At 40.5% G+C, this 130,936-nt stretch overlaps 2 protein-coding genes across 9 annotated transcripts; both read right to left on the bottom strand.

The window, feature by feature from the left end:
- Window positions 1-35,238: 35,238 nt before the first annotated feature.
- LOC103564392 (cytochrome P450 3A12-like) lies at window positions 35,239-69,766 on the bottom strand. The gene is made up of 13 exons (XM_008540104.2): window positions 69,432-69,766; window positions 65,702-65,795; window positions 63,746-63,798; window positions 62,788-62,887; window positions 57,504-57,617; window positions 57,154-57,242; window positions 55,647-55,795; window positions 52,416-52,543; window positions 51,263-51,329; window positions 47,951-48,111; window positions 45,272-45,498; window positions 38,238-38,400; window positions 35,239-35,790 (listed from the first exon to the last, which is right to left on the bottom strand). Exons 1-13 carry the CDS (start codon window positions 69,500-69,502, stop codon window positions 35,695-35,697), a joined length of 1,512 nt encoding a protein of 503 aa, XP_008538326.1. The 5' UTR covers window positions 69,503-69,766; the 3' UTR covers window positions 35,239-35,694.
- Window positions 69,767-97,652: 27,886 nt separating this feature from the next.
- On the bottom strand, window positions 97,653-130,564 carry LOC103542550 (cytochrome P450 3A12-like). Of its 8 annotated transcripts, XM_070567603.1 has the most exons (14): window positions 130,438-130,564; window positions 129,940-130,268; window positions 125,752-125,845; window positions 123,595-123,647; window positions 122,906-123,005; window positions 117,505-117,618; window positions 117,153-117,241; window positions 115,672-115,820; window positions 112,252-112,379; window positions 111,101-111,167; window positions 107,529-107,689; window positions 106,692-106,918; window positions 100,365-100,527; window positions 97,653-98,207 (listed from the first exon to the last, which is right to left on the bottom strand). In XM_070567603.1, exons 2-14 carry the CDS (start codon window positions 130,230-130,232, stop codon window positions 98,112-98,114), a joined length of 1,734 nt encoding a protein of 577 aa, XP_070423704.1. In that variant the 5' UTR covers window positions 130,233-130,268; window positions 130,438-130,564; the 3' UTR covers window positions 97,653-98,111. The 8 variants fall into 8 exon arrangements, with proteins under 8 accessions (XP_070423704.1, XP_070423708.1, XP_070423709.1 ...); XM_070567607.1 differs by lacking the exons at window positions 129,940-130,268; window positions 130,438-130,564 and adding an exon at window positions 127,165-127,354; XM_070567608.1 differs by lacking the exons at window positions 129,940-130,268; window positions 130,438-130,564 and adding an exon at window positions 127,086-127,350.
- Window positions 130,565-130,936: the final 372 nt, after the last annotated feature.

Below are 130,936 nucleotides of genomic sequence, written 5' to 3'. Positions count from 1 at the left end.
ATCATAAATGGATGCAATATCTTCTCAAATGCTTTCTCTGCATGTATTGAGATGATCATCTGACTTTTATTCTCCATTTTGTTAATGTGGTGTATCACCTTGATAGATTTGCAGATGTTGAACCACCCCTGCATCATCTGGAATGAAAGCCACTTGATCATGATGTATGATCTTTTTAATGTATTGTTGTATTTGATTTGCTAGTATTTTGTTGACGATTTTTGCATCAATGTTCATCAGTGATATTGGCCTATAATTTTCTTTTTTTGTGTTGTCCTTGTGTGGTTTTGGTATCAGGATAATGTTAGTTTCGTAGAATGAGTTAGAAAGCCTCTCCTCCTCTTCACTTTTTTGGAAGAGTTTGAGAAGGATAGGTATTAAATCTTCTTTGAATGTTTGGTAGAATTCACCAGGGAGGCCATCTGGTCCTGGACTTTTATTTTTTGGGAGGTTTTAGATTGCTATTTCTATCTCCTTACTGGTGATTTGTCTGTTCAAATTCTCTACCTCTTGGTCCAGTTTTGGAAGGTTGTATGTTTCTAAGAATTTATCCATTTCTTCTGGATTATCCAATTTGTTGGCATATGGCTTTTTGTAGTATTCTCTTATTATCATTTGTATTTCTGAGATTTCTGTTGTAATTTCTCCTCTTTCATTTCTGATTTTACTTATTTGAGACTTCTCTCTTTTTTTCTTGGTGAGTCTGGCTAAGGGTTTGTCAATTTCGTTTATCTTTTCAAAGAACCAGCTCTTGGTTTCATTAATTTTTTCTTTTGTATTTTTTAGTCTATTTCATTGATTTGTGCTCTGATTTTTATTATTTCCTTCCTTCTGCTGATTTGGGGCTTTGTTTGTTCTTCTTTTTCCAGTACCTTTAGATGCACTGTTAGATTGTTTATTTGGGATTTTTCTTCTTTCTTGAGGTAGGCCTGAATTGCTATAAACTTCCCTCTTAGAACTGCTTTTGCTGTATCCTACAGATTTTGGCATGTCGTATCTTCATTTTCATTTGTCTCCAGGAATTTTTTGATTTCTCCTTTGATTTCTTCATTGACTCAATCGTTATTTGGTAGCATTTTTTTTATCTCCATATTTTTGTGGCTTTTCTTATTTTCTTACCTAGTTCATTTCTAGTTTCATATCTTTGTGGTCATAAAAGATGCATGGTATTATTTCTATCCTCTTAAATTTACTGAGAATTGTTTTGTAGCCTAATATGTGATCAATGCTGGAGAATGTTCCATGTGCATTTGAAAAGAATGCATATTCTGTGGTTTTTGGATGAAATGTTCTATATATATCTACTAAGTCCATCTGGTCAATTGTGTCCTTTAAGGCCAGTGTTTCCTTATTGATCTTCTGTTTGGATGACCTACCCACTGGTGTAAGTGGAGTGTTAAAATCCCCTACTATTATTGTGCTACTGTCTATTTCTCCTTTTATTTCTGTTAATAATTGCTTTATATATTTAGGTTCTTCTATTTTGGGTACACAGATATTTACAAGTGTTATATCTTCCTGTTGAATTGTTCCCTTTGTCATTAAGTAGTGCCCTTCTTTGTCTCCTGTTAAAGTTTTTGTTTTAAGCTCTATTTTGTCTGATATAAGTATTGCTACCCCTGCTTTCTTTTCTTTGTCATTTGCATGGAATACCTTTTTCCATCCTTTCACTTTGAGTTTGTGAGTGTCTTTAGGTCTGAAGTATGTCCCTTGTATGCAGCCTATATATGGCTCTTGTTTGTTTATCCAATTGGTCACCCTATGCCTTTCACTTGGAGCATTTAGTCCACTGACATTTAAAGTAGCTACTGATAAATATGTATTTATTGTCATTTTGTTACTTTTTTCCTGAGTGTTTTAGTAGTTCTTCTCTGTTCCTTTATTTTTCTCTTGCTCTTTTCCCTTGTGGTTTGATGGCTTTCTTTAGTTATATGTTTGATTTCTTTCATCTTACTTATTTTCTTACTTCTTAGAGGTTTCTGATTTGTGACTACCATGAGGATCTTACATAATATTCTATGTGTATAGCAGTCTATATTGAGTTGATAAACTCTTTAACTTGACCACTTTCTAAAAGCTCTACTTTTTCACTCCCCTCCTCCCACATTTTATGTTTTTGAAATCATATCTAATCTCTTGTTTTGTGTGTGTCTATCCATTACCCTCATCACTGAAATACATAATTTTATACTTTTGTCTTTTAAAATTCCTATTATCCTCACAGGTGGTTGATCTGCTACCTTTACTATATTTTTCCCTTTACCAGGGACTTATTGCCTGGTTTTTCAGGGGGTTGGGAGTTGATAATTTTTATCCCTATTTGTAGTCATTGTTTTTCCACTTAAATAAGTCCCTTTAGCATTTCTTGTAGAACTTGTTCTTTGGTGATAAACTCCTTTAATTTTTGCTTATCTGAGAAGCTCTTTATCTCTCCTTCCATTCTGAAAGACAACCTTGACGGATAGAGTATTCTTGGTGGTAGGTTTGTTCCTTTTAGCACTTTAAATATGTCATATCATTCTCTTCTTGTTTGTAGGGTTTTGGCTGAGAAGTCTGCTGACAGCCTTATGGGCTTTCCTTTGTATGTCACTTATTGCCTTTCTCTTGCCACTTTTAGGATTCTCTCTTTATCTTTCATTTTGGACATTTTAATTGTAATGTGTCTTGGTATGGGTCTCTTTGGGCTTCACTTTGTTGGAGCTCTCTGTGCTTCCTGTACTTGGATGTCTGTTTCCTTCTTTAGGTTAGGGTTTTTTCAGCTATTATATCTTCAAATAGATTTTCTGCCCCTTTGTCTCTCTCTTCTCCTTCTGGGACACCTATACTATGAATGTTAGTATGCTTGATATTGTCCCAGAATTCTCTTAGACTGTTCTTATTCTGTCTAATTCTTTTTTCCTTTGTCTTTCAGCTTGAGTGATTTCCTCTAGTCTTTTGTCTAGCTCGCTGATCCTGTCTTGTGTATCATCTACTCTACTACTGAGTCCTTCTAGTGAATTTTTCATTTCCAGTATTGTATTCTTCACTTCTGATTGGTTCTTTTTTATATTTTCCAGTTCTTTGTTGATGAGCTCAGTGTGTTCATCCAGTCTTCTCCCTATATCTGTGAGCATCCTTATGAGTTTTTGTTTGAACTCTTTGTCAGGTAGGTTCTTTATTTCTGCTTCATTTAGTCCTTTTTGTGTGATTTTATCCTGTTCTCTTGTTTGTAATATATTCCTTTGTCTCCTCATTATGTCTCTTTGTGCTTATATCTGTGTGTTAGGTGAGTTGGCTATGTCTTCTGATCTTGGAGAAGTGGTCTTATGTAAGAGATGCCTTTTGAGGCCCAGCAGTGTGCTTCCCTCTTGTCACCAGTCCAAATGATCCAGGAATTATCCCTTTGTGGGCTACTTGTGTCCTGCTATGGCACGGTTGCCCTTAATGCCAGTACCCGGGGGTCTAATCTTTCCCTTCCTGGCCAGCTGTTTGTAAATGTGCTTTGAGGAGCTTCAGCACCATTGGCTACAAGGCCTAACAGCACACTCCTGTTGCAGTTTTCCTCTTAATTGGGTAGGTACCCAGTGTAACTGGTTGCTGGGTTCAGGAGATTAGAGTTCCTGTAGGCCTTAGGCCTACAAGGCTGTTTTCGGTTCTCTTAAGAGTGCAGCTGAGTGGGGCTGGCCCTAGGCATGGGGGCACTCAGTTGTTTCAGGCTATGGAAGGTGGGGTTGATCCTTTTTATGGCTATTTGTGAAGCACAGATCTCCTGCAACTGGTAAGCCTCACACCCCCTCCACAGGAACACACACACTTTCAACACAGTCCTGGTCTGTGCACACTTCACAACCCCCTGGAGTGTACCCTGATGCCCCACTGCAGAGGCCCCACCTCTCCACCAATGCCCCCCACAGTTCACCTGGTCCTCACACAGGTCCTGCCCCACAGAGGTGCACACACTTGCCTGCCTGTAGAGGATCAAGGCACCCAGTCAATGCAGGCTGACAAGTAGCCTGAGGGCTTGCTGTTGGGTGAGGCTGGTCCCTAGGGCAGTCTTCCTGCCCCAGCTCAACTAGATTAAATCTGCAGTCTAGTTGGTGTGGCAGACCCCTGGGCTAACAGGCAAGGGGAAGAACTTCAATGGTATCTGCCTGTCTGTGTCAGCACGCCTGGACTAGGTGACAACAATCACCACCACCAATGTCTCAGTCTCCTGAGATGTCTCTCCTCTCACTGAGATGCCCCAGAGCCTACCAGCTTGGTCTCTTTTCACCAAAGGGTTCTCAGCCTTCTTTCTGGTGATTTTAGGTTGCTGAGATGGGTAAGTTTGTGAGTGGGCCCTTTAAGACCAAGTCTTTTCAGTTTTCATCTGATAGCTTTTCTGGGGGTATTCCCCACTGTAGTTCATAGCCAGCAAAGCCAGTTAGTAAGACCCTTGTCTCAGTTGTGCTGAGTCTGAAGGATGCTTATAGCACTATCGGGCCCCAACTCAGAACCTCAATTCTCCAGGGAGCACTGCATACCTTAGAGTGGTTCCAACCTGGCTGGCTGAGAAACTCCACTGCTCCTGACAGTGGCTTTTTCTCTCTCCAGAAGGAATTTCTGCCTCTTCTGCCTTAGTCAATTCTGTCTCTTATTGTGGGGCTTCTTTTTATCCAATTTTCAGTTTTCTATCAAGGGAAGTTTTTCCAAAAATAGTTGTAACCTATTGTGTTCATGGGACAAGATGAGTTCAGAGTCTGCCTATGCCACCATCTTGATGAGATCTATTGAGGATTTTCTAAACCCCTCCTTCCTCTTCCTTTGTTCTCCTTCCTGACACTTAGAGGCCTCCTGGGCCCCCAGGCCAGTCAGGAACAAAGTGTACCGAGGAAAAATGGAGAGCAAAGTTTACATAAGATGGACCTGGGAGAAGAAAACCATTCATTTAGGCCCTGAGTTATAAATTCTAGAGTGGTCTCTCAACTGGGACAGCAGAGAAAGAAGCACACCACACATCACACACACAAACACTTACACACACTTATACATACACACTTTTTACCTCACAAAGGGCATGATCTGCTCACTGTGAGACAAAAGCCAATTGTCAAGAGGCAAGATGGTGACAGAGAAAGGGCACATTATTACAGCTTGCTAGCAGGAATGAAGATGGTCAATTAATGTCCAAAAGAGCCGTCTTAAGGAGGGCACAGAATCTTGAAGCAATTATATAGGCCAGTGGGTTATAAGGGAGGATGTTAGGAATGTTGACCCTCTGGTGTTACAGACTGGGAGTTCCCACACCAGATCTTTAAGTTTTCATTGAAGGCAGATACCAGCATAAACTCTCTGTTTGGGGGTCATCACATTCCTAAGGAACTCAAAAGAATGAAGTTACCATCTTATCGCAACTGGGAGGTATATGCACTAGCAGGGGTCATAAAATCTACAGAACAGGTGGATCTCCTGGGGGGTGAAAATCCAGCTGGGTTGGCTAGTCAGAGGTCATTCAAAGTTACAAAATGGTCTCTTTTCTGCAATATGGCTTCTTTTATGTCAGCCTTGTTTTGAGCTGGTTTCACACACAGAGCAAGACCTAACCTCAGCCAGTGAGAACTAATATATATTGTTCTGAGTATTTGGCCTGAATGAACTGATTTAATCTACCCAACAATCCTATGAGATAGGTATTATTGTGATCCCTACTTTAAAGATGAGGAAACTGAGACACAGAAAGGTTAAGTGACCATTTAAGGTCTCTTCACTAATTCCTAGCAGACTGGGACTCAAATTTTGATCTTCTATCTTTGGAGCCGCAGGTCTTAATTTTAACCAGGCTCAGCCTTGCCCAAAGCCACACAGAACTAGTGGGAGGACAAGCACTGGAGCCCAGGCCTTCTGAGGGAGTAGTGACCAGTGCTCTCCCCCAATACAGAGACAAGGTGAGGTGCCCTAGAAAGCTCCTCGATGAGGGCTAGAATATGGTGGAGGGATGTCCCTTCTGACTCATACACTATGTTGCACCATGCAGAAAGCCCCCCTACTCTGAAATAGAAGCACTTCTGTAGACGTTACAGCAAGGAGAAGAGGCGAAGGACTTCCTCATGGTTTCTCACTTTCTACTCCATCCCAGAGTGTTTACTTCCCAATAAACTAACCACGAACATTTCTACAGTAATATAGAATTCTTAAAGTTCTTTCATGTCTCTCTTATTGATCCTCACAAAAACTCTGTGAAATAAGCAGAGTGGGCGTTATTTTAATTCCCATTTTTCAGATGTGGAAACAGAAGATCAGGGTGGGAAAAAGTCTTGCCCAAACAATTAAATCATGAATCCAGGGCATGGAGTAGATCTTGTGTTTCCAAATCGTGCCATGTTTGCTTGGACTCCAGGGGGCCTCCTGAAATAACTTGAGAGGTTGCTACAGCATCACATGGGATACATATTTCCTTCCACATTTCCCAGCACACTTCCACTGTAGTTGCAAAAATGCTACAGAGATGGTTGTAACCACAAAAATGGCATGCACATCTTTCTACCCATTACTAAATTATGTATTTCCCTAGCTTGAGTTGAGGGCAAATGGAGAGTGTTGCAAATAGTTCGGACATGTTGCAATCAGAATTGTTTGTGTCTCCAGGAAGCATTTAGTACAAAGTGATGAAATCAATGACTGAAAGAGGAATCAGAGAATGGAAGGAAATTTTCAGAAGACTACATGGAAGGCAATTAATGAAACAAAAAATGTAAGATGAAGAAAAAGAAGAGTGTCACAGGGCATGTTCAAAAGAGGGGCAAAACCTTAGAGGTCTATCCTAATTCTTTCAATAAACTCCTAATGTATTTGATCTTACCCTTAGCTGGCCTCATCCAGAGAATCTCCTACTCAGTCACTAGACAAACAGAACCTGGTAAACATGGACCTTTTAACATTATTCCAAGGCTCAAATCCCTCCAGTATTCCTATCATCCCCAGGATAAAATCCAAATACCTCAGGGTAGAAATACTGGATCCTTGTTCATTGGGCCATGGCTGCCTTCCTCTGTCTTTTCTGGTCCACTTACTCCTGTGTACATGATGTTTTAAGCAAATGGTATGATTTGTCACTCCCCAGTATCCCCAAATGAGACATGTTTGTGTCTCCCTGTGCCTGCACAGGTTGTTCTGCCTGGAAAGGGCCCAATTCATTTTCCATCTGATGAATTCCTAGGCATCCTCCAGGAGCCAGCCAGAGCATCATTTCCACTGCCTTAGAAGGTAGGTCATGGGAAACACCCCACTTCTGCACACCCACAGTTCCCATGGAGAAATATATAGTGACTCTCAGCCCAGGATGCTCATTACAAAATCTTCCTACAAGGAAAATATCACATCCAGAGTGTTTTACACTAAGCTTCAAGGAACAAATAGGTCTTATCCTGGTTTCCCAAGAAAGGAGAGGGTATTACACAGGGGAATAACTACTAGGAGGCAGAGACCATTGATGACCATGTTAGAGGCTGTAACCACAAAGGGAAAGTCAAGAGACTATGAAGTGTCACAAAAAATCAATGCAGAGAACTGAAAAAGAGCACATCTTGCCCAGCTCATTCTATGAGGGTAGATCAACTTGATTCAAATCAGATAAAAACAAGACAAGAAAAGAAAATTGCACATGCCATCCCTGATCATCTCTGGGGGTTGTGCGTATGTGTGTGTGTGCGCACGCGCGTTGGGGGTGTTCATTTCCTTGAAGTTAACTAATTCACCCAAAAAAATAAATAAATGAATGGAAAATGGGAGATAAAAATAAGAGAACTAGAGAATCACTCAAGGAGTTCCATCATATGACCAATAGGGGTTTCAGAAAGCAGAATAGAAAAAATGAAAGAAATAATTCAAGGAAATTTCTAAAAGATGAAAGTCAATGTACTGTGTTGTCCAACAGAGTAGCCCCCAGACACAGGTGGCTAGTGAAATTTAAATATAAATTCATTAATATTACATAATGCAATTCATTGGTCACACCAGCCACAATTCAAATACTCAATAGCCTCATGCAGTGAAGGCCATCATATTGGACAACACAGATACTGAGAATTTGCCTCATCAAAGAAAGGTTGATTGGACATCTCTGGACTATAATAATGGATAAAAGCAGGGCCACCAAAGCACATGGTCGTGGAATTTCAGAACACCAAGAACAAAACAAAGATCCCCAAAACTTCCAGAAAGGGTAAGGGAGCAAGAAACAGGTCATATACAAAAACTCAGAAATCAATAGGGGATTAAACTTCTCAACAGCAATACTAGAAGCAAGACTCTGAGCCTTAAAATACAGAGGGAAAATTCTAGCCCACCCAGAATTCTGTGCCCAAACTATCAACCAAGTATGAGGGTAGAACAGAGAATTATTCACACGGGGAAGTTCTTTAAAAAAAATTATTCCTCTCTATCGTTCCTCAGAAAGCTACAAGAAGATGCTCTCTACTAAAGCGAGGGAGAATACCAAGAAAGCGACAGGATCCAGGAACAGGCAATTCAGGGCAGCAGAGAAGCAAGGGGAATATCCAGGACAACAGCACTGCAGAAGCCACCAGAGCAAGCAGCCTGGACTAAAGCAAGAAGAGAGCATTAAGAGGGTTTTAAGGTGCAGCGAGCAGAGTTATGTTTTTGGTGTAAAACGGATGATGGGACATGGAAAACTCTTCAAATCACAAACATGAATTATTGATTCCAAGGAAAATGGAAGTTGTCAAGAGCAAAAATGGAAGCAGAGAAGTGTGTGTGTCCCAACTGTGAATAAGTACCTAAGTCATATTGATGCAAGCACCAAATAGGAATCCAATGCCTATCCCTGTTTTGGGAAGATACAAAGTGGGTGTGAGGCAAAGAGGATATCATAAACCTAAACTTTCCTCTTCCAGAGCAATCAAGAAATAGCATAAGCACGTCATTTACTGACATGGCAATAATCGCCAGAATAAACTATTAAGCAGATTGAAGGCGGATTTTGGAGGGAAAAATCAGACTGCGAATCAGGTGGGGCCATGCATCCCTGTTTTGTTATAAACTTTATAGGACTGTGTGATGTTATAAAGTTCGTATATCTATAAATTTCATTTTTTTAATAAAATTTTGGAAGCCTCTGATCAGGTGTCAGCCCCTCCCAACCTCCTTTGGAGACAAGTGCTCCATCTCTATACTCCAAAGGTACCAAAGCTGACCTCCCACCATATTGAATCAGTGTGTTCATGGGTCTGACTTTTCCCAACTAAACTGGGAGCATCTCGCGTCTGACCCAGAGGCAGTCAGGAAAGGTCTGTGTGTCTAAACAGAAGCCTGCATAAGAACCTTCCTCCTGAGCTCCCAAGGGTGATTAAAGTTCAGATGAACCACCTGATACCATACGTTGGAAATTCCCCAGGTACCATAAAGATGAGTGGTGCCAATGGGAGTCCACATGTTGTTTCCAATATAGGTTTCACTAACAGCCATGAGCTGTTTTCACTGAAGTTCTACTATGTGCCCAGCACCATGTTCCAAACGGTGTTAACTATCTAGTACTTCCTGCCTGTCCAGCAGGATCCAAGCACATGCCAGAGGCACAGAGCATCCCCAGTCCCTAAAGCAAGGAAGTTCTCAGCATGGAAACTGTCTGCATGGATATGTGGGGGCACCAAAATATCTATTCCACACCAAGCATAACTGAGTGCTACTTTTCCTTCCCCTTTCTCCTTTTTTCCTGTAGCATATATCCACAAAGTTCTCAGGAGAATGAAATAGAGAATGGGTTGAAAATCTTGATAGAAGTAAAGTTGGGTTTCTCTTTCCACCAACAAGCACTATGCCTGGCAAGAGAGCTCAGGAAGACTTGTTTATCCAAATGGATGACAGTGAGAGTTTTTCTATGTTCAGCCTTCCCTCCTGGCATTCCTACTGCAGATGCTGCACTCACCTCTTGTTTCAGAGCCTTGTACAAGCCACTCTCAAGGGCCTTCACCTCTCTCCATGGAGTCCAACACACACCTGGAAGGCAAAGTCCCTCCATGGAGACAACACACAGAATTCCTGAGTTTGAACAGAGGACATAACTAGAGGGATGAATGATGGAGTTGGAAAGAACAGGGAAGCAGCATGAGTGAGCAATCCAGGATCAGACCAAGTGTCCAGTCTAACCTTCTGGATCAGCTCTTTTCAAGCAGAAGCCATCTCTGCAGGTGGAAAACAGATGTCAGAAGACAATGCCAAGTACACAAGCCCAGATCTCACATTGGCTTCACCCAGAACAGTTTTGTAAATTGAGGCTAAGTACTCCTTCAAAGAATGTGATCAAGGGGAACAGAGGGTCTCTGAGTCAAAAGTGACCTATAGAAGGGTGCACTGGAGAAGGCAGGGAGAGGAAAGAGGGAAACAGCCAGATCAGACCAGACATGAGACTATGAGGAAATGAAGGGACGATTGTAACAGTCTTTTGGGGAGGATGTAATCACCGGAGTCCAGGCCCCGGGGTCCCACTCCAATCTATCATTCACTCAGTTAACCATTTCCAAGACCCTTCCACTCTCAACTCCCCTTCTATCACATAAGGAGGTTAGACTCCATGTTCTCAGTGCCAAGGTACTATGAGTCCATGAGCCAAGTTCAAAACTTTAAAGATTGCAGAGAGAGACAGGATAAGGCGGCGGTGATGGCTGAGATCAGTAGGCAGATGGAATATGTTGCAACTCAAATAAAGTCACCAGTGATGACACATATCTGATGTTTTCCTACAGCACTGCCTCGCTGGCACAATCCTTGTTGAATATTAAACAGTGGCCTCAACTTGGCACATGAACCTTAGGAAGTTCAGTTATTATCAGACTAGCTCAGACAGGTTGAGAATATGAATTCAGCTTACCCCAGGAACACACTGTTGTAAGACAACTCTAGTGCCTGCCACTATATGTCAAGATTTCTTTGACAGTTTCAATTCTCACAGAATGTATCCACTGAAGAAGAACCGAAAAGGCAGATATCTGCATGCTCAGAAATTATGAACACCAAAGAAATGGCCACATGGGAGTTGTTTTAAATATAATAGGTTCATACACATTAAATTATAAGGAGAATTTCATCAATAAAACCTAATGTTGGGGAAGTCACTTAAGCAGTGACAGAAGCCAGAACTTTTCAAATACCTCTCAGAAACGAGGCAGGGACTCTGTAACACTCCCTTAGTACTCTGGTGAGCTGGTAGAATGGATTTTCCTTTTTTTCTACACGGTAACTCAAAACCATACAAAAATGGACAAATATAAAAACCTGTGTTATAGTAATTTCAGTTTGAAATTCCACGTTTTATTCTATTATAGGACTTAAAGGACAAGGGCATAAAAATAACTATAAATTTATATTAGTAGTTATGTTATTAATGTACACCACATATATTAGTATATATATTAAACACACTATATAAAGATGTAATTTATGACATCAATAACATAAAGTGGGGTGTGTGGAGCTATAAGAGTATAGATTTTTCATGTGATTGAAGTTAGTTTAAAATAGATTGTTATAATTTTAGGATGTTTTGTGTAACCCCCTTGGTAACCACAAAGAAATCTCTATAGAATACACAAAATAGGAAGTGAACAGGGAATCAAAACATGTCACTACAAAACATCCACCAAACTCAAAGGATGACAGTAAGGGAGGAACTGAGGGGCAAAACAGCTCTAAGACAAACAGAAGACAAATATCAAAGTGGTAATAGTAAGTCCTTCCCTCAGTAATAACTTTACATAGAAATATAAATGGATCAAACCACCCAATCAAAAGACATAGAATATGAGATCAAGTAAAACAAATAGAATCCAATTATGTTATGTTTACAAGAGATTTGCTTTAGATCTAATGGCATGAACAGGCTGAAAGTGAAAGTATGGAAAAAGATACTCCATGCAAATGAAAACCAAAAAGGAGTAGTGGTGGCTATGTTAATATCAGACAAATTAGACTTTAATTCACTCCCCACTCTCTCTACCCTAGACAGACCCTCATCACCTCTGATCTAGACAGTAACCACAACCTCCTGGCTGATCTCCTTTTAGAGGGCCACCTGTGCACATCTAATCAGGGTGTCCCTTAATTTGACCCCTCCCAGTCAGGCACTGCATGTGCATTGTCCAGTGAGAGGTGACCATCCCAACTAAGTTGTGTGTGCTCCTCCACACCTCATAATGCACTAGATGGTCCTTGCATACCCTGTGCTACTTCACACCTCCACGTCTTTTCTCACGCTGCTCTTTCTGCCTTATTTTCCCCTGAATGCCCCCCCCCAACTTTAAGATGCCTCTCAGAAACTTACACATGATGGATTGAGCATATGCATGAACGTGTGAAGCCCCCTGAAGTCCCAGTAAAAATGCACTAAAGGGCTTTCTTAAAAGACAAAAATCCACGAGGAAAAAGACAACCAAAGAGAAGACAATAGCCATCAAACATTTGAGCCTAACGAGTAGATGTAGCCAAGAGTCATCACAAGCTCTTCATGCCAGACACCTTTCTAAGCTCTCTCCTTAGTCCTCACAATAACCATATGCAGTAATTACTCTTATTATCACCCTCTTTTCACAGGCACAGAGGTTAAGTCACTTGGGCAATGTCACACAGCCACAGAGCCAGGACATCAACCCAGGTGGTGTGGCCCCAGAGTCTATGCCTGTGACCACTGTATGTCTGCCATGAAAGGGCACTCACTTGGCAGAGCAGAGAAGGCTGAAGCTGAAATCTACAGCATTGAGGAGACCAGAATCAAGCAGAACCAGGTGTCTAAAGCCCAGAAAGACTCAGGAGCTGAATGCAGCAGGGACCTCTGAAATTGGAACGTGTAAGTGAGGATAAAAACAGAACACTGTTTAAAATCTGTAGAACAGAGTTAGACTTCCATATTCCCTCCTGTACTAGGTTAAATAGTGTTCCACCCAAAACTCATGTCTACCAGCAACCTCATGGTGTGGCCATATTTGGAAACAGGGTCTTAAAAGATGTAATTTGTTAAGCAAAGATGAGGTCATACTGGAGTGTATGAGCCCTAATTTAATGACTAGTGTCCTTATAAGAAGAGACACAGAGAACCAAAGAGGAAAGGCAGCTGTGTGAAGATGCAGGCAGAGAATGAAGTGACATTTCCACAAGCCAACGATTTCTGGTAACCCCCAGAAGCTTGAAAGAGGCAAGGAGTACATTATTCCTCAGAGCCTTCAGTAGGAATCCACACTCTGACACCTTGATCTCAAACTTCTGGCCGCCAGAACAGTGAGAGAATAAATTTCTGTTTTTTAAGAGACCAAATTTGTGGTACTTTGCTATGGCCATGTCTTCTACCCTTCAGAAGACTAAAGGAAAATTCTCCACACATGTTGAACTGGAAAGACTCTGGACTTGGGGACCCTTGGCAGAGAGGAGGATAGTACATTGAACTGAAAGCAGGAGGAACCATGAGATTTCCATCACCCTCTGCCACCTGGCCATCCAGCCAGACATCCACCTCCTGGGAAGAAAGCCAGAGAATTCCTCCTTGGGAAGATGCACAGCCCAAAGGATCTACAGATACAGATATTTAGGGGGTCTCCAGCCAGATGGCCATACACTAAGCCCTCTATTGATAAATCCCACACACTCTCAAGTAAAAGAAGACAGGCAAGGACAAGGAACACTTAAAGGAAAGACCAAAAAATAAATAAATAAAACAGAGAAAGGAGCTCCAAGGAACAGAAGCAATGTGGGAGGAGGAAGGAGCTTGAAAACAGTCACAGCAGCCTGAGAGCAGTGCTCATATGAAACAAGATCAGAGAGCAAATAGGAACACTTGCCAATAAAAAAATACAACAAAAGATACAAGACTCTGTAGAAAGGAAGGAAGGTGAAGTTAAGTAATTCACTCCAAAATAAAAATAAGTAGATGAAAAATGGGAGAGAAAAATAAGAAAACTAGAGAATCATTCCAGGTGTTTCATCATCTGACCAATAGGTCAGATCTGTATTAGGGCTCATACACTCCAGTATGACCTCATCTTTGCTCAACAAATTACATCTTTTAAGACCCTGTTTCCAAATATGGCCACACCATGAGGTTGCTGGTAGACATGAGTTTTGGGTGGAACACTATTTAACCTAGTACAGGAGGGAATATGGAAGTCTAACTCTGTTCTACAGATTTCAGAACAGATAAAAGAAAAAAAAATTAAAGAAATAATTCAAGAAAATTTCCCAGAACTGAAAGCTGATATTATGCATTGTCCAATACAGTAGCCCCTAGACATGTGTGGCAAGTTAAATTTAAGTACAAATTTATTAAAATCAGGTAAAATAAATCCAATTTCTCACTCACTAACCAACCACATCAAGTGCTCAATAGCCTCATGCAGTGGAGGACACCATACTGGACAACATAGAACATTTTCATCATGGAAGAAATGTTGATTGCACAACTCTGGTCTAGAATAATGGATGAAAGGAGATCCACCAAGGCATATGATCATGGATTTTCAGAACAGCTGGGACAAAAAGAAGATCCTGAAAGCTTCCAGAAAGGGGTGGAGGGCAATAAATCGGAAGAGTATCAAACTTCTCATCAGGAATACTAGAGGAATGACTCTGTGTCTTCAAATTCAAAGAAAAAAATCTAGCTCATGTAGATTCTTTTCCCAACCATCAACCAAGCATGGGGCTAGAGCAGAGAATTTTTCAGAGAGGCATGTTCTCAAAAAACAACAAATTTATTCATTGCATCATTCCTCTGATAGCTACAAAAAAGATGCTTCCTACAAAAAACAAGGGAGACAATCAAGAAAATAAAAGTCGCAGGATCCAGGAACAGACAATTCAGCACAGCAGAAGCAAGAGGAATGCCCAGGACAACAGCCCTGCAGAAGCCTCCACAGCATACGTCCTGGACTAAAGCAAGGAGAAAACCTTAGGAGGACTTGAACTTGCAGAGACCAGAGTTATACTTCTGGTGGAAAAATGGATGATAGGTAATAGAAAATTCATCAAATTTACAACAAAGAATTCTTGATTCCAAGGAAAAAGGAACAGTTGTCAAGAACAGAAATGAAAACATGGAAGTGTGTGTGGCTTAATTGTAAATAATAAATACTCAAGTCATATTGATGTAGACACTGATTTAAAATCAAATTATTTTCCCTATTTTGGGGAGTCAGGAAGTGGATGTGAGACAAGGAGGACATCAGAAAACTAAACTCTCATCTTCCAGATTAATCAAGAAACAGGAGTATAAGTATGTTATTTAATGATACAGCATTAACACCAGAAGAAAATTCTAAACGCTTTTAAAATGAATTCTGGAAGGAAAAAAAATGGAGTGGGGATCAGGTAGCACAAGGTCCCACTAGTTTTGCCATAAACCTTGTAAGAACTTCGACATTATGATGCATATGCATCTATAAATTTGATTTTTAAAAATAAATTATTGAAAGTCTCAGATCAGATGTGACATCAGCATCATGCTGGAGTTGGTTATTCCCTTTGTCTCTCCACTCTAAGTTACAACCAGTTGGACATTCATTGAACAAAAAATGACTCCAAACACAGCACAAGAGAATGCATAAGAGATCCATGCATCTATATATCTGAAGGTAGATGGACTGAACCTCTGGGAATCAGTGGAACTAGGAGAACACCCCCCTCCCCCTCCAAGCAGAGGTGATCCATAACAGATCCAAAGTGTGTTCCTGCAAACAAAGGCTGCAGGAGCATACACAGCATTCATGGCTTAGCCCCTACCGACCCTCGAGTGCATCCAGCAAGTGATGCACACACGGATTCGGGGCACAGAGTGGAGCTGGTGACCCAACCCCCTCCCACTCCCCTGAAAGTGGCCTGGTCTTTCCCACAATGGGGACAGAATACAAAACATATATATTCCCACAAGGGGTGGGGAGCCCTGACTACAGTTATCAAAACACAAAGTCTTGTGCCAGCAACCAGAGGCTTCACAAGTGAGGAGCAATAACAATCACTCCTTGCTTAACCGCTGACACTCCCAGCAATAGCAAGTGGACCCTGCAACCTGAGACTTCAGGAACCACAGCAGAACTGGTGACAAAGTGCCCAGTGGCAGCACCTCTGACTCTTAACATCAGTACGAATGCTTTGTACAAGCCCCTGGGTCCCTGCAGGCTCCTGGCAAAGATAACAACACCATTGAACACTGAACCGCTTGTAGAGATCCATCTAGCAACCCCAGGCTACCCAGAAGCAGCAATAACAAGTTGTGTATAGGGAAGCAGCATCTGAGCCTCTGGAGAACTTGTGGAGAGCCAGTGGGGGAACACAAGACCCAGACAATCTCAAAAGCAGCAAAAGTGCTCACAGACTGGGGATCATGATGGTAAAAACTGAGGCTGCAATGACATAGTAAGCAACAAGGCACCAGCAACCTAAGGGGAACAAGCAGCAGAAAGAGGGCACTGACAAAGCCTCTAGAAGAGGCAATGAAAGGTGAAAACTGCAGATTCTCAAACACAACCAAAAGCTTCTCAGGACCAAAGCAACCAAAGCCTTATGCAAGTAAGAAATGTGGTTACTGCCACAAATGCACCAGCAGAGGAACATCTCATCAAGTGTCGTGAAGAACTACAGTAGCATGACACAACAGAAAGAAAATTACAACTCTCCAGAAACCAATATTGAAGTCACAGAAGATTACAATCTAATTGACAGAGAATTCAAATTAGCTGTCATGAGGAAACTCAACGAGTTACAAGAAAACTCAGAAAGGCAGTTTAATGAGCTCAGGAATAAAATTAATGAAGAGAAGGGGTACTTCACCAAAGAGATTGAAACTCTAAAAATACACAAAAAGAAATTCTGCAGATGAAGAACACAGCTAATGAGAAGAAAAATAAAGTAGAAAGAATTAAAAATAGAGTAGATCATATGAAAGAGAGGATTAGTGCGCTGGAATATGAAAATCTAGAAATTATTGACATGGAAGAGGAGAGAGAACAAAGATTTTCTTTAAAATGAAGAAATTCTATGAGAAATACATGACTCAATTAGGAGAAGGTACATAAGGATAATATATATCCCAGAAGGAGAAGAAAGGGAGAAAAAGCAAAGAACTTATTCAGAGAACTAATAGCTGAGAACTTCCCAAACCTGGGAAGGAACCAGATATAAAAGTACAAGAAGCTAAAAGAACTCCTAAATATCTCAGTGCAAAAAGACCTTCTCCAAGGCATATATTAAAACTGTCAAAAGTCAATGACAAAGAAAGAATATTAAGGTCAGTTAGAGAGAAGAAAATGACTTACAAAGGAACTCCATCAGGCTTTCAGCAGATTTCTCAGTAGAAATTCTACAGGCTAGGAAAAAGTGCAATGATATGTTCAACTTATTGAGGGGAAAAAACTATTAGCCAAGAATACTCTATCCAGAAAAGTTACCCTCCAGATATAAAGAAGAAATAAAAGCTTTCCCAGACAAACAAAACCTGAAGGAGTCCGTAGCCACCAGACCTGCCTTACCAGAAATGTTTAAAGGAGCCCTCCTACCTGAAACAAAAAGACAAAGGTTTAAAAAGCTATGAGTAAGGTGATAAATAATTAGAATTATCTATTTAGAAATAAATATATAAATAGAATTATTCAGACAGAATTAGAAAATTGCAACTTGATATCAGAATAAGTTAGTAAACACTTAATTAAAACATAAAGGCTAAAGGGAAAGAAAGTGTCAAAAATAACTATAACCACTTCGATTTGATCACAAACTCACAACACAAAAAAAAGAATAATTGTTAAAAATTTTCAATACTATGTTGAAAGTAAGAGTGACAAGAGTGGTCATCCTTGTCTTGTTCCCGTCTTCAGAGGAATAGCTTTCAGTTTTTCACAGTTGTTGCTGTGGGTTTGTCATGCATGGCTTTTACTATGTTTAGGTACTTTCCTCCTATATCCATTTTATTGAGAGTTTTTATCATAAATGGATGCTGGATCTTGTCAAATGCTTTCTCTGCATCTATTGAGATGATCATGTGATTTTTATTCTTCATTTTGTTAATGTGGTGCATTGATTGATTTGTGGATGTAGAACCATCCCTGCATCCCTGGCATAAAACTCACTTGACTATGGTGTATGACACTTTTAATGTATTGTAGTAGTCATTTTGTTAATATTTTTTTTGAGGATTTTTGCATCTTTGTTCATCAGCAATTTTGGCCTGTAATTTTCCTTTTTTGTGTTGTCCTTGTCTGGTTTGGGTATCAGCGTAATGTTGGCATCATAAAATTAGTTAGGATGCATCCTGTCGTCTTCAATTTTTTGGAAGAGTTTGAGAGGATGTGTTAAACGTTCTTTGAATGTTTGGTAGAATTCAATAGAAAAGTCATCTGCTCCTGGACTTTTGTTTCCTGGGAGGTTTTTGATTACTCTTTCAATCTCTTCGCTGGTGATAGATATATTTAGATTCTCTAATGCTTCTTGATTCAGTTTTGGGAGATTGTATAATTCTAACAATTTATCAATTTTTTATAGGTTATCCAATTTGTTAGCATACAGCTTTTCCTAGTATTCTCTTATAATCCTTTGTTTTTCTGGGGTAGCCATTGTAATTCCTCCTCTTTCAGTTTTGATTTAATTCATTTGAGTCTTTTCTCATTTTTTCTCACTGAGTCTAGCTAAGGGTTTATCAATTTCTTTCTTCTTTTTGAAGGACCAGCTCTTCACTACATTGATTTTTTTCTATTGGTTTTTTAGTCTCTGTTTCCTTTATTTCTGCTCTGATTTTTATTATTTCCTTCCTTCTACTTATTTGGGGCTTTGTTTGCTCTTATTTTTCTAGTTCTTTTATGTATAGCTTTAGATTGTTTGAGATTTTTCTTGTTTTCTCAGGTAAGCCTGTATTGCTACAAACCTCCTTCTTTGTACTGGTTTTGAAGCACCCCATAAGTTTTTGGATGTTGTGTTTTCATTTTCATTTGTCTCCAGGTATTTTTTTATTTCTCCTTTGGTTTCTTCATGGATCCAATAGTTGTTCTGTAGCATGCTATTTAGTCTCCACATATTTGTGACTTTTCTAGGTTTCTTCTTATAGTTGATTTCTAGTTTCATAGCATTGTGGTCAGAAAAGATGCCTGATATGATTTCAATCTTCTTGAATTTATTGGGACTAGTTTTATCAATGTATAATCTATCTTTGAGCATGTCCCATGTGCACCTGAGAAGAATGATATTCTGTTGCTTTAGGATGGAATGTTGTCTCTATATATATTAAGTAATTCTGGTTTAATGTTTCATTAAAACCACAGTTTCCATGTTGACTTTCTGTTTGGATGGACTATCCAGTGATGCAATTAGGGTATTAACATCCCCTACTATTATTGTGTTGCTGTCAGTTTCCTACTGTAAGTCTGTTAACACTTGATTTATATACTCTGAATAGCCAAAGGAATCCTGAGAAAGAAAGAACAAAGATGGAGGTATCACACTCCCTGATTTCAAAATAAACTACAAAACTATAGTAATCAAAACAGCATGATACTGGCACAAAAACAGACAGAAAGCTCAGTGGAACAGAATCAAGAGCTCAGAAATAAACCCACATATCTATGGACAGCTAATTTTCAACAAGGGAGCCAAGAACAAACAGTGGAGAAAAGAAAGTCTCCTCAATAAACGGTGCTGGGAAAACTGAAGACTCACTTGCAAAAGAAGAACTGTAGACCATTATGTTATACCATACACAAAAATTAACTCAAAACTGATCAAAAACTTGAATGAAAGACTTGAAACCATAAAAGTCCTAGAAGAAATCACGGCAATATGGTGTTTGACATCAGTCTTAGCAGTATCTTTTTGAATACCATGTGTTCTCAGGCAATGGAAACAAAAGAAAAAATAAACAAATGGGACTACATCAAACTCAAAATCTTCTGCACATCAAAGGAAACCATCAACAAAATGAAAAGACAACACGCCAACTGGGAGAAAATATTTGCAAATCATATATCCAACAAGAGATTAATTTCCAAACTATATAAAGAAATCATGCAACTCAACACAAAAAGATGAACAACCTGATCACAAAATGGCAGAAGATATGAACAGACATTTTTTGAAAGACTATATACAGATGACCAACAGGCACATGAAATGATGTTGAATGTCACTAATTATTAGGGAAATGCCAATCAAAACTGCAATGAGACATCAACTCACACCCATCAGGGAGGTTATTATTAAAGACAAGAAATAACAAGTGTTGGAGAGGTTGTGGAGAAAATGGAACCCTCATACACTTCTGGTGAGAGTGCAAACTGGGAAGCCACTATGGAAAGCAGTACGTAGATTTCTCAAAAAGTTAAAAATAGAAATACCGTATGACCCAGCTATTCCACTTCTGAGTGTTTATCCAAAGAACATGAAAATAGTAATTTAAAAAAGACATATGAGGGGCTGGCCCCATGGCTGAGTGGTTAAGTTTGTGCGCTCTGCTGCAGGAGGCCCAGTATTTCGTTGGTTCGAATCCTGGGCATGGACATGGCACTGCTCATCAAACCACGCTGAGGCGGCATCCCACATGCCACAACCAGAAGGACCCACAACGAAGAATATACAACTATGCACTGGAGGGCTTTGGGGAGAAAAAGGAAAAAAATAAAATCTAAAAAAATATATATATAAAATAAAATAAAAAAGACATATGAACCACTATGTTCATCACTGCATTATTCACAATAACCAAGACTTGGTAACAACCCAAGTGCCCATCAAAGGATGAATAGATAAAGAAGATGTGGTACAGGGGCCGGTCCCATTGCTGAGTGGTTACAGTTCCATGTGCTCCACTTCGACATCCCAGGTTCATGGGTTCAGAACCTGGGAGTGCACTACTCCACTCTTCAGCCATGCTGTGGAGACATCACACATAAAAATATAGGAACATTTTCCACAGACGTTAGCTCAAGGCGAATCTTCCTCACCAAAAAAATTAAAATAAGATAAAGAAGAAAAGATGTGGTATATACATAAAATGGAATACTACTTAACCAGAAAAAAGACAAGATTGTCCCACTTGTGACAATATGGATGGACCTTCAGGTTATTATGCTAAGCAAAGACAAATACTATTTGATTTCACTCATATGTGGAAGAAAAACAAACAAATACACAGATAAGGAGAATTGGTAATTACTAGAGAGGGACGAGGTGTGGGAGGGCTAAAGGGGTAAAGGGGCACATATGTATGGTGACAGAAGGAAACTAGACTTTTGGTGGTGAACATGATGCAGTCTATACAGCAGCTGAAATATAATAATATGCACCTGCAATTTACACAATGTTATGTATCAGTGTGACCTCAATAAAATATTTTTTTAAGTCTCAGATCAGGTGTCAGCTCCTGTAAACCCCCTTTGGGGACAAGAGTTCCTTCTCTGTACTCCCAAAGCACCAGGGCTGTTCTCCTACCATATTGAATTCATCTGTTCCTGGGTCTGATGTTTCCCCACCTAACTGGGAGTGTCTCATGCCTGACCCAGACTGGTGCTCAGGAAATATTTGTGGGTTTAAACAGAAGCCTAGACAAGAACCTTCTTTCTGACCTCTCAGGCTAGTTTGAGGTTCAAATGGACCTCAGGTGTAAGGAAATCCCCAAATGATGTAAGGTAGAGCAGTGCCAGTGGGAGTCCATGTGATGATTCCAATATGTGTTTCACAAAAAACCATGAGATGTTTTTACTGAAGGTCTAGTAAGTGCTCAGCAGCATGCTCCTTTGGGCATTAACCACCTAGGAATTTCCACCTGTCCCTCAGGGAGCCAAGCACAAGCAAGAGTGCACAGAGTATGCCCAGACCCAGAAACACAGAAAGCCTGTGGAATGGAAACTGTCTGCAGAGATATGTGAGGGCACCAAAGCACCTACTCCAATACGTGCATAACTGGACGTTACTTTTCCTTCCCCTTTCTCCTTTTTTGTCTAGAGCATATTCCCTCAAAATTCTCAGGAGAATCAACTTAATAGATGATAGGCTGGAAATGTTGAGAAAAGTAAAATTGTGTTTGTTTCTCCACCAGCAAGCATCATGCCTGGCAAGACAACTTAGGAAGACTTGCTTATCCAACTGGATGACAGTGAGGGTCTTTCTGTGCTCCCCTTCCCTCCTGGCCTCTCAACTGCTGATGTTGTCCTCACCTTCTCTTCCAGAGCCTTCTACAAGCTACTCCCAAGAGCAAGCAGCTGTCTCCACGGAGTCCAACACAGCCTGGAAGGCAAAGTCCCTGCAGGGAGACACAGAATTCCTGGGTTGGAACGGAAAACATGACTAGAGCAATGAAAGATGGAGTAGGAAAGAACACGGCAGCAGCTTGAGTGAGCACTCCAAGATCAGCCAAAGTGTTGAGTCTGACTTTCTGGATTAGCTCTTTTCAAGTAGGAGCCACCACCAAAGGTGGAAAACAGATGTCAGAAGACAATTATGCCAAATGCAGAAGCCTAAGCCTCCCATCAGCCTCACCCAGAACGGCTTTGTAAATTGAGGCTAAGCATTTCCTCTAAGTATATGGTCAAGGGCCACCAAGGGCCTCTAAGGCACAGAGTGACCTATGGAATGGGACATTGGAGAAGGCAGGGAGTGGAAAGCAGAAAACAGCCTGATCAGACCAGACATGAGATTATGGATGAAATGAAGGGACAATTGGAACAGTATTATTGAGAGAGAGTCATCATGGGAGTCTGGACTGCAGGGTCCCAATACAATCTGTTATTCACGCACTTGACCACGGACAAGACCCTTCCACTTTCAACTCTCCATCTGCCACGTGGGAGGTTGTACATTATGTTCTCAGTGCCCAGGTACTACGAGTCCATGAGCTAAGTTCAAAACGTCAAAGATTGCAGAGAGAGACAGGAGAAGGCAGATGTGGTGGCTGAGATCAATAGGCAGACGGAATATGTTGCAACTCAAATCAAGTCAACAATGATGACACATATCTGATGTTTTCCTACAGAACTGCCTCACTGACATAACCCTTGTTGAATATAAAACAATGACCTCAACTTGACACACGGACCTTAGTAAGTTCAGATCACAATCAGAAAAGTTCAGGCAAGTTGAGAATATGAATTCAGCTCACCCTAGGCACGCACTATTATGGGACAATTCTATGGCCTGCCACTGAGAGTCAAGATTTATTTGGCAGTTTCAATTCTCCCAGGATGTAGCCATTGAAGTAGAACATAAAAGGCAGATACTTGCATTCATAGACATCATAATCACCTATGAAAAGTCCCTATGGAAGTTGACTGAAACATAATAGGTTCATACCCACTAAATTTCCTGTGGGACTTTCATCAATAAAACCTAATGCTGGGGAAGTTACTTTAGCAATGACAGAAGCCAAAACTTTTCAAATACATCTCAGAAAGGAGGAGGGACTGTGTACCTTTCCCTTAGGATTTTGCTAGGTGGGGAGAAATGGATTCTGCTTCTCCTTTTTTTTTTTTTTTGCAACTCACTAACTCAAACCATAAAAAAATATATAGTTCTCCAGTAAATATAAATATATGGACAAATATAAAAACCTGTATTATTGTAACTTTCATTTGCAACCCTACTTCTTGTTCTGTTATGGGATTTAAAAGACAAAAGCATAACAATAACTATAAATCTATATTAATGGGTACACACTATAGACAGATTTAATTTATGACATCAATAACATGAAATGGAAGGTGCAAAGCTGTAAAGGAGTAAAGATTTTTTATGTGATTGAAGTTAGTTTAAAGCATATTGTTATAACTTTAGGGCATTTGACAAAATCGCTGTGGTAACTACAAAGAAATCTCTGTGGAATATGCACAATAGAAAATTGAAGGGAATCAAACAGGTCACTACAAAACATCCACCAAACTCAAAGGAAGGCAGGAACTGAGAGGCAAAGAGCTGTAAGACATATGAAGACAAATATCAAAATGGCAACAGCAAGTGCTTCTCTATCATTAATTACTTTAATTATAAATATAAATGGATTAAACTACCAAATCAAAAGACATAGATGGTGACATCAAGTGAAACAAATAAAATTCAACTGTATTGTGTTTACAAGGGAGTCACTTTAGATCTAACAAAAGGCATAGCTTGAAAGTGAAGTGATGGAAAAAGATATTTCATGCAAATGATAACCAAAAGAGAAGAAAGAAATAGAGAAGAACTTCTACAACAGTCAGAAAAAAGTAACATAATAGCAATAAGTACATACTTCTCAATAGCTACTTAAAATATCAATGGACCAAATGCTCCAATCAAAAGGCATAGGATGACTGACAGATAAAAAAACAAGACCCATACATATGCTGAATACAAGAGACATACTTCAGATCTAAAGACACTCACAAACTGAAAATGATGGAATATAAAGAGATATTCCATGCAAATGGCAATGATAAAAAAAGCTTGGTAGCAATACTTATATCAGACAAAATGAACTTTAAAACAAAAACTGTAACAAGAGGCATAATGATAAAGGGAAGAATCTAACACGAGAATGTAACACTTGTAAATATCTCTGCACCCAACATAGGAGCACCTAAATATATAAAGCAATTATTAACAGACATAAAAGGAGAAATAGGCAGTAACATAATAATAGTAGGGCACTTTAACACTCCACTTACACCAATGAATAGATCATCCAAACAGAATATCAATAAGGAAACATTGGCCATAAATGACACATTAGATCACATGAACTCAATAGATATATACACAGCATTCCATCCAAAGCCACAGAATACACATTCTTTTCAAATGCACATGGAACATTCTCCAGGGTTGATCACATATTAGGCAAGAAAACAAGTCTCAATAAAATTAAGAAGATTAAAATAATACCAAGCATCTTTTCTGACCACAGTGGTATGAAACTACAAATCAACTACCGGAAGAAAATTGGAAAAGCGACAAATATGTGGAGATTAAACAAAATTCTATGAATAACGATTGGGTCAGTGAAGAAATCAAAGAAGAAACCAAAAATTACCTGGAGGCAAATGGAAGTGAAAATATGACATGCCAAAATTTACAGGATACAGCAAAAGCAATTTTAACATGGAAATTTATAGGACTAGAGACCTACATCAACAAACAAGAAAAGTCTCAAATAAACAATCTAAAAATGCACCTAAAGGAACTGGAAAAAAGAACAAACAAAGCCAAAATTCAGTAGAACTTGGGAAATACTGAAAATTAGAGCAGAAATAAATGAAATAGAGAGCAAAAAAATAGAAAAAACTCAATGGTACCAAGAGCTGGTTCTTTGAAAAGACAAACAAAATTGACAAGGTTTTAGCTAGATTCACAAAGAAAAAAAGAGAGACACCTCAAATAAATAAAATCAGAAATTAAAGAGGAGAAATTACAACGTCCACCTCAGAAATACAAAATATTAAACACTATGAAAAGCTATATGCCAACAAATTGGATAATCTAGAAGAAATGGATAAATTCTTAGAATCATAGAACCTTGCAAAACTGAATCAAGAAGAAGTAGAGAATTTTAATATGCCAATCACCAGTAAGGAGATCAAAATAGTAATCAAAAACTTCCCCAAACATAAAAGTCCAGGAGCAGACGACTTCGGTGGTGAGTTCTACCAAACATTCAAAGGAGATTTAACATCAATTCTTCTCAAACTCTTACAAAGAATTGAAGAGGAAGGGATGGTTCCTAACTCATTCTGAGGCCAACATTGCATTGATACCAAAACCCGACAAGCACAACACACAAAAAAAGAAAAGTACAGGCCAATATTATTGGTGAACATAGATGTAAAAATCTTCAATAAAATACTAGCAAAAGAAATACAATACATCAAAAAAGACCGTGCACCATGATCAAGTGGGATTTATTCCAGTGAAGCAGGAAGGTTCAACATCCGCAAATCAATCAATATGATACATACATCAACAAAATAAAGAATACAAATCACATCATCATCTAAACAGATGCAGAGAAAGCATTTGACAAGATACTACATCCATTTATGATAGAATGAATATAATGGATATAGAAGGAAAGTACCTCCATATAACAAAGTCCATATATGATAAACCCACAGCTAATATCATTCTCAATGGAAAAAAAACTGAAAGCTATCCCTCCAAGAACAGGAACCAGACAAGGATACCCACTTTCACCACTCTTATTTAACATAATATTGGAAGTCCTAGCCAGGGTGATCAGGCAAAAAAGAAGAAATAAAATGTATCCAAACTGGAAAGTAAGAAGTGAAATTGTCACTATTTGCAGATGACATGATTTTATATGTAGAAAGCCCTGAAGAATCCACTAAAAAACTTTTAGACATAATAAGTGAATACGGTAAAGTTTCAAGATACAAAATCAACATACAAAAATCAGTTGCATTTCTATACACTGACAACAAAGTAGCAGAAAGAGAAATTAAGAATGCAACCCCATTGACAATTGTAACAAAAAGAATAAAATACCTAGGAATGAACTTAACCAAAGAGGGGAAAGATCTGTACACTGAAAACTATAAAACGTTGTTGAAAGAAATTGAAGAAGACAAACAAATGGAAAGATATTCCACACTCTTGGATTAGTAGAATTAAAATAGTTAAAGTGGCCATACGTCCTAAAGCAAGCTACAGATTCAATGCAATCCCTATCAAAATCCCAACAAGATTTTCACAGAAATAGTATAAAGAATCCTAAAATTTATATGGAACGACAAAACACCCCATATTACCAAAGCAATCCTGAGAGTGAAGAACAAAGATGAAGGTATCATACTCCCTGAGATCAAAATATACTGCTAACCTTTGGCAAGCAAAACTGCATGGTACTGGCACAAAAATAGACACGTAGATCAATGGAACAGAATTGAGAGCTCAGAAATAAACCCACACATCTCTGGACAGCTCATTTTCAACAAGGGAGCCAAGAACATAGAATGGAGAAAGAAAACTCTCTTTAATAAGTGATGTTTGGAGGGGCGGACCCAGTGGAACAGTGGTTAAGTTTGCACACTCTACTTTGGTGGGCTGGGGTTTGCTGGTTCGGACCCTGGGTGCAGAACTATACACCGTTTATCCGGCCATGCTGTGGCAGGCATCCCACATGTAAAGTAAAAGAAGATGGGCACGGATGTTAGCTCAGGGCTAATCTTCCTCAAAAGAACACACACACAAAAAAAACCAATAATAAATTTAAAAAGTGATGTTAGGAAAATTGGGCAGCCACATCCAAAAGAATAAAAATAATCTACTATCTTACACTATACACAAAAGTTAACTCAAAATTGATTAAAGACTTGAATGTAAGACCTGAAACCGTGAAACTTCCAGAAGAAAACAAAGGCAGTAGGCTCTTCGACATCAATCTTAGCAGCATATTTTCAAGTACCTTCTCCAAAGAAGATATACAGATGGCCAACAGGCACATGAAAAGATGTTTAACATCATTAACTATCAGGGAAATGCAAATCAAAACTACAATGAGGGGCTGGCCCCATGACTAAGTAGTTAAGTTCACGTGCTCCTCTTTGGCGGCCCAGGGTTTCATTGGTTTGCATCCTGGGCACAGACATGGCACTGCTCATCAAGCCATGCTGAGGCTGCGTGCCACATAGCACAAGCAGAGGCACTCACAAGTAGTATATACAACCATGTACTGGGGGGCTTTGGGGAGAAGAAGAAAAAAAAAAGAATAAGAAGATTGGCAACAGTCGTTAGCTCAGGTGCCAACCTTTAAAAAAAAAAAAACTACAAGATATCACCTCACTCCGGTCAAAATGGCTATAATAACAAGACAAGAAACAGCAAGTGTGAGAGAAGATGTGGAGAGAGGGGACCTCTCATACACTGCTGGTGGGAGTGCAAATGGATGCAGCCACTATGGAAAACAGTATGGAGATCCCTTTAAAAATTAAGAATAGAACTACTGCATGATCCAGCTATTCCTCTACTGGCATATCCAAAGAACATGATAACATGAATGCATAAAGATACATGCACCCCTACTTCATTGCAGCATTATTCACAATAGCCAAGAGTTGGAAGCAACCTAAAAGCCTATCAGGGGATGAATGGATGAAGAAGATGTGGTATATATGCACAATTGAATACTACTCAGCCATAAGAAATGATGAAGTGCAGCCATTTGTGACAACATGGATGGACTTCGAGGGTGTTATGCTAAGCAAAATAAGTCAGAGGGAGAAAGTCAAATGCCATATGATCTCATTCATAACTACAAGATAAAAATAGCAACAATCACATAGAGACAAAGATTGGATTGGTGCTTACCAAATGGGAAGGGAGGAGGGAGAAGGGTGAAAGGGGTTATTAGGCAAATGTATGGTGACAGATTGTAATTAGTCTTTAGGTGGTGAACATGATGTAATCTACACAGAAATCAAAATATAGTGATGTACACCTGAAATTTATATAATTTTACAAACCACTGCCACTGCAATGAAAAAAGTAAGATGATGGTCTACTTTCATTCTTTTGCATTTGGCTTTCCAGTTTTGCCAACACCTCTTATTGAAGACACTTTCCATGCTCCATTGTACATTCTTGGCTCCCTTGATGAAAATTAGCTGTCCGTGGATGTGTGGGTTTATTTCTGGGATCTTCATTCTGTTCCATTGGTCTGGGTATCTGTTTTTGTTCCAGTACCACACTGTTTTGGTTACTATAGCTCTGTACTATATTTTGAAATCAGGGAATGTGATCCTTACAGTTTTGTTCTTTTTTCTCAGGCTTGCTGTGGCTATTTTGGATCTTTTTGTTTTTCCATATAAATGTTAGGATTCTTTGTTCTATTTCTGTGAAAAACCTTATTGGGACTTTGATAGAGATTGCATTGAATCTGTCGCTTGCTTTAGGACGTATGGACTCTTTAATTGTTTTATTTCTTCCAATCCAAGAGCACAGACTATCTTTCCATTTCTTTGTGTCTTCTTCAACTTCTTTCAACAATGTTTTATAGTTTTCAGTGCACAGATCTTTCCCCTCTTTAGTTAAGTTTATTCCTGGGTATTTTATTCTTTTTGTTACCATTGTATTCTTAATTTCTCTTTCTGCTACTTCATTGTCAGTGTATAGAAACACAACTGATTTTTGTATGCTGATTTTGTATCCTGCAACTTGACTGTATTCATTTATTATTTCTAAAAGTTTTTAGTGGGTTCTTTAGGGTTTCCTATATATAAAATCATGTCATCTGCATATAGTGATAGTTTCACTTCTTCCTTTCCAATTTGGATAACTTTTATTTCTTTTTCTTGTCTGATTTCTCTGGCTATGACTTCCAATATTATGTTAAATAAGAGTTGTGAAAGTGAGTATCCTTGTCTGGTTCCTGTTCTTAGAGGGATAGTTTCAGTTTTTAATCCATTGATAATTTTATCAGCTTTGTGTTTGTCACCTATGGCCTTTATTATGTTGAGGTACTTTCCTTCTATACCCATTTTATTGAGAATTTTTATCATAAACAGATGTTGGATCTTGTAAAATGCTTTCTGTGCACCTATTAAGATGATCATGTGATTTTTGTGCTTCATCTTGTTGATGTGGTGTATTACCTTGATTGATTTGTGGATGTGGAACCATCCCTGCACCCCTGGAATAAATCCCACTTGATTGTCGTGTATGACCTTTTTAATGTATTGTTGTATTTGATGTGCTAGTATTTTATTGAGGATTTTTGCATTGATGTTCATCAATGATATTGGCCTGTAATTTTCTTTTTTGTGTTCTCCTTGTCTGGTTTTGATATATGGGTAATGTTCACTTCATAGAATGAGTTAGGAAGCTTCCTCTCCTCTTCAATTTTTTGGAAGCATTTGCAAAAAATATATATTAAATCTTCTTTGAATGTTTAGTAGAATACAACAGGGACACTGTCTGGTCCTGGACTTTTATGTTTTGGGAAGTTTTTGATACAGTTTTGATCTCCTTACTGGTGATTGGTAAACTCAAATTCTCTATTTCTTCTTGATTCAGTTTTGGAAGGTTGTATGGTTCTAAGAATTTATCCATTTCTTCTAGATTATCCAATTTGTTGGCATATAGATTTTCATAGTGTTCTTTCTAATCTTTTTTATTTCTGAGGCGTCTGCTCTTATCTCTCCTCTTCCATTTCTTATTTTATTTATTTGAGTCATTTTTCTTGATGATTCTAGCTAAAGCCTTGTTAATTGTGTTTATCTTTTCAAAGAAGCAGCTCTTGGTTTCATCGATTTTTTTCTATTAATTTTGTAGTCTCTATTTCATTTATTTTTGTTCTGATTTTTATTATGTCCTTACTTCTACTGAATTTGGGCTTTCTTTGTTCTTCTTTTTCCAGTTCCTTTAGGTGCAATGTTAGATTGTTTATTTGAGATTTTTCTTGTTTGTTGAGGAAGGACTGTATTGCTATCAACTTCCCTATTAGAATCACTTGTGCTGTGGCCCATAACTTTTGGTATGTCGTATTTTCACATTCATTTATCTCCAGCTATTTTTTGGTTTCTCCTTTTGATTTCTTCATGGACCCAATCGTTATTCAATAGCATTTTGTTTAATCTCCACATATTTGTGGCTTTTCCAATTTTCTTCCTGTAGTTCACTTGTAGTTTCATACCATTGTTGTCAGAAAAAATGCTTTGTATTATTTTAATCTTCTTAAATTTATTGAGACTTGTTTTCTTGCCTAATATGTGATCTATCCTGGAGAATGTTCCATGGGCATTTGAAAAGAATGTGTATTCTGCGGTTTTGGGATGGAATGTTCTGTATGTATCTACTAAGTCTGACTGGTCTAATGTGTCATTTAAGGCCAATGTTTCCTTATTGATCTTCTGTTTGGCTTATTTATCTATTGGTGTAAGCAGAGTGTTAAAGTCAACTACTGTTATTGTGTTGCTGACTCTTTCTCTTTTTATGTCTGTTAAAATTTATTTATATATTTAGGAGCTCTATATTGAGTGAATAGATATTTACAAGTATTACATCCTCTTGTTGGGTTGTTCCCTTTATCATTATGTAGTGCCCTTGTCTCTTGTTATAACTTTTGTTTTGAAGCCTATTTTGTCAATGTAAGTATTGCTACCCCAGCTTTCTTTTCATTAGCATTTGTATGGAGTATGTTTTTCCATCCCTTCACTTTCAGTTTAAGAGTGTCTTCAGGTTTGAAGCATGTCTCTTATACACAGAATATATATGGGTCTTGTTTCTTTATTCAATCTGCCATCCTATGCCACTTGATTGGAGAATTTAGTCCACTGACATTTAAAGTAGCTATTGACAAGAATGCACTTACTGCCATTTTGATACCTTTTCTGGGTGTTTTAGTAGTTCTTCTCTATTCCTTTCTTCTTCTCATGCTCTCTTCCCTTTTAATTTGATGGTTTTCTTCAGTATTATTTTTGAGTTTCTTTCTCTTAATATTTTGTGTGTTTATTATAGGTTTCTGGCTTGTGATTACCATAAGGTTGATATATAATAACCCAGGTATACAGCATTCTGTGTTAAATTGATGGTCTCTTTAGTTTAACCTCTTGCTAAAAGCTCTACTCTATTAGTCCCCTCTTCCCACATATTATGTTTTTGATATCATATCTAACCTCCTTTTTGTGCATGTGTGTCCATTACCCTCTTATTATGGAAATGGCTAATTTTAGTACTTTTCTCTTTTGACCTTAATATTAGCTTCATAGATGATTGATTTGCTACCTTTGTTGTATATTTGCCTTTATCAGTGATTTTATTCCTCTTTTTTTTCAATAATTTTCTTATTCCTATTGTGGTCTTCTCTTTTCCACTTAAATAAGTCCCTTTAGCATTTCTTGTAAAGGTGGTTTCTTGGTGATAAAATCCTTTAGTTTTTGCTTGTCTGGGAAACTCTTTATCTTTCCTTCCATTCCGAATGATAACCTTGCTGGGTAGAGCATTCTTGGCTGTAGGTTTTATTTTCAGCACTTTACATAATATCATGCCACTCCCTTCTAGACTGTAATGTTTCTGCTGAGAAGTCAGCTGATAGCTTTATGGGGTTTCCTTTGTATGTACCTTGTTGCCTTTTCTTGTGTCTTTTAAGATTTTCTCTTTATCTTTAATTCTTGACATTTTAATTATAATGCGTCTTGGTGTGAGCCTCTTTGGGTTAACCCTATTTAGTGCTCTCTGTGCTTCCTGTACCTGGGGTTTTTCATTCTTAGGTTAGGAAAGTTTTCAGCTATTATTTCTTCAAATAGATTCTCTGCCCCTTTGTCTCTCTCTTCTCCTTCTGGGACACGTATAACATGGATGTTATTGTACTTGATGTTGTCCCAGAGGCCCCTTTGACTGTACTTATTCTTCTTAATTCTTTTTTCTTTTATCTGTTCAGCTTGGGTGATTTCCTCTAGTCTTTCATCTGGTTCACTGATCCATTCTTCTGTATCATCTACTCTGCTATTGAGTCCCCCTAGTGAAATTTTCATTTCCAGTGTTGTCTTCTTCATTTCTAATTGGTTCTTTTTTATATTTTCCAATTCTCTCTTGAAATTCTCACTAAGTTCACCCATTCTTCTCCCAAGATCAGTGAACATCCTTATGACTCTGTTTGAACTCTTTGTTGGGTAGACTTTTTTCTCTGTTTCATTCAGTTCTTTTTCTGGGGTTTTGTTCTGTTCCCTTACTTGAAATGTATTCTTTTGCTTCTCATTTTTCCTCTTCCTTTGTGCTTATATCTATGTATTAGGTGGGTCAGCTATTTCTCTTGATCTTGGAGAACTGACCTTATGTAAGAGATGCCCTGAGGCCCAGCAGTGTGCTTCCCTCTCATCACCAGTTCCAGGGGTGTCCTCTGTGTGGACTACATGTGTCCTTATGTTGTGGCAGGGTTGTTTTTGCTGCAGGTTCCTGGGGAGGCTAGGCTGTCCTTTTGGCTGGAAGTTGCTGGAAGTATTGGCTGTAACTAGCTCATAACTGCCCCATTCACTGGAGAATCACCCTTAGCCAAACTAAAGTCACTTTACCTGAGAATTTAAGCATTTGTCCAAAGCCACTGATTGGTCAAGACTCAGCCCTGGACTGAAGTAGGATTCAAAATCCAGGAGATCCAGCTTTGGAGAACCCCATCTCTCAATCATTGTTTGGTGCTGCCTATTTAGATTAAAATAATACAAGTAGACTAAGGTGAGAGAAGGGGAGAGCTGTGAAAGACAAAAGGTGCTTTTGTGGCTGTTGCTCCCACAATCACGAACTTAAGGGAGAGTCTACTCAGAGAACTATTTTCCTAATCCATCTCAGAGTAAACTGCCGACTGGATACTTCATAACCCCCTGTATTTCCTACAAAAATGATGTTCTCCTACTTTACCTCAATACGACCATCAAAGTCAGAAAGTTATCACTGCCATCTAACCCTCACACCACATTGAATCCCTCCAGCTATCCCAACAATGTCCTTTATAGCAGAAAGACCCAAACCATGTGCTGTGTTTAGATGTCACTTCTCTTTAGTCTCTTTCAGTCTGGAACACTTCCTCGGTGTTTGGCTTTCATGACCTTGACTCTTTTGAAGGTGACACACCAGTCAGACAGGAGGAGTAGAACATTCCTCAGTTTGGGTTTGTCTGACTTGTTCAGAATTTCTTTCCGGTTTCCTTCCCTGGAAGGACTGTCACAGAGCTGATACAGAGTTCTTCTCACTACATCCCATCAGGTGATGCTCAATCATTTCTCCCTGTTCCTGGTGATTCTCTCTCTGATCACTTCATTAAGGGAGAGTCAGCCATATTTCTCCACTATGAAGTTACCCTTTCTCCCTTGTAATTAATGGGAATTTTGAGCAGCAGCACTTTGTGTAAATATCCTCATCAAGGTGCAATTTATCCATTTATTTATATATTTCTGTACATACTAATATTTTCCTATTTTGTTCTGTGTGTTAAAATCTCATATCATCATTCTTTATTATGATGCTCAAATTATACCTGATTTGGTTAGTGGAAGTCCCTCAGGTTGGCTTCTGTGTCTTTTGACATGTGCCCATCACTGTTTAGCATTCGCTTTCTTTCTAGCACAACAAGATATTCCAGGTTCAGCTTCTACTTTCCCAGTCCCAGCCCTGGAATCAGTCATTACTCCAAGCAGCCCTGAATCCTTTTACTGGAAAATGATATTTATAAGCCAAGATCTTGGCACCATGTACTCATTGGTATTTCTAAGCCTCATCAGTGGAGAGAAGCAGGGGAGATATGTTTTTATACACACACACACACACACACACCTGTGCAAGTGCATCTATCTATCAATCATCTACAATGCATGAATTTACTGATACATTAAGTTCCAATCTCTGACTCTGCAGAATTCATTATGGTTTACTCCCTTTCCAAATCATTGACTCCTTTCTCCAACAGTGAGAAATCTGGCTTCCATCATCCTTAATATAGTTGATCAATCCCCCTTTATGTGGCCAATCCTCACTACATCACTTTCCACTCATGGATGCCCTCCTTGCCCTACTTGGATTCTCCACACCCTATTTAAGCTCTTGGCTAGTCTCACCAGTGCAACCCTCTGCATGGAGCCCCTTCTCAATTTGCTTGCCTCCCACACCCATACCAGACTGACATTCCCTGTACATACCCTCCCCATCCTACTCTGCTCTGACTTGGAGGCACTGTAACTCCTTTCTCTGCCCCTCTCCCCCAGTGTGTGGCTGCCCACCTTGAGTGCCCCACCTGCTTGCTATAGGACTGAATCATCCAAGAAGGGAAGAGGAGGGGAAGGAAAGGGCAGAAAAGGAAAAGGAAGAACCCATGCAGTTTCTGATACCAACTGAAAGTAGAGAAAACTTGTAGCCTTTTTGCCCAATCAATTGACCAACCAACCATTTTTTTATTTGATCTCCATTGTGTTAAGACATTTGGAAGATGAGGATGGATCACAAAGAGGTACAAGAAAACTTGTTTCCTGCCATCAGAAAAGTCAAGAGACATGAGATGAAAACATTAAATCAAAACTAATAAAATAATAAGTACCTCAATTGAGTGTTACAAAAAATATGTGCTCCAAAAAAGGGAGAATTAAACTATGAATATACTTTCTAAGTAATGGGAAAAGTCACAATAGATTAACTCTCACCTATCTCAACATATCAAATGGGACTTCTGAAAAAGACCCCACCCAACCAGTGATTGTGATGGTCAAAAACATTTAGTCACTGGCTCTCACTGATTCAGTTCTGTAGATTCCCTTTAATGTGCACAAAGGAATAAGATAATACTTTTGTAAAGAGCTATTTATTGGCTTGCTCAGTATAATGCTTCATAGAAGATTCAAAATGAACATGAAATATAAATGTCACTACTACAGTCAGCACAATAATTTTTTTTCATTAAAGTTTGTTGATAAAATTGTTGAGAAAGTTTTATTCTTGATCAGTGCTCAGGAAAAATAGATGGTACTAACTGGGGGTGGATGGAGCTCATCCTGTGAGAACCAGATAAGCTGAGTCCATATATCTGACACTTATATAGCCCCCTCCTTTATATCACACAGCATATAATACTCTACATAGGCATTGAGAAATTTCAAAGAATGCAAGAATCTCTAGGCATCCATCAAATACAGTAGGTTAAGCCCATCTTCATTCCGGGTTTTATTCATAAAGTAAATTGAGGTCTCTGATGTTCTGAGATACAACTTCCTTGAAGAACAAAACAGAAGTCCTTGTGGAAAGTCAGGCTCCACTCACTGTCCCATCTCTGGACTCAACCTTTAGAACAATGGGTTTTTGTGGTTGAAGAAGTCCTTGATTGCCTAATTTCAGGGGGATCTGCAACAGTTAAACAAGCATATGAGAATTGACTTATAAGCTTCCCCAAGAACAGAAGCAACGTTGACAAGATACATTGAGAATAATAGTGCTTCACAAACATATAAAAACTACTTTTAAGATCATATATCTTCAATTCTTTATACTTAGTCTCTAAGCTGTATCTGTGTGTAAGTCTGTGTGTGTGTGGATAGTGAAAGCTTTCATCCATCCATTCATTCAACAAAATATTTATGCAGCACCATTTTAGACCAAGACAGAGATAAAACCATGTTGGCTTGTGTTCATTTTTTATAAATTTTAAGTAAAAAGAATGAACTATTAAAATTTAAACCAGATTCTTAAGGATTATGGCAAACTATTTACAAAAGCAGCATAGAGTTAATTTTGTGTATGTTGGAACTTGCAATTAATCCTGAGTGGGGATTACACATTTTAATTGTACAAATAATCCTTGACTTCTAAAGAGTTCAGTCACCTATCCTAGTGGTACCCATCCAGTTTCATGATTGGAAGAGATCTTTGTGAAGCATTATGCCTGTTTTTTAATCTCTAGGATCCCCCATGTAGTGCAAATGGGGAATTTCTGACCTACAGTGTTTTGACTGATAGTTTTAGCTCCATCCTCACCAAGTCACCCTTTCAGTGGTGGTGGAGCCAGCAGCAGAGTCATCTTTGGGACTCAGTTGACTGAAGGGCAAGCAAATTGTCATGTAGGGTGAGAAGCGCCAGCCTGTGGATGACTGGGAGCTTGCAGAGAGTGCCTGCCCATCCAAGGTGTGACAGAGACCTGCTTTCTCTCAGAGTTGAGTCTTCTGTTTGGACACACTTACAGGACTGCCACATAACTGCCCTAAAGCCAAAACTAAGATAGAAACCATCTTTATCTTCCTCTCTCCTTCAGAGACACTACATAAGGGGAGGAGTTGCATATTAAATGCATGAGTCCTAGAAATAAGCCTTATTATAGGGCCTTGTTTGATATGAAACAATGGCAACCATTATTTATGTTCTTCAGAGGAGAGATTCCAGATCTTTCTATAAATATACAACCTTGTTATTTTATCATTTCAATGGCATACATGAATTTCCTCTGCAGAAAGACAGACAGACACACACACATGCACACACACATACATAAATATCATTTGTTAAATTTTTCTTTTGCTTTTTGGTGAGCACGATTCACCCTGAGCTAACATCCATTGTCAATCTTCCTCTTTTTGCTTGAGAATATTGTCACTGAGCTAACATCTGTGCCAACCTTCCTCTATTTTGTGTGTGGGATGCCACCACAGCATGGCTTGATAAGCAGTGTGTGGATCTGTGCCTGGGATCTGAACCTGCGAACCACAGATGGCCAAAGTAGAGGGCGCAAATTTAACCACTACACCACTGGGCTGGCTGCATATTTGTTAAATTTTTAAAGATAAAATTGTTCAAAATTTGTAACCAAGAGCTGTAAATAAACTTCAACTCACTCCTTAGGCATTTACTGAATGACTACATGGCACCAGACAAAGTTAAAAACATTCCTAGGTACAAAGAAAACATAGAGAACCAAACAGGATGGTTTAATGACAAAATATTAACTTTCATGGTCCAATTGATGAGATACCAGCCTGCAGAAACTGATAGAGCATAGGAGAGAATGGGCTCTGGACTAGATGGGAAGGCTCCATGGAGGGGTGTGGGGATTGAAAAAGGACTTGAAAGGTGAGAACAGGATGTGAAGGAGAGCAAGAAAAACATTCATTAAGTTATTACTAGGATGTAAAAGGAGCCCAGCTTGACTGGAGCAGGGTTCCTGGAAGGTGAGGTCAAATAGCCAGGATGACCCTGGTTGTGGGAGTCCTTCACATCTGGTAGAAAACATTTAAATCAATGATTCTCAACTTTGGCTACACATGAGATACAACAGGGGTGTTTTTAAGCCCCACTCTCATGAACTATTTTAGAATTTCTGAGATGACCTAGGCATCAGGATTTTTTTAAAGCTCTCCATTGATTTCATTATATAGACAATGGTTTAGAACTGCTCTCACAGAGCTTCTGTAAGGTCTGGGGGAGAAGACTATCCTTCAAAAGTGAGGACGTGGTAATCGCTGCACTTCATGGCTGTGCATAACACTTCCCTTTCCTCCCAATGGGCTAGAAATAGAATTTTAAACTTTGCTCAAGTTCAAAGAACTGCACATAATCATGTCGGGCTAATTGAATTGACTCTAGATGACCTTCATGGCTGAGTCTTTATAATGCCACAGACTTAGTAGTCCACAGCTGAAGGGCCCTAAAGGTCATAGATGGCTCCAAATAAATTCTCTGGCAATAAATAAATTACTCTTTGAATAGAAAATATTCTTTTACATAGAGAGAAAGATGCCCCAGATTAAAAAAAAAAAAACTCCCAAATAAACATTATTTACACAGAACATTAGCTCTCTGACCTGTGTTTCTTTACAAGGTTTGAAGGAGAAGTTCTGCAGCATTCTGACAAGAGCAAGTTTCATGTTCATCAGAGCGAACCTCATGCCAATGCAGTTTCGAGGTCCAGCTCCAAAGGGCAGGTATATATAAGGATTTATGCTGTCCTTGTTCTCCTTACTGAACCTGGTTCCACAACAGTAGATGAAAACAAGTTAATGAAAGAGAAAAACCACAAGAGCTAGGAAAGTGAAGTCAGCATCATAGTGGAGTGAGTTGTTCCCTTTGTGTCTCCCCTCAAATTTACAATCAATCAGACATCCATTGACCAACAGCGGATTACATACACAGCACAACAGGACACATAAGAGATCCACACATCTGTACATCTGAAGGTGGGTGGATTGAAACCCCAGGAAGCAGTGGAACTAGGGGAGCATCCCTCTCCCCCTCCCTTGGCAGCAGCAGTTCAGAGTGTGGATCCTCATGCTGGACATGCGCCTGCTGACAGTCACTGCAAGCAGAGCAGAAACAGGTGCCACAGCTCACATGACTGTGAGTAGAGACTAAAGAGTGGGCACTGCAGCTTGCATAACTGCAAGCAGAGCAGAAACAGTGGGCATAGTGGGAGCTGAGGAAGAGGGCACTGTGGCTCATACAACTGGAACCAGACATGGCTTGAGCAAAACCAGTAAGTGTCACTTCCTGTTTCCCAGGGGATCCAGCATGCATGTGCTCCAACCCTCCCCTGGCAGTGGTCAAGTCTTTCTGACAGTGGGGATTGTATGCAGAAACTCAGATTTCCCCAGCTGCAGTGGGGTACCTTGTCCTGAGTTTTCAAAACACAATGGCTAGCGCCAACGACCAGAAGATGCATGAATTAGCAGCAACAACACCCTCTCCCAGCTTAGCCCCTGCTCAAACCCAGTGATGGCAGGTGGAACCTGCAAGCATAGGCTTCAGGAACCACAATAGAACCATTGACCAAGCCCCCAGTAGACGCATACCTGACACCAACTCCACCAGCAGCAGGAGCTACATACAAGTCCCTGGGTCCCCAGGCCCCTGGCAGTGACAGCAACACCCATGAACCCAGCACCCCTGGCACTGATGTAATCAGCTCTGTCAGACAACCCAGGAGCAGCAGTGTGAGTGGCACACAGCAGACCAGCGTCTGAGCCCATGGAGAACCCATGAAGATCCAGTGTAGGAACGCAAGACCCAGGTGACCCTGGAAGCAACAGAAATGCTCACAGCCTGGTGACCTCAGCAGTGACACCTGAGATGGCAGTGACATCATAAGCAGAAAGCCATCACCAATCTCAGAAGCACAAGTGGCACAAGGAGGACACTGACAATGCCTCTAGCAGAGGCAGTGGAGGGAGAAAAGTGCAGGTTCTCAAATACAACCAAAAGCATCTCAGAACCAAAGTAAGTAAAGCCATACCCAAATAAGAAAGGTGGTTACTACCACAAATGCACCAGCAGAGGATCATTTCATCAAACATCATGAAAAACTAAAGTAACATGGTACAACAGAATGAAAATGACTACTCTCCAGAAACCAATCTTGAAGTCACAGAAGATTACCATCTAACTGACAGAGAATTCAAAATAGCTGTCATTAAGAAACTCAATGAGTCACAAGAAAACTCAAAAAGTTAAATAAGCTCGGGAATAAAATTAATGAATAGAAGAAGTACTTTACCACAGAAATGGAAACTCTAAAAAGAAGACAACAGAAATTCTGGAGATGAAGAACACAGTTAAAGCAAGAAAAATAATGTAGAAAGCATTAAAAATAGAGCAGACCATATGGAGGAGAGAGTTAGTGAGCTCAAAAATAGAAATCAAGAAATGATTCAGGTGGTGGAGGAGAGAAAACTGACTTTTTTTAAAAAATGAAGATATTCTTCGAGAAATATCTGACTCAATTAGGAAAACATAAAGATAATAGGTATCCTAGAGGGAGAAGACAGGGAGAAAGAAGCAGACAGATTATTCAAAGAAATGCTAGCTGAGAACATCCCAAACCTGGGGAAGGAACTGGACATGCAAGTACATGAACTTAATAGAACTCTTAATTACACCAAGCCAAAAAGACCTTCTCTGAAGCATATAATATTAAAACTGATAGAAGTCAATGACTGAGAAAAAATATTAAGGACAGCAAGGAAAAAGAAAATAACCCACAAAGGAACCCCTATTAGGTTTTCAGCACATGTCTCAGCAGAAACCCTACAGGCTAGGAGAGAGTGGAATAATATATTCAAAACACTGAAAGACAAAAACTATCAGCCAAGAATACTCTATCTAGAAAAATTATCCTTCAGTTATGATGAAGAACTAAAAGCTTTCCTAGACAAAAAAAAAATCTGAGGGAGTTCACTGCCACTGGCCCTGCTTTACAAGAAATGTTCGAATGAACTTTCTTACCTGAAACACAAAGGCAAAGGTTTACAAAGCCTTGAGCAAGGTGATGAATAGGCAGAATCATAAAGTGGCAAATCTATAAAAGAATAGGTTAGTAAACACTTAATTGTAACATGAAGGCTAAAGGGAAAGAAAGTATCAAACATAACTATAAGCGCCTCAATTTGGTCACAAACTCACAGCACAGAAAAAGAATAATGTGACTACAATAACCTAGAAGGGAAAGAGGAAAAAGATGGGACATACATCAGCTAATGGAGATAAGATGCTATCAGCAGAAAAAGGGCTACTTAATTTTTGAGATCTTTTATACAAACCTCATGGTGACCACAAAGCAAAAGATCAGAGCCGAGTTACAAATCATAAATGAAGAGAAAAACATCACAGAAAACCACCCAACTGAAGTGGCAGACAGAAATACAAAGAAAAAAAAAACAATGGAAATAAATAACAACCATAAAGCAAAAGATAAAATGACAGTATTAAGCCCTCATATATCAATAATCACTCTAAATGTAAATGGATCGAATTCACCCATCAAAAGACACAGTGTAGCTGGATGAATTAAAACCAAGACTCAGCAACATTCTCCCTCCAGGAAACAAATCTCAGGTCTAAAGACAAACATAGGCTCCAAGGTAAGGGATGGAAGATGATGCTGCAAGCAAATGACAACCAAAAAAATGCGAGTGTAGTCATACTTATAACAAACAAAATAGACTTCAAGCCAAAAAACATAACAAGAGACAAAGATGGACATTATATAATGATAAATGGGACAAACCATCAAAAAGACATAATATTTATTAATATATATGCATCTAAGATAGGAGCTACCAAGTATATAAAGCAATTATTAACAGACCTAAAGGAAGAAATTGCTGGGAACACAATATTAGTAGGGTCGTTAGTACCCCACTTACATCAATGCATAGATCATCCAAAGTCAACAAGGAAACAGTGAACTTAAAGGAAACACTATACCAAATGGACTTAATAGACATACATAGAATGTTCTATCCAAAAACAGCAGAATACACATTCTTCTCAGGTGTACATGGAACAGTCTCAGAGACAGACCATATCTTGGGAAACAAAACAAGCCTCAATAAATTTAAGAAGATTGAAATCATGTCAAGCATCTTTTCTGACCACAATGCATGAAACTAGAAATCAACTAAAAGAAAAAAGCTAGGAAAGTCATAAAAATGTGGAGACCAAACAATATGCTACTGAACAACTATCAGATCAATGAAGAAATCAAAGGAGAAATCAAAAAATACCTGCAAACGAATGAAAACAAAGAACAACATACCAAAAATGATGGGTTGCAGCAAAAGTGGTACTAAGAAGGACGTTTATAGTAATACAGGCCTATCTGGAAAAAAACAAGAAAAATCTCAAGTAAACAATTTTACACTGTGCCTAAAAGAAACAGGAAAAGAAGAACAAAGCCCAAAGTCAGTAGAAGGAAGGAAATAATAAAAATCAGAGCAGAAATAAATGAAGTAAAGATTTAAATAAAATAGAAAAGACCAACAAAACAAAGAGCTCATTCTTTGAGAAGATAAACAACATTGTCAAACCCTTAGCCAGACTCACTAGCAAAAAAAGGGAGAAGATTCAAATGAGTAAAGTCATAAATGAAGAAAAATTGCAATGCAAATCACAGAAATATAGAGGATTATAAAATAATACTATGAAAAGCTATACTCCTATAAATTGGTTAACCTAGAAGAAATGGATAAATTCTTAGAATCATAGAACCTCCTAAACTGAATCAACAAGAAATAAAGAATGTGAATAGACCAATGACAAGTGAAGGAATTGAAATAATAATCAAAAACCCCCCAAGAAACAAAAGTCCATGACCAGACAGCTTTTCTGATCAGTTCTATGAAACATTCAAAGAAGATTTAATACCTAACCTCTCAAAGTCTTCAAAAAAATTGAAGAGGATGAGATACTTTCTAACTCATTTTACAAGGCCAACATTTCCCTGACACCAAAACCAGTCAAGAACAACACAAAAAATGGAAAATTTCAGGCCAATATTGCTGGTGAACATAGATGCAAAAATCCTCAAAAAAAAATTAGCAAATTGGATACAACAATACATTAAAAGGATCAAACACCGTGATCAAATGGAATTTATTCCAGGGATGCAGGCATGGTTCAACATCCACAAATCAATCAATGTGATACACCACACTAACACAGTGAAGAAGAAAAATCACATGATCATCTCAATAGACACAGAGAAAGTATTTGACAAGATCCAACATCCGTTTATGATTTAAAAAAAAACCTCTCAATAAAATGGATATAGAAGGAAAGTAGCTCAACATAATAGAGGCCACATGTGACAGACTCATAGCCAACATCACACTCAATGGTGAAAAAACTGAAACTTCTTCCCCTGAGAACAGGAACAAGACAAGGATACCCACTCTCACCACTCTTATTCAACATAGTACTAGAAGTTTCAGCCAAAGAAATTAGGCAAAAAAATAAAAGGGATCCAAATTGGGAGGAAGAAGCAAACTGTCATTATTTGCAGATCTCTTGATTCTATACACAGAAAACCTTCAAGAATCGACCCAAAGCTATTAAGAATTATCAACAAATACAGCAAAGTTGCAGAGCACAAAATCAACATATAAAAATCAGTTATATTTCTATACTCTAATAAAGAACTAGCAAAAGAGAAATCAAGAATACAGTCCCATTTATAATTTCAATAAAAAGAATAAAATACCTAGGAATAAACTTCACCAAGGTGGTACAATACCTAATCACTGAAAACTATAAGACATTATTGAAAAAAGTGGAAGAAATACCTCCTATTATTTAAATTGTTATTTTCTCTTCTCTTCCCTTCCTCTACCCACACTTCTCTCTATCTCTCCCACAGAATAGCTTACATCAGATGATTTGCATGGACATATGATGCTACTCTACTGTAATATAATCACTGGTTTCCTTCTCTATCTGTTCCACTAGGCTATAAATTCCTTGAAGGTTAGACCTATGTTTTATTCAATTTGATTTCTCAATACGTGATTACACGAAGAAAAATTGTGGATTTCTGGAAAGTGATAATGGCATTGTGGCTATGTACTTTTAAAGAGTCCTTATATTTTGGAGAACTTTCTGGAATAGTTATACACGATATGCCTTAAAGTAGTATGGAAACCAGGAGAAGGGTAGCAGTGGTGTGAGATGATACAGCTGACATGCGCTGATGCTTGTTGGGCAGGTGGTAGACACATATATGCACATTAAAAGTATTCCATAGACTTGTGTCTATAGAATATGCTTATGCATATGTCAAAACACATATATTTGTGTATATATCAAAAATTCTTCTTAATAGGATATTTTTAACATTTAGATTTGTCACTGCTTTGCCCAGTCCCTGACACACAGTAAGCACTTACTCTCTGTTTAATGACTGAATCAAGAGAAGTACAGTGAGTGATCTCTAATTTTATGTTTGTGAAGCTGCAGGAGGGGAACCACTGAGCTTGGAGGAAACACAGATGTCCCCTGGTCCAGAAAACAGAGGAGTTGGTCAACTCTGACTTCTTCTTTCAACAAGTACTATGTGTAGATGCTATGCCAGCACTAGGGACACCATGGCCAACAAGACAAGGTCCCTGCCATCTGGGAGCTTATACTCAGGGGCTAATAAAAGTCTAGATCCATGCTAGTGCCCTAGAAAGTGCATTCCAAATTTTTCTCACCAATGCAATAAATGCAAAAGCATCAGCTCTTTCCAGAGTTCAAGCTATGCCCAATTCAGATATTGGCTCTGAATTCCCAGAGGAACATGCTCAAGATCCCTCCAGGGAGGATGTCTCAGACATCAAGAGAGCAGATGACTTCATTTTGGAAGGGTCACCCAATACTGAGAGTCGAGGGGAGCTGGCACAGGAGTGCAGCCACAGACAGGACTTGAGGACCTGTGTTCACTTCCAACATCAATGAGGCTGCTTAAAACATCAGGGTTGAGGACCTCTCAGGTCATTACCTGCACTTTCACAATAGTGCTAGCCAAAACAACACCAATGTTTAAAAAAATGGAATGCAGAAATTTTGGTGGTAAATTCAGAGAGCTGAAGAGAACAGCACAGAAAAACACAGAGGAAAAATAAGCCCTATATTCCCAAAGTCAGATAGTCGTTCAGTAAATTAGGGCAAATGCATGCAGTCACACACAAATATATACACTACATATATATATAGTAACATATGATGTTGTTTATAGTTTACTGGTAAATAAAGCAAGCAGTACACATCCAAATAAAATATATTATCATTCTAATTTTTAAAAATCTATACATACAGAGAAAAGTGTCCACAAGGATATGCATCACATTGTTAATGAGGCCTATCTTAAGGTATCGGCACTGTGCGCAGCTATAATTTTCTTTTTTCTAGTCCACAGTTTGTAAAATTTTGACAATGACCACTCTTGTCATAAGAAAAAAATGCCAAAAATAAAAATATGTACAAATAAATGATTGTACAATCACTCATTTGTCCTTTATCCTAAGAGATGTCATGATATGCTCTAACCAACCTAGATAAAGGTGAGTTCCCTTTCCCAGGGGCCCTGTACCTTTCAGGACGGAACTCCTCAGGCTCTGGCCAGAACTCTGGGTGTTTGTGAAGAGCAAAGGTTGGCACCATCACCACTGTCCCTTTAGGAATGAACACCCCATTGATTTCCACATCTTTCTTACAGACCCGCTCAAGTCTAACAGCAATTGGGAATAATCTGAGGGATTCATTCAACACCATGTCAAGATACTCCATCTGTACCAGGGCATCATAGGTGGGAGGAGCCTGGGAAGAAAGAAAGAGGTTTTGATAAACTGAGATTTGGGATCAACTTTCCACTCAATCTCTGCAGTACTATTGAAATGGTAGGAGCACAAAAGAATAATTTATTTGACAAAGAACCTTAGCATTTATATATATTTTAATATCTATCATATCCTTTGACCTGCCCAATGGCCCACTGAGATATGTGGAGGAGCTAGGTCTATGAGACACCGTTGGGACAATACCCTAAACAGGGACTGAAATCCCTCACATTACCATGTAGTGGTTTTTCTCTCTCAAGTGAACACATGTGACTAATATACTATGACCCTTACTCTTAAGTGAAATATGCCAAAGTCACGATTTCCTTTCAAAGGAGAGGTCACATATCTGTACCAAGAAAAGAGAATGTGTAAAAGAGCGAATCCCCTATTTATCATAAAGTTTTTAGTCAAAAAATCCTATTTGATAACTCTTCCATTTATAAATATATAATCTCGAAAGAAACACAGTATTATATAAAAACTCTATAAATAATTTGGAAAGAAACAAGTTCCTTTCTAAATCAAACATGACAAAAGAAGGATAAGATTGGATACTACCAGGGAGCACCATTTCTCGGGAAAGTTTTAAAGAACATTGGAACCCCACTCTCAGACCCATCCTCTGTTGCTGAAACAGTCTCCTAATTGTCACTTCAGGATTTGACTATAAGCTCTGAAGATATAAACAAGCACTCCAGCCCCAGAGGCTAGGTCTCCATACACCACAAATAATTCCAGTTTGGGCAAAGATCAGAAAAAAAGTATGGACAATACGTGGCTATCACCTGGTGTTATATTGACGAGGCAATGTTGTAGACCTTAATAGTTTGGCTCAGGAGCCTGATACCCTGAATCATAGCTTGGCTTCTTCACCACTAGTTATATAACTAGCATATGAAAGTTATTTCATCTCTTTCTAGTTCAGTTTTTTTTGACATGTTCCATGGAGATAATTAGAGTTGTCACTTCATATGGTTGTGTGGCAGAGACATTCACTGTTCACCTAACATCCATGTAGTCCCCTAACTTCCCAGCCCACTTTAACTTAGGGGAAATTAGCTTTGCTGATGGGCTGTGAGCTGAGATGGTGTATGTCACTTTGGAGACCAAACATTTGGAAAGCCAGCAAGCAACATTCTACCTTTTTTTCCCCAGTCAACAGGAAGGACTCATGTTCCAGATAATCAGGGATAATCAGTTACTTAGGCTAAACCTAGTCTATCCTGACTAACATAGAATTTTGTGCAGGTTAATTCATTTGTAAATAGAAAGCATTTACAAGAGACATATTTATTCATAAGCAAATGTTAGGTACTCACGTTGTTATTATCCTTGTAATTATTATTATAAAAAAGGGAGACACAATGGTTAGCTAGTCTCTGTCTCTAAGTGACCTTTTCATCATACTGAAAACAAAAGAATCCCAATATGGGCTTTACCAGAGAAAAAAGATAATCTCTAATTTGGATGGCCCCTAAAATGTTTTCTTATCTTATGTCTGAAGGACCTAAGACTCATAAAGTTCATAAGACTTGTCCAAAACCATACAGAGAACTCAAAGATATGTCTTTTACTTCATACCCTATAGTCTTTCCTCTACACCAGGCTTCTCTTAATCTGCAAAGTCTACCCAGGGTGGTAGAGTGCACTAATGGTCCCAATTCTTAACTCTTTCCTTTGTCCATGACCTTTCCATTTAACTTTGTGGTGCCCTCTCATTCTGACTCTGGGGTTGGCCTTATGGCTTCCTTTGAACAAATGCAGTGTTGGTTAAGTGTGATGCAAGCACAGATTCGAAATGCACCCATATGACTGGGCTTCTTGCTCTTGCCCTCTACTATTGCCCTGAGAAGAGCACACTCAGGCTGGCTTTCTGGAGCCTGAGAGACATGTGGAGCTAAGTCCTGCGAGCTAGCTTAGACAAGGCCAGCCTAGATCAGCCACTAGCCAGATCAAAGCAAGTCCAGCCAAAATCAACAGAGATAACTATCCAGACACTTGAGCAATAAATTATTATTCCTAGATGCCACTGATGCTTCGTGATGTTTTACCTGGCAATATTGTGGCAAAAGATAACAGATAAGCCAGGACCAGCACTTTTTTTCAAAGATCTTATACTTATCTGAGTAGCATACATTGCCCAGGTTTCTCCCTTTGTTTTTGTTTCTTTGGATCCAGCTTGAATAGAGTAGGTGAAAGAATTGATGTTTCTGCTTTTTCAAAAAAAATAGGCTGTTAGGTAGCATGAAATGTAGAAAATTAGGGTTCAGTGAGTGGAAAAGCAATGTTTATTCAATCATGGCCTGAATGTCAACTTCCTCAGCACATGATGACTTTCTTTGCTCTACTTTATGCTCAGCAAGTGGTGAGGAGAATCCTTGCTAAGACTTCACCTTCTCCCTCCCTCTCCAAGTATCTCATCCACTCACCTTATTGGGGAAAGTCGCATCAATCTCCTCCTGCAGCTTCTGCTGGACATCAGGGTGAGTGGCCAAAAAATACATAAGGAAGGAAAGAGAACTGCTAGTGGTCTCATAGCCAGCAAAAATAAAGATAATAGATTGGGCCACGAGCTCCAGATCAGACAGAGCTAAGAGGAAAGGAAAGACATGTTAGGTAAAGCAGGTCAATGTAAAACATCACAGTTTAGATACTTAGAAATCCAAATGAAATTCCCAAACCCCTAAGGAAAATAATAGAAAATCAGTTCAGAGTCAAGTTGGGAGTGTTTTATACTCTGATGTCTATCTGACAGAGCCAGGAAAAAGAAAACATTGTCCTAATTCAGTTTTCCCTAAAGTTTATGCTGTTCTTGGCCATCACCTCCTGGTTATGCCACTGGTCCCCAGCAACACAGCTAGGTAATTTAAGAGATAGCATTTCTCTCTAACATACACAGCCTTATCAGTATGTCCCTTGGATAACCCTAAAAGTACTTTAGCTGCAAGTAATATGGAATAGCACTACCCCCAGGAAAAACTTAAATTACACTAGCTAAAATATAGAATTTGTTAAAGTCTGTGCAATTCTAAGGCTTAACTGTAGAGAAAATTAAAGGATCTTTCCTCTAAACACGTTTGAGGGAATTTAAGAGAATAATAATGGACTACAGATAAACTCTTGCTACTCAAAGTATTCTCCATGGACCAGCAGCATAAGCAGCATCTAGGAGCTCATTAGAAACACAGAATTTCAACACCTACTCTAGAACCATCAAATCAAAATGTGAACTTTCATGAGACGTGATGTTTTGTGAGCACAACCTAGCTTGAGAAGTATGGATTGTACCTTAAGAGGCATCAGATAATGGAAGACCTGAGCACCAGTCTTCAATTGGAATATCTCAGACGTATACAGGAACTACAGAGACACACAAAATGCTAGAAGAGTGGTGATTGACCCTAGTCTAATCAACATCACTACAATAGAGGAAGAAAGAATGTGTCAATATAGGGTATTAGGTAGCATGAAATGTAGAAAAATAGGGTCCAGTGAGTAGAACAGCAATGTTTATTCAATCATGGCCTGAATGTCAACTTCCTCAGCACATGATGCCTTTCTTTGCTCTACTTTATGCTCAGCAAAAAGCCCTTTTGTTTATAAGTTGGCCTCCATTTTCACCTTTTCCTGGAAGAAACTAAGCATGGTCACACTCTAATCTATTTGCTTGGGACTAGATTAGGACATTTAGGTACTTAGGACACTGAAATAAACGTGGTTGGTACCTGCTACAAACATGTGATTTACAACCAAAATACTGCAGAAAGAGTGTAAGAGAGATCTACAGAGTTCTGACTTCCCAGTGATGACTCCTGTGATGCTGTTGTGGGTAAACTCAACTACCAAATCCTTTCCCCCAGTTAGCATAAATCTCATGATACTCAAAGTTTAGAGCTGTGCTGTCCAATGTGGTAGCCATGTGTGTCTATTTAAATTTAAATTTAAATTACTTAAATTTAAATATAATATAATGTTCCATTTTTCAGTGCCACTGGCCACATGTCAAGTGTTCAATAGCCACATGTGTCTAGTGGTTACTGTATTGAACAGGGTAGATAAAGAGTATTTCCTTCACCACAGAAAGTTGGATTGGCCCATATAGACAGATAGAAGTAAACATAGATATAGATATACTTCTAGTGGTGTGATAGACTCAAATCATCCCTGCTCTCTAGGACCAATTGTTAAATATCAGAAAATTCTGTGAGATGGCTATCAAGCCATTGGCAGCTTGAAATTAACCATATAGGACTAATCATGTCATGGAAAGAAACTATAAATTAGGCCCTTTTTTGAGAGACAGACAGACAGAGTATGTTTACATCACTGGTTATGGGTAGACATAGAAACATTTCTGTTTATCAGTTCCATGTAAATATATTTGATGTTCTAGCTTTGTCAACTGAGAGGATCTGGAAGCAGAGAAACCCTGGAAGCAATGAGAACTCCTACATCCCAGATTTTGGTTTCTAAATGCCATTTATCTTTACAAAGAACCAGAGTGCCTTGGGGAATTGGTTGATTCCCCAAGGGCTGGTTGGGAGAAATAGGAGAGAAACATGGAATGTCTTCCATCAGAAAGCAAGGAAGTTCTCGGAAAATAATATGTGAAAAGAAATAGAATACTCTGTATATTATAATGGTGGATATACAACATTATACATTTGTAAAAATGCATAGAAAGTACAACACCAAGAGCGAAACTTAAAGTAAACTATGGACTTTGGGCAATAATATGCTAATGTAGGTTCATTGATTGTGAAAATGTACCACTCTGGTAGGGATTTCTATTGTGGGGTAGACTGTGTATAGTTGGGGGAAGGTGGTATATGGGAAATCTCTGTACCTTTCACTCAGTGTTGCTGTGCATCTAAAACTGTTCTAAATAAGTCTACTGAAAAAATAAAATTAAAAAAAAAGAAGAAGAAGAAAGGACACAGGAATCCACTTGAAAAGGCTTCCAGTGGACAAACCTGAGAGAATTTGCGCATCAAAACAAAGAACGATATGAAACTAAATTAGTAATATATCATCATATTGACATAAATATATAAACAAGTAAATAAGTGAGGGAGAATGGAAACCTCTCCTTACAATGGAACATCAACTCATAAATGTATAAAAAATGGTGGAATTAGAAAGTCATCATTTTGAAACTAACATAGTAATAATAGTTTCAATCTAAATCCATCAATGGATGATAAAACTAGTAGGTGAAATTTGAAGAGAAAGAGAATGTTTACGCAGTCTCAAAGGCTTCCCTCACAGTTTACTTATTAATACAAAGAGAAAAATAAAACTTTACAGTAGATTAAGCTAGCAAACACAACTTTAACCAAATGTCCAAATTAATGTCACCAACACTGGGGCAATGTGCCTCCTGATGTGAGGAAGACTTGATGTGTATTTCCAGGGAGAGGTTTTGAATGAGTGGGTCTAGATGAGCCCTGAGAATTGATATGGAAACAAGATCCCTAGAGGTTCTGATATAGGTGAACCTCATACCACTGAATGACTTTGGAGCATGAAATATTTGTTTATTGGTGCTCTTCAAGATTTGAAGAAAATTGTGCCTCTGTGTTTCTAGAAAGTGTCTTGGGCTACCATTTATATCTGAAAATCTGCCTTTCTTCAATTTGGCTTAAGTTCTCATCTGTCTGGAAAATTTTCTGCATGTTTTTAGAACCAGCCTCTCCCCATGAGCTTCCCCACAGTGGCCCTCTGACACATTCCTTGGTTACCTTTATGGGTGTCCAGTTCTTTTGAATTCTGAGAGTTAATCATCAGCTGAAGAAAATCAACTCGGTGCTTGAAGAAGAGAGAGATATTTCAATGATGGACAGTCACTTGTGTAGTCAGAAATAACTTGGGAGTGCAGTATTTAGCCTCTTTCCTGAGAATATGGTCCCTTTAAGCCCAAAAGTCTGACTAGTGTTGCCTGAGTCATGAGTGAACAGAGCCACCAGATAAAAATCTTGGAGAGTAGGATGTTTCCCTAAGAGAAATCCAGCCACTACGTCCAACTGCTTTTTTGGTTCTCCCTCTCTCTGATCTTTGGCTGTTCTGGCTTTTGAACACAGCCTCTCAGCCAAAGAGTTGCCTGCTCCCTTTCCTAATGTGCCTGCTTGCTCAGGAGGAAGTCCCTGACTTTGATCCCTTCTTTTTATACATCCTTAACTTTTAATGAATTGCCACATAAATTAATCCCCTGACATTTGCAGAATTCTTCAGCAACTTTTCTCTGAACATCTTAAAGTGCCCCAAACTCCCAGAACTCTACACAATCTTCAGTAACTTACTGGGAGTACCCAGCCCTGTCTACCTGACCTGCAGACATCCTAGTGCTGGTCTCCAGGCCTCATGAAGGCAAAGCTGGGTTAGCCAACTTGCAGCCTCAATGCCAAAGAAGACTCCTGCCCACTCCAGACTATGAGAGGGTACCAATTTAACACGGACTATACTCTACAGGTATCCTAATGGGGGGTCCATTGGGGAAAGTGTAAAACAAGAGGCTTGGAATTGAAATGATTCTTTGCCAATCTAAGATCTGGGGAAATTATAATACCAGTAAAATAATTTTTAAGCAGAAATTTTTATCCTTTGACAATTTGTTGAAGGGAAGTGATAAAGTTTTGTCTCAACAACATTCACACAGTGACACAGTAATTTTCATGCCTATTATTAAATTTTAAACATTGCCTTCTGACTCATTTTCTTATATCCCCCCCAACTTCCACCTTCTCCATTTTCCCCAAAATATTAGGAGTCTCCTGCTCTAAAACTTAGAGATCTCTACCATCTGAAAAAACTACAGTGAAGTGCACAAATCATATGTATACAGCTCAATAAATTATAAAAAGCAAACACACTCATGTAAGCACCACCATATTTTACCTTTTCTTTATCTTTGAGGCGACTTTCTTTCATCCTTTTTACAGATTTTATGAAAAAATCAGTAACACTTTTTGGAAACACAAAGACATTTAATACTTCAAAAACTGCATTAAGAAATGGAAAGAGTGCTGTAGGAAAAAGAAAAAAGAAAGCACAATGAAAATGCAAATTTTACCTGTAACAACTATAATTTTCTCTACCGATCACAAGAGTAAAAGACACCAGGGTTCTCAATCAGGAGCAATTTCATCAATCACCTTTGCTCAGACTTCCATGCGACACTTTGCTCAAATTTCCAAGCGAATGGTGAGTCCATATAGGGTCCATCACTACAGCTGTGAGATCAGTGGCCCCATCCACATCTTGGGAGTGACCAAAGGCACAAGATTGCATTCCTTAACCTGTTAGCTTTTTATCTATTGGACTAGTGTCTCTGAATAAACCAGACCATAGTCTGATACTTTAATTAATGGTACACTTCAAGAAATATGAGTCAGGATAGAAATAATACGTGATGTCTTTTAATCACAATAAAGTGAAATTATAAATCAATAAGAGAAAGAAAATTTGGAAATTCTTAAATATGTGAAAATTAAACAATACGCTCCTAAACAACCAATAAGTCAAAGAAGAAATCAAAAAGGCAATTAGAAATTACTTTGAAATAAATAAAAATGGAGACAGAACATACCAAAACTTATGGGATGTAACAAAAGCAGTGCTCAGAGAGAAATTTATGGCTATAAATTTCTATGTTTAAAAAGAACAAAGGTCTCGAATCAATAACCTAATTTTCCACCTTAACACACTGAAAAAAGAAGAGCAAAACAAAGCCTTAAGAAAGCAGAAGAAATAAAATAATAAAGATGAGCAGAAACTAATAAAATAGAGAATAAAAAACAATAGAGAAAATCAATGAAACCAAAAGCTGATTCTTTGAAAAGAACTTAAGCTAGATTGACCAAGGAAAAAGGAGAGAAGATTCAACTTACTAGCATCAGAAATGAAAGAGGGGACATTACTGCTGACACTAAAAAATCAAATGAACTATAAATGAATACTATGAACAATTGTACACCAATAAATTAGATACTTTATGAAATGGACAATTTTCCAGAAAGACACAAACTACAGGAACTGACTCAAAAAGAAACAGACAATCTGTGGTGGTTTACCAGAGGGGAATGGGGTGTGGGAGGGTCAATGGTATAAAGGGGCACATGTACAGGGTGACTGATGTCAACTAGACTTTTGGTGGTGAACACAATGCAGTCTATAACAAATTGACTTCCGTCATCCGACAGAAGTCGAAGTAAAAGGATGTACACCTAAAATTTACATAACGTTATATACCAGTGTGACCTCAGTAAAAAAAGACAATCTGAATAGACCTATAACAAGTAAAAAGGTTGAGTTAGTAATTCAGAACCTAACAACAAAGAAAAGCTCAGACCCAAATGGTTTAATGGGGAATTCTACCAAATACTTAAAAAAGAATTAACACTAATTTTTCACAAACTCTTCCAAAAAATAGAAAAGGAGTGAACACATCCAAACTCATTCTACAAAGCCAGTATTCCCTGATACTAAAACCAGACAAAGACATCACAGGAAAAACAAACTACAGACCAAAATATCTTATGAACATGGATGCACAAATCCTCAACAAAATATTAGCAACGGAATCCAGCAACATGTAAAAAGAAGTACACATCATAACCAAGTGGGATTTTTTTTCCAGGAATGAAAGGCTGTGTAATGCACCATATCAATAGAAAAAAACTCAAAAACCACATGATCATCTCAATAGATGCCGAAAAAGCATTTCATAAAATCCAACACCCTTTTGTGTTAAAAACCTTCAGCCAGCTAAGAGTAGAAGGGAATTTCCTCAGTGTGATAAAGGGCATCCACAAAAAAACATAGCTAACACTGTACTTTAGAGTGAAAGACTGTATATTCTCCCCTAAGATTAAGAATAAGACTGGGATGCCTCTCTCACCACTCCTCTTCAGCATTGTACTAGAGGTTCTAGCCAGGAGAATTAGGCAAGAAAAAGAAATAAAAGGTATCCACATAGGAAATGAAGAAGTAAAACTATCTCTATTACCAGATAACATGATTTTATATATAGAAAATCCTAAGGAACTATTCAACCCCAAAAAGAAATGAAGGACTGTTACATGCTACAACATGGATGAACCTTGAAAACATTATGCTAAATAAAGAAAGCCAGCCACAAAAGATCACATGTTGTATGATACCATCCATGAAGTGTCCAAAATAGGTAAGTCTATAGAGACAGAAAGTAAATTGGTGGTTGCTTAAGACTAAGGGGAGTTGGAGGTCACAGTTAAAATGTACAGGGTATCTGCATTGATAAAAATGTTCTAATGATTGACTGTAGTGATGGTTGAACGTATCTTTGAATGTAACAAAAATCTTTTTTTTTTCAGGTGTATTGAATTATAATTGACATACAGTACTGTATAAGTTTAAGAAGTACAGGATAATGACTTGATATACGTACGTTGTGAAAGATTAGCACAATGTTTCATTGACATCCATCATCTCTTACAGTCACAAAAAAAATTTCCCTTGTGATGAGAACTATTAAGATCTACTCTCTAGCAACGTACAAATATACCATACAGCAGTGTTAGCTATAGACATTGTGTTGTGCATTCTATCCCCAGTATTTATTTATCTTATAATCAAAAGTTTGTATCTTTTGACCACCTTCCTCCAATTCCTCCACCCTAATCCTCACCTCTGGTAACCAAAAATCTGATCTTGCCTCTACGAGTTTGGGGGGGGCGGGGGTGGGGAGTTTGTGTTTCACATATAAGTGAGATCATACAGTATTTGTCTTTCTCTGTCTGACTTATTTCACTTAGCATAATGCCCTCAAGGTCCATTCATATTGTCACAATGGCAGGATTTTCATCCTCATTATGGCTGAATAGTATACCATTGTACATTTATAACACATTTTATTTATCAATTAATCTGTAGATGGATACTTAGGTTGTAAAAACAATTGAATTGTACATTTTAAATGGGTGAAAGATATTATATATAAATCATATCTCAATAAAGCTGTTACAGAAAGAAAGAAGGAAGGAAGGAAGAAAAAAAGGAGAGATGGAAGGTGAGATAAGGAAGGAAGGAAGGAAGGAAGGAAGGAAGGAAGGAAGGAAGGAAGGAAAAGAAAAATAATAGTCCACATACTTATTGAGAGAAGTAATGGATCAAGGAAATCAAAACTGAAGAGCTTCTTGGTATTTTCCACAAAGGGATCTTGTGGATTGTTGAGGGAGTCGATGTTCACTCCAAATGATGTGCTAGTAATCACATCCATGCTGTAGGCCCCAAAGATGCTGAGTAGAAAAAGAAAGACATGAAAAATTAAAATCAGCACCTCTTTACTCTCCTTATCCAACACATGCAGCAAGAAGTGTACGTAAACTCATATGCCCAGACAAGACAGGTAAAGAGCCACACACATTCAGAACGTTCTGTTGGATCATCTGAAGAGTCTATGCTACCATCACATTCATGAGGTGTTTATCAGGTTCCAGTGATGCAGCTGGCCCTGTGCTAGGAGTGATGGGGACACTAAAACATGTTAAACCCACTTCTGAGCTCAAAGAGCTGAGTCATAGAGGGGTAGAGACCCATAATCACGCAAATTACAAACTATTGAGTTTGGCAACTAATGAGTTGTTTTGAGTATGGGCAACAGCAACTTTATAAGCACTGTGTTTGAGCAGGACAAAGGGTGGAATAATTAACTCTTCCTAAGGCAGTCAAGAAAGGTGACATTGATCTGGGTTTGCCTCACTAAGTATCTATGCTCTGAGCTGATTCCTCTTTAGCATATTACAGAACAGCAGCACCCAGTTCTGATTTGCCAGGAATGTCATCCCTCCTTCTCTACACCCCTGAGAAGGCTCCTGAATGACGCACACTTCCTTAACTCCAGTAATCTCACATTGCCCTGAGGGCAGACTCATTTCTGTAAACGTAAGAACTAAGAATGTTCCTAGTTAAAAAACAATAATAATACAGCCTCCAACACTGATTCAGGTGATCCCATAGTTAAGTGATCATATGTCCCCAGGTTTCCCAGGACAATCCAAGTTCACACCTGTTGTCCCTGAATAATTAAAAATATCCCACTTTAGACAGTAGATGAAATGGTCACCCTACTCATAGCTTATACAGGGCCTTCTCTCTTCTGAGACTGAAGGAAGGAGAAGTGGTGGTAAGACTTGGTATTTAGTATTTTGCTGAGGATACGCAGCAAAATCACGAAGGGGTTTAAGTGTTCCAAGTTCCACATTGTAACTGTCCTGCCCCACTCACTGCCCACCAATAGGTACCAAACACCTTCCCCTCTCACTATTCCATACCCTCTACACTCAAAACTTTAGTATGATCATGTTTCTCTTTTGAAACTACCTATCTTTATCTTCCAGAATGTCTAAGGTGACAATTAAGCAGATAAATTAATCTTGGTTCACGTACACAGGTGAGAAGAGCCTCTCTATCCTGAATTCCCTGCCTTCTTGGGCAGGCCACTCCTTCTTGGATGACTCATTGGAGTTGTAACACCACACACATACTTCTGTTTGGTCACTAGAGTAACTCAACTGTGGGAATTTTGGCTCCATCACAGGTGGTTGGAGGGTCCCGTGACAGAGCTCAGAATCCCAGCAGGTACACTCCTACTCACTCTTTCAAGGTGATGGGCTTGCCTTTCTCTGCTTCCTTCTTCAGGTTCCTAACCAACACGTCTCCATACTGGCCAAGGATGGGGAACATCTAGACAATACACAATATGACCCAAAGTTAAATATGGAGAATCAAGTCCTAGGAGGACCTGGCTTTAACAAACATGGAGCAGTAAGTGACATTTTATAATGAATCTTATGACACCTCTTCTAGGACATAAAGATAAAAGACCATTTTTCAGTAGCTCAAATTCAGCAAAATACCCCTTGGAAAGAGACTACAATCTTATTTTCTACCTGACCCCAGATGCATTATTTAAGTTTCTGATTAAAAGTCCTCTTCATTTCTTACCTCCTTGAGCTTTCCACTCGTGAAGGTTGGAGACAGCAATGTTCGTATTCTCTTCCATTGTTCATCCTCAGACAGAGAGATGGCACTTTTCATAAATCCGAATGGACCAAAAGGCTAGACTCAAAAACAAAAGACATTTTGCCCTACCTGAGTTTTGGAGGTCTCAACAATTGTGGAAAATTTGTTAAATGGGCATCAGTTATTCAACAAATACTTAGTGACTGTATACTTAGTAGCAGGCCCTATGATACATGCTCAATAAATATTATCCCATGCCTAGGTTCCTATGAGGGTGGAGGACACATCCAGCCAACTGTTGCAGTTTGCAGCCTTGTATTCTAATCTCCTTTTAAATGAAAATGATCCATACGGTAGGAAAGCTGTTACTCCAAGGAAGAGACAGGAATAAGACCTAGTACATCCACCAGGGATGCTCAGAGTAGAAAGGGATTGGTGGCAGATAGCCAGATAGCCTTGGCAAACTGTGTGCTGCCTCAGGCAAGTTCTGTCCTTAGATATACATACAACACAAGCAACTCAAAAAAGAGGATATCTTAATATGATGATTTTTTAAAACAATAGTAGTTAATACCTAAAAAACTAGTAATCTTTTGCTATTCTAAAGAAATGGTACAATCACATGGAAACCCCTTTGCATTACATTTTTCCTCTAGGGATACAAAGGAAAAAAAGATAATTCTATTTCTCAGCTTGAGATGGGTCTACCAAGCCAACCTCCTTGAGCCTTTCTTTTATCTTCCAAAACTATATTTTGCTTTAAAATGCATAGCTCCAATACTCATTCGTGATAAATGCTCAAAAACTAGGAAAAGAAGGAAACTACATAAGAGTATCTACAAAAAACCTACAGCTAACAAGACACTTGATGAAAGACTGGAGTGACATCACTAGGATGTCTGAGGAGAAGACTTCGGCCTCCATTGCCCCATAAACAACAACAATTAGACAGCTATCCACTAATGCTATCCTCAAACCTGAGAATAACTGCACAAATGGGTAGGGAGAATAGTTTCATTTTCCCTGCATCATCCCATCTCCCAGGCTAGCACTGCCAATGTCCAAGAGGGAACTCCCCAGGCTGAGAGACTTCCTTTTGCTGGGACTAGGACAGCAGGGCAAGTGACCAGTTTCTCCAGCCTTTCAGGGCACTGCACAAATGACCCAGTTGGCTTTTACCACACCCAGAGACTGACATAGCTGACACGTCTTGAGAAAGCTAGGAACAAAGAAGGGCAGGGACTGCCAGCATCAGCAATATGATGGGAGTGACCATGGTTCTCTGTTGCCTGCTCTGCAGAGGACTCCAGAAGCCATTGCTGCTGAGGAAACCAACAGCCAGCGCAGATGCTGCAGACACCCTGCAGATGTTGCTTACTGTCAGCTCCACAGGTTTTCACATTCACAGACTCCAGCTGCCTGAGTCCTGCCGTGTGTCACTCCTCCCCTGCCAGAGCTGCCCTAGCCAGGGCCACTAACAACTCTCTGAGCCCTGGGATCTGCACCAGCAGCCAGCCCTGGGCTCTATGCCTGGGTGCGTGCATAACAACAGCCCAGGTCCCTGCAGCTGCTCAGGTGCCTAGAGCCAGCCCTGACTCCTGTCAGTGGACTGCACTGCCACATGTGCCCACAACTAACCCCTGCAGCCACACACCTGCACACTGCCAGCTTCAGCTCTAGTCACCAGCCCCAACTTCAGTGCGTGTGCCTGCAGTCAGGCCCCCACAGATGAGTGTGTGCATACCACCAAATCTGGCCACCACTGTTTGGTCCCTCACCACCTGATCTGGAGGTGATGCTTAATAACCCAATAGTACTTGCAGCCACTGTGGACCCTCCATAGCTCTTGCTGCCAAGGATCATGTAGTTGGTGATATTATGAACCCCAGCTGCTGAGCCAGCCATGCCCCCATGAAATGAAGCCGCTACATACCCACACACAGGGGACCTCACACCACTAGACTGAGGGTCACAGCATACTCCAGTTTGACCCAACCCTCAAGCAAAGGTCTTTTCTCACTGAAGTTAGCTCATAAAGTCTGGGAGAGGTGACTGCTTCAGTTGCACAGACACCATTGCAAGTCTACAGAGACCACAAAGAACTAGGGAAACATGACACCAGCAAAGAACACAATAAACTTCCAGTAACTGACCCCAAAGAAATGGAGATCCACAAATTGCATGACAAAGAATTTGAAATAATTGTTCTAAAGAAGCTCAGAGAGGTACAAGAGAACACAGATAAACAATTCAATAAAGTCAGAAAAAAATTACAAAAACAAAATAAGTTCAACAAGGAGATATAAAACGTAAAAAAAGAACCAAAAAAAAGAAATTTTAAAGCTGAAGAATACAAAGACTGAACTAAAAACTGCAACAGAAAGCTTCAAGGGAACCCCCATAAGGCTATCAGTGGACTTCTCAGCAGAAACCTTGAAGGCAAGAAGAGGATGAAATGATGTATTCAGAGTTCTGAAAGAAAAAACCTACCAACCAAGAATACTTTACCTTGAAATGCCATCTTCAGAAATGAGGGAGAGATAAAAACATTTCCAGGCAAACAAAACCAGAAAGAGTTCATCACCGCTAGACCTGCCTCATAAAAAAAAATGCTAAAGGGAGTTCTTCAATCTGAAAAGAAAGGATGCTAACAAGTAACGTGAAATCATACGAAAATATAAAACTCACTGGTAAATATATATAGTCCAATTCAAAATACAGTAGTATTGTAATGGTGGTGTGCAAATCACTTACAACTCTAGTGCAAAAATTAAAAAACAAAGAATTAAAGATAACTATAGCTAAAGTAATTTGTTACTGAATACACCATATAAAAAGATGTAAGTTGTGACATCAAAAACCTTAAACAGTGGGAGAGTAAAAGCATTGAGTTTTTGAGTGAGAGCAAAACTAAGCTGCTATCAACTTAAAATAGACTGTTTACATATGGAAAGTGATTTATGGAAGCCTCATGATAACCACAGCGCAAAAATCTATAGTAGATACAGAACAGATCAAGAGAAAGGAATCAAAGCATATCACTATAGAAAATCATCAAGTCACAAAAAAGAGAGGAAGAAGGAACAAAGGATCTGTGAAAAACCTAGGTTAACAAAATGGCAATACGTCCTTTCAATCAATAATTACTTTAAATGTCAGTGGATAGATGAATAGATATAGAAAATGTGCATGTGTGTGTGTGTGTGTGTGTATAAAACAGACAGTGAAAAATTATTCAGCCTTAAAAAAGAAAGAAATCCTTTCATTTGTGACAACATGGATGAACCTGGAGGACATCATGCTAAGAAAATTAAGTCAGAAAGAGAAGGACAAATATCACATGACCACACTCATATGTGGAATCTAAAAGAGAAAAGTCAAACTGATAGTAACAGAGTTGAATGGTGGCTATCAGGGGCTGGGGTGGGGAAAAGGGATGATATTGTTAAAAGGGTAAAAACTTTCAGTTATAAGATAAGTTCTGGAGACCGAATGAACAGTATCATGACTATAGTTTATAATACTGTATTTTATACTTTAAATTTGCTAAGATAGCAGATCTTAAGTGCATGTTACCACACACACAAGAAAAGGTACCTATGGGGGTTGATGGATATGTTAATTCATTTGTGGCAATCATTTCACAACATATACATATACATATATCAAAACATATTGTGTACCTTAAATATATACATTTTTGTTTGTCCAAAGTAAATAAATAAAAATTTTTAAATGGTGAAAGACTAAATGCATCCCCCTGAGATCAGGAGCAAGAGAAAAATATCCACTGTCACCATGCTTATTCAACATCATACTGGAAGTCTTAGCCAGTGCAGTAAGACAAGAAAAAGAAATAAAAGGCATACAGATTGGAAAGGAAAAATAGAAGTGTCTGAATTTTCAGGTGACACAATTGTCAAGGTAGAAAATCCCAAGGAACATAAAAAGAAAAATCTCTGGAACTAATAAACGAGCTCAGCAAGGTTGTAGCATACAAGATCAACACACAAAAATCAACCACATTTCTATATATTAACAATGAATATATGAAAACACATTAAAAACACAATACCGTTTAGAACCACTCCAAGGAAAATGAAATACTTTAGGTGTAAATTTAACAAAACATATACAGGATCCCTGTGCTGAGATTACAAACTGTTGATGAAAGGAATCAAAGAAAACCTAGATAAATGGAGACACACTGTATTTGTGAATTGAAAGTATTGACCTAGTAGAGATATAGATTTTCCAAAAGAGATCGGCAGAGATTATGAAAATCTCAGCAATTTTTCTGTAAACGTAGGTAAGCTTATTCTAAATTTGTATGGAAAGGCAAAGGACCTAGAATAGCTAAAACAATTCTGAAACCAAAAAAAATAAAGTGGGAGGAATCATTCTACACGATGTTAAGACTTACTCTTTACCTATGGCTATCAAGACTGTGTGGTACAAGTGGAGGGACATATCCATAGATCAATGAACAGAGTAGAAAATGAGAATTGGACCCAAACAAATAGGTCCAACTGATTTTTTTACAATGGTGCAAAACCTATTCAAAGGAGCAAAGAGAGCCTTTCCACAAACAGGCCTGGAGCAATTAAGACATCCATAGGTGACAAAAAGGACCTTGGCCTAAACCTCACACCTTAGACAAAACTTAATGCAAAACATATCATGGACTTAAAAGTAAAATATAAAACTATATGCTGTTTGGAAATAAAATAGGAGAAAATCTTTGAAAACTAGGGCTAGGTAAATAGTTTTCAGACTTGACACCAAAGCCACAACACATAAAAGGAAAAATTGATAAATTGGCCTCATCAAAATAAAAAATGTTTGCTCTGCTAAAGACCCTGATAAAAGGAAAAGGCAAACTGCATACAATGACAATAAAAGAATAGTAAGAGGGAGACTTATGGTGACGGAACAATTCTGTATCTTGATTATGGTGGTTGTTACACAAATCTACATACATGATAAATTCTCATAGGGCAACACACACAAATGAGTCCACATAAAACTGATTAAATCTGAATAAGCTCTGTGGATACTACCAATGTCAATTTCCTGCTTTGATATTGTACGATAGTTATGCAAGTTATTACCAACTGGGGGAAACAGGATGAAGGGTAAGATGACATGGCACCACCTTACTTTTTTTTTTTTTTTTTTTGGAAACTTCCTGTGAATCTATAACTATTTCTAAACAAAAATTTAATAAATAAATAAGATTTTAAATTAAAAAAAGATGTATACCTACCCGCCGGTTTGTAAAGACAGAATAGCATTCTTTCACTAGTACTGTTTTGATCATGTCTGGATCTGTGATAGCCAGCACAGGTTTTGTGCCATGATAAGTCCTGTTGGGGAGACAGAGCTGATTAAATTAAACAAGCTGGATTCTACAGCTGGAGCTACACCTGCAGTCCAGACTTTCACCCTGACATTACATAATCCACATTCCTAGAGATTATGGTTAGAAATAACAATAGAACATTTGTTAAGTCTAGGTGGTGTGTACATGGGTATTTCCTGTACCATTCTCCATAATTATTTTTCTTTTTTTTTTTTAAGATTTCCACCTGAGCTAACATCTGTTGCCAATCTTCTTTTTTTTCTTCTTCTTCTCCCCAAAGCCCCCGCGTATGTAGTTGTAAATTCTAGTTGTAGATCCTTCTGGTTCTGCTATGGGAGACGCTGCCTCAGCATAGTTTGATGAACGGTGCGAGGTCTGCACTCAGGATCTGAACCAGTGAAACCCTGGGCCGCCAAAGCAGAGCGTGTGAACTTAACCATTCAACCACTGGGGCCAGCCCCTCCACAATTTTTTCTATGTTTAAAATATTTCATTACAAAAAGAAAGGTAGGTTAGTGAATAATTGAAGGTAAATAAATTGTCTAAGAACAAAACAATAATAAAGGAAAGTCTACCCACTCAGTCATGAAAATTTACAGTCTTGAAGATCCATCAAAACATGATAAATGCCTACGACATAATGTGAGATGAAAACTGTAGACATAGTGATCATAAATATGTAAAAATGTGTCTACACATGGAAAAAAGATTTGGAATGTTCAAAAAGTGATAGTAGGATTACAGATGATTTCATTCTTCTACTTCTAAAATTTCTAAAAGAGTCTCTGAACTGACATTGCCTTCAACTCCAGGAAGCCTTGTCATAACAAGTCTAGCCAGTGGAAGTTTCCAGAATACTCACCCCCACATTTTTCCATACTTTTCAAAACATTTCTTATCAAAATCCCAAATACCCTGCAAGGAGAAACAAAATTACATTAGTAATCTAAATGTATTGAACGGCACCTCTAGCTGGGACAAAAATGACTCCAATCCCATGAAATCAGTCTTACTATCTTTCACTGGCAGTGAGAAAGAAGTTCTTATTCCGAGACGTCTTAAAGGAAAGAAGAAAATGTTGAGGAGATATTTGACATGGAGAATTTAATTTTGACTTTTCTCCAAGTATCATAGATATTAAATAACTTACCCATTTCTATGAATACTAAGTAACTCCTTCTCTTTCTAAAGTGTTTTTGCTTGTGCAAGTGTTGTCTCTGAAATCAAATAACTCTCTGAATTATTAACTCTATGTACACATGAGAAATCTGAAGCTGAGAGAAAGGGAGAGCGGCCTACATGCTCTTTGATCTCCTTGTTAAGCATCCTTTTCATTTATCTCCTGAGCCCTCTCTAGAATTCGAGCAGAATTAGGAAGTTAAAGACACGAGTGACCTCTTTTAGTCTAGCAGATTTAAATAAGTCTAAGCCATGTATGTTGAGTGAGAAAGTGAGTGAGTGAATGAATGAATGACAAAGTGGACTCGCCTTTCAGTTTTCCAGCTCAACATGGAAAAGATGGCGAGAGACCACCACTCCACAAAGGACAGAGGAAATTAAAACACATGCTCTGAATTTTCACTTCTGTAGCCTAAAAAAAAATCTTCAAATCACCAAGTTTCAGTTGTGACGTTTTGACTATGCAAAAGAAGATCCCAGGAATGTGGGTCTTGGGGTGCATTTACTAAGGAGATAATCTGGGAAAAGTGGAAAGGAAACTATTGTCTTTTCACAGGGAAGAATGTATGAATGTTTTTAGGCAGTAATTAGGGACTGAAAGCCTCTGTTGGGAGAATTGGAATCTGAGAAACGAGCCTCAGTTCTCACGGAAAGGAAATCTGAGGCGGAGGGCAGCCTGCATGAAGGGGTCTGTCTGCTGGCCTTCTGGACCCGAGGTTTTAACCTTCTATCCAGTGGCCAGGCCCTGGGAGAGGCATCTGGATGAACCACAAAGTCTCCGCCAAAACTCACAGTCCATGTGTCACCTAGTACATTCCATTCACCTAGTACATTCCATTCAGTGATGTTAAATTTTTAACAATGTTGTCAAATAATCTCCCTTCTAGTGCCTTTGTATAAGTGAGTCTGCCTTTGTTTAAAGGAAAAACACAACTCAATTAGTGGTTAAATATTTGAGGTGGATAGATTATCACCTTGTTTCAGTTGTACCCACTCCCTGCTCAGACTCACCTATAGAGAGCCTCCTTTTAAGGAAGAAAAGTAAAGCAGAAAGCTCTTGTTCCATCTCTGAAATCCCAAATAGAACAAATAACTGCCAGGGTTTAGCAGTTCTTGAGAGAATTCAAGGATGTGCAAAATAACTGATGGTAAATACCTGGCTTGCCTAGGAAACTGAAGTTTAAAATTACCCAGGAGGAAGGAGACAAAACCAAATGGCTACCCAGAGTTTATGCTATGAACAGGGAAGTCTGACTCTAGTGTACGCGGCTTAATGAGTTACTACTGGGCGTTCCCTTCATTCTTTTCTCCTAATACTCAGTACAATTGTGCCTTCCTGGGAACCTGCAGCTAGCAGAAAGAAAACCCTCTTCACAATGCTCACAAGTTGGAACATCAAGTCCTGTGCTGAATCAACCAGAGAGCTGGGCTGTCCAACTGAGGCAAAACCTGACGCTAATAACAGCTGACAACATAGCCCTGGGGTCAGCCTGGTCACATGCTGGGTGGGGCCTACGATGTCATTTCTGGAAAATGTGAAGTCTCAGAACTTCTCCCTGAGCATGGGCATTTTTACTATAAAACTAAGGTGGGACTTGCAACCATGAGAAGCAAAAAAGGAAGCTCAAAGAATACTCACCTTATGGTAACTCAGAACATTTCCAAAAAAAGGCAGAGGTGTTGGCCCAGGAATTCCTAGCTTCTTAAAAAGTCCATGAGTGTAGGTCCCGTATCTATAAAGTGAAAGAGAAAGCCAGGTCATAGGGATTGTGGAAAAGGTGCTGGGACTGGCCAGTGCCTGACTCAGAACTGGAACTCTCAAGAGAGGGAGGTAACGTGTGGGCAACGAATAATAACAGCAGCTCCAGCAGCAATAACTACATTCACTCATCCTGTCCTTTCCCACCTCCACAGTGAGACCCACAAATAGTAATGATGAGTATCTAAAAACAGCTGAAGTCTCCATGGTCCCAATCCTAGAATGAATACTTGATAAACGTTTCGAAACTTGAGTGCTCCTGAGAGGTTCAGACTGGAATTCTCCCAACAATTCATTCATGTCTACTCAGTATGTTGACTCTTCCATCATTTGGAGATTCTCATTCTACGTGAAAAGGGGAAAAAAATTTTTCTGCTCCACTGAGATTTTTGTGTAACTACACCTACTCAGAAAAGAGAGTTACTTGAGAGCCTACTGTGACATTGTTCTTATAGTTTGCTCAGAGACTTTTATGCTTTGCCCTCCCTTCACACTCTGACCCCATTTTAGGATCTGGTTCATCTTAAATCTACCTTCATAGTGAGGCCTTGGATCAGCCAGTGTTCATCTTTCTATAGAATGAAAACCATGTTCAAGGCTTCCATTGGCCTTGTAGAAATATGTGTTTCAGCCACACACAAATCTCTTTTGTCAGGAAATTTGGCTGACCTGAGCTAGGAGAAGGGTAATTGGCCCATATGGTCCCTGAAGGATACTGTATAAAGGAATCAATGGATAAAGAATCCATTTCCAGACCATTCTTCCCTCATGGCATCTGGTCCTCCAAACTGTGATACTTACCTCCTGAGCACAGTGCCATAAACACAGATTTTTTTTTAAGATGGCCACACAAAGCAGTTACTTTACTGCCTCTGTGGATCAAATATCTTAAAAATCTATCACGGTTAGTGCTCCCTATGACAGGCCTGCCTGCAACTCATCTTTGATGTGTCACCTGTGGAATCCCACAACTGGGGATTCTCGATTCTTGCAATTCTTCTCACTCTGGTGTTACTGAGAGATGGCAGAGCGGAGGAAAAGGAGAGGGTGAGGGAAGAGGCTGCTGACAGTGCTTTTAACCACGAAGTTGCTAGGCCTACAAGACTAACCCCATAGAGGCAAATTAGGAAAATATGGCTGAAAAGTGAACCACATGTAAATGTTTCAATAGGCCCTACAAGTGCTTTCAGCTAAAAGATATGAGGCTGTCCAAACTTCGGGAACCTTCCTGTTGATAGCAAAAGATGTGTAATGCAACATAATGAGGAATCATAAAATGTTCTAGAGAGTTGAATTAAGACCTTGTCTCTTTTTCTTTGGAGATTAGCCTTTAAGGCAGTATAGGTCCCAAACATTCTACATAAATCCATCAAATCTTATAATATGTGATAAAATAAACCCCAAAAATTGCATGAAAGGACCTGCGCTTGAAGGACCCAGCAGAGGCACCTCAGCCAGGCCCAGAAGGGCATTTGGATCCTTCTTCCAGAATAGTTGGTAGAAGCATGTGCAGTGACTGCTAAAAATGAGGGTGGCCTCAGTTAGTCCCACCCCAGTTCCTTCTTTTGCCATCACAACCATTGCAAATCAATTAAACCAATTTCTGCTTCTGAACTTTCAATGTATTACGTGAACTCTCAAGTGAGTCCTAGCAATTGAGTGAACGTGTCAGCAACATTGGTCTCCAAGGAAAGATCTGGTCTAGTGTCTAAACTCACATGGTTCCATACCAAGGTAGAGGGTGGGCTGGGTGAATTCTTCAGTTTCTTTCCAGCTTCCCCCTTTTTGATAGAGTAATGCTGCTTTTGGTACAAATGAAGGGACTAACAATAAAGCCAATTATTTTTATTACATTTACATTATGTTGGCATAAGGAGGGCATTGTCTACTCTACAACTACTGATTCCTGGCTGCATCAGTGTCCTAGGGCTACAGAGTTGTTTGCCCATTCTTGGCACTCTCTGGTGACATGCACACTGCCAGAGAGACCACACACAGAGTGACTTAGATGGCATCCCTGTCTCCAGGTTTCAAGCAGATGAGATGCTAACCCTGGTGCCCTGTGAGGGACCTCCTGTGGGACCAGCACCAAGGAGTATCTCCGCTCCAAGGGATGAGGAATATTCTCCAGCTTCATCCTGACTCCTAGCTGGAAGCCTCTCATGTCATCACTGGCTCACAGCCTCACTTACTCATCTGCAGTGAGAAATTAAGATACCTGCTGGGCGGGCATATTTAGCATATATACAATCTACATAATGGAAGTATATATTTGTACACTAGTCTCACATTCCTGACATTATTCTACAAAGATGAGGTTATTTATGCACATTCATAGTCACAAAGCCTAAACCAAAGCCTTCTTTTATCCTTCAGAAAGTACATGCTGAAAATAATCTTATCTCAGTAAAAAAAAATCTAATATTAAATAGAATGAAGTTAAACCACATTAATTAATTTTAAAATGTCATCCGTTAGAAAATACGTTGCCAAAATACCCAGAATTCCTAACATTTCTTTCAAAGAAAAAAATCAGATGTATGTTTTCTTTGTTCACATCTGTGTTCATGATTTCCTACTCTCAAAAAGAGAAATGAGACAGAGGTCAAATGTAACATGGAGCAGCCTTCCCTATCCACACGTGGAAAATAGCACCTCTGTCAACCTGATCCCTGATGCCAAGAATTCCACCATTGAAAGGACTTCCTCTGCTGGATGGTTTTGATTCATCCTCCTGTATTAACATGAGGGAAAAAAAATATTTAAAACCCAGATTGGCTTTCGGGGTTAGTGGCTTGGCAGGCTGCTAGCAGATTTCATATTAGGAGGAAAAGAAATCTCTATACTGATGGTAACCCTCCCAGAGAATGGAAGGAAAAAGTGAAAGAAAAGAATACAATTTCAAGATTTCAGCCAGGTCTCCTCTGTTCTAAAGATTCTTTATTTAGGAGTAAATAGTACTGCATATTATGGGATGGAAGAATTCAGTCTTAGGAAAGGATTCCCAGAGAGGGGCTCAGAAAAATAGAAGAGCTGAGTCTCAGGAGAGAGATGGAGCAATCTCCAACACCTGCAAAGTCTGGGTGAACCAGGTTCCTGGTATAAATGCCAGCAGTGAGTGGGAGGTGAGCGGGAGCCACCTGAGTGACAAAGGGGCTGGTCCCTGTACATGTCTCTTGCAGAAGATTCAGGACCCAGAAGACAAAGATAATGAGACAGAACCAAAGCCCTTCCTCTTGCCTCCAGGATCTCCAGACCTTGGGAAGGGGTTAGGAGCCCACTGCCCAGGGTCTTGTTGTTTTTAATCTGTCTCTGGTGAATTCTGGTTGATTAGTCTAGGTCCACACTGGTAGTCAATCAGAAGATTATTCCCAGGAGCATATAATGTCACTAAACCCTCCTATCTACAGAAATCGAGAGTAGGGGTTTACTCTTTCAACAGATTTGAGTAAGATCAATAATAACCCCTCATGTGTTTGAGATACCCAATGCTTAAGCAACTTCCCCTTCATTAACTCTTTTAGTCTTCAACACAGATAAGGGAAAGGGGGGCCCAATTAGCTCCCCAAGTTCATGGTTACAGAGGACACAAGCCTGGACAATTACTCACAGATAGAGGAGCACCAGGCTGGTAGCCAGGAGAACCCAGGTTTCCATGGAAAAGCTTGGGATCAGGTCCATGGCCACTTTCCTTCTGAGATTCTCTCCTCTGAGTTTTCCTTTCAGCAGTCGGTGCTACTGTTTGCAGGCCTGTGGGCACAGAGCTTCCTTCCAGCCCAGTGGAGATTCAATACGGCTGGAAGGTTTATATGCTGGGTAAGGGGGTGGGGCTGGAGCTGCAGCCAGCAGAAGGGCCACTTGTGCTCCACTTTCAGGTGCCACCCCCACCTGATACTTGGCAAATCATCATGGGCATACCAGGTTGATGTCCTCTGAGTTCAAATTCTGTGGGAAATCAATAAACAACTCAATCAGTGTTATCAGTAAGCCCAAATATTACAGAAATTCAAATAAAGCCACTGGCCTTTAATCTCTAACCTGCCCTTGACTCCATGGCTTCCCACATTCCAAAATACTTGAAATCCTTCAAACAACCTATGTCCACTGACAAGAGGACCTAGGGCCCCTTGACAAGAGGGCCCCTGAAGGAAAGGCGTGACATGGATGAGATAGCAATGGCTGCACCAAATGGTAACAATCCATGCAGCTTCCTATCCTGCCCCTCAGAGGATCCTGCAAGTAGACAGCCAGTTAGACAAATTCTTGACCAAAGAATGGTCCCCTCTCTCTGGAAAGATGAACGTCTAAGAAGAATGGGTATGAAGGGAGCAAAGAGGAGAACAGCATCCTGGATGGCCAAATGAACCCCAACCACCTTAGTCAACAATGATATGGCAGATGTCACTATAGGCAGCAGGCACACTCCAAAAAGATGACATGAGGTTTTTCTCTGGACAAAGGGGTCAAAGCAGATGGCTTTTTTCTTTTTGATGAGTGAGAGGTTTTCTAATGGGTAGTGAGGAGTTAGTAAAAAGGAGGCTTGTAATAGCAGTCACTGTCACCAGTGAATCCCTCACCACATTCTTGATGGGAAAGATCTGAGGACTGGCTATCTGGAAACTATACCAGCACATTGTCATCACTCTGACCCATGTTCTGTGTCTGTTTGGCCTGAAACCGTGGATTATGTGAAAAACAAAACCTCAAGTCTTCCTTAAACTCAACAAAAACAGAGGACATTTAAGCTGTGTTGGTGCACTTCCTTCTTTCTTTATCCTTTCTCGCTTTCAGCCCTTCTGTACCAAGTGATACTCACTGCTCACTCTTTACATTCCTCTGAACTGAAAGTTTCCAGGATTGCTCAACACTGGCCTGAGTAGGTGGATGTCTCATCGGTAAAACGCAGTAAGTCCCAACTATCTCACTCACCTCCATTAATTTTCTTGGGAGCTTGTCATGCAACCTGAAATTTCTGCTTTCACAGTTTGTCATCTTTGGGTTAAGGATTTCTGCAGGAGGCATCTGTTAAAATCTATAACTGACACTGGAAAGTGTATTGCATGAATACATCTATTCATCCATGGAATGATTCAAGGCCAAATGGGTGAATGTTATGTGTAGGTATCTTGCAGGCTGTGGGCTAGAAGCCATACAGTCCCCTTCCTCAGGAGCAGCACCCCAGTGGAGGGATAGAGACACATAACTGTGCTCAGAACACAGATTACCCCTGGGATCTCTGGGATAATGGAGTCCTACCAAGAGAGAATTAAGCAGAGAAGTGGTTGCAAGTGGGAAAACCAACAAAGGTCACACATGGGAAGCTGGAAGAAGATCCCCAGCAAAAGTAAGATACAAAGTCCCAGGAATTCCAATATGTTGCTAGCTCATTTTTTTGCCTTCCCTGGGTAGTGGTAAATAGGGTCATACTACTATCCCCAGTTTACAGATGTAGAAACTCAGGTTCAGTGACAGCAAGTGGTTTCCCAACAGCAATTGATCATAACATACTATAAATAAGCTAATACGAAGGGAGACTGAAAAGACTGCTGCTGCTCTGAGATGCCAACATTCAATGTTTGCCATTTCCTGGTAAGGGCCGCTATGGGGACTAATGAGGCCCAAGGCTCAAAGAGCAAACTGGTGAAAATTCTTGGTTCCTGTCTCAATGGAGACCCCCACAGCAGCTATCCCATGGGTCTTCCCATGGGTCTCGTCTCAGCAGGAACAAAGACAGATGCAAGCCAGGAAGATCTAAGGGTGTTGTTGGGTAGGATCTGCCCTCTATGCTCCCAGCCAGAGAAGTACACAGAATACATCCAAAGAAGGAAAAACTGAAGCATCATCTGATAACTATTGACAATTTAATTCCCTCACCTAAAAACAAAGCCTCTTATTCTTCTTGGAAACAAAACCTCCATGGAAACTAATATGCATTCATCTTCCTCCAAAATGCATGCTCAGCTACAGCGATTTTGTAACTAACCCTAATATGACCCTCTGCCTGCCCTTAGTCACCTCAGGGCCTGGTCCAGCTGGTGAGGATCTATCCCAAGGGCGAGAAGCTAATCATTCCTTAGGACTAAAATGTAGCCAGCACCATGTGCTACCCAGTTCAAATGGCCTTGCTCTGCAAGAGGAAATAATGGAAAGAATGATCTTTGTGCACCTTCATTCCACAGAAGGGATCACCTAACATGAAGAGACTCCCATACTAACAGTTGTCCTGAGTGTCTGAAGGAAGACACTGCGTGTTGGAAGAACACCCCACATACCCTGTGTCTCTCATCTACTTGTTTATGTGCTAATGGGCTCCTCGTGTATTTTCAAAGCTCTGTTCCAAATAGTTAGGGGAAAAATATGACTAAGACCCAGACATTATTCAGGTTGAAGACATAGACAAATAATACACAATTACAGTACAGACAAGTCAAAGTATTCATACAGTTGTCAAAAAACGTAGTGTCCTCATTAACAGAGAATGCCTTATCTGCTTTCTCAGCCTCCTTAGCAATCAGTCAAAGTTGAATCTCAACTAGCGTTCAGGGAAGCATTAGGCTCAATATCAGTACAGATGGACAGGTTGTCAGGGACTCAGTGATGCAGGGATCACCATCAGTCTGACATTCCCATCCTTTTATATCGTTAGGCCATATGGCTCCTCTTTGGGAAGCCACTCCTGACTTCCACTGACAAAGCAAATTGCTGCTGGTATGGATGGCGCTGCTGCTCTGGAATAATTTGTGCATTAGATTCAAGTTTCACAGGTCACGATCTAGAGTGTGCAAAGAAATGAAAGCAAGATTGTGTGTCTGTAACTCAGCTCTTGAGCCCCCATTCTTCTCAGTAGGGCTAACCTTGATCTTGCCAACTTGGGGTAAGCAGGTGTTAGTAAGTTTAGGCGGCTAGGCTTTGTTGTAGGTGGGAAAGTGGTGAGGAGAGTGGTAGGTCCTTGGACATTCTCTCTTGGCGCTGGAGGAGGGGGCACCTCTCCCCAGTGACAATGGTATGTTGGTTGGGCTCCATGCCTGCTATGTTCAGGCCAGGGACCAAGACTGAATATAAAAGAATCAGGATCCCTGCCCTCAGGAAGGCATGGGGGATAGAGATGCTAAACAAATAACCACAGAAAGAAATATTGAGTTATAAATCGGGACACATGCAACAAAGCAGCAGTGTTGGATGCAGTTGACCCTTCTTTCTTTCCTTAAACTCTCCCCTCCTTTTAAAGATAGGAAGACAATAGAATCAATAGGACTTGATACATCGGAAGTGTGTGAACTTGAGCATGCCTTGGCTTGTGTCCTCATCCGTCTTTGAAGGAAATTGACGAGAATCAACCTAAGACATATCATTCCAACCACAAGTCCCCTTCACTGTCTGCGTCTTTCAGCCTCTGTATCTCTTGCGGATTTTCTAAACCCTTCTTCCTCCTCCTTTATTCTCCTTCCTGTCATTTGGGCTCCCCCAGGGCCCCTCAGCCCAGTCCTGAGGGACAAGATGGAGAGCAAAGATGTAGTAGGATGGACCCAGGAGAAGACAACCACCCATTTAGGCCCTGAATTATAAATTCTAGAGTGATCTCTCAACTGGGACTGCAGAAAAAGAAGCACACCACACACCACACACATACACACTCACACAGAACAAGACCTAACCTCAGGCAGTGAGAGGTAATATATATTGTTCTGAGTACTTGGTCAGCATGAACTGGTTCAATCCACCCAACGATCCTATACAATAGGTCTTATTGTGATCCCTATTTGATAGACGAGCAAACCCTGGCACAGAAAAGTTAAGCAAGCATTCAAGATCTCATCACTAATTGCTAGAAGAGCTGGGACTGAAATTTAGATCCTGTAGCTTCAGAGCAAAAGGTGTTAACTTTATCCAAGCTCAGCCAGGCCTGAGGCCACACAGAATTAGAGGGCACTAGCACTAGAGCCCAGGTGTTCTGAGAAAGTAGTGACCAGTGCTCTGCCCCAACAGAGAGACAAGGTGAGGCCCCCTAGAAACCCTTCAATGAAGGCTGGGGTGAGGTGGGGGGAATGTCCCTTCTGACGCACACACACATTGCACCATGCGGAAAGTCCCCTTGCCCTGCAGAAGAAGCACATCCATAGACTTTACACGTAGAGAAGAGGAGGAGGAGACTTCCTCATGGATGCTCACTTTCTACTCCATCCCAGAGTGTCTCTTCCCAATAAACTAACCACTGAGATCTCTACAGGGGTAAAGAATTTATAAAGTTCTTTCACGTCCCTCTTAATTGATCCTCCAGACAACCCAGTCAGATAAACAGTGTTGGGATTATTTTAATTCCCACTTTACAGATGTGGAAACAGAAGCTCAGGGTGGGGAAGAATCTAGCCCAAGCAATTAAATTATGAACCCAGGGCATGGAGCAGATCTGGTGATTCCAAATTACACCAGTAGCATGCTTGCTTGGATCCCAAGGGGCCTCCTGAAATAACTTGGCATGTTGTGTCAGCCTCACAAAGGATAAATATTTCCATCCATGCCTCCCAACACACTTCCACTTTAGTTGCAAAAATGCTACAGAGATGATTGTAACCACAAAAAAGACAGGCACATCTTTCTACCCATTACTAAATTATGTATTCACTAAACTCGAGGTGATGGCAGATACAGGATGTTGCAAATAGTTCTGATATGTCACAACAGGAATCATTTGTGTTTCCAGGAAGCAGATAGTAAAAGGAGATGAAACCAATGACTGAAAGAGGAATCAGAGAATGGAAGGTAAACTTCAGAAGACCATGTGCGGGGGAATTAATGCAACAAAAAGTGTCAGATGAAGGAAAAGAAGAGTGTCATGGGGTATGTTCAGAAGAGGGGCAAACCCTTGGAGGTTTCTCCTAATTCTTGCAATAAACTTCTAAAGTGTTTGATCATATCGTTGGCTGGCCTCATCCAGGGAATCTCCTACTCAGTCACAAAGCAGAGCCTGGTAAACATGGACCTTGTAACGTTCTTCCATTGCTAAACTCCCTCCAACCACTCACTCATCCCCAGGATAAAATCAAAACAACTCAGGATAGGAATGCAGGACCTTTGTTCATCTGGCCACGGCTGGCTTCTTCAGTCCTATCTCAGTCCACTTCCCCGTGTGTACATAGTGTTTTAAGCAAAGGGTAAAATGTCTTACACCCAAAACTCCCCAAATGAGACATGTCTGTGTTGTCTATGTCTGCACAGTCTCTTCTTGCGCCTGGAGCGGGTTTAACTTCTTTTCCATCTGGTGAATTCCTAACCATCCTCCCGGAGTCAGCTAGGGCATCATCTCCACTGCCTCGGTAGTTAGCAGGTGGGATATGCCCCGTTTCTGCAGACCCACAGATGCTACAGAGGAACACATTGTGACTCTCAGCCCAGGATACTCATTACAATCCACGTACATCGGAGATTTAAAAGTACAGATGCTGGGCCCACCAGAATATCTGAAAGTAGGAGGAAAGAATCAGCATTAAAAAATGAAACAGAACAACAAAATTTAAAAATTTCTCCGCTAAAGGCTCTCTAACATGCAGATGATAATCGCTGATGGAGATGAGGTACATATCACGTGGATCTTCTCCTTGAGAGCAGGAAGTTTGTCTTACCGATTCTGAATCCCTGGCCCAGCACACTGCCTGGCATATCACAGACACTAGTAAATGTTTGTTTATGAATGAATTAAAGACTGTGAATGAGTAAAATAGATGAAGTTTAATGAGAGCCAAGAGAATAGCAAGGAGTAGCCTGGAAATCCCAAATAAGAAACAGTAGCAAGCCAGACACTGAACATCTCCTAAGCTGATAACTAGCTAGTAACCTAGTAACCAGGGAGATAAATTTGGGAAACAGTCAAGTAATGAGAATAATGACCAAGGATAATCTGACTGACCGTGTGAGGCAGCCAACCATGTTATGGCAAAATACATGCAAATACCACTTGGGGAAGTCTGTTTATTTAAGGCGGTTGTTTGCCTCAGGTGTGGGGAAAACAAAACAGTTTCACACGTAATATAAACTCACCATCACTGTGATTTAAGAGTCTCTGGGGACTGTTGTCACTGCTCCCTGTGGACCAGACTCAAAGCAGGGACTTGTAGAGAAGTTGGAGGGCATGGCTAGGTCCAATCCTGGCAACACACCAGAGAGAAGCCAGCCTTGTTGAAGCCTCTTTAAGAGGTAACTGCTTCTAGAAAACACGAGTCTAGTTTCAAAAAATATTGGTTTTTATTCCATCATTCCAACTGGGAGATATAATACTAAGCAAACAATATACTGTGACATATGACTTGGAATATAAAGTTACGTCTACAAGTACACATGTCTGAGAGGGAAAAGGCGTAATCTGCCATTTCTCAGCTGATCAATCAATATTCGCTTGCTGCTTCTGCATTTCCTTTGTCAAAAGCAAGCACTTACTACCAGTTAGCTAGCAGCACACACTGGTAGTTTCCTTCAAACTTGTGGGGTAAATACCTAAACTCAAGAAATTCATACCTGTTAATTTAATTGCTGCTAAGAATACTGAAAATTATTAGCTGAAATATTAGAAGCAATAGGCTAGTTCCTAGGAAAATATAATGGACTTAAACCAACCCAAAAAGAAATAGTAAGAGAAATAGTCCAAAAGCTCCTAAAAAAAATTAAGCAGAAATCAACATCGTCCCACAAGGATAACACCACATCCAGAGTGTTTTACACTAACCTTCAAGGAATAAATAGGTCTCAGTCTGGTTTCCCAGAAAAGGAGAGGGGATTGTACAGGGGCATAACTACTAGGAGGCAGCGACCATTGACAGCCATCTTAGAGCCAGGACCCCAGAGGTGAAGCCAAGAGAATCTGAAGTGTCACATAAAATCAAATGCAGCCGTGATGACATACCATGGCCAATTGGATTCGAGCCTAGAAGTCAAGAGTGGTTAACAGAGAAAACAGTACAAATATCATTTAACATGTTAATTGATTAAAAAGAAAAGTCACATCATAGGAATAATTTCAGAAAAAGCGTTTGATGATATTCAACTCCCATTAGGATATAAACAGAATCTTAAGCTGCTAATAGCTGGGAATTTCGTTAGCTGATCAAAGTTTATACGAACAAACATAAGAAAACAGCAATCTTCATTGTATGAAAGCATTATCCTTTGATATCACTTTAACGTTTTACCACATGCACATACAGCCTTTTCAAAATTACTAAGATTTTCAAAATCAAAGAAAATCCCGTCAATTAACTAAACTGTTTGCTGTAAATGGGGAAAACAGCATTATTTGTTTTTGTCAGGAATCCAGTTTGTCTATATGAGGGTAAACAATTCTAAAATCACTGAAAAAAAAAAGTATCTTTCTCCTTTGTGAGGCTTCTGCAACTGACCAGCAAGAGGCAGTGGCGAAAGGACAGGATCAGTGGTTCATTCAGCCTAGGTACACAGGCTGGCATTCTTGACCGTTAGTTAGAAAACCAACACCTTTGATAATCAGATGGAACTATTATTGAACCATCTCCCCAGGAAATAGACAAACACTCATCATTTTTGCACCCCATTCCAAGGAGTTCCCAAGGAGACATGTCACCATGGTGCCAGCACGCCCAGTGACTGTTTCCAGGAGCCCAGCCCAGCCAAGTCACTCTACTCCTGAACTCCAGCACAAGATGCCCTATTCTGACTGATCACACAGTGATCCCAGGGCTATGGGTCCCTCTCTATAAGTCTGAGTTGGGTCTTCACTGTCCTGGCGCTATGATGCACCATGGGTTGAAAGTGTGAAAAGACCATCACAAAGACATCTATGCAGAGGTCCCAGGTGGGTTGCTTCACTGTGAGCAGACACCTCGAAAGGCAACAGGAGCTTTGGGAAGGCAGAGATAAGTGGGATCTGGAGCCACGTGGGGGGATGAGCTTCCCAGATAAGGTGACACTGTGCTTGCACACCATGCACACAGGAGTGTTGGCCAAAAGAAGACAAGGAGAGAGGGCATTTCAGGCTGTGAGAATTGTCCCAGCGAACCGTCATTCTCACTGCTGAGTATGTTTGTCACTTCTTGGTTGCAAACACAGTGTCTAAATCAAGTCAACTTTATCACTGCTAAGAGGAAGTAATCAGAACACAGGCCGAGCTAGGGATCCTCTGCTTCTAGGGCCAAGGCTTGGCCCTGTCTTGGTCGGCAGGGGTTGGAGACTGGGCAGGGCCTCTGGACGAAGCCACTGGGCTTGGCAGTCACCAAAGTGACCTGTCTTGTACTTGTTAGGGTACATTTCTGGGATTTTAAACAATTTATTGAGGGAAAATTCACGTAATATAAAATTAACCAATTTAAAGTGAACAATCCAGTGTTATTTGATACGTTCACAATGTTGTGCAGCCTCCACCTCTATCTAGTTCCACAGCATTTCCATTCCACCAAAGAAAATCCCTTGCCCATTAGCAGTTTCTCCCCTCCCTCTCCTCTCCCCAGACTGGTAACCTCCAGTCTACATTCCGTCTTCTTGGATTTACTCACTCTAGATGTTTCATATAAATGGAACCATGTAATATGTGGCCTTTGTACCTGGATTCTTTCTTTAGGATAATGTTCCCAACATTCATCCCTGTTGGAGCAGAGAGCATGTGTCAGTACTTCATTCCTCTCATGGCTGAATAATGTTCTACTGTATGGCTGTGCCACAATTTCTTTATCCATTCAGCCACTCATTTGCATTGTCTCCAACTTTTGGCTATTGCGACTGGTGCTGCTATGAACATGAAGATACATGTATTTGTTTGAGAAACTGTTTTCAGTTCTCTCAGGTGTATACTCAGGAGTGGAATTGCTGGGTCATACAGCAATTCTATGCTTAACCTTTTGAGGAACTGTCAAACTATTCTCCACAGTTTCTGCACCATTTTACATTCCCACCAGCAATGTCGGAGGGTTCCGATTTCTCCATCGTCTCACCAACACTTCTTATTTTCCTTTTATTTTAAAGCCATTCTAGTGGTTGTGAAGTAGTAAAATTTTTGAGATTTTGACTTTGTGCAACCACAATGGGGAAGAATCTGTGAGAACATGCCAGAGCTAGAGGGGGACAAAGAAAGAGTGTGGCTGAGAACCTAGCCCAGGTGGCCTCTGAGCTCTCTATGGACTCCAGGGACATGTGTGCTCTCTGTTGTGTAGACAGCAGGCAGGTAAGGATGCACAGAATGTGACTGATATGCAGGCCCTCTGTGAGTTACATAAACACTCTCAGCCTCAGTTGCCTAATCTATAAATGAGCATTAATAATTATGTTGTTCCTTCCAAAGGAAACCAGACCAGACCACCTCTGGCCCATGACCTGCAGGAATTTGGGGCCTAGATCTGCAAGTCTGGCTCCTGGTGGCTTAGACTGAAGAAAACACGAGATGTTGTACAGCCAGACAACTGACACTCGAAAGGGCCTCAGGAAAAGTTCGCCCGGTATGAACTCATGGACAGTTCAAGCAGCGGCTGAGAGAGGACCAGAGTTATAGAGTAACCACAAATTATGTAATATATTTTCTTTTAGCAAGAAGAGAAGATGTGAGTTCAAGTTTTAGTTGAAAAAATAATTACAAGGTTAGGGGTTTTCTGAGTGTGGATTGCTTAAAATTTCCTTCTTTTCAGTTGTGTTTAAGGAATACTTTTACCACCTTCTGTGTAGCAGGCAATGAGGTCACAAATGTTCAGAAACTTAAATCCAGGATTCTAATAGGGGCTGGCAGTGTCTGTCCAACAATGTGAGCACAGGGCCCAGAGCTGGAGCACGAAGTCCCACCTTTCCCCACCCACGTAGGATCTTAAAGCCCTGCTTGGTTGAAGTTTTTTCCACATTCATCCTCCTAGACTGGACCTAATCTGTGTCTAAACAATTCACAAATGTGAGTGCATTGTAGGCAGAGAAAAGGCTAACCTCAAAGCAACCATGAAAATGGGTAGGGAGAACTCATTCCCTCCCTATAGGCAAAGCATGTTTCTAAAATTCAGTCAGGACTTCCAGGCAAGGCTGGAAATGGGGGAGCGAGAGTGAGGCATTCCACGTGAGAACAAAACTGCCAAAATTTACAGTAATCATGGTGAATTATGCACTAATTAATATTTTTAAAAGTCAATATTAATGCAAAAGAATCTATGAGAGGCAAAATATCAAAATTTTAAAGAAAGATGGGATCAATAGGTTAATTTTACTTCTATATTAGGATTCATCTAGTTAATAACACATGTACTGCAGTGTTGAGAGGCAGAGTGTTATTTTTCAGCATCTCACACCTAAATGAGACAAAAAGTAAAATGGATCAATGGATGGATAGAGGAGTAAAGATAAGTGATAAAGCAAATAAAGCAAAATGCTAATTGTTCAGTCTAGGTGGTGGCTACATGGTTGTTACTAAGACATTATTTTCATCACATTCTTCAAATTTTCTGCATTCAAAAATTGTCATTATAAATTTTGGGAGGTGATAACTATCAATGTTTTTTAAGAGCTTAAATGTCTTTCAAACATTCTCCTGCTCCTCACTCCCCAATCATCCTGCCGTGGTCAGACCCTCATCATCTCCCACGTAGACAACAACCACAGCCTCCTGCTGACCTCACTACAGAGGGCCACCTTCGCACATTTAATCAGGGCACTCTCAAATTTGACCCCTCCCTCAGTCCAGCACTGTCTATGCCTCCTACAGGGGAGAGTTGGCCACGCCCAGCTAGGTTCCCAGTGCCCCTTCTCAGACCCCATGCTATGTCACACCGGAGTCTTTGCAGGTCCCTGTACACCCTACTCTGCACCTTTGCTCAGGCTGCTGTGCCTGCCTTATTCTCTCCCAAATGCCTCTTCATCTATAAGGCTCCTTCGCAAACTTAAACATGGTGGTTTGACACTTACATTTACCTCTGAAGCCATCTGAAGTCCCAGTAAAGTACACTAAAGGGTTTCTTAAAAGGCATAAATCCACAGAGACAGACAACCAGAGAGGAGACAAGAGTTTGAACCTACAAGTAGATGTAGCCAAGAGTCATCATAAGCTCTTCATGCCAGACACCTTTCTAAGCATTCTCCTTAGTCCTCACAATAACCGTACATAGGAGGTACTCATTATCATCCCCTTTTTACAGGCACAGAAAGGCTAAGTTTCCTGGGCAAGGTCACACAGACACAGAGTCAGGTTATAAACCCAGGTGGTCTGGCCCAAGAGTCTATGCCTACGACCACTGTATGTCTGCCATGAAAGGGCACTCACTGGGCAGAGCAGAGAAAGTTGAAGCTGAAGCCTGCAGTGCTGAAGCCTGCAGTGCTGCAGACACCAGAAGCAAACAGAACCAGGCTGCTGGAGCCCAGGAAGATTCAAGAACTGAATGCACCAGGGACCTCTGAAATCAGGAGGTGTAAGTGAGGCTAAAAACAGAATATTGTTTAAAGTCTGTATAAGAAAGAGTTAAACTTCCAGATGCTTGCCTGTACTGGATTGAACAGCATTCCCCCCTAAAAAAGATTCCAGTCCACCAGCAACCCCAGAATGTGACCCTATTTGCAAATAGGGTCTTTGTAGATGTAATTACTTGACATGTGGTCATACTGGAGTGTGTGGGCCCTAATTCAATGACTGGTGTCCTTATATGAAGACACATAGAGACACACACAGAGGGAAGTCAGCTGTGTGAAGATGGAGGCAGAGACTGGAGTGATGCTGCCATAAGCGAAGGGGCACCAAGGAATCCTGGTAACCAACAGAAGCTTAGAAGAGGCATGAAGCAGATTCGCCCTCACAGCCTCCAGTAGGAATCCACCCTGCCAACACTTTGATCTTGAAATTCTGGCCTCCAAACTGAGAGAGAATGAATTCCTGTTATTTTAAGCCACCCAATTAGTGGTACTTATTACGGCTACCTCATGTACCCTACAGAAGACTGGAGGAGACTTCTCTGAACATGTAGAACTGGACAGACTCTGGACCCTGGGACCCCTGGCAGAGAGAAGGACAAGATGCAAATTGCAAGTGGGGAAAATGATGAGATTTCCACCACCCTCTGCCACCTGGCCAGCAGACCAGTCAACCATCTCCTGGGCGGAAAACCACAGAATTCCTCTTCGAGAATCTACACAGCTCAAAGGATCCACAGATCCTGATATTGAGGGGGTGTCCAGCAAGAAGGCTCTATACTGAAGCCCACCATTGACAAATTCCACATACTTTCAAATACAAGCAGAGAGGCAAGGACCACCCAACATTCAAGGAAATGACCAAAAAAACAAACAAACAAAGGGACTCAAAGGGACTGAAGCAATGTGAGAGGAGGAAGAAAACTTTGGAAAGTACTTACAGTAGCCTGGAAACTGTGCTCATGTGAAATCAGAACAGGAAGCAAAAATGGAACTCTTGGAAATAAAAAATATAACAGAAAATGTATCATTCTATAGAGGTAGGAAGACGAAATTAAGTCAGTCACCCCCAAAAAAATAAAGAGATGGAAAATGGGAGAGAAAAAATAAGAGAAGTAGAGAATCACTCAGGGAGTTCCATCATATGACCAATATGGGTTTCAGAAAACAGAACAGAAAAAACAAAGAAATGATCCAAGAAAACATTCCAGAAACAAAAGTCAATACTCTGTGTTGTCCAAAAGAGTAGCTCATACATACACGCAATTAGTGAAATTTAAATGTAGATTTATTAAAATTAGATAATGCAGTTCATTGGTCACACTAACCATGATTCTAGTGTTCAATAGCCTCATGTGGTGAAGGCTGCCATATTGGACAACACAGGTACAGAACATTTGCATCATCAAGAAGTTTGATCGGACAACTCTGGTGTTAGTGCAATGGATGTAAGAAGAGCCACCAAAGCACATGGTCATGGAATTTCACAACACCAAGAACAAAACAAAGATCTCAAAAGCTTCCAGAAAGGGTAGGGGGAACAAGAAACAGGTCACATAAAAAGACTCAGAAATCAGAAAGGGATTACGCTTCTCAAAAGCAATACTAGAAGCAAGACGCCATGTCTTCAAATTCAGAGAGAAAATACTAGCCTGCCTAGAATTCTTTACCCAAACTATCAATCAAGTGTGAGGGTAGAACATAGAATTATTCAGACAAGCAATTCTATAAAAACAAACTTGCTCCTCTGCGTCATTCATCAGAAAGCAACAAGAAGATGCTCTCCACAAAATGAGAGCAAAAACCAAGAAAGAGACAGCCGTGGGATCTGGGAACAGGCACTCCAGTGCAGCAAAGAAGCAAGAGGAATGTCCAAGACAGTGACACTGTGGAAGCCACCGGAGCAAGCAGGCTGGACTAAAGCAAGAAGAGAGCATTAGGAGGGCTTCAACATGCAGAGAGCAGGGTTACGCTTCTGGTGAAAAACAGATTATGGGGCATACAAAACTCTTCAAATTACAAAACGTAATTCTTGATTCCAAGGAAAATGAAAAGTTGTCAAGAACAAAAATGAAAGCATAGAAGTGTGTGTGGCTCAATTTTGAATAAGAAGTACCTAAATCATACTGATGCAGACACCAAAGAGGTATCTAATTCCCATCCCTGTCTGGGGAAGGCGGGAAGTGGGTATAGGGCAAGGAGGATGTCAGAAAACTAAACTGTCATCTTCCAGAGCAATCAAGAAACAGTAATATAAGCATGTCATTTAATGGCATGGCAATAATCACAAGATGAAACCATTAGACTGGTCAAAACCCGATTCTGGAGGGAAAAATCAGTAGGGATCAGGTAGGGCAAGGCACTCCCCGTGTTGTTATAAACTGGTAGGACTGTGTGATATTATAAAACGTGTACGTCTATAAATTTCATTTTTTAAATAAATTTTTTAAAGCCTCAGATCAGTTGTCAGCTTCTCTCAATCCTCTTTGGGGACAAGTGCTCCTCCTGGTGCACCCAAAGTGCCAAGGATGACCTCCCACCACATTGAATTGGTGCATCCATGGGTCTGACTTTTCCCCACCAAACTTGGGCATCTCATGCTTGACCAGAGTGGGTCAGGAAATGTCTGTGGGTCCAAACAGAAATGCTGAGAAGAGCCTTCCGGATGACCTCCCAGGGGTGACTGAGGTTCAGATGACCTCCTCATATCAGGTGTTGGAAATTCCCCAAATACCATACAGACGACTGGTGACAGTGGGAGTCCATGTGGTGTTTCTAATCTGTCTTTCACAAACAACCATGAGATGTTTTTACTGAGGGCCTACTATGTGCTCAGCAGCAGCTCCTTTGGACATGAACCACCAAGCACTTCCTGCTTGTCCCTCAGGGAGCCGAGTACATACTAGAGGGCACAGAGCATCCTCAGTCCCTCAAGCCAAGGAGCTCTCAGCATAGACTGTGTGCACGAATGTGTGAGGGCACCAAAGTACCTACTCTGATACACACAAAGCTGACTGTTAGTTTTACTTCCCTTTTTCTCCTTTCTACCTAAAGCAAAAGTTCTCAGGAGAAGAAAAGTAAAACATCACTGGTTGAATATCTTGATAGAAGTAAAATTCCTTTTATTTCTCCACCAGCAAGCACCATGCCTGGCAAGAGAGCTTAGGAAGATTTGCTTATCCAAGGATGACGGTGAGGGTCGTTCTATGCTCAGCCTTCCCTCCTGGCCTGCCAACGGCTGGTGCTGCCCTCATGGCCTGTCACAGAGCCTTCAAAAAGCTGCTCCCAAAGGCCTGCAGCAATCTCCATGGGTCCAGCATAGTCCTGGAAGACAACGTCCTTGCAGAGAGACAACACACAGAATTCCTGGGTTGAAACAGGGGATAGGTCTAGAGGATGAAAGATGGAGAAGGGAAAAAACAGGGCAGCAGCTTAAGTGAGCACTCCAAGATGAGCCAAAGTGTCCTGTCTGACCTTCTAAATCAGCTCTGTTCAAGCCAAGGCACCACCACAGGTGGAAAACAGATGTCAGCAGATGACAATGCCCAAGTGGACAAGCCCATTGGCTTCACCCAGAAGAGCCTTGTAAATTGAGACTTAGCATACCTTCTAAGACTGTGGCCAAGGGTCACAGTCAGTCTCTGAGTCACAGAGTGACTTATGGAAAGGGGCACTGGAGAAGGCAAGGAGTAGAAAGCAGGAAACAGCCAGATCAGACCAGACATGACATTATGGACGAAATGAAGGGACAAATGGAAGCTTCTTGTTAAGGGATGTCATAATGGGACTCTAGACCCCAGCGTCCCACTCCAATCTGTCATTCACTCACTTGACCCTTCCATCCTCAACTCCCCATCTGTCACATAGGGAGGTTGTACTCCATCTTATCAGTTCCCAGGTACTAGGAGTCCATGATTAAAGTTCAAAGCTTCCAAGACTGCAGAGATAGAGAGAGGATAAGGCAGGGGTGGTGGCTGAGATCAGTAGCCAGATGGAATATGTTGCAACTCAAATCAAATCACCAATGATGACACTTATCTGATGTTTTCCTACAACACTGCCTCCTGGCATAATCCTTATTGAATATTAAACAATTACCGCAACTTGGCACATGAACCTTAGCAACTTCACTTATAATCAGAAAAGTTCAGTCAAGTTGAGAATATGAATTCAACTCACCCCAGGAACACGCTATTATGGGACAACTCTAGTGCCTGCCACTAAACATCAAGATTTCTTTGACAGTTTCACTTCTCCCAGAATGTAGCCAATGAAGTAGAACCTAAAAGGCAGTTTCTTGATGTCCAGACATTATAATCACCAAAGCAAAGGCCCTATGGAAGTTGACTGAAACATAATAGGTTCATACCCACTTAATTATCTGGGGGACTTTCATCAATAAAACCCAAAACTGGGGAACTTATTTTAGCAACGACAGAAGCCAATATTTTTAAAATACCTCTCAGAAAGGAAGAAGGGACTGTGTACCATTCCCTTAGGACTCAGGTAGGCTTGTAGAAATGGATTCTCATTTCTTTTCTTGTTGCTACACAATAAATCATACCATACAAAAATATATAGTGCTCTAGTAAAGGTAAACGTATGGACAAATATAAAAACCTGTGTGATTGTAATTTTGGTTTGTGATTCCACTTTTTATTCTACTATAGGATTTAAAAGACAAAACCACAGGGGCTGGCCACATGGCCTAGTGGTAAAGTTCGGCATGTTCTGCTTCAGCAGCCTGGGTTCAGTTCCCCTGTGCAAATCTGCACCACTCAGCAGCAGCCCTACTGTGGCGGGAAACCACATCCAAAATAGCGGAAGATGGCACAGATGTTAGATCAGGGCAAATCTTCCTCAGGAAAAAAAATAACCACAAAAGCATAAAAAATAACTATAAATCCATATTAATGGGTACACACTACATAAAGATCTAATTTATGGCATCAGTAACATAACATGGGAGGGGCAGTGCAGAGCTGTAAAGGAGTAAAGACTTTTATGCAATTGAAGTTAGTTTAAAGCATATTGTTATAACTTTGGGATGTTTTCTGTAATCCTTATGGTAACCACAAAGAGAATCTCTGTAGAATATGCACAATAAGATATGAGAAGGGAATGAAACTATGTCACTACAACACGTCCACCAAACTCAAAGGAAGGTAGTAAGGGAGGAACTGAGGGGCCAACAGTGGTAAGACGTGCAGAAGACATCAAAATGGCAAGAGCAAGTCCTTGCCTAACAGTAATTACTATAAAGGTAAATATAGATGAACTAAATGACCCAAGCAAAAGACATAGATTGTGAGATCAAGTAAAACAAATAGAATGCAACTATGTTGTGTCTGCAAGAGATTCACTTTAGATCTAATGACACACAGATTTTAAAATTGAAAGGCTAGAAAAAAATGTTCCATGTAAAGGAAAACCAAAGGGGAGCAAGGGTGGCTATACTCATATCAGACAAAATACACTTTAGTTGACTCCCCACTCCCCATGCCCCAGTCAGAACCTCATCATCTCTGACCTAGACAATAACCACAGCCTCCTGGCTGATCTCCTTTCAGAGGGGACCTTTGCACATCTACTCAGGTGCTCCCAGGTTAGACCCCTCCCATGGTCAAGTGCTGCTGTGCTTTGTCCGGTGAGAGATCACAGCCCAGCTGGGTTCCTAGAGCCCCTGCTCAGACCCCATAGTGTCTCAAACTGGAGTCTTTGCAGGTCCCTGCATACCCCATGCTCCACACCTTTGCTAAGGGTGCTCTGCCTGCCTATTCACTCCCAAATACCTCCTCATCTTTCAGAGTCCTTCAGAAACTTAAACATAGTGGATAGAACACGTGCATTTACTTCTAAACCCTCCTGCGGTCTCAGTAAAAATGCACTAAGGGACTTTCTTAAAACACATAAGTCAATGGGGACAAAGACAACCAGAGAGGAGATGAGAGCCACCAAACCTTTAAACATGCAAGTAGACATAGCCAAGAGTCATCAGAAGCTCTTCATTCCAGACAAATTTCTAAGTGCTCTCCTTAGTCCTCAGAATAACTGTATGCAGTAAGTTTTATCATCTTATTATCTCCCCCTTTCTACAGGAACAGAGAGGTTAAGTCACTCGGGAAAGGTCACACAACCACAGAGCCACGATGTAAACCCAGGTGGTCTGGACCTAGAGTCTATGCCTGTGACCACTGTATGTCTTCCATGAAATATCTCTCAATTCTCAAAGCAGAGAAGGTTGAAACTGAGGCTCACAGCACTGGGGAGACCAGCAGCAACCAGAACCAGGCTGTTGGAGCCCAGAAACACTCAGAAACTGAATTAACCAGGTATGTTTGAAATTGGAAGGTGAGAGGGAGGCTGAAAACAGAAAACTGTTTAAAGTCTGTATGAGAAAGTGTTAGACTTCCAGATTCCCTCCTGTACTTGGTTGAATATAATTCTCCACCAAGTCATGTCCACCGGCAACCTCAGTATGTGGCCCTATTTGGAAACAGGGTCTTTTCAGATGTGACTAGTTAAGATATGGTCAAACTGGAGTTGAGGGAGCCCTAATTCAATGACTGATGTCCTTATAAGAAGACACACAGAGACACCAAGAGGGAAGGCAGCTGTGTGAAGCTCAGTGCCGAGATTGAACTGACACTGCCACAAGTCAAGGAACACCAAGGATTGCTGGCAACCACCAGATGCTTGGAAGAGGCATGGAGCAGATTCTCGCTCAGAGTCTCCAGTAGGAACTCACCCTGCCAACGCTTTACTCTTGGGATCCTAGACTCCAGAACAGTGAGAGAATCAATTTCTGTTGTTTTAAGACAACAGTTAGTGGTACCTTGCTACGACCAACTCATCAATCCTGCAGAAGAGTGAAGGACTATTCTCTGCACTTATTGAACTGAACACTCACTGAACTTGGAGACACTGGCAGAAAGGAGGATGGGATGCTTAACGGAAACTTGAAGGAACCATGAGATTTCCATCACCCTCAGCCACCTGGCCAGGAGGCCAGATGTCCACCTCCTGGGCAGAAAACCAGAGAATTCTTCCTTGGGAAGCTGCACAGCCCAAAGGATCTATAGATCCTGATATTAGGCAGTCTCCAGCCCGATGGTTCTACCTGGAAGCTCACCATCCACAAATCCCATGCACTCTCAAATACAAGCTGCCAGGCAAGGTCCAGCCAACATTCAATGGCATGTCAAAAACACCCAAAAAACAGAGAAACACGTTCAAAGGACATGAATGAATGTGGGAGGAAGAAGGGAGCTTCGAAAACTGTTACAGCAGCCTGAGAGCTGAATTCACGTGAAATCAGAATGGAGAGCAAAAAGGAACTCTTGGGAATAAAAATATATAACAGAAGATGTAACACTCTGTAGAAAGGTACAAAGATATAGTTAAGCATTTGACTCCAAAAGAGAATAGACGAAAATGCGAGAGAAAAATAAGAAAATTGGAGAATCATTCCAGGAGTTCCCTCATCTGACAAATAGGGTTTTCAGAATAGAGAAAAGAAAAAATGAAAGAAATAATTCAAGAAAATTTCCCATAACCGAAGGCCCATACACTGCATTGTCAAACAGAGGAGCCCCCTAGACAAATGTGGCTAAATTTAAGTACAAATTTATTAAAATCAGATAAAATGAGAAACACGATTTCTTGGTCACACCAGCCACAATTCAGGTCCTCAATAGCCTCGTGCGATGGAGGCTACCATATTGGACAACACAGACATAGAGCATTTGCATCACTGGAGAAACCCTGATTGGATAACCCTGGCCTAGAATAATGGATGAAAGCAGATCCACCAAGGCACAAGGCCATGAACTTTCAGAACACCAGGAACAAAATGAAGATCCCAAAAGCTTCCAAGGAGGGTAGGGGAGCAAGAAAGAGGTCACCTACAAAGGATCAGAAATCTGAAGGGCATTCAACTTCTCAACAACAATAGTAAAAGCAAGACTCTATGGCTTCAAATTCAGAGAAAAAATTCTATGCCACCTAGAATTCTACGTCTAAACTATCAATCAAGCCTGAGGGTAGAATACAGAATTATTCAGACATGCAAGTTCTTTCAAAAAAGATTTACTCTTGCACATCTTTCCTAGAAAGTTACAAGAAAGTGCCCTCTACCAAAACAAGGGAGAAAACCAACAAAGAGAAGGCATCGGATGCGGGACCAGGCAATCCAGGGCAGGAGAGAGGGGAGGGAAATGCCCAAAACCACAGCTCTGCAGAAGCTGCCAGGAGCAAGCAGCCTAGACTGACACAATGAGAGAGCATCGCAAGGGCTCAAACTCACAGAGCAGAGCTACACTTCTTGCAGAATATGGATAATAGGGACAGAGAAAACTCATCAAATTACAAAAAGGAACTATTGATTCCAAGGAAAATACAAAGTTGTCAAGAACAGCAATGGAAACATAGAAGAGTGCCTGGCTCAACTGTGAACAATAAGTACTTAGGTCATATTGATTCAAACCCCGAATGGGAGTCCAATTCTTAACCCTGTTTGGGAAGGAAGGAAGTGGGTCTGAGGCTAGGAGGATATAGGAAACCTAACCTCTCCTCTTCCAGAGCAATCAAGAACCAGTAGTAAACACATGTCACTTAATAACATGATGATAAACACTAGAAAAAAACTACTAAACAGGTTGAAAGTGGACCCCGGAGGGAAAAATCAGAGTAGACATCAGGGAGGGCAAGCCACCACTAGTGTTGTTATGAACATTGTAGGACTGTGTGACTTTATCAAGCATGTATATCCATAAACTTTACTACTAAAAATAAATTTTTTAAAGCACCAGATCAGATGTCACCTGCTCCCAACGCCCTCTGGAGACAAGTGCTCCTTCTCCGTGCACCAAAAGCACCAGAGTTGACTTCCTGCCATAATGAATGGGTGTGTTCACGGGTCTGATGTTTCCCCACGAAACTGGGAACATCTCGTACCTGATCCACAGTGGTGCTCAGAAATATCCGTCGATCAAAACAGAAGACTGGAAAAGAAACTTCCTGCTGACTTGCCAGGGGTGTTTGTAGTTCAGATGAACCTCCTGATGGCAGGTGTTGGGAAATCTACAAAGGCCATAAGGATGAGTGGTGCCAGTGGGAGTCCACTTGGCATTTCCAATACACGTTTCACAAACAGCCATGAGATGTTTTCACTGAACTCCTACTATGTGCTCTCCAGCATTCTAGGCCCTGAGAGGACACCACTGGGGCCAACATTGGCCTCAAAGCCACCCCTGCACTTTGGGGACCTGCTGGGCACCATCCCAGCAGTGAGACTAACGAGCTTATTTGGAAACAGCACAGCATAAGGATTAAAGCGATAGGTGTGGTGGCTCCACCTTTTCCTGCTCTCTCACCTTGGGCAAGTCATTAACCTCTCTGTGCCTCAGGTTCTTCAGTGAACTCTTGGAGGGTTAAGTGAGAAATCTGTCAGATTAAAGCCTTGTACTCAAACACTGAGACTCCTTCCAACTCTCCGCTTCTTTCATTACATCTACGTTCATCAATCAACCTTGTTATGATACCAACTGCAGAAATGAGAGACATAGTGCTTTTGAAACTGCATAGAGAGGCTCAAAGGAAATGGAGCTTTTTAACTTCTCATAACTGAGATGATCATCCCCATGAGACCATGGGTGGGATTAGGGAGGGAGAATTTCTTGTTAACAGAAAACAACTTCTTGGTCTCACTTGGGTTACAAACTTTTCTGAGTTTGGTCTCTCTGATCCACCCCCTTCTTTCCCTGGTCTTCTTAGGATGAGGTCAGGATGTTTGGGGGTATAACTTACGGGAATGGGAAAGTGGGCTGAGACCCTCCCCTGACCTGGGCCTTGCAGGTGAAACCTGCTCCCTGCCCTGGTTCTGCAGAAGGTCCTCGAGTATTCACGCTGTGTTCCTGATTCTATCAGAGCTGAGAGTCACCCCTGCTGACCTGGGCCCTTCTCACTGGCACCCAGGTGCCAGCCCCACCCTCCACCCTGTCTTGCAGAGAGTGCACATGCACTGCTTCCAGTCCCCTTAGCTTTCCTGTGACAGCCACCTGCAGACCCACAGGCTCTCTCTTCAGATCCTATCATAGGCTAAATTGTGGCCCCTCCAGGTTTATACATTGAAGTCCTAACCTCCAGCACCTCAGAATATGACTGTACTTGAAATAGGATCTTTAAAGAGCTAATTAAGATTACATGGGGTCATATGGGTGGGTCCTAGTCCAATTTATTGCAGTTCTTATAAGAAGAGGAGATTAGGACACAGACATGTACAGAAGGAAGACCGTGTGAAGACCAGGAAGAAGACAGCCATATGTAAGCCAATCAGAGAGGCCTCAGAAGGAATGAACCCTAGTGACACCTAGATCTTTGAATCCTAGCCTCTAGAATTGTGAGAGAATATATTTCCGTTCTTTAAGCCACTCAGTCTGTCATACTTTGCTATGGCAGCCCCAGCAAATTAATACAGATCCCTCCTCCTTCCCTTGTGGGCCAAGGCAGAGGGTGTCTAGGACTACACTGATCATACGGTAATTATGTTTCTGTCTCTCTAATTAATTTATGAGATCCTCCTGGGTAGGAACTTTAATTGTCCATTTCTATATCCCTGGGGCCCAAGCGTGCTATAGCTGGATGGTGATTTTGAATGAATACTTCAATGAAGGAATTGTCTCCACTTTATACAAGTACTTTCAAATTTTAGTAAGATGGGGAGTGCAGAGGTCACATCACTCTGGAAGTAGGACAATTAATTAATCATTAGTACCAGTTTTCATGGCATAACATGAGTGTCATGGGTGCAATGACGTTAGCCACTTGCAAGTCACTGGTATAGGGAGTGTCCAGTTTTGGGCAAGTGTGGCTAGGGCCATGGGACCATGGACACTTGCAGCAGCTGGCTGTAAGCCGAATGACTGCTTATGGCTCTTCACTTGAAGTCAATTCAAAATAAGTCAATTCATATAAACCATAAGATATTAAGACCTAGATATTCTGTCACTGCCATTTCTCTGCCGGAGAGAGACATAAGCCCACAAAAATAGACAATATAGTAATGTGGGTTTGAGGGAAAGCCCACCAATGCATCAATGTGCCCATAGAATGGCAGCAGCAGGTGGACCCAAGAAAGGGACAATGGAGGGGGTGGGGCAGAAGTCAGGGCAGGACATAAGTCCAGAGTGACAATAGTAAAGTGTGTTTATGGGAAAACCCACTTCTTCACCTCACAGTGCAGCATCACAAAGGTCAGGGGTGGGGCAAGAACTGAAACCTCAGAAAGTATCCTCAGAAATCTAGTGACTGAGTCATTTAGCAAACAGACTCTCCAGCAAATTGATCTGTGACAAACAGAGCTGCTTCCATCGTTTCTGCAGCTCAGGGGTATGAATCTGAACAACAATGGCCAGCACTGTTGGGGGTTCACCACGTGCCTGGCATCATTCTCAGAGTCTCAATTGTATTAACTTTCTTAATCCTCCCTACCGCCCCATGAAATAGGTGCTGTTATCATCACTCCTTCAAAGAAGAGGAAACTGAGGCTCAGCAATGTTAAATAACTAGTTCTCCCAGCTTGCAAGTGGCAGAACTGGTTAATGAATCCAGGGAGAGCTGTCTTCTCAACTGCTACACTCTATTGGCAGCAGTATCTTCAACCTCCCTTCAGGACAACTGCTGGGACCACACCCTTCGCAGTTGTCTTCATACCCCTGTAAACACACACACACACACACACACACAGAGACATCACCACTAAAACTAAGTCCCTCACTTGCCCAGAAATTTCAGCTGACAGTCTTGTCCCTGGACAGTCTTCAGAGTTCTCTGCTGCAGCCATCCAAGATGATGTCTCAGCTCCTCTATCTCTGTATTAGTTACAGTTTGCCCTGTCACAAATTACTCTAAAACTTAGTCACTTAACAATTTTTTATCCCCGATTCTCTGGGTAAGGAATTCAGCAGTGACTTCAGTGAGTGGTTCCAGCTCAGAGTCTCTCATGAGATTGCAGCCAAGCTGTTGGCAGGGACTGCCATCATTTGAAAGCTGGACTGGGCTAAATAATCGATTTCAAATGTAGCTCAGTCATGAGCCTGGAAAGTCAGGACTAATTGTGGCAGGAGGTCTCAGTTCCTTGCCATGTGGCTACTTGAGTGTCCTCACATTACGGCAGCTGGCTTCCCTCAGAGTGAATGATCAAGAGGGAACAAGGTGGAGCATCTACATCTCTTATGACTCAGCCTCAGAAGTCAAACATTATCATCTCCACAATATCCTAGTGGCTTCAGAGGATATTCAGAGGTCAGGCCAATTCATGTGGAAGGAGAGCACACAAGGTTGTGAATGGCGGGAGGAAAGAATCATTCGGGGTGCTTTGGACAGCCTACAGCCACAGAGTTCCCTACTGAAAGGTATTGTGGGAACACGAAGGCTTGGTGTTGAGAAGACGCTGCACATGATAAGTACTCAATAAAGTCAGTACCATCCCTTTCCCTTTTCTCCATGTGACTCCTACTGTCACCTCACTTAGACCTTGGCAGACCTTCCTCTGAGCTGACCTGCTACCCCACTGCTGCTTCCAGTGATTCACAGTAACTTAAAGGTTCATTGCTTCATCCAATTTCCCTCAGTTCTCATCTCTCTTCTGGGTCCTATACATCTTACTCTACCTTAAGTGAAGAAAGGATGTTCAAATTATCTATTGTGGCATAATTTACTACCTGAAAGACAGGACAATGATGATCCTTTATTTTGCACATGAATCTGGCGTTGACTGGACTCACATGGCAGCTCTTGCTTGGGGTCTCTCATGTGGCTGCAGGCAGGCTGGATCTGGGTCATCACAAAGGCTCTCCTCACGTGTCTGGGTTGGAAAGACTCAAACAGCTGGGGGCTGGAATGCCTGGGTCTCCAAAGTCACTTCTGCCTTTCTAGCTAGATACAAAGATGATGATGATAGATAGATAGATATGTATAGATAAATAAATGTAGATAGATGATAGATAAGTAGGTAGATAGATATAGATGCAGAAATGGATAAGAGAGAGATAGATCGATATAGATAAATGGTAGGTAAAGAGGAAAATATAGATACATGATTGAGAGTTATGGACAGATATATAGATAAGTAGATGATATAGAATGATATACAGACTCACACTATGACACTTATAAGGACATTTTGCATCTTCAAACCATACTCCGTGAAGAGGACAATTCTTGGCCTAAAGAAGTGAAGGTAGAAGTTCAGACACCCAAATGAGGGCCTACGAGATCAACGGATCATCGCTCACTCTGCAGAAGTTCTCAGCTAGTCCCTCAGAGAAGATGAAGTGAATCCCTGAAGAAACCAGCACTGACTCAACAATTCCCTGGTCCTGCCTGTCTTTGAGCCCTGAAGGGATAAATCTGTCTCATCCTAGCTTTTCATGTATCTGGGACACCACACAGCCTGGACATGACTAGAGAGACTTGTCAGAACTCTGGGACCAGAAAAGCAATTCTAAGGGAGGGGAGGAAAGGGCCCACATGAATGCAGTGAGAGCATTTCCCTTGACCGACTTCAACGCATCCCCCACAAAGTTGCCTACACTTAGTTGCTATGACAAAGGCACTCCTAAAATGGGGATGTTTATGTTGTTCTTAGGGAAATTATTGAACAGCATTAGTTGTGACACCAATGACTGCATACTTAAACCTCCGAGAAAGATGTAAGCAATTATTTTCTAAAACGGAAGACGAAGCTGGAGTGGATCATACTGGAGCCCAAACTTCAACTCCCTGAGGATGGAGGATAATATGTCTATGAAAATAATAGCTGACATGTATTAAGTGCTCACTTCCTGCCCCGTGGTCTGTGTCCTAAATACTCCACACACATCATCTGATTCCATTGTCACTTGAGGTAGGTAGTGTGTTATTCCCCTATTTCACAATGGGGACCCTGAGGCACTAAGTACGAAGGTAGGAAGGTATTAAGCAACGTGTTCCAGGTTGCACTTGTAAATGTATGTAGTGTAGGAAGGTGCCAGGTCCCTTTCCCTGGGCTGCACACCTATCCCCAGGTGCTGGGAGTATGGGCTGTTACTAGCTCATAGCTGCCCCATTCTCTATAGAATCACCCTTGGCCAAACTAAAGCCACTTCAGCTGGGAGTTTAAGCATTTGCCCAAAGCCATTGGTTGGTCCAGACTCAGCCCTGGACTGAGCTGGGATTCACAACTCAGGAGATCCAGCTTCAGAGCCCCCATCTCTCAATCACCACGAGGTGTTGCCTCATCATATTAAAATAATACAAGTAAGACTACGGTGAGAGGGTAGGAAAGCTGGATAAGTGAAAAGGTGCCTCTGTGGTTCTTACCCCACAAACAATCATAAACTTACAGAAGAGACTGTTCAAGGAACTATTTTCCTGAACCATCTCAGAGTAAATTGCCAACCCAATACTTTATAACCCCCTGTATTTCCTATGAAAAGGACATTCTCCTACATTACCCCAATACGACCATCAAAGTCAGGGAGTTAATGCTGCTACGTTACTGCCATCTAACCCTAACTCCCCATTGAATCCCCCCAGTTGTCCCAACAATGTCCTTCATAGCAGAAGGACCCAAACCATGTGCTGTGTTTAAATGTCACCTCCCTTTAGTCTCCTTCAGTCTGGAACCCTGCCTCAGTCTTTGGCTTTCATGACCTTGACTCTTTTGAAGGTTATAAACCAGTCACAGATGAGGAGGACTAGAATATTCCTCAGTTTGGGTTTGTCTGACTATTTCAGGATTTCTTTCAGGCTTCCCTCCTTGGCAGGACTGTCACAGAGGTGACAATAAGTTCTCTCTGCAAACCCATCAGGTGACACTCAATCAACTCCCCCTGTTCCTGATGATGCTGTCTTTCATCATTTGATTAAGGGGGTGTCTCCCAGTCTTCACCGTGAAGCTACACTTTGCCATTATAATTAATGGGTATTTTGAGCAGCAGCACTTTGAAACTGTGTAATTATGTTCATCAAATTGCAATTTATTCATTTATTTATACATATTGTATGTATTAATGTTTTCCCTTTATACAGTGGGTCATAATCTCTGACCATCTTTCTCTATTATGATGCTCAAATTGTCTCTGAATTGGTCAGTGGAAGCCCTTCAGGTTGGCTTCTGGGCCCTGTTGACATGTCACCATCACACTTTAGCATCCTCTTCCCTCCTAGCACCACAAAATCTTTCAGGCTCATCCTGTACTTTCCCAGTCCCAGCCCTGAAATCAGCCATTTCTCTAAGGAGCCTTGGTTCCTTTTAGCAAAAAATAGTATCTATAAGCCAATACCTGGGCACGAGGTGTGTGATTGCTATTAGGGTGTCACTCTTTCTAAGTACTATTAGTGGAGACAAGCAGGAGTGATATGTTTTTATATCGAAACAAACACACGTACACACACATACACACACACACACACACACATACACCTTCCTGTCTATCAACCATATACTATACAGAAAACATGAATTTACACTGATATATTAAGTTTCCATCTCTGGCTCCTCAGGGTTCCATTTGGAAAGGTTCTCTCCCTTTCCAACTCAGTGATTCCCTTCCCCAACAATGGGAAACCTGGCTTCCATCATCCTTAATATATTTACTTATTTGATCAATCCCCCCTTTACGTGGTCAATCCCCACTCCACCCCTTTCCACTCATGGATGCCCTCCTCACCATACTTGGGTTCTCTACACCCTATCTAGGCTCAGGCTGCTCTCACCAGCCCACTGCTCTGCGTGGACCCCCGAGTCACCCTGCTTGTCTCCCACACCCATGCCAGCCTGCCCCTCCCTCTACACACCCTTCACCCTACTCTGCTCTGACTTGGAGCCACTGTGACTCCTGTTTCTGCCCCTGGCCCCCACTGTGTGGCTGCCAACCTTGCTGTTCCCTACCTACTGGCTTTAGGACTGAATTATCCAGGAAGAGAAAAGGAAGGAAGGGGAAGGGAGGGGCAAAAAAGGAAAAGGAAGAACCTGTGCAGCTTCTGATACCAACTGAAAGTGATGAAAACTAGTGGCCTTTCTGTCCAATCAATTGACCAACCAATCATTTAGTTTTGGATGGAGTAAAAAGTGTTAGAAGCAAACATGATTCCTGCCATTCAGAGATGTCAGGGGAGATGAGATGCAAAAATTAAATCAAAACAATGTAATAAGTGCCCTAGTTGAGTGTTACAAAAAATGTGTGCCCCCAAAAAGGGAGATTAAACTATGAATATACTTTCTAAGGAACAGGCAAAGTCACAGTGGATTAACTCTCATCTATATTAATGTATCAAAGGAGAGTTCTGGAAAAGGCCCACCCAACTGGTGATTGTGATTGTCAAAAACATTTACTCACTGCCTCTCATTGATTCAGTTCTGTTGATTCCCCCTAATGTGCACAAAGGCAACAGATAACACTTTAGCAAAGAGATGTTTATTGACTTGCTCAGTATATAATACTTCATAGAAGATTCAAAATTAACATGTGATATAAATGTCACTATGACAATCAGCACAATAATTCTTGTTTTCATTAAAGTTTGCTAATAAAATTGTTGAGAAACTTTATTCTTGATCAGTGCTCAGGAAGAGTAGATGGTACTAAGTGGGGGTGGATGGAGACCATCCTGTGAGAACCAGATAAGCTGAGTCCACATTTCTGGTGCTTACTTAGTCCCCTCCTTTTTATTACACAACCTATAATACTCTACACAGACACTAAGAAAGTGCAATGGATGTAAGAATCCCTAGGCATCCTTCAAGTGCAGTAGGCTAAGCCCATCTTCATTCTGGGTTTTATTCACAAAAGAAATTGATGTCTCTGGGGTTCTGGAATAAAGTTTCCCTGAATAACAAAATGGAGGTCCTTAGGGAGAGTCAGGCTCCATTGACGGTCCCATCTCTGGACTCAACCTTTAGAACAATGGGTTTTTGCGGTTGAAGAAGTCCTTGATTGCCTAATTTCAGGGGAATCTGCAAAAGTTAAACAACCATGTGTTAACTGACTGACAAACTCTCCCAACAACAGAAGCAAAGTAGATGAGATACATTAAGGACAATAATACTTTTAAAACATATAAACTACTTTTAACATCACATATCTTTGACTCTTTATATTTAGTCTATAAGCTGCATGAGACTGGACAGTAAAGCTTTCATCCATCCATTCATTCAACAAAATATCCATGCAGCACCATTTTGGAGCAGGTCAGAGACAAAATCATGTTGGCTTCTCTTCATTTTTGACATAAATTTTAAGTAAAATGAATGAACTATTAAAATGTAAACCAGATTCTTAGGGATTATGGCAAACTATTGTGAAAAGACATATAGAATTAATTTTCTGTATGTTGGAACTTGCAAAGTACTCCTGAATGAGTATGAGACATTTTAATTGTATGAACCATCCTCAACTTCTAAAGAGTCCAGTCATCACTCCCAGTGGAACTCATCCAGTTTCATGATGGGAAGGGGTCTTTGTGAAGCATTATGCCTGTTTTCTAACATCTCTTGGATCCCACGTGTAGTGCAAATGGTGAACTTCTCACCTACAGTGTTTTGACTGATAGTTTTAGCTTCATTCTCACCCAGTCATTCCTTCAGTGGTGGTTGAGCCAGCAGCAGAGTCATCTTTGGGACTCAGTTGACTGAAGGGCAAGCAAATTGTCATGGAGGGTGAGAAGCACCAGTCTGTGGATGACTGGGAGCTTATAGGGAGTGTCTGCCCACCCCAGGTGTGTCAGAGGCTGACTTTCTCTCAGGACTGAGTCCCCTGTTTGTACACACTTACAGGACTGCCACACAATTTCCCTAAAGTGAAAACTAAGATGGAAACCATCTCTATCCACCTCTCCCCTGAAGAGAACTTATTTAAGGGGAGGACTTAACTATTAAATGCACGAGTCCTAGAAATAATCCTTATTATAGGGACTTGAATCAATGGCAACCATTCTTTATGTTCTCCAGAGGAGAGATTCCAGATCTTTCTATAAATATAAAACCTTGTTATTTTATAATTTAACATGACATACATATATTTCCCTTGCAGACAGACACACACACATACAACATGCACATACACAAATGTCATTTACATTTTTATAGTTAAAATAGTTCAAAATTTGTGTCCAAGAGCTCGAAATCAACTCAAATGACTCCTTAAGCATTTAGTGGATGACTTCAAGGCACCAGCTAGAGTTAAAGACATTCTTACGTACAAAGAAAACATAGAGAACCAAACAGGATGGTTTAATGACAAACTATTAGCTTAGGTGGTCTGACCAATGATACCAGCCTGCAGAAACTCATAACAGAGCAGAGGAGAAAATGGGCTCCTAGACTATATGGGGAAGGCTCCATGGAGGGGTTTGGGGGATGAAATTTGACTTGAAGGATGGGAACAGAATGTGGAGGAAAGCAGGACGAATATTCATCAAGTTATTATGAGGATGTAAAAGGAGCCAAGCTTGACTGGAGCAGGGTTCCTGTAAGGTGAGGTCAAATACCCAGGATGACCCTGGTTGTGGGAGTCCTTCACATCTGGCAGAGAAGCTTTAAATCAACGATTCTCAACTTTGGCTACACATGAGATACAACAGGGGTGCTTTTAAGCCCCACTCTCATGAGCTATTTTAGAATTTCTGAGATGACCTAGGCATCAGCATTTTTTAAAGCTCCCCATTGATTTCATTATATTGAGAGTGGTTGAGAACTGTTCTCGCAAATCTTCTTTAAGGTCTGGTGGAGAAGAGTATCATTCAAAAGTCGTGATGTGGTAATTTCTGTATTTCATGGCTATTCACAACACTTCCCCTTCCTTCCAGTGGACTTGAAAGAGAGTTTAAAACTTTGCTCTAGTTCAAAGGCCTGCACATCTTCCTGTCATGCTAATTGAATTGACTCTAGATGACCTTTATAGTTGGGTCTTTTAACACCACAGACTTAGCAGTCCAGAGTTGAAGGGCCCTAAAGTCACAGATGGCTCCAAACAGATTCTCTGGACAGTAGTAAATTATTCTTTGAATAGAACACATTCTTTCCTATAAAGAGAGAAAGACCCGACCCCAAGTAAAAAAAAAAAAAAAAAACTCCCAATAAGACATTATTTATGCAGAATGTTAACTGTCTGACCTGTGTTTCTTTACAAGGTTTGAAGGAGAAGTTCTGCAGCACTCTGACAAGAGCAAGTTTCATATTCACCATAGCAAACCTCATGCCGATGCAATTTCGGGGTCCGTTTCCAAAAGGCATGTATATACAAGGATTTATGTTGTCCTTGTTCTTCTTACTGAATCTGGTTCCACAATAGTAGATACAAACAAGTTATTGAAACATAAAAATCACAAGAGGTAGGAGACTGACATCAGCATCATAGTGGAGAGAGCTGTTCCTCTGTCTCTCTCCTCTAAGTTACAACCGATCAAGCATCCATTCATCAACAGGGGATTCCCTACACAGCAAAACAAGGTGCATAAGACATCCATACATCTGTACATCTGAAGGGAGGTGGACTGCAATCCTCGGAGGCAGTGGAACTAGGGGAACAGACACCTCTCCCTCGCCTGGCAGCAGCAATCCAGGGTGTGGATCCTTATGCCAGCACATGCACCTGCAAACAGTCACTGCAAGTGGAGAAGAAATAGCAGATACCATGGCTAGCATGACTGCGAGTGGAGCATAAACAGCAGGCACCACTGCTCATGCAACTCTGAGAAGAGCAGAAAGAGCTGGCACAGCGGGAGGAGAGGAAGTGTGCATCATGCCTCGCACAACTGCAAGCAGATGTGGTCGGAGCAAAATCAGTGTGTCCCTTCCTGTCTTCCAGGGGATCCAGCATGTATGTCCCCTCCCCCTCTCCTGGCAGTGGCCAGGTCTTCCCAAGGTAGGGATAGTATAAAAAACTCAGATTTTCCTGGCAGGAGTGGCCTAGCTTGACCTGAGTTTTCAAAACACACCAACTAGCACCAGAGACCAGAGGCTGCATGAAGAAGCAGAAAAAACAACCTCTCCTGGCTCAGCCCCTGCTCTCCACCTATGGGTGTACAGCGGACCTGTGACCAGAAGCATCAGGAACCACAGCACAACCAGTGATTCAGCCCCCACTGGTGGCACCACCAACACCAGCTCCATCAGCTGCAGGAAATACCTGAGAACGTCCCAAACCTGGAAAAGGAACTGGACATGCAAGTCCTTGAAGCCAACATAACTCTTAATTGCATCAATCCACAAAGACCTTCTCCAAGGCATGTAATATTAAAACTGTCGAAAGTCAATAACAAAGGAAAAATATTAAAGGCAGCAAGAGAGAAGAACACAACTCACAAAGGAACTCCCATTAGATTTTCAGTGCACTTATCAGCAGAATCCCTACAGGGCAGGAGAGAGTGGAATAATATACTCAACATACTGAAAGACAAAAACTAACAGCCAAGAATACTATATCCAGGGAAATTATCCTTCAGATGTGACGAAGAAATAAAAGTTTTCACAAACAACCAGAAGCTGAGGGAGTATATCGCCACGAGATCTGCCTTACAAGAAATGTTGAAAGGATCCCTCCTACATGAAACAACAAAGCAAAGCTTTACAAAGTTTTGAGCAAGGTGATAAATAGACAGAATCAGAAAATTTAAAATCTCTATCAGAATAGGTTAGTAAACACTTAATTATAACATGAAGGCTAAAGGGAAAGAAAGCATCAAAAATAACTATACATACTTCAATTTGGTCACAAACTCACAACACAAAAAATGGAATAATTAATAACAACAATAAGGTACATGGGAAAGAGAGAAAGGATAGAACAAGCATAGGCTATTGGAGATAAGAGGCTATCAGAAAAAGGACTACCTGATCTCTGAGATCCTTTATACAAACTTCATGATAACTATGAAACAAAAAATCAGAGCACAGTCACAGATCATAAATCAAGACAAAACTGAGGAAAACATCACAGAAAACCACCAAACTGAAATGGAAGACAGAAATACAAGAAAAAGAAACAATGGAAATATAGAACAAGCAGAAAACAAAAGATAAAATGGCAGTATGAAGCCCTCATATATAATAATCACTCTAAATGTAAATGGATTGAATTCACCAATCAAAAGACACAGAGTGGCCGGATGGATTAAAACCTGAGACCCAACAATATGCTTCCTCCAGAAAACACATCTCAGCTCTAAAGATAAACATAAGCTCAGAGTGAAGGGATGAAAGATGATACCCCAAGGAAATGACAACCAAAAACTGTGGGTGTTGCCATACTAATATCAGACAAAATAGACTTCAAGCCAAAAAAGATAACTAGAGACTAAGATGGTCATTATATAATGATAGATGGAAGAAACCATGAAAAAGATACAACATTTATTAATATAGATAAACCTCAGATAGTAACACCAAAGTATATAAAGCAATTATTAACAGACCTAAAGGGAGAAATTGACAGCGACACAATATTAGTAGGGGACTTTAATACCACACTTACATCAACGGACAGTTCCTGTAAAGTCAAGAAGGAAACAGTGGCCTTAAATGAAACACTAGACCAGATGGACTTAATGGATATATAAAGAACATTCCATCAAAAACAGTGGAAGATATGGAAGTGCACATGGAACTTTCTCAAAGGTAGACTATATGTTGGGAAACAAAGCAAGCCTCAGTAAATTTAAGAAGATTGAAATCATATCAAGCATCTTTACCAACCACACCGCTATGAAACTGGAAATCAACTGCCAGAAAAAAGCTGAGAAAGTCACAAACATATGGAGAATAAGCAACACGCTAGTGAACAACTACTGGATCAATGACGAAATCAAAGGAGAAATCAAGAAATTTCTGGAGACAAAGGAAAATTAAAACACAACATACCAAAAATTAAGGGATGCAGTAAAAGTGGTAGAGAGGGAAGTTTACAGCAATACAGGCCTACCTGAGAAACAAGAAAAATCTCAAATAAACAAGCTTACAATACATCTAAAAGAACTAGAAAAAGAACAAGCAAAGCCTAAAGTCAGTAGAAGGAAGGAAATAATAAAAATTAGAGCAGAAATAAATAGAGATCAAAAACAATAGAAAGCTCCAATGAAAGTAAGAGCTCATTCTTTGAAAAGATAAACAAAATTGACAAACCCTTACCAGGACTCACTAAAAAAAAAGATACAAGATACAAATAAATAAAATAAGAAATGAAAGAGGAGAAATTACTACAGACGCCACAGAAATACAAGGGATTATAAGAGAACACTATGAAAAGCTATAGGCCTATAAGTCAGATAACCTGGAAGAAATGAACAAATTCTAAGCATCACACAACATTCCAAAACCGAATCAAGAAGAAACAGAGAATCTGAATAGACCAATTACAAGTGAAGAGATTGAAACAGAAATCAAAAACTTCAAAGTAACAAAAGTCCAGGACCACACAGCTTCTCTGTCTCTGAATGTTCTCTACCAACATTCAAAGAACATTTAATACCTATCCTCTCAGACGCTGTGAAGTGAAGAGGACAGGATGCTTCCTAACTCATTTTACAAGGGCAACATTACCCTGATACTAAAACCACACAAGGACAACACACAAAAAAAGAAAATTACAGGCCAATATCATTGATGAACATAGATGCAAAATTCCCCAACAAAATATTAGCAAATTGAATACAATACATTAAGAGGATCATACACCATGATCAAGTGGGATTTATTCCAGGGATGCAGGGATGGCTTAACATCCACAAATCAATCAATGTCATACATCACATTAACAAAATGAAGAAGAACAGTCACAAGATCATCTCAATATATGCAGAGAAAGCATTTGACAAGGTCCAACATTCATTTATAATTTAAAAAACTGTCAATAAAATGGGTATAGAAGGAAACGACCTCAACATAATAAAGCCCATACATGACAAACGCACAGCCAACAACATAATCAATGATGAAAACTTGAAAGCTGTTCCTCAGAGAGCAGGAACAAGACAAGGATACCCGCTCTCACCACTCTTATTCAACATAGTACTGGAAGTTTTAGCCAGAGCAAAGAAACAAAAGGGATCCAAATTGGAGACAAAGAAGTAAAACTCTCACTATTTGCAGATCACATGATTCTATATATATAAAACCCAAAGAATCCACCCCAAAACTATTAGGAATAATCAATGAATACACCAAAGTTGCAGAGCACAAAATCAACATACAAAAATCAGTTGCATTTCTATACACTAACAACCAACTAGCAGAAAGAGGATCAAGAATACAATTACATTTACAATTGCAGCAAAAAATAAAAGACCAAGGAATAAATTTAACCAAGTAGCTGAAATACCTATACACTGAAAACGATACGAAATTTTTGAAAAAAGCAGGGGAAATGCCTCCTATTATTTAAATTGTTATTTTCCCTTCTCTTCCCTTCTCTCCCTACCCTTCTCTCTCTCTCCTTCTCTCTCTATCTCTCTCTCTCTACTCTCTCTCAGTCTCTCTCTGTCTTCCTGTGCGTGTGTGGGTGTGTGTGGTGTGTGTGGGTGTGTCTCCCATAGAATAGCTTACATCAGATAATGTACATGGGCATGTGATGCTACTCTACTTTGCTATAATCACTGATTTCCTTTTCTATCTGTTCCACTAAGCTATAAATTCCTTGAAGGTTAGACCTATGCTTTATTCAATATGATTGCTCAATATGTGATCACATGAAGAAAAATTGTGGATGTCGGGAGAGTGATGATGGCATTGTGGCTATCTACTTTTAAAGAGTCTTTATATTTTGGAGGACATCCTGGAATAGCTATACATGATATGCCTTAAAATAGTACGGGAATCAGGAGAAGGGTAGTAATGGTATGAGGATGACACAGCTGACATAGGCTGATGGTTGTTGGGCAGGAGGTAGACACATATAGGTACATTAAAAGTAGTCCATAGACTTGTGTCCATAGAATATACTTACGTATACGTCAAAACACATATACTCGCGTATATATCAAAATCCTTCATGATAGGTTTTTTTTAACATTTGGATTTCTCATTGTCTGGCCCAGTCCCTGACACACAGAAATCACTTACTCTCTGTTTGATGAATGAATTAATCAAAGAGAAGTACAGCGAGCACTCTCTAGTTTGATGCTGGTGAAACCACAGGAGAACTGCTAAGCTTGGAGGCATCTCAGAGGCTCTCTGGCCCAGGAAACAGAGTTGGTCAACTCTGACTTCTTCTTTCAACTAGTACTATGTGGAAATGCTATGCCAGCACTAGGGACACCATGGCCAACAAGACAAGGTCCCTGCCATCAGGGAGGTTAAAGTCAGGGGCTAAGAAAAGTCTAGATCCCTGCTAGTGTCCTAAACAGTTCATTCCAAATTTTGCTCACCAATGCAATAAATGTGAAAGAATCAGCTCTTCCCAGAGTTCAAGCTGTGCCCAAAGTCAGACCTTGGCTCTGAATTCCCAGAAGAGCATGCCCAAGACCCCACCAAGGAGGATGTCTCAGATGTCTAGACAGCAGGTGAATACCCTTTGGAAAGGTTACCGAATACTGAGAGTAGAAGGGAACTGGGACAAGACTGCAGCCACAGACAGTACCGGAGGACATGGGTTCACATTCATCCTGAATGAGGCTGCTTAAACCATCAGGGATGAGGACCTTGCACATCATCATGAGCACTCTTACAATAGTGCTAGAGGAAACAGTAGAAAATCTTAAAAAAGTGGAATGTGGGAATGCTGACGGTAAATTAGGAGAGCTGAAGAGAACATCATAGAAAAACATAAAGGAAAAATGAGCCAATATTCCCAAAATCAGATAGTAGTTCAGTAAATTATGGCAAATGCATGCAATCACGCAAAAATACATATAATATATATGGATACAGTAACATAGAATGTTGTTTATAATTTATTGGTAAATAAAGCAGTTCAAAACCAAATAAAATGTAATACCAATCTAATTTTTTTTTTTTTTTGCTGAGGAAGATTAGCCCTGATCTAACATCTGTGCCAATCTACCTCCACTTTATAGGTGGGTTGCCACCACGGCATGGCTGGTGAGTGGTGTAGGTTCGCACCCAGATGTAAACCTGTAAACCTGGGTCACCGAAGTAGAGCACGCCGAACATAACCACTACACCACAGGGCCAGCTCCCCATTCTAATTTTTTAAATGTAAATATGTATAGAAATATGTGTATAAGGATATATATCACATTGTTAATGAGGCCTATCTTGAGGTATCAGCAATGTGGACAGTTACAATTTTCCTTTTTCTGGTCTTCAGTTCATAAAATTTTGACAACAATGACCCCTATTGTAATAAGAAAAAAAGAAGCCAAAAATAATAAGAGGTACAAATAAATGATTGTGCAATCACACATTTCTCATCTATACTAAGAGATGTCAGAATATGCTCAAAGCTGCCATAATCAGGGTGGGTTCCCTTTCCCAGGGGCCCTGTACCTTTCAGGACGGAACTCCTCGGGCTCAGGCCAAAACTCTGAGGCTCGGTGAAGACTAAAGGTTGGCACCATCACCACTGTCCCTTTGGGAATGAACACTCCATTGATTTCTGCATCTTTCTTACAGACTCTCTCAAGTCTAACAGCAACTGGGAATAATCTGAGAGATTCATTCAACACCATGTCAAGATAGTCCATCTGTACCAGGGCATCATAGGTGGGAGGTGCCTTGGAAGAGAGAAACAGGTTTTGATAAAATGAGATTTGGGATCCACTTTTCCCTCAGTCTCTGACTCTGGGGTTGGCCTTGTGGCTTCCTTTGAACCAACGGAATGTTGGCTAAGTGTGATGCAAGCACAGTTTTGAAAGGCACCCATGTGACTGGGCTTCTTGCTGTTGCCTTCTGCCATTGCCCTAAGAAGTGGACATCCAGGCTGGTTTTCTGGAGCATGAGAGACGGGAGGAGCTGAGTCATCCCACCCAGCTTAGCCAAGGCAAGCCTAGACCAGCTCACAACCAGCCCAGAGTAACTCCAGCCAACATCAACAGAGATAACGTATTGTCAGATGCCACTGAGGTTTTGTGAATTTCACTTGGCAACAATGTGGTGAAAGACAACAGATATGCCTGGATCAGCACTTTTTCAAAGATCTTATATTTATGTGAGTAGCATACACTGCCTAGGTCTCTCCCTTTTTTGTCTCTTTAGATCCATCTTAAATAGAATAGGTGAAAGAATTGATACTTATGCTTTTTGCAAAACTCCTAGGAAGAGGTGAGGAGACATTCTTCCTAAGACTTCACCTTCTCCCTCCCTCTCCAGGTATCATCCACTCACCTTATTCGGGAAAATTGCATCAATCTCCTCCTGCAGCTTCTGCTGGACATCAGGGTGAGTGGCCAAAAGATACAAAAGGAAGGAAAGAGAAGTGCTTGTGGTCTCATAGCCAGCAAAAATAAAGACAATAGATTGGGCCACGAGCTCCAGATCAGACAGACCTAAAAGGAGAGGAAAGACATTTTAGGTAAAGCAGGTCAGTATAACACAGCACAGTTTAGATGTTTATAAATCCAAAGGAAACTCTCAATACCATAGGGGAAAAAAGAGAAAAGCAGGTCAGAGTCTAACTGAAAGTGGTTTGCACTCTGCTGTCTATCTGAGAGAACAGAAAAAGGAAAAGATTGTCTTAATTCAGTTTCTCCTGAGGTCTACACTGTTCTTGGCCATCGCCTCCTGGTTATGCTGCCCATCTCCAGCAACACAGCTGGGTAACTTAAGAGATAGCATTTCTGTCTAACATAAACAGTGTTCAGTATGTCCCTTGGAGAGTCTGAAAAGAACTTTAGCTACAAGTAGTATGGAATAGCATTACCCACAGGAAAAACTTAATAACTCACTAAAATATAGCTGGAAATTTTTTAAGAGAGTGTACAAGAATAAGGCTTAATCATAGAGAAAATTAAAGGATCGTTTCCCTAACATATATGAGGGAATTTAAGAGAATAATATTGGACTACACATAAACTCTTGCTACTCAAAGTATGGTCCGTGGACCAGCAGCATCAACAACAGCTGGGAGCTCATTAGAAGTGCAGGATCTCAACTCCCACCCTAGAGCTATCGAATCAAAATCTGATTTCACGAGATGTGCTTTGTGTGCACAACCTAACCTCAGAAGCATTGATTGCACATTGAGAGGCATCAGGTAATGGAAAACCTGAGGCACAAGTCTTCAAATGGAAGATCCCAGATATGAACAGAAACTACAGAGACACACAAAATGACAGAAGAGTGGTGATTGACCCTAGTCTAATCAGAGGCATCTAAACAGCAGAAAAAAGAATATGTCAGTAGAGGGCATTGGCCAGCATGAAATGTAGAAAAATAGGTTCCAGTGAGTGGAACAGCAATGCTTGTTTGATCATCGCCTGAATATCATCTTCCTCAGCACATGCAGCCTTTCTTTGCCCTCCTGCAGGGTCAGCAAAGAACCCTTGTGTTTATAAGTTAGCCTCCATTTTGAATTTCTCCTAGAAGAAACTAAGCATGGTCATACTCTAATCTATTTGCTTGGGAGTAGATTAGAACATATAGATACTTAGAGTGCTGAAATAAACATGGTTACTACCTGCTCCAACCATAAGATTCACAACTAAAACACTAGAAAACAAGTTTAAGAAAGATCTACAGAGTTCTGACTTCCCAATGATGATTTCTCTGATGCTGCTGTAGGTAAATTCAACTGCCAAGTGCTCCCCCCTGGTTAGCATGAACCTCATGATACTCAAAGTTTAGAGCTGTGATGAACAATATGGTAGCCACATGTGGCTATTTAAATTTAAATTTTAATCACTTAAATTTAAATACAATATACGATTCAGTGGCCACATCCCAAGTATTCAATAGCCACATGTGTCTAGTGCTTACTGCATTGAACAGGGCAGATACCGAATATTACCTTCATCACAGAAAGTTGTATTGGACCATGCAGTTAGATAGATAGATAGATAGACATAGACATAGACATAGACATAGACATGGATACATTAATAGTGGTGTGCTAGACTCAGATTAGCCCTGCTCTTCAGAAACAATTTTTTTGGGGGGGTTTTTTTGGGTGAGGAAGTTTGGCCCTGAGCTAACATCTGTTGATGATATTCCTCTTTTTGCTTATGAGGATTGTCCCTGAGCTAACATCTGTGCCAATCTACCTCTACTTTGTATATGGGTCGCTGCCACAGCACGGCTTGATGAATGGTGCATAGGTCCACATCCGGGATCTGAACCTGTAAACCCCAGGCCACTGAAGCAGAGCACGTGGTATTAACCACTAATGCCACCAGGCCAGCCCCAAGAAGCAACATTAAATATTCAGGAATTCTGTGAGATGGTTGTCGAATGATTGGTACTTGAAATAAACTACGTGGGAGTATTCGTGTCAAGGAAGTAAATTATAAATCAGAGCCCTTTTAGAGAAAGAGAGATACAGAGCATGTTTAGACCACTGGTTAGGTGTCGATATAGAAATATTTAAGTTTATCAATTCTGTGCAAATATATTTGGTGTTCTTAGCTTTGTCCACTGAGAGGATCTAGAAGGAAAGAAACCCTAGTAGCAATGGGCACTCCTAGATCCCAGATTTCAGTTTTTAAATACCATTTCTCATTACAAAGAACCAGAGCTCCTTGGGGAATTGGTTGATTCCAGGGCTGGTTGGGGGAATAGAAGAGAAACGCAGAATATCTTCCAAAGCAAGGAAGTGTTCGGAAAATAATATGTGAAATGATACAGAATACTCTGTATATTATAATGGTGGATGCACAACATTATACATTTGTTCAAACCCATACAAAGTACAACAGCAAGAGTGAACCCTAAAGAAAACTATGGACTTTGGGTGATAATCTGTCAATGCAGGTTCATTGATTGTGACAAATGTACCAGTCTGGTAGGGATTTCGACAGTGAGGGAGACTGTGCATAGTTGGGGGAAGGGAGTATATTGGAAATCTCTGTATCTTCCACTCAATATTGCTGGGAATCTAAAACTGCTCTAAATAAGTCTATTGAAAAAATAAAATTAAAAAAAAGAAGAAGAAAATAAGGACACAGGAATCCACTTGAAAGGGCTTCCCGTTGACAAACCTGAGAGAATTTGAGCATCAAAATAAGGAATGCTATAAGAGAGTAAATTAGTAATATATGAGATCTGATTGATACAAATATATAAACAAATAAATAAATGAAAGAGAATGGAAAGCTCTCCTTACAATGGAACATCAACTCATGAAGGTAGAAGAAATGATGAAATTGGAAAGTCATCATTTGGCAACTGTCATAGTAATAATGACTTCAATCTAGAACCATCAATGGATGATAAAAGTAGTAGGAGACATTTGAAGAGGGACAGAATGTTTACACGGTCTCAGAGGCCTCCTTCACAAGTTGCTTGCTAATACAAAGGGAAAAATAAAACTTTACAATAGATTAAACTAGTGAACACAACTTTAAACAATCCTCTAAGTTAAAGTCACCAACACTGGGGTAATTGTCTTCTGTAATGAAACCTTGATGCAAATTGCCAGGTGGAGGTTCTGATTCAGTGGGCCTGGATAAGGCCTGAGAATTGACGTGGAAACAAGATCCCCAGAGGCTCTGATGTAGGGGATCAACAGACTACTGATTGTCTTTGGGACGTGGAATACTTGTTATGGTTCTCTCAAGCTTTGAAAACAATTGTGCCTGCATGTTTCTAGAAAGTGCCTCTGGCTACCATTTATATCTGAAAGTGCGTCTTTCTTCCATTTGGCTTAAATTCTCATTTGTCTGGAAAAGCTTCCTGCACATTTTCAGAAGCATCTGCTCCCTCTGAGCTTTCCCATGTTGGCCCTCTGAAGACTCTTTGGTTACCTTTATGGGTGTCCAGTTCTTTGGAATTCTGAGAGTTAATCATCAGCTGAAGAAAATCAACTCGGTGCTGGAAGGAGGGAGAGACATTTCAATGACAGACAGTCATATCTGAAGTCAGAAATAAATCAGGAGTGCTTATCCGCTTTCCTGAAAATATGACCCCTTTAAGTCCAGAAGTCTAACTAGTGTTGCCTGAGTCACCAGTGAACAGAACCACCAGCTACAAATCTGGGACAGCAAGACGTCTCCCTAAGAGATATCCAGCCTTCATGCCCAACAGTTTTTTGTCTCTCCCTCTCTCTGATCTTCAGTATTTCTGGCTTTTGAACACACTTTCTCAGCCAAAGAGTTGCCTGCTCCCTCTCCTGTCATGCCTACTTGCTCAGAAGGAAGTTCCTGACTTCAATTCCATTTTTTTGTCTCCAGCCTTAATTTTTAATGAATGGCCACATATATTAATCCCCTGACATTTGCAGAGTTCATCAGCAGCTTTCCTCTGAACGTCTTCAAATGTCCCAAACTCCCAGAACTCTACACAATCTTCAGTAAGTTACTGGGAGTACCCAGCCCTGTCTACCTGACCTGCAGACATTCTAGTGCTGCTCTCCAGGCCTCATGAAGGCAAAGCTGGGTGAGCCAACTTGCAGCCTCAATGTCAAAGAATACTCCTGCACACTCCAGACCAGGAGAGGTCACCAATTTAACACAGACTCTACACTACAAGTAACCTGATGGGGGCTTCCATTGGGGAATGTGTAAAATAAGAGGCTTAGAATAGAAATGATTCTTTGCCAATCTGAGATCTGGGGGAATTATAATACCAAGTAAAGTAATTTTTAAATAGAAATTTTTATCCTTTGACAATTTATTGAAGGGAAGCGGTAAAGTTTTGTCTCAACAATATTCACGCAGTGACAGAATAATAGTCATCCCTATTATTAAGGTTTAAACATTGTCCTCTGACTCACTTTCTTATCTCCCTCCCCAATTTTCTCCTGCTTCATTTCCCCGAAATGTTAGAAGTCTCCTGCTCTAAACCCTAGAGATCTCTGCCACCTGAAAAAACTTACAATGAACTACACAAATCACATGCGTACAGCTCAATAAATTATGAAAACTGAACACCCTCATGTAACCACCCCACATTTTACCTTGTCTTTATCTTTGAGGCGACTCTCTTTCATCCTTTTTACAGATTTTGTGAAAAAATCAATAGCACTTTTTGGAAACAGAGAGATATTTAATACTTCAAAAATTGGCTGAAGAAACGGAAAGAGTACTGTAGGGGAAAAGAAAAAAGAAAGCACATAAAAATGTAAATTTTACCTGGAGACAATTATAATTTCCTCTAACAATCAGAAGAGTAAAAGACACCAGAAGTCTCAACGAGGAGCCATTCCCTCTATCACCTTTGCTCAGAGTTCCAAGCAAATGGCTGAACAAGAGCAACACCACACTTAGGGGCCATCACTATAGCAGTGAGGTCCGTGGCTCTTTGCATGTTTGGAGTGACTCAAGGAACAGGATTAAATTGCTGGAGTTCTCAGCCTTTTATCATTGCACTACAGTCTCCTTGGGTGATCCAGACCATAGTCTGCTGCTTTAATTACCCATGCAGTTCAAGAAATATGACTTAGGATAGCAATAAGACAAGCTGCCTTCTAACCCCAATGAAATGAAATCAGAAATCAATAACAGAAAGAAAATTGGGAAACTCACAAATATGTGGCAATGGAACATTGCACTCCTAAATAACCAATGGGTCAAAGAAGAAATTAAAAGGGTAATAGAAATTACTTGGAGATAAATAAAAATAAAGACACAATATACCAAAACTTGCGGGATGTAGCAAAAGCAGTGCTCAGAGGGAAAACTTTATGGCTACAAATTTCTACATTTAAAGAGAACAAATACCTCAAACCAATAACTTAACTTTCCACCTTAACACACTGAAAAAAGAAAAGCAAACAAAAACTATGGCAAGCAGAAGAAAGGAAACAATAAAGGTAAGAGTAAAAACTAAGGAAATAGAGAATAAAACACAGTAGAAAAAAATCAATGAAACCAAAAGCTGATTCTTTGAAAAGACCTTTAGCTAGATTGACCAAGAAAAAAGGAGTGAAGATTCAACTTATGAGCATCACGAATGAAAGAGGGGACATTACTACTGACATTAAAAAAATAAAAAGAGGGGGGCCAGCCCCATGGCAGTGGGCTTAAGTGGGGCTTGCTCCACTTCAGCGACATGGGTTCACAGGTTCGGATCCCCAGTGTGGATCTACACCACTCCTCAGCCATGCTGTGGCAGCCAACCACATATAAAGTGGAGGAAGATTAGCACAGATTAGCTCAGGGCTAATCTTCCTCAAGCAAAAAGAAAGAAGGAGACTGGCAACAGGTATTAGCTGAGAGCTAATCTTCCTCAGCAAAAAATAAATAAAATAAAAAGAACTACAAAGGAATACTATGAACAATTGTACACCAATAAATTAAATAACTTAGGTGAAATAGAAAATTTCCTAGAAAGACGCAAACTACAGGAACTGACTCAAAAAGAAATACACTCTGTAGTGTTACCAGAATGGGGTGAGGGGAAGGTAAAAGAGGTAAAGGGGGTGCTTGTGTATGGTCACGGATGGCATCTAGACTTTTGGTGGTGAACACAAAGCACTCTATACAGAAGTCAAAATATAAGGATGCACACCTGAAATTTATCTAAAGTTATAAACCAATGTGATCTCAATTAAAAAAAGACAATCTTCATAGACAAATAACAAGTCAAAAGATTGAGTTAGTAATCAAGAAGCCAATCACAAAGAAGAGCTCAGATCCAAATGGTTTAATGGGGAATTATACCAAATATTTAAAAATGAATTAACACCAATTTTTCACAACCTCTTCCAAAAAATAGAACAGCAGGGAATACACCCAAACTCATTCTGCAAGGTCACTGTGACACTTGTACTACAACCAGACAAACGTATCATAAGAAAAGTAAACTACACACCAATATATCTTATGAACAACATTTCATAAGCACAAATCCTCAAAAAAATTCTAGAAAACTGAATTCAACAAAATATAAAAAGAAGTACACACCAAAACCAAGTGGAGTTTATTGCAGGAGTGCAAAGTTGTGCAATTCACCATGTAAACAGAATAAAAAACAAAAACCACATGATCATCTCAATAGATGCAGAAAAAGCATTTCACAAAATCCAACACCCTTCTGTGTTAAAAAACTTCAGCCACCTAAGAGTAGAAGGGAATTTCCTCAACGTGATAAAGGGCATCCACAAAACAACATAGCTAACACCGTACTTTAGAGGGGAAGACTGCATGCTCTACCCTAAGATTAAGAGCGACGCAAGGATGCCTCCCTCACCACTTCTATTCAACATTGAACTAGAGGTTCTACCCTGGGCAATTAGGCAAGAAAAAGAAGTAAAAGGTATCCACATAGGAAATGAAGAAGTAAAACTCTATTGCCAGATAACATGATCTTCTTCATGGAAACCCTAGGGAACTATATGACCATAAAAAGAAATGAAGTACTGAAATATGTTTCAGCATGGGAACCTTGAAAACACTATGCTAAATGAAGAAAGCCAGCCACAAAAGACCACATATTGTATGGTTCCATCTATATGAACTGTCCAAGCTAGGTAAATCTAGACAGACCGAAAGTATATTGGCGGTTGCTTAGGTCTAAGGGAGGTGGGAGGTGGTAGTTAAAATGCACAGGGTCTCTCTTGACAAAAATGTTCTAACAATTGGCTGTAGTGATGATTGAATATATATGTGAATGTAATAAAAATCTTTTTTTCAGTTGCATTCAATATAATTGACATACAGTATCATATAAGTTTATGAATACTGCACAATAACTTGATATACATATATTGTGAAAAGACTAGTACAGTAAGTTTCATTAACATCCATCACCTCCTATATCCACAAAAAAGAAATTTCCCTTGTGATGAGAACTATTAGGATCTATTCTTAGCAACTTAAAACTATACCATGCGGCAGTGTTAGCTATAGACATTATGCCATACATTACATCCTCAGTACTTATTTATCTTATAATTGAAAGTTTGTACCTTTTGACCACCTTCCTCCATTTCCCCCACCCCAACCCCTGCCTGTGGTAAAGACAGGTAGGATATCTTATCTCTAGTTGTTTGGTTTTTTCCTTCAGATTCCACATATAAGTGAAATCATACAGTATTTGCCTTTCTCTGTCTGACTTATTTCACTTAGCTTATCGCCCTCAGGGTTCATCCACTTTGTTGCAATGGCAGGATTTCCATCCTTTTTATGGCTGAATAGTATTTCATTGCATATTTATAACACATTTACTTTATCCATTCATCTGTGCATGGATGCCTAGGTTGTAAAAGCAACTGAACTGTACGTTTTAAATGGGTGAAATATATGGTATTTGAATCATATCTCAGTAAAGCTGTTACAGAAAGAAGGAAAACAGGAAGGAAGGGGAAAAAGGAGGGAGGGTGGGAAGAAGGAAGGAAACAAGGTAGGAAGGAAAAGAAAAATACTGGTCCACATACCCATTAAAAGAATGAGTGGATTGAGGAAATCAAATCTTAAGAGCTTGTTGCTATTTTCCACAAAGGGATCCTGCGGGTTGTTGAGGGAATCGATGTTTACTCCAAATGATGTGCTAGTAATCACATCCATGCTGTAGGCCCCAAAGATGCTGAGTGAAAAAGAAAGACATGAAAAATTAAAATCAGCACCTCTTTACTCTCCTTATCCAACACAAGCAGCAAGAAGTGCATGTAAATTCATATGCCCAGACAAGACAGGTAAAGAGCCACACACCTTCAGAACCTTCTGTTGGATCATCTGAAGAGCCTATGTTACCTCACACTCACCCATGAGGTGTTTATCAGGTTCCAATGATGCAGCTGGCCCTGTGCTAGGGATGATGGGGACACTAAGGCAAGTTAGACCCACCTCTGAGCTCAAAGAGCTGAGTCATACAGGAATAGAAACCCATAATAGGCAAGTTACAGGAGTATGTTTTCAGTATGGGCAATAGTGCCTTTATAAGCACTGTGTTGGAGCAGGACAAAGGGTGGAATAATTAACTCTTCCCAGGAGAGTCAAGAAAGATGACATTGATCTGGAACTTGCCTCACCACAGTATCTATGCTCAAAGCTGATTCCTCTTTAGCGTATTACAGAACAGCATCACCCTGTTCTGAGTTGCCAGGAATGTCATCCCTCCTTTTCTACACCCCTGCAAAGGCCCCTGAATGACCCACTCTTCCTCAACTCCAGTAATCTCACATTGTCCTGAGTGCTCATCATGGTAAATCTAAGAACTAAGAATGTTGCTAGTTAAAAACATAATAATAATAAATCATTCCAACATTGATTTAGGTGATCCCACAGCTAAGTGATCATAAGTCCCCATTTTTCCAAGGACAATCCAAGTTTACAACTGTAGTTCCTGAATAATTAAAAATATCCCACTTTAGACAATACATGATATGATCATCCCACTCGAAGCCTGTACAGGGCCTTCTTTCCTCTGAGACTGAAGGAAAGAGAAGTGGTGGTAAGACTTTGTATTTAGTATTTTGCTGGTATGCCCAGCAAAATCGTGAAGGGGTTTAAGCGTTCCAAGTTTCACATTGGAACTGTCCTGCCCCACCCATGACCACCAATACGTACCAAATGCCTTTCTCTCTCACCATTCTATACCCTTTACTCTCAAATCTTTGATATGATCTTGTGTCTTCTCTCTAAACTATGTATTTTTGTCTTCCAGAATATCCAAGGTGACAATTAAGCAGATCAATTAATCCTGGCTCATGCACACAGAAGAAGATTTCTCTCCTAGTTGTGCTGCTTTTTTGGGTGAGCCACATCTTCTTGGGTGACTCGTTGGAGTTGTAAAAACACACACCTACTTCTGTTTGGTCACTAGAGTGACTCAACTGTGGGAATTTCAGCTCCGTGTCAGGCAGCTGGAGGATCTCGTGACCAAGGTCAGTATCCCAGCAGGTGCACTCCTACTTACTCTTTCAAGGTGACGGGTTTGCCTTTCTCTGCTTCCTTCCTCAGGTTCCTCACCAACACATCTCCATACTGGCCAATGATTGGGAACATCTAAATACAAAATACAACACCACCTGAAGTTAAATGCAGAGACTCCAGTCTTAGAAGGGCCTTGCTTTCACAAGCATGGAGTAGTAAGTGACATTTTATAATGACTCTTATAATGTCTCCTCTAGAACATAAAGATAAAACAGCATTTTTAGGAGGCTCAAATTCAGCAAAATACTCCTTAAAAAGGGACTATGACCTTATTTTCTACCTGATGCCAGATGCATTCTTTACGTTTCTATTTAAAAGTCCTCTTAATTTCTCACCTCCTTGAGCTTTCCACTGGTGAAGGTTGGAGACAGCAACGTTCGTATTCTCTTCCATTCCTCATCCTCAGACAGAGAGATGGCGCTTTTCATAAATCCCACTGGACGAAAAGGCTAGACTCAAAAGCAAAAGACATTTTGCCCTACATGAGTTTTGGATGTCTCAACAACTGTGGAAAATTTGTAAAATTGGCATAAATTTTCAACAAATATTTAGTGACTGTCTACTTAGTAGCAGACCCTATGATTGATGCTTAATATATATTTATCCCAAATGTCTAGGTTCCTGTAAGTGTGGAGGAGGCATTCAGCCACTGATGTGGTTTCCACACTTTATATTCCAATCTCCTTTTGAATGCAAATGACCCATGTGGTAGGGAAACTGTTCTTCCAGGAGAATGAGAAGAACAAGACATAATACATCCTCCAAGCTGCTCGGAATACAAAGGGATTGGTGACAGATAGCCAGGTAGCCTTGCCAATATCTGTGTTGCCTCAGACCAGTTTTGCCTTTAGATATAACTAAAGCAAAAGTAACCTGGAAAAGGGATGTCCAAAAATGGTGATTTTTTTAAAAAAATAGTTAATACTTAAAAGACTAATAATCTATTTGCTATTCCGAAGAAATGATACGATCACATGGAAATCCCTTTCCGTTACATTTTTCTGCTAGGGATAGAAAGGAAAAGAAAGAGATCATTCTATTTCTCAGCTTGAGACTGCCAACCAAGCCAACCTGCTGAAGACTTCCTTTCATCTTCCAAAACTATATTTTGTTTTTAAATGGATACCTCCAAGACCCATTCACCATAAAAACTCGAAAACTAGGAAGAGAGGGAAATTTCTTCAACTTCATAGGGAGCATCTACAAAAAATCCTACAGCTAACATCACCCTTAATGATGAAAGACTGGAGTGACCTCACCAAGATGGCCAAGTAGAAGACCCCAGCCTCCATCAACCCTCCAAGAACAACAACTAGACAGCTACCCACAAATGAAAATAGATCTAGGAGAGTTCATTAGTCCAATCAAGATGCTTCAGCAACGCAGCGGAGCAAAAAAACCCTGAGAATAACTGTGCAAAATGGGTAAGGAGAATAGTTTCATTTTCCCGGAGTCATCTGATCCCCCAGGCCAGCACTGCTAGGGCCAAGAGGGCACTCCGCAGCCTGAGAAAGTTCTACTTGCTGGGAATAGGACAGCAGGTAAGTGATCAGTTTCCCCAGCCTTTCAGGGCACTGCGCAAATGATCTGCTTTGGTTTCACCACACCTAGAGAGTGGCATAGCTGACACGTCTTAAGACAGCTAGGAACAAAGAAGGGCAGAGATTGCCAGTGACAGCAATGTGGTGGGAGTGACTATGGTTCTCTCTGGCCTATTCTGCAGAAGACTCCAGAAGCCTTTGCTGCTGAGGAAACCAACAGCCAGCATAGATGCTGCAGACACCCTGCAGATTTGGGCTCCGACAGCCTCACAGGTTTTCACATTCGCAGACTCCAGCTGCCTGAGTCCTGTCCTGTCCCACTCCTCTCCTACCAAAGATGCTTTAGCCAGTGCCACCAGTGACTCCCAGAGCCCTGGGATCCGCACCAGCAGCCAGCCCCACTCTCCATGCCAAGGCGTGTGCATGACAATAGCCCAGGCCTCCATAGCTGTTCAGGTGCCTGGAGCCCGTCTTGACTCCTGTCAGTGGACTGCACTGCCATGTGTGCCCACAGCTAACCCCTGCAGCCACACACCTGCACACTGCCAGCCTCATCTCCAGTCACTAGTCCCCAAGGCAGTACATGTGCCTGCAGTCAGCTCCCCCAGACGAGTGTGCACATACCACCAACTCTGGCAACCACTGCTGCCTCTCAGTCCCTTGCTGCTGGAGCAAGAGGTGCTGCTGAAGACCTCAACAGCCTTTGAAGCCACTCTGGAAACTTCATAGCTCTTGCTGCCAAGGATAATGCAGTTGAGGATATTGTGAACCCCCACTGCCTGAGCCAGCCATGGCTGCCTGAACATGGAGCCACCACACACCCCCATACTTGGCACCAAGCACCAACAGAGTGACAACCACAACACACTACAGTGTACCCCAAACCACAAGTGAAGGTCTTTGCTTACTAAAGTTAGTTCATAAAGTCTAGAAGAGGTAACTGCTTCTTCAAATGCACAGACACCATTGCAAGTCTGCAGGGATCACAAAGATTCAGGGAAAAGTAACACCACAAAGAACACAATCAACTTCCGGTAACTGACCCCAAAGAAATGGAGACCCAAAATTGCATGACAAAGAATTTGAAATAATTGTTCTAAAGAAGCTCAGAGAGCTACAAGACAACATATATAAACCAGCTTAACAAAATCAGAAAAAAATTACCCAAAAAAATGACAAGTTCAACAAAGAGATATAAAACATAAAAAAGAACCAAAAAAAGAAGAAATTTTATAGCTGAAGAATACAAAGACTAAACTAAGAAATGCAATAAGAGCTACAAAAGAACCCCAACAAGGGTATCAGTGGATTTCTCAGCAGAAACCGTGAAAGTCAGGAGAGAATAAAATGATGTATTCAGAGCGCTGAAAGAAAAAATCTGGCAACCAACAATACTCTACCTGGAAAAGTGACCCTTCAAAAATGTGGGAGCAATAAAGGCATTTCCAGACAAACAAAAGCAGAAAGAGTTCATCACCACCAGACCTGTCTCAGAAGAAACGCTAAAGGGAGTTCTTCAAGCTAAAAAGAAAGGACCTTAACTAGTAACGTGAAAGCATAAAGCTCACTGGTAGATACAAATATATGGTCAAATTCAGAACACAGTAATATCGTAATGGTGGTGTGCAAATCACTTAGAACTCTAGGGCAAATGTTAACAGAGAAGAATTAAAGATGACTATAGCTAAAGTAATTTGTTAATGGATGCACAATATAAAAAGACGTAAATGGTGACATCAAAAACATAAAATGTCAGGGGGAGTAAAAGCACTGAATTTCTGAGTAAGAACAAAGTTAGATTGTTATCAGCCTAAATTAGACTGTTAAATCTTTAAGGCGTTTTATGGAAGCCTCATGGTAAACACGAAGTAAAAACCTATCGTAGCGATGGCATGGGTAAAGAGAAAGGAACCAAAGCACACCATTATAGAAAAGCATCAACTCAGAAAGGAAAAAGGGAAGAAGAGAGAAAGAAGGAACAGAGGATCTGCAAAGCACCCAGATTAACAAAATGTCGATAATGAGTCCTTTCAATCAATGACTACTTTAAATGTAAATGGACAGATGAATGGATAAAGAAAATATGTGTGTATATATATATATGTGTGCGTGTGTGCATATCTGTATATATAAATATGTGTGTATATATATGTCTATATACAGTGGAATATACGGTGAATATACAGTGGAATATTATTCAGGCTTAAAAAAAAAAACACCCTTCCATTTGTGACAACATGGATAAACCTAGAGGACAACGTACTAAGAAAATTAAGTCAGACACAGAAGGACCAATATCACACGGTCTCACTCATAGGTGGAGTCTAAAAACGAAAAGTCAAACTGATGGTAACAGAGAGTACAATGATGGTTCAGAGGCTGGGGGTCGGCGGGAAGGGGAAGTATTGTTCAAAGGGTAAAAACATTTGGTTATCAGATAAGTCAGTTCTGGAGATCCAATGTACAGCATGGTGACTATAGTTAACAATACTGTACTGTATACTTTAAATTTGCTGAGAGAGTAGATCTTAAGTGTTCTTACCACACACACGAGAAAAGGTAACTATGAGAGGTGATGGATATGGTAATTCATTTGTGGTAATCGTTTCACAATGTATTCATATATCAAAACATCATACTGTACATCTTAAACGTATACATTTTTTATTTGTCCAAAATAAGTAAGTAAAAATTTTTAAATGGTGAATGAATAAATTCTTCCTCCCAATATAATGAGAAAGGGAAAATATCCACTCTCACTATTCTTATTCAACATTATACTGGAAGTCCTAGCTGGTGAAGTAAGGCAAGAAAAAGACAGAAAAGGCATATAGATTCAAAAGAAAAAATAGAAGTGTCCCAATTTTTGGATGGCATAATTTCAATGTAGAAAATCTCAAGGAACATAAAAAGAAAACCTTCTATAACTAATAAATCAGCTTAGCAAGGATGTAGGATGCAAGATCAACACACAAAAATCAACCACATTTCTATATAATAACAACGGATTTGTGAAAATACTTTAAAAACATAATACCATTAACAATCACTCCAAAGAAAATGAAATACTTTACATCTAAATTTAACAAATCATGTATGGAATCTCTACGTTGAGAACTACAAAATGTTGATGAAAGGAATCAAAGGAAATCTAAATAAATGGAGAGGTATACTGTGTTCATGGATTGAAAGTCTTAACCTAGTAAAGATACGGATTTTCCCCAAATTGATCTTTAGATATTATGAAAACCTCAGCAATTTTTTTTTGTAAACATAGATAAGCTTATTCTAAATTTGTATGGAAAAGCAAATGACCTAGGATAGCTAACACAATTCTGAAAAAAAAATAAATGACAAGAAGCATTCTACACAATGTTAAGATTTACTCCATAGGTACAGTAATCAATACTGTGTGGTACTGGTGGAGGGATAAACCTATAGATCATTGAACAGAACAGAGAATGGGAAATAGATACACACAAATAGGTCCAACCGATTCTTGACAGTGGTGCAAAAGCTATTCAATGGAGGAAAGATAGACTTTCCACAAATGGTGCTGGAGCAATTAGACATCCATAGGCAAAAAAATGAACCTTGACCTAAACTTCACACCTTACACAAAAATTGACACAAAATGGATTAAGGACTTAAAGGTAAAACATAAAATTATATAATGTTTGGGGAAAAAATAGGAGAAAATCTTTGGGACCTAGGGCTAGGTGAAGTTTCCAGACTTGACGCCAAAGTCACAACACATAAAAGGAAAAATTAATAAATTGGCCTCATCAGAAAAAACTGTTAGCCCTGCAAAAGACCTGAGAATAGGAAAATACAAGCTACACACTGTGACAATAAAAGAGAAGTAAGAGGGAGCCTTGTGGTGATGGAACAGTTCTGTACCTTGATTGTGGTGTTGTTACAAAAATCTACATACATGATAAATTTTCATAGAGCAACACATACACACACAAATGAGCGCACAGAAAACTGATGAAACCTGAATAAGCTCAGTGGATAGTACCAATGTCAATTTCCTGCTTTGATACTGTGCTATAGCTACGCAAGTTATTACCAATGGGGAAAGCAGGATGAAGGGCACATGACATGGCACCTCCCCTTTTCCTGTGAACCTATAATTATTTCTAAATAAAAATGTAATAAATAAAATTTTAAATTAAAAGAAATTAATGCCTACCCGCCGGTTTGTGAAGACAGAATAACATTCTTTCACTAGTACTGTTTTGATCATGTCTGGGTCTGTGATAGCCAACACAGGCCTTCTACCATCATAAACCCTGTTGGGAAAACAGAGCTGAATAAATTTAATAAGCCAGATTCTAGAGCTGGAGCCACACCTGGGAGTCCAGACTTTCATCCTTATGTCACATAATCCATAACCCTAGAGATCACGGTTGGAAATAATATTAGAATATTTGCTAAGTCTAGGTGGTGTGTACGTGGGTATTCCCTGTACAATTCCCCATAATTTTTTCCGCATTTAAAATATTTCATTATAAAAATAAAGGCAGGTTAGTGAATAATTGAAGGCAATTTAAATTTTCTAGAACAAAACAATGATTAATTAAGGAAAGTCCACCCAGTCATGAAAAATTATAATTTTGAAGATGTATCAAAAACATGACAAATGCGTATGACATATAATTAGATGAAAATTGTAGATTTACTGATCACAAATATGTGAAAAGGTGTCTACAAATGGATAAAGATTTGGAATGCTCAAAAAGTGATAGTAGGATTATGAATGATTTCATTCCCCTATTTCTAAAATTGCTAAAAGTGGCTCTGGACTGAGACTGTCTTACACACGGTGAGGCCATCATCATAACAACAAGTCTATCCAATGGAAGTTTCCAGAATACTCACCCCCACATTTTCCCATACTTTTTAAAACATTTCCTGTCAAAATTCGAAATACCCTGCAGGGAGAAACAAAATTAGATTGCTAATCTAAATGTATTGAACCATACCTATAATTGGAACAAAAATGACTCAAATCCCATAAAATCAGTCTTACTGTCTTTCATTGAAGGGAAGCTCTTATTGGAAAGGCGTCTTAGGGGAAAGGAGGGAAAATAAAGGAGCTATTTGACAAGGAGAATTTAATTTTGAATTTTCTCCAAGTATCATAGACACTAAATGACTTATCCATGTCTATGAATATTAAGTAAGTCCTCTTAAGTGTTTCCATTGGTGCATGTGTTGTCTCTGAAATCAAATAACCCTCTGACTTATTACCTCAATGGACATGTGAGAAAACTGAAGCTGAGGGAAAGCGAGAATGGCCTGCACACACTTTGATCTCCTATTAAGCAACCTTTTCATTTATCTCATGAGCCCTCTCTAGAACTCTAGCAGAATTAGGAAGTTTAAGTCACCAGGGGCCTTTTTTAGACTAGCAGATTTAAATAAGACTAAGCCATGTTTGTTAAGTGAAAAAGTGAGTGAGTGAATGAATCAATGACAAAGCAGACTTGCCTTCCAGTTTTCCAGCTCACCATGGAAAGGATGGGAGAAGCCATCACTCCACAAAGGACAGAGGAAATTAAAACACTTGCTCTGAGATTTCAACTCTGTAACTTAAACAAAAAATCTCCTCCTCACTAAGTTTCAGTTATGATGCTTTGACAATGCAAAGAAAGGTCCCAGAAATGTGGGTCTTGGGATGCATCTGCTAAGGAGTTAATCTGCAAAATGTAGAAAGGAAATTATTGCTTTTCTAGAGAAAAATATGTGAAAGTTCTTCGGCAGGACTTAGACACTGAAGGCCCCTGGTGGGAGAATTGGGATCTGAGAAGCAAGCCTCAGGTCTGCAGGAAAGGAAATCTGAGGCGGAGGGCAGCCTGCATGCATGGTTCTGCCTGCTGGCCTTCTGGACCTGAGCTTGGAACCTTCCATCCAGTGGCCAGGCCCTGGGAGAGGCATCACAGCTGGATGAACCACAAAGGCTCCACCAAAGCTCAGAGTCCAGGCATCACCTACTATAATCCGTTCACTTATATTAAATTTTTAATAATGCTGTCAAATCATCTCCCTTCTAGTGGTTTTATAAAAGTGAGTCTGCATTTGTTCAAAAAAAAAAAACCATACAACTCAATAAGTAGTTAAAAATTTAATGTCAATACACAAGCACCACCTTGTCTCAGTTATATCCACTCTCTATTCAGACTTATCCATAGGGAGCCTCCTTTGAAGGAAGAGACGTGAAGCAGGAAGCTCTTGTTCCATCTCCCAAATCCCAAAAGTTACCATGGGTAGCAAAGGTGGAATAGAGCAGTGGGTATAACTGCAGGGTTTAGCAGTTCTTGAGAGAATTCAAGTATGTGCAAACACCTGATGGTGAATACTGGCACTGACTAGTAAACTGAAGTTTTAAAACTACCCGGGAGGGCACCAACACCAGTGGCTTAATGGTTAAGTTCAGGGCACTCCACTGTGATCGCCTGGGTTTGGTTCCTGGGGGCAGAACTACACCACTCGTCTGTCGGTGGCCATGCTGTGGTGGTGGCTCACATACAAAAAGAGGAAGATTGACAACAGATGTTAGCTCAGGTCTAATCTTCCTCAGCAAAAATAAACCACCCAGGAGGAAGGAAAAGAAAAAAAGCTGCCCAGAGCTTAAGCTCAAACAGGGGAGTCTGACTCTAGTGTACACAGCTGAATGAGCTACTGGGAACTCCCTTCATTCTTTTCTCCTAATACTCAGTACAACTGTGCCTTCCTAGGAATCTGCATCTGGAAGAAAGAACACCCTCTTCACAATGCTCACAAGTTGGAACATCAAGTCCTGTGCTGAATAAGCCAGAGAACTGGGCTGTCGTACTGAGGCAAAACATGAGACTCCTGACAGCTGACAAGAGATCCCTGGGGTAAACCTGGCCATGTGCCGGGTGGGGCCTATGATGCCATTAGTGGGATGTGTGAGGCCTCAGAACTTCCTGCTGAAGAGGAGCAGTTTTACTAGGAATCTAAGCTGGAATTTGCAGCCATAAAAAGCAAAGAGGGACTTCAAACAACACTCACCTTACGGTAGGACAGAACATTTCCAAAAAAAGGCAGAGGTGTTGGCCCAGGAATTCCCAGCTTCTTAAAAAGTCCATGTGTATAGGTCCCATATCTATAAGGTGAAAGAGAAAGCCAGGTCACAGGGATTGTGGAGTAGGTGCTGCGGCTGGCCCGTCCCTGACTCAGAACTGGAACGGTCAAGAAAGGGAGTTAACATGTAGGAGATAAATAATAACAGCAACTCCAAAGGCAGTGATTACATTCACTCCTCCTCTCCTTTCCCTCCTCCACTGTGAGACCCGCAAAATGGAATGATGAGTAGCTAAAAGCAGCTGAAGTCTCCATGGTCCCATCCTACAATGAATACTTGAAAAATGTTTCCAAATTAGAGTGCTCCTGAGAGGTCCAGGCTGGAATCCTTCCAGGGAATTCATTCATGTCCATTTAGTAAATTGACTTTCCCATGACTTGGAGAATCTCATTCTAGGTAGAAAGGGGAAAAAATTTTTCTGCTCTGATGGGATTTTGCATAACTGCATCTACTCAATAACATAAGAGTTACCGAGACCCCACTGTGACATTGTTCTTACAGTTTATTCGAAGACTTTTATGCTTTTCCTTCCCCTATGCACTGGCCCCAGTTTAGGGTTTGGTCCTTCTTAAATCTATCTTCAGACGGGCCTTGGAGCAGCCAGGGTTCTTGTTTCAATAGAATGAAGACTGTGTTCAACGCTTTCATCGGCCTCATAGAAATGTGAGCATCTTTCAGTCTCGCCCAAGTCTCTGTTGTCAGGCAATGTGGTTGATTTGAGCTAAAGACAAGGGTGACTGACCCATATCTTTCCTGAATGATACTGTATAAAGGGACCAAGACTAAAGAATCCACTCCCGGACCATTCTTCCTCTCGTGGCATCTGATTCCCCACCTGTGGCACTCACCTGCCAGGTACACAATTTTTTTTTCCAAATGGTCAGTCATGAAGCAGTTAGTTTACTGTCTCTGCGCATCAAACATCTCAGAAACCCATTAAGGTCGGTGCTCCCTATGGCAGGGCTGCTTGCAACTCATCTTCCATGTGTCATGTATGGGATCTCACAACTAGGGCTTCTGGATCCTTGCAAGTCTTCCCACCCCAGGGTTACTGAGAGGTGGCAGAGGGGAGGAACAAAAGAGGCTGAGGGAAGAGGCAGCTGAAAACCATTTTAACCACGAAGCTGCTAGGCTTACAAGGCTAACCCTATAGAGGCAAATTAGGAAAGTATGGCTCAAAAGTATGGTATCTAGAATCAGTTCAACATGCCCTACAACAGATTTCAGCTAAAAGATTGATGGCCTTCCCAACTTCACGTACCTTCCTGTTGATACCAAAACGTGCCTTATGCAACATACAATGGGTAACCATAAAATGTCCCAGAGAGTTGAATTAATACCTTGTCTCCTCTTCTTTGGAAGTTAGCCTTTAAGGCAGTACAAGTTCCAAATATTCTGTATAAATCCAGAAAATCTTATGTGATAAAATAAACCCCCAAAATTGCAGGAAAGGACCTTTGTTTGAAGGACCCTGCAGAGGCACGTCAACTAGGCCCAGCTGAGCATTTGGAGCCTTCGTCCAGAACAGTTGGTAGAAGCATGTGCACCAACTGCCAAAACAGGGGTGGCCTGAGTTAGGCCCACCCCAGGTCCTTCCTTTGTCATCACAACCATGGCAAATCAATTAAACCAATTTCTGCTTCTGAACTTTCAGTGTGTTACATGAGAAAGCAAGGACAACCAATTGAGTGAGTGTGTCAGCAGTATTGGTCCCAAGAAAAGATCTCGGCTGGCGTCTAAACTCTCATGGTTCCAAATCACGGCAGAGGGTGGGCTGGTGAATTCTTAGGTTTCTTTCCAGCTTCCCTCTCTGTGGTAGAGTAATTAGGCTTGTGGTACAAATGAAGGGCTCACAATAAAGCCAATCATTTTTATTACATTCACACTGCGTTGGCATAAGGAGGGCGGTGTCTACAGCAACTGATTCTTGGCTGCACCATTGTCTCTAAGGTACACTGTTGTTTGTCCAGTGGTGACACTATCTAGTGACAGTCCTACTGCCAGGCAGACCACACACAGAGTGACTTAGATGGTGTCCTTATCTCCATGCTTCAAGCAGATGAGATGCTAACTCTGCTCCTGTGAGGGCCCACCTGTGGGACCAGAACTGAGGAGAATCTCTGTTCTGAGGGGTGAGGAATATTCTCCCACTTCCTCCTGACTCCTACCTGGAGGACTCTCATATCTTCACTGGCTCATAGTCCCACTTACTCACCTGCACTGAGAGATTAAAAGAACCTGCTCAACAGGGGTGTTTAAAAATATGTATACATGGGGCCGGCCCACTGGTGTAGTGGTTAAGTTCATGCGCTCCACTTCTGTGCCCCAGAGCTTGCTGGTTCTGATCTCAGGGACGGAGCTATGCACCGCTTATCAAGCCGGGCTGTGGCAGGTGTCCCACATATAAAATAGAGGAAGACGAGCACAGATGTTAGCTCAGGGCCAATCTTCCTCAGAAAAAAAAGGAGGATTGGCAGCAGGGCAAATCTTCCCACCCAAAAAAAAATGTATACTGTCTGTATCATAGAAGTATATATTTGGACTCTAGATTCATACTCTTGGCTTTATCCTACAAAGAAGAGGTTATTTATGCACTTTTCTAGTCACAAATACTGAATCAATAGGCTTCTTTTGTCTCTCAGAAAGTATATACTGGAAATAGTCTCATCTAAATAAAACATCTAGAATTGGAGCTGGCCTAGTGGCATGTTCCGCTTCGGCAGCCCAAGGTTTGCTGGTTTGGATCCTGGGTGCAGACCTATGCACCACTTGTCAAGCCATGCTGTGGCAGGTGTCCCACATATGAAGTGGAGGAAGATGGGCACGGATGTTAGCTCAGAGCCAGTCTTCCTCAGCAAAAAGAGGAGGATTGGTGGCAGATGTTAGCTCAGGGCTGATCTTCCTCAGAAAAAATCTACTATTAACTAGAATGAAATTAAAGCACATCAATTAACTTTAAAATGTCATCAGTCAGCAAATATGTTGCCAAAATACCCATAATTCCTAACATTTCTTTCAATGAATTAAACCCAGATTCTATTTCCTATGCTCACATCTGTGTCCATGGTTTCCTACTCTCAGAAAGTGAGATTGAGACAGAGGTCAAATGAGACAAGGAGGGCCCTTTGCTGCTCACACATAGAAAATAACTCCTCTCCCAACCTGCTCCATGATACCAGGAATCCCACCACTGAAAGGAATTCTCTGCCGGATGGTTTTGATTCATCCTCCTGTACTGTAACTTAAAGGGAAAAAATATTTAAAATCCAAATTGGTTTTTCAGGCTCGTGCCTTTGCAGGCTGCCTGCAGATATCATATCAGAGGGAAAAGAAATCTCTATACTGATGCTAACCCTCCCAGAGAATGGAAGGAAAAAGTGAAAAGAAGAATACAAATTGAAGATTTCTGCCAGATCTCCTCTGCTCTAAAGATTCTCATTTAGGGATAAACAGTTCTGCATATTACACGATAGGGAAGTCGATTCTTAAAAGGGGATTCCCAGGGAAGGGGCACAGAAAAGAGAGAAGAACTGAGTCTGAGGAGAAGGGCAGAGCAATCTCCAGCCCACCTGCAAACTCTGAGTGCCCCAGGTGCCTTGTGTAAATGATCCCTAGTGGTGGGGAGGAAGAAAGCGGGAGCCACCTGAGTGACACAGGGGCCATTCCTTCTACATTTCTGCTGCAGCTGATAAAGAACCTGGAAGTCGAAGATAATGAGACAAAAACCCAAGCCACTTCCTCCTGCCTCTGGGATCCTCAGACCTTGGGAAGGGGGTGAGGACCCCAATGCCCAGGGGTCTGTTGTTTTTAATCTGTCTCTGCTAAATTCTGCTTGGTTAGTCCACATCCACACTGGTGGTCAATCAGAAGGTCATTCCAAGAAGCAAGTAGTGTCACTAAAACCCGCTAAGCACAGAAATTGGGAGTGGGAGGGTTACTCCTTTGGCAGATCTGGATGAGATCAATAAGAACCCCTCGTGTGTTTGTGGCACCCAACAGTAAGCAACTTCCCCTTCATTAACTCTTTTAATCTTCAAAACCGGTAAGGGAAAGGGGGGCTGATTAGCATTTCAAGTCCAAAGTTACAGAGGACACAAGCCTGGACAGTTACTCACAGATAGACGAGCACTAGGCTGGTAGCCAGGAGAACCCAGGTTTCCATGGAAAAGGTTGGGATCAGGTCCATGGCCACTTTCCTGCTGAGATTCTCTCCTCTGATTTTCCTTTCAGCAGTCGGTGCCGCTGTTCCCAGGCCTGTGGGTACAGAGCTTCCCTTCCAGCCAAGCAGTGAGTCACTGAGGCTGGAAGATTTATATGTTCGGAAGGGGGTGGGGCTGGAGCTGCAGCCAGTAGAAGGGCCAGCTGGGCTCCATCTGCAGGTACCATCTCCACCCTGGCACAGCATCATGGGAACTCCCAGTTTGACATCCTTTGAGTTCCTGTTCTGTGAGAAATAAATAAACAACTCAATCAGTGTTATCAGTAAGCCCAAAGGTTACAGAAACTCAAGTAAAGCCAGTGGCCTTCAGTCTCTGATCTGCACTTGGCTCCATGGCTGCATGCACTCCAAAGTGCTTGAACTCCTTCCAACAAGCTAGATCTACAGATCTTACCCATGCAGTTTCCTCTGCCCAGAAATGCACCTGGACTCCCCAGAAGGCTCCTACTCATCCTTTAAAACCCAGCAGAGGCAGAACCCCCTCAGTTAGAGTCTTTCCTCACCAACCTCCTTGAACAGTTATAACCACTTCCTCCTCTGGGCATCTTCTGTCCCCCGCAATTCTATTATTGTCCTCTCTGCCCTCCAGCATCATTGTTGATTTTCACACTTAGTTCCCCTATTATACTGAGAGATTCTCAAGGGCACAGTGTGGGTATTAATCACTGTTATATTCTAACAGAGTGCCTTGTGCAGAGGGGACATCCAGAAAGATTATTGGAGTTGAGTTGGTAGAGATGGAAATGCTGGGCCCCCTGCGTGTCCTTTCTCTGTGGCTCATTGGTGGCCACACTGTCTTCCGGGATAGTTAATACAACAGGAGGGCCTGGCTATGCCTCGACCACCATCATTGCATGTTTAGGCTGGTCCATCATATTCTATTGTCAAGAGGG

This window comes from Equus przewalskii, chromosome 12, assembly GCF_037783145.1.
Source record: "Equus przewalskii isolate Varuska chromosome 12, EquPr2, whole genome shotgun sequence".
In the NCBI taxonomy this organism is placed as follows: Eukaryota; Metazoa; Chordata; class Mammalia; order Perissodactyla; family Equidae; genus Equus; species Equus przewalskii.
This window is presented reverse-complemented; position numbering and strand designations above follow the sequence as displayed.

What these genes read in the sequence shown, in the direction of transcription:
- LOC103542550 (XM_070567603.1), bottom strand. Translation starts at nt 130,232, where the DNA reads ATGATGCTGTGCCAGGGTGGAGATGGTACCTGCAGATGGAGCCCAGCT. An exon ending in AGCCTAGTGCTCGTCTATCT is followed by an intron (nt 125,846 to 129,939) that starts GTGAGTAACTGT and finishes TTCACCTTATAG; the next exon opens with ATATGGGACCTATACACATG. An exon ending in AAACCCGTCACCTTGAAAGA is followed by an intron (nt 115,821 to 117,152) that starts GTAAGTAGGAGT and finishes TTTTTCACTCAG; the next exon opens with CATCTTTGGGGCCTACAGCA.
- LOC103564392 (XM_008540104.2), bottom strand. Translation starts at nt 69,502, where the DNA reads ATGGACCTGATCCCAAGCTTTTCCATGGAAACCTGGGTTCTCCTGGCT. An exon ending in CGAGTGGAAAGCTCAAGGAG is followed by an intron (nt 57,243 to 57,503) that starts GTAAGAAATGAA and finishes TGTATTGTCTAG; the next exon opens with ATGTTCCCCATCCTTGGCCA. An exon ending in AACCTTGTAAAGAAACACAG is followed by an intron (nt 35,791 to 38,237) that starts GTCAGAGAGCTA and finishes TAACTGTTGCAG; the next exon opens with ATCCCCCTGAAATTAGGCAA.